Source organism: Vulpes lagopus, chromosome 21, assembly GCF_018345385.1.
Source record: "Vulpes lagopus strain Blue_001 chromosome 21, ASM1834538v1, whole genome shotgun sequence".
Taxonomy (NCBI): Eukaryota; Metazoa; Chordata; class Mammalia; order Carnivora; family Canidae; genus Vulpes; species Vulpes lagopus.
Window position 1 is genome coordinate 5,886,175 of NC_054844.1, and position 102,859 is coordinate 5,989,033.

The 102,859-nt window shown below is 39.5% G+C and overlaps 1 protein-coding gene across 1 annotated transcript; it reads left to right on the plus strand.

Annotated features, from left to right (window-relative positions):
• The first annotated feature begins 1,751 nt into the window (after positions 1 to 1,751).
• GALNT8 (polypeptide N-acetylgalactosaminyltransferase 8) lies at positions 1,752 to 70,200 on the plus strand. Its single transcript, XM_041736396.1, has 12 exons — positions 1,752 to 1,929; positions 21,434 to 21,586; positions 28,860 to 29,157; positions 43,906 to 44,072; positions 52,326 to 52,509; positions 53,444 to 53,641; positions 54,728 to 54,842; positions 59,417 to 59,602; positions 60,774 to 60,911; positions 61,460 to 61,555; positions 62,589 to 62,756; positions 70,048 to 70,200. The coding sequence occupies exons 1-12, from the start codon at positions 1,752 to 1,754 to the stop codon at positions 70,198 to 70,200; spliced, it is 2,034 nt and encodes a 677-aa protein (XP_041592330.1).
• The last annotated feature ends 32,659 nt before the right edge of the window (positions 70,201 to 102,859 follow it).

Consider the following 102,859-nt stretch of genomic DNA (forward strand, 5'->3'; position numbering starts at 1 on the left):
TCATCTAAGCAAGATATCCTGATAACTGAGAAGAGTGAAGAGACAGAAGTGGATTAGCTTAGAAGATAATTAGGAAGATCAATGGACACATCTTGTTCATGAATTGGTTGTGAAGGTTGAAGGGAAGAATCAATGATTCTTGGAAACCTGGTTGGGTAGTGGTACTATTATTAATCAAGGCATGGAACATTGGAAGAACAGTAGATTTACAAGAGGAAGAAGGTGAACTAACTTTTGTATGTATTAAATTGGAGATGTGAGTGGAATATCCACGTGGAAATATCCAAAAAGCAGAAAGATATTCGACTAATAAGCCTATGAAAAGGTCAATATAATTAATAAGCAAAAAAATAGAAATGTAAATAACAGTACTTCCCACCTAGCATATTAATAAATAACAACAATGATGACAGTAACAACAATAATAAATAGAATTTGCAAAGATTGGTGATATGACTAATCTTCCATCCTGCTAGGAAAGTGGGGTGGTGGTATATAAAATGAAATGAAGAGCCATTTAGGAATACATATGAAAGTAACACCTCACTTTAGGGAAATAGTCTTCAATTTTGGCAAAGATTTAAATTTTGTTTCAAAGATGTTTATTGTTGCATTGTTCATAGTAGTAAAAAATTGAAAATACCTGCCAATAATCAAGGTTTGGATGAATGCTTGTGATAAAATTTTATTTACCATTCAAAACAATGCTTTTGAAGAATATTCAGTGACATGGAAAGATATTCAAATATATCATTAAATTTTAAAAAACTGGGGCCTCTGGGTGGCTCAACTGGTTAAGCCTCTGCCTTCAGCTCAGGTCATGATCTCAAGGGTCCTAAGATGGAGCCCCATGTTCATGGAGCCCCATGTTCGTCCCTCCCCAAGCAGGGAACCTGCTTCTCCTCCCTCTGCCCCTGTTTGTGCTCTCTCTTGCTCACTCTCAAACAAATAAAATCTTAAAAAAAAAAAAAAAGCAAGTCAAAATTTCACATGATCTCGTTTTTGATGTAAAAATGTTTTAGAAAGTAACTAAAAAGGACTATACTTATTGTGAGCATTTCATAATGTACAAATTGTAAAATAACTGTTGTACACCAAAATTAATACAATTTTGTATATGTCAACTCTATTTCAATTAAACATAAAGAAAAAAGTAAGTGGAAGGACATGATCAAAAGGTTTCCTCTGGTTCTCCCCAAGTATTAGGACTACAGGTGTTTTAAACGTTTGACTTTTTATTTTTTAAACTGTCTACCATGAGCATTTTTTTACTTTTATAATAATAAAACTAATAAATAATAACAAATAAAAATTTTTAAGCAGTAATGCTATTAAAGACCATTGTCTTTATTATTTTTAAAGACCATTGTCAGAGTATAATGGTGATAAAACCCTATTACCAGCATGGGCCTGGTGAAGTGAGAAAAGAAGGATGAGCCTGAAATTTAAGGACAGAGACTCATCAATCCACTGAAATTATAAACAACTTTTTGCATGAATACATATATACATTTATGTATTTTCTGTGTCAAAGATCCAAGCAAAAGTTGTTCCTCAATAAGAATTGAGTATTAAAAAAAAGAAAAAGCAAAAAAAAAAAAAAAAAGAATTGAGTATTTATGTTCAAAACTAAGTAAAAAATTTTTTAAATAAGAAAAGAAGTACATTTTCCAGCAGGGCGTGCGCGGGGTCGCAGGGAGCTGACTTCGGCGGCGGCGGCGCGATGACCACGCTCCCGGCCTTCACGTGCGATGACCTGTTCCGCTTCAGCAACATTAACTTGGATCCACTTACAGAAACTTATGGGATTCCTTGTTACTTACAGTACCTCGCCCACTGGCCAGAGTGCTTCATTGTTGCGGAGGCACCTGGTGGAGAGCTATGGGTACCTGGAAGAGAAAGATGACAAGAGACCCATCAATGGAGAAGGTGCCAATTTAAATATGCACAGAAAATCTTACTTTTATTTACCACACTTTTCCTGATCAATCCCCAAACTGGACTCCCTATGGCCTTCTTGCTTGGTTTTTAGCTGAAGGTGATATTTAAACTTGAGTTCTAAGCCAAAACATTGAGAGTTATTTATTTCCTTCATGTATCTTCCCAAGAGGTATACTTGTTAATAAACTTCTGTTTAAAAGCAGTTTTCTCTGGCTGGTAGCAGAGAAAGAAGTCAGATTTTGAGCATGAGGAAGATGTGATGCATGTTTGTTGACTTTGAAGGTGGAGGGAGCCAAGCGGCAAGGAATGTAGGTAGCTTCTAGGAGCTGAGAGTGGCCCTGGCTAACAACCAACAAACAGGCTATGATTACAAGGAATTGAATTCTACTAATGATTTAGAGGTCCTTAGACATGAATTCTTCCCTAGAGGCTACAGAGCCCAAATTAGCTGATACCTTGATTTTGGCCTTGTGAGACATAGGGAAGAACCCGTTTAGGTTCACCTTGGCTTCTAACCTACAAAACTGTCTTGTTTTAAGCCACTAATTTTGGGTCGATTTGTTATGCAGCAATAGGAAGCAAATCCACTTACTAACTTTTCATTCTAATTGTTTTATGACTTATTCTTTTCAGAATTGTATATTTGCCTCTTTATCTTTAGTTCTGATACTTTTTGCATTATGTATTTTGATACTTCATTATAAGTTTCATAAACATTTAGGATTACTATGTCTTTCTGGTTGATTGACTATTTTACTATTTTAGAAATTTCTCCTTTATATCTGGTAATACACCTTGTTTGGAAGACTTTCTTGTCTGATATTATTAATATAGCCACACAAGTTCTCTTATGCTTATTATTGCAAAGTATTTCTTTTTCTGATTTTTGTTTCTCAACATATTTATGTCTTTATGCTTAAAATGTGTCTTCTGGAGACAGAATATAGTTGAGTTCTGCCTTTTAATCTCATCTAATAGTCCAAGAGTCAGCAAAATTTTTCTGCAAAGGGCTAGATAGTAAATATTTTAGGCTTTGTAGGTTTTACCATTTTTGTCAAAAGTGTTCAATGTGCTAAAAAGCAGCCAATCCATTTATGTATTCCACCAAAATTTACAAAAATAGATGGGGTTTCTGGTTTCCAGTCAAACTTGGAAGTTATTTTGTCCTAACAACAAATAAAAAGTTGATTAAAATGAAAATGAACAACTCTTCTCAGATCCTTCAGAGAATTGAGATCATTGGCCAAACCACTGCCAAATTAAAGAGACAGATACAGAGAATCACAACTTAGTGGAGAAGAAACTCCTCAGGAATCAGTTCTGGGATGGGAAAACCTAAACTGTAATTGATGAATTACTAGAGGCCCAATATGAACAATTCTGAGGTTAAAAACTCCTTAGGGGGTCCAGTTTTAGGAGAGTGCCCACACTTTTATTTACCTCTAGGAGCCCAGATTTACACAGTAAATATTAGAGAAAAATCTGTGCTTCTAGCAATAGGAAGAGAAAATAATTTTGACATATGCTAGAGTATTCTTTTTCTTTTTAACAAGACTGCCTTCAAGAAAAACTATTTTACCAGAGCCTAACCTTGATGGGGCTTTATCAGAGCCTAACCTGCTTAGAGGGAGGAGGGAAATACCCAACTATAGCTCCTTTGAATTATCTTGTTCCACCTAAGTGTGTGGGGGCAACTGAGAAGCATTTGTAAAGTTCATAGTCCTGGATACAGGTTCATTAAAAGATTGAAACCTAATCATAATATTATATAATATTTCTTTTCCCCCTATACCACCTTATCACCGCATCACTACCATGGTTCTTTTTACCCAGTACATTACATACAGATTTTAATAAAAAATTACAAGGCACATTAAAAAGCAAAAAGCATAGTTTGAAGAGAGCAAAGCACCATAGCTAGCCTCAGAAATATCAAAACAGTTGGAATGATCAGACCAGGAATTTAAAATAACTATAATTAATATGGCAGGCTCACTAATGGACAAAGTAGACAAAAAAAAAAAAAACAAGAATAGATGGGTAACATAAGCGGAAAGAAAGCCTCAGAACATAAGCCTCAGAAATATCAAGGAATGATATTCCTTGGAATATCAGTTGGAATGATCAGACCAGGAATTTAAAATAACTATAATTAATATGGCAGGCTCACTAATGGACAAAGTAGACAAAAAAAAAAAAAAAACAAGAATAGATGGGTAACATAAGCGGAGAGATGGAGATCCTAAGAAATAATAAAAAAGAAATGTTAGAAATCAAAACCACTATAATAAAAATGAAAGATGCATTGATAGGCCCATTAGTAGATTGGACCCAGCTAAGGAAGAATCTCTGAGTTGGAGAATATGTCAATAGAAACTTTAAAACAAAGAGAAAAAAGACTGACAAAATGAGTAGAATATTCAAGAATGGTGGGTCAATATGTGAGGTATAACATACACATAATGGGAATACCAGAAGGAGAAAACAGAGAGAAAGGAACAGAACAACTGAAAATCCCCCAAATTAATGGCAGACATCAAACCACATATTCAAGAAGCTCAGAGAACACAGAAAAGGATAAATGCCAAACTTCCCAAAAGCAACAACAACCCCCCCCCAAAAGTACACCTTGACATCCCATATTCAAACTTCAGAAAATTAAAGATGAAGAAAAAATACTGAAAGAAGCAAGTTGGGGGGGGGGGGCAGTGCTTATCTTTGGGAAGATAGGAATTACATCTGAATTTTCCTCAGAAATTATGCAAGCAAAAAGAGTGCAGTGGAGTATTTAGAGTGTCAGAGGAAAACTCCACCAATCTAGAATTCTGCATCTTGCAAAACTATTCTTCAAAAGTGGGAAAAAAAGGACATTTTCAGACAAATGAAAATTGAGGAATTTGTTCCAATAGACCCGCCTTGCAAGAAAGTTATAAGATTTTCAGTGAGAAGGAAAGAACATATGTTAGAAATCAAGATCTACGTAAAGAAAAGTATTAGAGAAGGCATAAATAAAGGTAAAATAAAAACTTATTTTTCTTATTCTTAATTGATCTAACAGATAATAGTTGTTAAACAATGGCAACAATGTTATTTGATAATTATATCTTATTTTTAAAAAAGATTTAATTAATTAATTCATTCATTCATTTATGAGAGACACACAGAGAGAGGCAGAGACATAGAAGGAGACACAGGCTCCCTGTGGGGAGCCCAATGTAGGACTTGATCCTCGGACACCAGGATCATGTCCTGAGCTGAAGGCAGATGCTCAACCACTGAGCCACCCAGGCATCCCGATAATTATATCTTATGAACAAGTGAAATGAATGACAATAATGATACAAGGGATAGGAAACAGGAATTTGGAATATTTTATTATAATGTTCCTGTAGTACCTGTGAAACATTATACTGTTATTTGAAAGTGGATTTGGATTAGTTGAAAATGTATATTGTAAACTCTAGAACAACTAAAATAAAATTTAAAAAGTGGTATAATTGATATATTAAGAAAGGAAAGAAAATGGAGTCATATAAAATGATCAGTTTGAACACAAAAGGCAGGGGCAATTGGGTGACTTAGTTGGTTAAGCATCTGCCTTTGGCTCAGGTCATGATCTCTGGTTCTCCAACCCCATTTCAGGCTCTCTGTTTGGTGGGGAGTTTCTTCATCTCCCTCTGCCCCTCTCCTTGCTCTTTTTCTCTCTCAAATATACAAATAAAATCTTTTTAAAGAACCACAAAAGGCATAAAAAGAGGGGAAGGCAAAAATAGGAACAAATAACAAGGCCAATAAGTAGGAAATATTAGCAAATATGGGAGTTATTAATCCAAATGTATCAATAGTCATCTTAAACATCAGTGGCCTAAGTATAACAGTGAAAAACAGATTGTAAGAGGTAGATAAAAAACTAGACCTTATGTTGTCTACAAGAAATCCACTCTAAATGTAAAAATGCACATATATTAAAAGCATAAGGATGCAGAAAATACATCATTCTAACACTAATAAAAGAAAACTAGAGTAGTTATAAGAGCAGACTTCAGGATAAGGAAAATTAGCAGAAATAAGGAGGGGCATTACATAATGATAAAAGGGTCAATTCTTAAAGAAGACATAACAATGCTTAATATGTATGCATCTAACAGCAAGTGTCAATTTGCAAGAGGTAAAAACTGATAGAACTGCAAGGAGAAATAGATGAATCCACTCTTATACTTGGAGACTTCAGCACCCCTCTGTATATACTGAACAGATCTAGCAGGCAGGCAACAGTCATGAGATAGTTGAGCTCAATACCATCAATCAACTGGATATGATTGACATTTATAGAATACTTCATTCAAAACCAGCAGAATATTCATTCTTTTCAAGTTCACATGGAACATTTACCAAGGTAGACCACATTTTGGGCCATAAAACTAACCTTCACACATTTAAAAGAATAGAAACTGTGCAATACATGCTCTTAGACCAAAATGGAATTAAAATAGAAAGAACGCTGGAAAATTCCTACATACATGGAGATTAAACAACATTCTTCTGAATAACACAGGGGTCAAAAATGAAATCTCAAGTGCAATTTAAAAATACTTTGAACTAAGTTAAAATGAAAATGTAATTTATCAAAGTTGTAAAATGGCAATGAAAGTAATGCTTAGTGGGAAATGGATAACATTGAAAACACATATTAGAAAAAAAGACTTAAATCAATAGACCTAAAATCAATAATATAAGTTTCCACCTTAGAAAGCAAGAAAAAGAAGAGTAATTTAGATCTGAAAGAAGTAGAAGGAAAGAAATAATCAAAATTAGAAAGGAAATAAGTAAAATTGAGAACAGGAAATCAATAGAAAAATCAATGAAATCAAAAGCTAATACTTAGCTTTAGACTAACAAAGTTGATAAGCTTCTATACAGGCTTGGTAAAAAAGAGAAGACACTAACAATATAAAAAATGAAAGTGGGGACATCACTATAGGTTCCATAAATATTCAAAGGATAATAAAGGGATACTATGAATGAATAACTTTATGCCCACAAATTTAATAACCTAGCCGAAATGGACCAATTCTTTGAAAGACGTGATCAGCCAAAACTCACACAAGAAGTACACAATCAAAATGGGCCTATATCTATTAAAGAAATTGAATCAGTGATTATCAACCCTTCAAAACAGAAAGCACAAAATCTGGATCAGTTCACTTGTGAATCCTATCAAACAGTAGTGAAAAAAAGTCATACCAATTCTCTACAATCTCTTCCAGAAGATAAGGGCAGAGAAAATACTTCCTAACTCACTCTTTGAAGCTAGTATTACACTAATACTCAAACCAGACAAAGACATGACAAGAAAACTGAAGACCAATGAACAGTGATGTAAAAATCTTCAATAAAATATTAACAAATTGAATCCAGCATTGTATAAAAATAATTATACACCATGACCAAGTTGGATTTACCTCATATATTCAAGCCTGGTTCAACATTAAAATATTTAATGTAATCCTTCATATTAATAATCTAAAGAAGAAAAATCACGTGATTATATCAATAGATGCAGATAATACATTTGACTAAATCCAATATCCATACTATAAAAACTAGGAACAGAGAGGATTTTCCTCAATTTGATATAGAACATTTACCAAATCTCTGAAGCTAACATCATACTTAATGGTGAGAAACTAGGAGCTTTCCTACTAAGAACAAAACAAGAATGTCCCCTCTCACTACTTCTTCTTAACACAGTACTGGAAGTGCAACTAAGGCATAAGACAAGAAAAGGAAATAAAAGAATCACAGTTTTGGAAGGAAGAAATAAAACTATTTGCTCAGAAGTGATGTTATTGTCTATGTAGAAAATATCCCCAAATCAACAAAAAACTACCTGGAACTAAGAAGTTCTAACAAGGTCACAGCATACAAGGTTAATATATACAAAAGTCAATGGTTCTCCTATATACTGGCAATGAACAATTGGGATTAGAAATAAAACCATAGATCTTGGATACTAGTCCTTTATCTGATATGTCATTTGCAAATATCTTCTCCCATTCTGTAGGTTGTCTTTTAGTTTTTTTTTTTTTAGTTGTCTTTTAGTTTTGTTGACTGTTTATTTTGCTGTGCAAAAGCTTCTTATCTTGATGAAGTCCCAGTAGTTCATTTTTGCTTTTGTTTCTCTTGCCTTCATGGATGTATCTTGCAAGAAGTTACTGTGGCCAAGTTCAAAAATGGTGTTGCCTGTGTTCTCCTCTAGGATTTTGATGGAATCTTGTCTCACATTTATTAAACTCAACACCAAAGAAACAAACAACCCAATCATGAAATGGGCAAAATACATGAACAGAAATCTCACAGAGGAAGACATAGACATGGCCAACAAGCACGTGAGGAAATGCTCCGCATCACTTGCCATCAGGGAAATACAAATCAAACCCACAATGAGATACCACCTCACACCAGTGAGAATGGGGAACATTAACAAGGCAGGAAACAACAAATGTTGGAGAGGATGTGGAGAAAGGGGAACCCTCTTGCACTGTTGGTGGGAATGTGAATTGGTGCAGCCACTCTGGAAAACTGTGTGGAGATTCCTCAAAGAGTTAAAAAATAGACCTGCCCTACGACCCAGCAATTGCACTGCTAGGGATTTACCCCAAAGATACAGATGCAATGAAATACCGGGACACCTGCACCCCGATGTTTCTATCAGCAATGTCCACAATAGCCAAACTGTGGAAGGAGCCTCGGTGTCCATCGAAAGATGAATGGATAAAGAAGCTGTGGTCTATGTATACAATGGAATATTACTCAGCCATTAGAAACGACAAATACCCACCATTTGCTTCGATGTGGATGGAACTGGAGGGTATTATGCTGAGTGAAATAAGTCAATTGTAGAAGGACAAACATTATATGGTCTCATTCATTTGGAGAATATAAAAAATAGTGAAAGGGAATAAAGGGGAAAGGAGAAAAAATGAGTGGGAAATATCAGAAAGGAAGACAGAATATGAGAGACTCCTAACTCTGGGAAACGAACAAGGGGTGGTGGAAAGGGAGGTGGGCGGGGGGTGGGGGTGACTGGGTGACCCATCTGGGCACTAAGGGAGGTACTTGATGGGATGAGCACTGGGTGTTATGCTATATGTTGGCAAACTGAACTCCAATTTAAAAATATGTAAAAAAAAAAAAATAAAACCATAATACCACTACATTAGAACCCACCAAAATTAAATACTTCAGTATAGATCTAACAAATATGTACACAATCTCTATGATGAAAACCACAGAACTCTGATGTACAATATCAAAGAACTAAATAAATGGAGAGATATTTCATGTTCGTAGATCAAAGACCTAATATTGTTAAGATGCCAGTACTCAACTTTATGTATAGATTCCGTGCTCTTGACTAAAATACCAAGTTATTTTGTGGATATTGACAAACTAATTCTGAAGGGTTTATGGAGAGGCAAAACACCCAGATTAGCCAATGCAGTAAGAAGAAAGTTGGAGAATTGATACTACCTGACTTGAAGACTTACTTATAAAGCTACAGTAATCAAGACAATGTGATAGTGGCAAAAGAACAAATAGATTGATGGATCAGAACAGAGAGCTCAGAAATAGACCCACATGAATACAATCAACTGATCTTTGACAAAGGAACAAAGGCAATATAATGAAGAAATAATAATCTTTTCAACAAATGACACTAGAACAACAGGCCATTCACATTTTTTAAAAAAGTGTATTTATAGAGCTTACATCCACCAAATCCAAAAATCCATCCATCCAAAAATTAACTCAAGATAAATTATGGGCCTAAATACAAAATACAAATCTATAAAACTGCTAGAAGATATGAGAAAACCTAGATGATCCTGGGTTGGGTGATCAACCTTTAAATACAACATCAAAGCATGATACATGAAAGAAATAATTGATAAGCTGGACTTCATTAAAATTAAACAATTCTGTTCTGGAAAAGATGGTGTCAAGAGAAGAAGAAGATAAGCCACAGACTGGGAGAAAATATTTGCAAAGACACATCTGATAAAAAAATTTGTTATCCAAAATATTCAAATACACTTAAAATTCAACAATAAGAAAAAAAGCAATCCTATTAAAAAATGGATAGGGGCACTTAGGTGGCTCAGTCAGTTAAGTATCTGGCTTCAACTCAAGTCATGATCTTGGGATTAAGCCTCCCGTTGGGCTTTTTGTTGTTGTTGTTTTTTTAAAATAATAAATTTATTTTTTATTGGTGTTCAATTTGCCAACATACAGAATAACACCCAGTGTTCATCCCATCAAGTGCCCCGCTCAGTGCCCATCACCCATTCTCCCCCACCCCCCGCCCTCCTCCCCTTCCACCACCCCTAGTTCGTTTCCCAGAGTTAGGAGTCTTTATGTTCTGTCTCCCTTTCTGATATTTCCTACCCATTTCTTCTCCCTTCCCTTCTATTCCCTTTCACTATTATTTATATTCCCCAAATGAATGAGAATATATAATGTTTGTCCTTCTCCAATTGACTTATTTCACTCAGCATAACCCTCCAGTTCCATCCACGTTGGGCTTTTTGCTTCAGTGGGGACTGTGCTTAACCTTCTGCCCCTCCCTCCAGCTCATACTTTCTCTCTGTCCCTCTCAAATAAATAAAATCTTCAAACAAAATGGACAAAAGAACTGAACAGATGGTAAATAAACATCTGAAAAGATACTTAACATTCATATGCATTAGGGAATCGCAAATTAAAACAACAAAATACCATCACACACTTATTAGAATAGCTGAAATCTGAAACACTGTCAACACCAAATGCTGATTAGGATGTGGAACAATAGGAACTCTCATTCAGTGCTAGTGGAAATGTGAAATGGTATAGCTACTTCGGAAGACAATGGGCAGTTTCTTAGAAAACTAAATATACTCTCTACATATTATCCAGTAATTGCATTCCTAAACAAGTAACCCAAATGAGTTAAAATTTCTGTCCACACAAAAATCTTTATTCACAATTGCCAAAACTTGGAAGCAACCAAGATGTCCTTTAGAAGATGAATGGATAGGGATCCCTGGGTGGCGCAGCGGTTTGGCGCCTGCCTTTGGCCCAGGGCGCGATCCTGGAGACCCGGGATCGAATCCCACGTCAGGCTCCTGGTGCATGGAGCTTGCTTCTCCCTCTGCCTGTATCTCTGCCTCTCTCTCTCTCTGTGTGACTATCATAAATAAATAAAAATTAAAAAAAAAAAAGATGAATGGATAAATAAAATGTGTATATCCAACAATGTAATATTTATTATTCAGCACTAAGAATAAATGAGCTATCCAGCAATGAAAAGACAGGGAAGAACCTTAAATGCATTTACTAAGTGAAAGAAGTCAATCTGAGTGTGCTTTATAGTCTATGACTCCAACTACATGACATTCTGGAAAAGGCAAAAACATGGAGACAGTAAAAAGATCAGAGATTGCCGGGGTTTGGTGGAAGAGACAAATAGGCAACACACAGAGGATTAGGGAAGTGGAATCATTTTAAATGACACTATAATGGTGAAGACATGCCATAATATATCTGCCAAAATTCATAGAATGTATAATATCAACAGTGAACTCTATTAAAAACTATTGATTTTAAAGATAATGATGTGTAAATGTACATTCATTGATTTAAACAAATTTTAAACTAGCGCAGGATATTCCTCCACTATTAAACTAGTGGAGGTGGGGATCCCTGGGTGGCTCAGCGGTTTAGCGCCTGCTCTGGAGTCCTGAGATCTTGTCCCATGTCAGGCTCCCGACATGGAGCCTGCTTCTCCCTCTGCCTGTGTCTCTGCCTCTCTCTCTCTCTCTCTCTCTCTCTCTCTCTATCTCATGAATAAATAAATAAAATCTTTAAAAATAAATAAATAAACTTGTGGAGGAAGTTTATGTGTGTGCAGGGATAAGGAGTGTATGGGAATTTTCTGTATGCTGCCCAATTTTTTTGCAAACCTAAAGCTGCTCTAAAAAATTAAATCTATTTTTAAAAATAGGTGGCAGGCTGGATTTGGCCTTGGGATTATAGTTTGGCAATACCTGAGTTAGTCTAACAATTTTTGCCTTTAATTGATGTATTTAGTCTCTTTTTGTAAAATGTAATTATTGATATGGTTGAGTTTGAATCTACTGTCTTGCTATTTGTTTTCTATTTATCTCATCTGTTTTTTGTTCCTCTGTTATCTTTTTTCTCATCTTTCTTTGGCTTGATTAATTTTTAAAATTATTTTGTTTTAATTTCTCTATTTTTTTCCTATTATGTTCTATTTGTAGCTCCAGGGGTTAAAATATTCATCCTTAAATTATCTATCTAGATAAATACTATATAATTGTTAGATATTATATAATTTTATTTTATTAATTTATTTTTAATTTTTTAGTATTTTTTATTATATAATTTTAAATTTAATATTTTTAAAATGTAGAAGCTCACATCAGTGTAATTCCACTACCTCCTCATGCTTTGTACTATTATTTACATATTTAACTCCTACATGCATTATAATTACACCTTACTATGTCACTATTTCTGCTGTAAACAGTCATTTGTTTTTCAAGATTAAAAGAGGAAGAAAACAGTTTTTTATATTTAGCCAAAATTTTACTATTTCTAGTGTTCCTCATTCCTTCTTAGAGATTAGAGGTTCCTTCTAGTGACACTTCCCTTTAGTCTGTAAAATTTTCTTTCCTTTTTTTTTTTTATTGAAGTATAGTTGACACACAATGTTACATTAATTTAGGTGTGAAGAATTTTCTTTAGTGTTTGTTGTAGTGGAAGGCATTGATTCAGCTTTCATTTATCCAACAATGTGTTTATTTTTGAAAAGTATTTTTGCCTGATGTATGATAATATGTCAATTAAATACTTCCTCCCACTTCTTTAAATATGTCATTTCATTGTCTTCTAGTCTCCATGTCACTAATATTATTGCCCCTACAATGGCTTTTAATATTCCTTTCACTGGTTTCCAAAAATTGTGTAGTGCCGGTATGTGTATTTAAAAAAAATATACTCTGCTAAAAAGACACTTATATTTGCAGATTTGTAGTTTTCATTAAATTTGACTTTTTTTTTCAATTATTTCTTTTATTTTTTTTTCTGTCTCAATATTTCCCTGCTATCCTTCTGACTATAGTTATAATTAGGCTGTTTGATGTCCCACAATTCACTGAGTCTACTTTAAAAAATCATTTGGTCTCTTTTTACTACACATTGGATAATTTCTATTGATAGATCTTAAAGTTCATGATCTTTTGGTCTGAGGTTGCCAGTCTGCTAACTTTTTATCCAGTAAATCTTTAATTAAAAATTACTACTGTGAATTTCAACTCTAGACTTCCCATTTGGCTCTTTATTAGAGTTTCTAGTTTTTCTTTGAGATTTCTCCATCTCACCAATCATTACTTCCATCTTTTTCTTTAAGTCATTGAAAGTTTAAATAGTAGCCTCTTTAAAGACTTTGTTTTTTAATGACCACATCTGGGGATCTAGTGAATGTCTATCAACTAATTTTCTTTTTTAATGTATTACATCTTACTTCGTCACATGTCCATTAATTTGTGATTGTATCCTTGACATTGTGAATAAATACTTGTAAAGCATCTGGTTTATATTTTCTTTCTTTAAAAAATGTTGTTTTGTTTTGGCTATTAATATACTGGTTACTTATTTTGAAGCTGTTAAGACTTGCTTTTAGACTTTATTAGAGCAGTTTTAGAGTGCTCCTTAACTCTAGGGCATAAGTCCTTACTCCTAAGCAGTGGTCTTCTTGGTGTCTTAGCAGAACACCCAGGATATTCAGTAAGATCTCTCCATCATGACTCAGCCAGAACTCCTGTGTCCCCAAAGACTGTACCTCCAGTATCTGTTTTGCTCTCAACTCTTGCTGTAGACTAGACTTTGTGGAATTTCTTTCTTGCCCACTCAGCTTATCTCGTCTGAAAACCAGAGGGAATACTCAGAAAGCTCCCACTTTCTGTATAGCTCCTTGAATTTTGGTACCCTGCACTGAAATTTTCAGATGTTTTAGTACCTCCCATACTCTATTCTCTGACTCCTCAGCTCAGGGAACTATCATGTGCTGCGTGGAGTTCACATCCAGTGGTGAACTGCAAATTACATACTGTGTCTACCCTAGTTCTGATGGTAATAGCAAAGATACCCTGCTAGATCACTGAAAAAACTCACAACCAGGTGTGGAAAACAAACAAACAAAAAACCCCAAACAAACAAAAAACAAAAAACATGTTTTGATTGTGGTCCCAGTTCTCTTTTTTTGCTACTTTGTTCGGTTATCTATATGGGCCTATTTCCAGGATATTTTTTCCCCTTTGGGCCAACCCTGTTCTTTTATAGGTACTTAGGGATGATGGATTATGCAAAGAGTTCTGTTATTCTGCCATTTTTCAAGTTAAATGTTTATCAATTATATTGACTCTGTCATTGACTCTTCCTAATTCACACTCTTAATTATATACAAATGAATTAGGTTTTATGATGCTAATTCTGCAGTATGATTCTTTCCCCTCTGTTGCTATGGTGGAGGAGATTTGTCTCTTGTCTCTTGTCTCTTGACTATTGATAGGAAAGATCATCTTTAAAGTGAGTTTTACATGAAAGTTTTTCTTTTTGCTCAGCAATCTTGCTTGTATTACTATTACTTTTTGGGTCATACTATTCATATTCCCACTCCTGGCTGAACAGGTGGAGTGAAAAACTATTGTTTTGGAATACTTGTTCTGTATCATGTATATACTTAGCACAATGATAAATGTATAAGCAACCAATCCAGAAAGTGAGGAAATATATGCAAAAGGAAAACTATTTGCAGGTTAACTGTGGTAACCCTTAAAACTATAGCAGAAAGAAGTATGATTAAAACACTGAAAAGGAAAGAATACAATCTGATCCAGAGTGAAAGTTACTCAACCTTCTGATACTCAGTTTCCTTATCTATGAAATGGGGTAATAATCCCTGCATCACAGGTGGTTATAAAGATCAAATGAGATCATTTGTATAAAATGCCTAACACTGGCTGTCCATAGAAGATGCTTAGAAAATATTTATTTCCCTTTCATCCTCCAACACATGTTCACAATCTACAAACTTTTTTAGCCACTATTATCAAACTTAGTCTTTGTCAAATGAATGAAGCTTCCAAAATTACATGAATATTTGTAACTGAGTAAGAGTACAGTTTAATCTTTTGAGAATATATTATCCCCAAATGAGTAGAAACTTTTGTGAGGAAATATGAGAGAAGAGGAGTTTTCCCTCAAAATGTCAGCATTATGATCAATAAGATCAATCAATTATGAAATATTTATTGTCTGGCCAGAGGTTTTATGCTAAGCAAAAGGAAAGATAGACATTGTTAATGACTGAATCACCACTTTTTCCTTAATAGTATTAAGAGAATATAAACATAAAATTGTCCACACTTGAATGTTCCACTGTTGTTTCACTTAATTCCAACGCATTTCTACTTTCAAAAACTTTATTCATTTCCTCTGAGCAAAATTCCTGCCCCTGGTCTCTTCCTAGAGCTTTAGAGCCAAATTTCCATTTTTTCACTGGACATACCTGATCTTGCAGAGGCCTTTCAAATGAAACATATGCCTCGTTTGAATGAAACCCAATTGTTTCTCCTCGTATTTATTCTCCTTCTTTGTAGACTCTTTGCTGTGGGTACCACCAGGCTGATTGCTGAAGTTAGAAACTTCAGGATCTTCCACTACTTCTTTCCCCTCAGCTTCTATTTTCAGATGGCTACTATGTCTAGTGATTGTATTTTAAAATATTATTAATTTATATTTTTTCCATTATGAAGTTTATAAGATCATATTAGATAATAATTTAAAAATAGAGAAAGAAAATTGATTGCCTATACTACTTTAATACAATAGTTCCTATTATATTTATTAATAAATTATTATATTAGTGTATTTCCTTCTCTCCTTTTTCCTTGTACTTCTGTTTGAGTTTCTTGTTTTTGTCTTCTTTCCTTTTTTTTTTTTATCATATGAATATTTTTCTGTACCAAAGACAGTTTAGGTTTAACTTGTATTTTTTCCTACCCCAGAATCAACTATTTCTCTAAGGTACACTGGTTCCTTGTATTGGAGAATCTGGGCTATGGGAATTGGTTTTCTTTCAAACAATGCTGCAATTGTAGTCATACACTGGACCAAGGTGTGGTTCCTATTTTGATTTTAAGCTATGATCATTACTTGGGTTTAGCCATCTCCAGGCACATCTGGCAGAGTGGTAAAGTAGGCAAACAAGAGTCTACTCAGGACTTAGGTGCCTCTTGGAAAAGAACTGATGGTAAGGAAAGGAAATCAAGCAAACAGGTATGGACAAATGCAAAGTCTTCATCATCTGAGGGAAGTAATTCTGACTAGGTATAGTAGGTGATATTTGAATTTGTCTCTGAAGCAAATTCAATTCTTCCCATTGCACCCATACATCAAATTTGTGTCCTAGAGAGAAAAAAATAGTTGTCTGTGGGTAAAAATGGGCAGTCGTTTTCACTACCAACTTCATCAGGCAACAGATAGAAGAAACTGGTTTTGATGCCCCCTGCTCCCAACTGTAGGGAACATGAAAAGTAGGAATAATTTTCCCTCCACTTTGGTACAGGATGTCTCATAGTTTTTGGCACTTGTAAGATATATGTGAATACATTCTCTGAAGTGGTGGGGGCCTAGGTATTCCTCAGAAGGAGCAGGTGGGCTCTAAGAGGCTGCTATGTTTGGTGGAGAGACCACCCACTGGTATGGCTAAGGAGGAAAAGGATAAGATGTTACATGAAGCTGAGGACTTCTGAGCTCCCTCAGGGGACTTTCAGAAAACTTGAGTCTTTGCAGAGGCTTAGAATTTATTCAGAGCACACATAGTAAGGGTCAAATTAATTTGGGCTGTTAGTGGCCCTGTGGCTCCCTCAATGATTTCCCAGCCTGTTCTTGACTTAGCATTCTCTTCTAAGCAGTTTTTCAAGACTTTTTTTTAAACAAAGGTAACAGCAGGCTCTTTGCAAAGGTTATCTCATATAAGCATCACAACTCTGCAAAGGAGAGTGTTATATATATATATCTCCATTTTGAAGATAAGGAAAATGAGGTTGAAGGAGGTGAAATAACTTGTCTGAATTTACCTAGCTAGCGAATACAGAATCACCTTGCTCTAACATCCATACTTTCTACAACAGTCTCTCCTTGCTGCCCATAACATTTTAATATTCTATGGAGTGGAGGTACCATAATTCACTTAGCCATTAATGTGTCAAATCATTTAATTATTCCCCTGTGCTTGGACATTTAGATCAGCTTATTATTATTATTTTTGCTCTTATAAACAAAAACAAGGTGGATAACTCTTAGTATTTTTATCAAGTACCCACCTCTACATTCTGAGCAACCTTAAAGTATTCGTCCCAATTAAAATGATTAGTACTTTCTTATCCCTATAACCTTCCTTATATTTACTCCTTCTGCTAGAGAAACTGAAACCTACATACCTTTCAAGATGCTACATACCCAGGTAGAACTGTCGCTTGCTCTTTTGTGGCCATTGGCTCATTTTGGTGCCTCCTATTGGATCCAAATCACAATGACCCTCATTGTAAATAAGTCCATTTCCCCCATGCATACCCAGGTAGAACTGTCGCTTGCTCTTTTGTGGCCATTGGCTCATTTTGGTGCCTCCTATTGGATCCAAATCACAATGACCCTCATTGTAAATAAGTCCATTTCCCCCATGCATACCCAGGTAGAACTGTCGCTTGCTCTTTTGTGGCCATTGGCTCATTTTGGTGCCTCCTATTGGATCCAAATCACAATGACCCTCATTGTAAATAAGTCCATTTCCCCCATGCATTGGCCCCCGCTGGGGCCAAGATGCAAACTTACTCATATAGGCTTTTGTTAAAAGATAGATGACTAGGTCCTGTAGTAGACCTACAGAATTAGAATCTCTAGGCTTGGGACCTGGACATCTGCTGTTTTTTACCAATGTACACAGGTGATTTTTATGGACTTGAACATTTGAGGATCACTGCCCCAGGGTTCTGAGCAGTGATTTGATGCAGGAGAGGACAGCCAGTATTCCCACAAAGACATTCACATGGCCCTTTTGTTGCAGATGAAGATTGGGGGAAAGAAATATCCTTGATTTCTCCAGCTGAATGAATTTCTGTCCTATTCTAGAAAACAATAAAATGACAAAGATTATGATGCGAATTCTTATTGAATTATTTTATTTCTTTTTAATAGATAATTTATGCAATATAATACAAAATGTAAAATACATAAAAAATTGTACAGGGAAAAGTCATTCTCCTTCCAACCCGTATCCCTCAGGGCTCTAGCCCCCACTATCCCCAGAAGTAATCACTATTCTTCTGTATGTTCTTAACAAAGGGTTTATAATGTCAGAAAGTGATGTATTTCAGTAGTAAGTTTGGTAAGGATCACTCCTTTTTGAAAGAAAACCTTTTCATTTTGAAACAACTATAGACTCACAAATTTGTGAAAATAGTACAGAACACTCTTCTGTACCCTTCATCCAGTTTCCCCCAATGGATGTATTTTATAAACTATAGTGCAATAGTAAAACCAGACTTTGATATTGATAATTTGTATGTATACTTCTATGCCATTTGATCAGATGTATAGATTCATGCAACCACCACTACGATCAAGATATTTTAAAACTAGTCTATCATCACTACACATTACATAACTTATCATAGTCTACTACTGTCGTCACTTTACTAGTTCAACTGAATTGTAAAAATCTTACCTTATTTTAAGTTTCTTTACCCACTTCCATTTATAATATGATTATTTTAAATATCTCTTCCACATACATTGGAAAGCATATCAGACAGTGTAATTTTTGTGTCAACCGTCAAACAGTTTAGGAAACTTGAGAAGAAGGAAGTCTTTTGTATTTACTCATATTTTTATTCTGTTATTCTTTCTCCTAGATGTTCCAAAATTCCTTCTTTCTTTCTCCTTCTCTCTTTCTTTTTCTCTTTCTTTTCCTTCCTTCCTTTCTTTTTTAAGGATTTATTCTTTTAGGAGAGAGTGTGTGAGTGGGGGGAGGTGCAGAGGGAGAGAATCTTCAAGCAGAATCTCTGCAAAGTATGGAGTCTGACTTGGGGCTTGATTTCATGACCCATAGGATCATGATCTGAGCTGAAACCAAGAGTCCAAGGCTCAACCAACTGAGCCACCCAGGCATCCACAAAATTAATTCTTTTGCCATTTCTTCATTTTGAAAATTTCCTGTATGCTTTCTTTTGGAGTAGATATACTAGCCAGATTCTCTTAATTTTTTTTTCTTCTTTTGGTCTGAGAATATGTTGATTTCTCTTTCATTCTTGAGGAATATTTTTGTTGGATAAAGGATTCTGGATTGATCACTCTTTTCTTTACCCACTTGACAAATCTTATGCCACATGGGAATAGAAGTCCAGTTTTACCACTTAACCTCATTGACACCAGGTGGGCAGCCTTGCTTCATTATACTGCTGAGGAAGAAAATTCAGGTTCCCCACTGGGCCTCTGCTGACACTACTAGGACGAGAGAGAGAGTCATTTTGTTACTATTCCCTTACTGGCATTACAAGGGAACAGGGATAAAGTTATGGCTTCTCTACTTGGCTTTCTCTGACACCACTCTAGACGGCGATGGGTGAGAGTGAAAACTGAAGCTCCCCACATGGTCTTTGTTGGTGGGATGGCCATGGCACAGCAGGTTTTTCAGTGCTGGCTGTTGGCTGGAGTAGGATAGTTATTACCTAAACATTTTTTGTCTTGCTAGCTGCCCCTTTCCTCTTCCTCTGGCCAGAGAGAGTAGATTTTTCTTGGAGGTTTTATTGTTTTTTCTTATCGGCACTTACAGTTTAACAACTTCTCCAGCATCCAGAGTAGGATATATTAGATGAAAGAAAACACAGGGAACTCACTGCTGTTGTTCCTCAGCTCGCAGGATCTCCAGTCTGCCCACTTTTTTCCACCTTTCAGAGTCTTCTTATGTATGTTTTATGTATAATGTCCAGAGTTTTTAGCTGCTTTTAGTAGGGAAGAATAGAGATATGTAGATCTACTCCATTTCACGCCAGAAATGGAAATAATCATGCATTTTTAATTTATTTTCTACTCCAATTTGCAGGTGAGAGCATGGAAAAGATTTTGAAGAAAATAATAGAATCCTACCTGATTGCTTTTCATTTTATTCTTTTTCATTTTACCTAATTTTCCAAAATACACACATGTTTACTTTAATCCACATGTCTACTTTGGCTCTTGTCTGCATATACCATGTTCGGGAACCTAAGTAAAGAGTACAACGGGCTGGCAGCGGTGGGAGATGTGATTATGGAGGGATCAACACTAGAATGATAACTTTGAGTTTTTGGCCCTGGGGAAAACTTTGAAGTGTTTAACCTATAATGATAATGATTAGGTGATTTGTCCAAACATATAGTGACTGTGAGGTGTGGAAGCAGAAGAGTTACTGGAAGTTGGGACAAAGTAGAACCATGTTGTATGAAGCTGCACAGATGACAAGAAGAGCATAGGATCAGTGAAGCACGACCATCTCCTGGGGCTTACCCTCAGGGGCTGCTTCCAGATCATCCACCTGCTTCTGAGTAGACCAGCAGGTAACAGTCTTTCCTCAAGTTTGTTGAAGTAGCATTTGCTGCAAATCTACTATGTTCAAGATCCCATAAAGTTAGGTAAAAGGACATCTGAGATATGATTCTTGTTCTCAAAAAGCGTATAGGCAGGCGAGAGCGGGGTTGGGATGACTGGGTGATGGGCACTGAGGAGGGCACTTGACGGAATGAGCACTGGGTGTTAAACTATATGTTGGCAAATTGAACTTCAATAAAAATATATATTTATTTCTTTTCTTTTTAAAAAAATATATATTTATATAAAAAAACATATAGTAAAGAAGCTTCCCATTTTTGGGGATTATTTTTTAAAATTATTTTTCCCTTTCAGAGAGTAATTTCACCAGAGAGAGGGAACATTAAAAACCAAAATAAAATGAAATAAAACAAAGAGAGAAAAGCCTTCCTCGCTACAGCCTGAGGTAGCTCCAAGAGCAAGCATCAACCTGACTTCTAAGACAGTGCAAGGTGTGCCCAGGTGCCCTCCCAGTCATTGGGTGGCCACTCTGGCACACTCCACACACCTGACATTGCTCAAGGAGAAGCCAAGCAGCTTGTGACAGCTTTTCTAGTCAAAGAATATCTGGCTTAGCAGGCAGCAGTCCGCAGAGATAAAGCTCAGCTGATTGTGATCCTTAGCTTACCTGGGCAGTGATACATTCAGGCCCCTAGGACGTGGCAGTATCAGAGGCAGAGTATAATGCCCAGGAGAAGTGTTCTCAAAATCCCCTGCATTGCGCTGGCTCTGGTTATAGCCACCAATGTCTTCCTGGCATTTTATACCAAGAGGACTTCACAGAAGTTGATTTGGGGAGATTTCCAAAAGCAGCTTCATTTGCCTCTGTCTGAATGGAACAGGACAGTGATCGAGAGACTCTCTCACTTGGAGGTGGACTTGCAGAATCTGAGTAAGTTTATAACATTAGGTTTGAGGGTGTGTGTGTGTGTGTTTAGGGCACTTAGAAAAAAAGGGGCATGGAAGAAATAATAAATGAGAGATCACATTCTTATTTCTCAGTTGCTCAATTAAGCACCTGACATTGAATTCTATCCCTCCAAATGGGAGGTAAGTGAGAATTAGTGGGAATCAGAGCAAGTAGTTGAATGGAGGGGAGCAGGATGTGTCTTTGTGAGTGGTGTATGTATGTATGTATACATTTGTACATACACATGATCACAGGTACATGCATGTGGGCAGGGAGATTGAGCCCCAGTATAAAAATCCCTGAGAGGCTCAAGAATAACTAGGTACAGCCTGTCCTTAGGCCTTTGTGTGGCAGGAGATGTTAAACAGAGGTGACAATTTCTGGGACAAAGGCCTCTCATTCATGTTGCTGTGAGCTCCCATCAGGAATCAATGGGGACTTGTTAGAGGACCTAAGATTGAATCCTAATATGGCCACGATAAGCAAATGCTTACCTCTATCAGCTGCAGACTCTGGATCTGTAAATGGAGATGAGAGGTTACCTGCCGGATCTCACACGGTTATAAAATATATGCAGAAATGCAGTAAACTGATGTGTATCACATTTTTACCTCTGTTTTTAAGTTGAGGTATAACTGACATCTAACATTATATTAGTTTCAGGTATACAACACAATAGTTCAATATCCATATATATTGTGAAATGATCACCATAGTAAATCTAGTCAATTTGCATCATCACAGTTACAAACTATAGTCACAATGCTGTACATTGCATCCCATAACTTATTTAATAACCGTAAGTTTGTTTTTCTAAATTTTTAATTTGATGTTTTAAAAGATTTTATTTATATATTTAACAGAGAGAGAGAGAGAGAAAGAGAGAGAGAAAAAGCACAAGCAGGGGAGCCAAAAGGGAGAAGCAGGCTTCCTGCCAAGCAGGGAGTCCAATCTGGGACTCTATCCCAGATCCCAGGACCCTGGTATCATGACCTGAGCTGAAGGCAGATGCTTAATCTATTGAGCCACCTGGCACTCCTGTAACTGGAAGTTTGTGCCTTTTGACACCCTTTACTCATTTCACCCACCCCCATACCTTGCCCCTTACAACCACACAATCACCAATCTGTTCTCTGTACCTATGAGCTCATTCCCCACCATGTCTTTTTTTTTTTTTTAGATTCCACATATATATGAGATCATATAATATTTGTCTTTTTCTGTCTGACTTATTCAATTTAACAGGATTCCCTCAAGGTTTACCAAATTTTAACCTCTTCCCATGAATTCTGGGGTTTAAAAATTTTTTTTTCAGGGGTTTATTTTTTATTCTGGTTCACCATGAAACTCTAATCCTTCTGAATTTTATGTGTCTCAGAATCTGACCCCAGTGAGGGGAAGCAGTTGTATTTCCTCTGGTCCCAAGTGACAGGGATTTAATGTTTGTGCCCCTGAAGGAGAGTATTGAATATGTGAGCAGGAAAGTGACTTCACAGATATGAGCGTGTGTGCACATGAGGATGTTGGAGTCAGGGATAAAATGCCTTTTATAATGAGAACTGCGCATTGCCAGGGTTCAGAGTGAGGCCAAGAGATAGATGGAAGAACAGACAGGAGAAGCAAAAGGAAGAATTTATATGGAGACTGGAGGAAAAATGGAAAAAATGATGAGGGGAGAGAGAAGAAACACAATAGCACCATCTACATCCTCCCTCATTAGATTCATTATATTTTATTGTGGTACAAATTTATGGAAGGCAAGTTTCAAATTTATGGAGGGCTGGTTTAGTGAGTGTTTTATAGAGTGTCTTACTCTTCTATTCCCTGTACCTGGCATGTGGAGATTAACGGATGAATCAATAAACGAATGACTGTGGGAAAGAGAAAACAGAAGACAGGCAGACAAGGATGAAGGGAAGAAGACAAGGCAAGAAAGCAGAGGAAACACAGAGAAGATTGTCAGACCCAGAAGCCCTGACTTTGAGCACACCCCAGTGGATTAACATTAACTATGCAAATATGCTTAAAGCAGCTTCATGAGAGAATGCCTGTGTACCTAACCAGTCACTGTTACTCTGGGGCAGAGCACCCAGACCACATCAGAACTCTCTCATTCAACCCTAGGGCTCATTCTACTGGCTCAGCCTCCTCTGGCCTTATAATAGCAGAGGACCCTGGCTACTCTTTCCTTCAGCTGGGACACAGTGTGCCTTGGGAACCACCCAGAGCCATCAAGTGTACTTCTCCTTCCTTCTTCGCAATGACCAGTTCCTTCTTTTTTTTCCTTTTTTTCTTTTCTTTTCTTTCTTTTTTTTTAAAGATTTTATTTATTTATTCATGATAGACAGAGAGAGAGAGAGGCAGATACACAGGCAGAGGGAGGAGCAAGCTCCATGCAGGGAGTCTGACGTGGGACTCAATTCTGGGACTCCAAGATCACACCCTGGGTGGAAGGCAGGCCCTTAAACCACTGAGCCACCCAGGCTGCCCAGTTCCTTCTTTTCTTGTTATTCTTGGTGCTTCTCCCTTTATTTATGCTAAAATGATATGGTGTTAGGGACTTCCTACCACCTGAAATTAATTTCAGAATGTCTTCTGGACCCTGTTTCCAGATCACGAATGCTCTTCTTTCCTAAAACACTTCCTGAAATTGATAGCCTGTTCAATTACCAATAATCCTGGTTGCTCATTGCCTCCAAGAAGATTGACAAAAATCATAAGTCAATAAAGATGCCTACAAAAATTATGAATACTATCAAGAACTAAAGCAAACACATAATGATAATTTTGGGAGGGGTTGATGACTCTAAACCAATTTTCTGGAGCCTCCCTAAGGGTACTTTAAAGTCCCGCTACAGAGATAACATTGGGTGTGCCCCATTTGTGTTCTGGAAATTTTCAGTATAAGTCATGAGGATGGTCTAGTGACAATGTATTCATCCTGCTGGACTCTGCACTTACATCCAGGTAGGTCCAAACAATTTCCCATTGACAACATCGATGAAAGAGAAAAATCAGATATTCCCCAAGAGTAACCTTGGGGAATTCAAAGGTACAGAGAACCCAAGACCACCCTATGACGCTCATATACTTAGTACAAAAGAGTTTGAATAAAAATACTATTCAATTTGGAAAAGTATAAAAATTCTGCTCTCATTTTTATTTTCCACTAAAGCATATACACTTGGTACCCACATGAGCATTTATAAGAGATGAACCAAGTTTGCTTTGCCCATCCCCTTTTTGCCTTAAGCTCTTTCCTGGTTATTTCTCCTTCCCTTTGGTCCAGTTTTGTGTTTTTTTTTTTTTTTTTTTTTTAAGATTTACTTATGAGAGAGAGAGAGAGAGAGAGAGAGAGAGAGGGGCAGAGACACAGGCAGAGGGAGAAGCAGGCTCCATGCAGAGTGCCGGATGCAGGACTCAGATCCCGGTCCCCAGGATCACGCCCTGGACTGAAGGCGGAGCTAAACTGCTGAGCCACCCGGACTGCCCCCTTTGGTCCAGTTTTATGCCACCTTCTAAAGACTTCCTCTAAATTGCAGGGACTTTCCTGCTTCCTTTTCGTGGCTGTATATTTAGCTGAAATTCAGCCCCTGTTCTGCTCACCAAGCCATGTGCTGTGGCATGGGGTTGCACTCACTCAGAGGAAATTCACACAATAGGACTATCCCCTCATCAAGCAGACTGAAATCATACACAAACTTTCTTCTAACTTGCAGGAAAGTACTAGATGGGCTAGAATCTAGGATTCTAGGATTCTTCACTAGAAGGTGATTGTATCGGTCTGGTTTGAATTTAGTGTGGGTTTAGTGGGGAACTGGTGGAAACTAAGTAGGTCCTTATGGTGGAGTGCCTTGATTATCATTTTGGGGTTTAGTGCTGAGGAGTGTCATAATCCATGTTGGGCTTGGGAAATATTAATCTGCTCTAGGTTTGGTCTGATTCAGGAGAGTCAGAAGTCTGTTACAGTAGCCCTCATTATGAAAACCTGGCTGCCCTCTTTCCTCTATTAACATTTCTCTGGTTGACCTCCCTGACAAGTTTTCTCACTCATTACAGACTTTGTAATGGCTTCTGATTCAGTCTTTGTTTCTGCCTCTAAACCTGCTATCCCCCCTGGGAGATACAGTGTCATCATTCAATACCTTGCCCTTCCCACCTGTGAAGTTTTTTTACCTACATCCTCACAATTCTATATTGCATTCTGGCCTTTGGCTTCTCTCAGAATTGTTCATCTCAGAAATGACAAACTCATACTGTCCATTCCTGATTGAAACCTCATGATTGCAGCGCATCCATCCAATTTTTCTCCATAACCATTTTCTCTCTAGTACCATTTCTCCAACTCTGCTCTTTGCACTATTTACAACTCCATTGCACACTTGTTCCATTGTGCCCTCCTAAGAACCCCTAACAATCTGCAAAATCAATTGTCCACTTTCTCTGTACCTTTGCCCAAATGCTTGATACTGCTAAAAGATTTCTCATAACTGAGCCACTACAAATTCATGGTCACTTGCCCTAGCTGGCCCTCTCTGGCACCATGGCGCCTCTGTGTCTCACAAATCAGGTCTTACTTCCATTTCTTATGATAACAATTTAAAAAGTTTCTCATTTTTCCGAATCCCCTTTCTCACTTCTCCCCGCTCCTCCCCTAGAAAAGGAAGTAGAGAAAATAGAATGATAGCCAGATTTTATTGTGTGCCAGGCTCTGTCCTTAGCACTTGATATGTATTAATCCACTTAGTTATCAGAGAAATCCTGTAAGGTACTTGATAAATCTAATACACCAAGAAGAGAAATCCCCTGGCCAAGATCACACAGGTAGGAAGGGGTAGGGCTGCCTGGCTCAGGAGCCTGGACTTTTAACATCTATGTGGTAAATTGTTGGGTAGGATCAGCCTGTCTTGTTTGCCACTCTCCTTAACTAGACAGAGGAGATGCTCAATAAGTCTTTGGTGAATTGATAGTCTAGATGAGCCAATAGGGAATTGGACAGGAGTGGAATGAAAAGAAAAGGATGAATCTTACCGTGAGGAGGCATACTCTACACACACAGGCAACTGAATGGAGATGAGGAAATAGTCAAAAGGAGACCTGAGTTTTGGGAATTGGGTAGGTGGGAGCACAATGGTTGGTAATATTTGTAGAAATAGAGAAGTAGTCTCAGGAGATTTGGGGGAAAGGTGATGAGTTCAGTTGTTAAGGAACCTAGAGAACTTGGGAAACAGTAAAATGAAAATGATAGACATCTCCAATAGATATTTGAGATGAAAGTGATGATGATGATGATGACCAACATTGACTGAGTGTTAAGTGACAGGTACAGTTTTAACAGCTTTATGTGCACAAACTCATTTAATTATCAAAATCTATGCAGTAAGTGCAGCTGTGATTATCTCCATTCTACAGTTGCAGAAACAGAGAGGTTAAGATGCTCTCCTTAGGCCATGCAATTGCTTGGTGGCAGAGGTGACCTTCCAATTCAGGCAGTCTGACTCTAGTACTACAGATTGTGTGTCAGGGATGATAGTGGCCTTGAGGTAAAAGACAAAGCCTTGGGGATAGACGGGATCACCAAAGACAAGAGGGGATAGAGGATGATGAGCAGGGTAATATTTGGGAAACAGGCGGGATGAGCTTGTTGGATCCCATTTGTAATTCCATGATGCAGAGAGTATTCATTGAGAGAAAAATGGTGGTAGCAGAGCCAGCTGGCTCTTTGTGAGATACAAGATTCTCCTGCTTCCTTTGGGCGGGGTGATGGTAAATCTTGATTTGCCTAAAAAGGTCCTGCTTTACACCTGTTCTCCTGGTGATACTTGTTGCATAGCTATTAATAGCACTCTGAAAAGTATCCAAATTAGATGGGTTAATTATATCTTCATCATTAATTTAGGGGCATTGGGTCTTTGAGTGGACTGGCAGGTAGAAGCGCTTACATTAAATAGTCTACTTTTTTTTCTTTCTCTGTGGAGTCCATAGAATTGAGCTTGAGGTACAGACTGTGACTCCCCAAATCTTACAGGATTGTTGTAAAGGTGACATAAATAATGAATAGAAAAGTACTTTGATGTTATGGACCCTACAAGCCCTCATCTGTATAAAAGTGTCCTCTGCCTGTGTCTGTCACTGTTCTTCTTCTTCTTTTTTTTTTTTTTTGTCTTCTTTTTTTTTAACGGTGTCTCTTAAATTAACGTCACCATTAGATTTATCTGGAGCAATTGTTAAAAATTCATATTGCCAGGCTCCACCCCAGACCTACTGAATCAGAATCTCTGGGGGAGATCTGGGATTTTGTATTTTTAACTAACTTTTGAAGACATTCTTATGATTAAGCAGGTTGGAAAATGTGATAAGGATAAGGACATTTCCAGTTTAAAAATTCTTGGCAGATCTAATACATAAGTGAAGGGAATGGTGGATAATGGTAGAGGTTGGAATAGATCTCAATTTGTTAGCCACTGATATTGTAGTATGATGTTTCACAAATTTCATTGTACAAAAGAATTATTCCTTGATTTTGTTAAAAATGTAGATTCTGTAATTTCTCTTTTCCCTATCTCTACCTGGCTCTATGATTCTGATTTAGTTGATTTGGAGTTAAGTCTGAATGCCTACATTCAATTTTTTTTAAAATTTAAATTCAATTTGCCAATATACAGTATAATACCCAATGCTCATCTCATCATGTGCCCTTCTTAATGCCTGTCACCCATCCACCTCCCCTTCTGCATTTTAAAATGATCATTGCAGACAATTCTGATGTAAGTGTTTCTTGGGCTTATTCTGAAAAAATGTTAGCTCATCATCAATCTGTTTCTCAGGACACGGCTCCTAGAGAAGACTTAAAGGTGTGGGACTCAGGATAGATAAACTCTGTTAAAGGTTTAGGATAGGTGTTTTCTAGTGCACACCTGGCCAGGACAGCCTTGCATAGCTCTGACAAATTCCCTTGATATACTTCATCCCCTGGGACAAGAGATTGCATATTTCAGAATTTGGAGAGTAAAACATTTTAAGAAAATTTGTACTAACTAGGGGTGGTGGAAGGGGAAGAGGGCGGGGGGTGGTGGTGAATGGGTGATGGGCATTGAGGGGGGCACTTGACAGGATGAGCACTGGGTGTTATTCTGTATGTTGGTAAATTGAACAGCAATACAAAATAAATTTATTATGAAAAAAAAGAAAATTTGTATGGAAGACAATGCCCAGGATTACCTGAAATATTCTCTTACCTGCCTTTCATTTGCAGAAGAAAGTATGAAATTGGCTATGAAGCAAGAAGAAAATGTGGACAACACAGTGGAGAAAGTGAAATATGAAAAACATCCTGTTCAAAAGACACTGAAAGTCAAAGCAAGTGAGACCAAGGAGCACAAACCCAAAGAGATACTGTTTCCAGATTCACAGCTTTTCAGGCAGTGGGGTAAGGATCTTTCAGAGGCCCAGCAGAAAAAGGCTGAGGATCTTTTCCAGGAGTTTGGCTACAATGTTTACCTCAGTAACCAGTTACCACTCAATCGCACCATCCCAGACACGCGAGATTCCAGGTAGGATGGACCATGTTTGGGTTGCCAAGGGACTTAGGTTTAATTGGAGGATGAGCTTTGGAAGAAGTGAAAGTCAAGGGTTGAAAGAGGGTTGAGGAGTGGAAAATCGATGGGGAAGAAGTTTGGAGTATTAGAAAGTTCTGGCAGGCTGTTTGAGCAGAGTTCTTGTTTTTAATCCTCTTTGTAATGGCAGTATAGAGAGGACAACTGACTGGTCCAAATGTTTACAGCCCCTTGGAGATGGGCTGAGATCTTGGGGAAACAGATCCTTGAGGATTCTGATGATGAGTCTAACTCATAATTGTACAGATGAGGGGACTGAGGAAAGACTTGCGCAAGTCACATTGAACGTATTAATAGCTCTACTTCCTCCCCTGGTGTTTTCCTCAAATTCTGTGTGTGAATTCCTCTTTGTTATTAACTCTAATTTAAAGAGCCTTTTCTCTCTTTCTCCATCAGTTTCTTCTTCCCATTGCTTATTCTCTCTTTGCTTTTCCCACCGTCCTTCAGAAGTTTTAAAAATAACAGTTTTGTTGAAATATAATTCATACACAATTCCTTAAAGTGTGCAATGTAATGGTTTTTAGTATATTTACAGAGTGGTACACCATCACCATAATCAATTTTAAAAGATTTTCATCACTTTGAAAAAAATCCTCTACCCATTAACAACCCCTCCCAGTTTACCCGTAATTGCTCATCCCTAGGCAACCAAATCTACTTTCTGTCCTTATGGATTTTTACCTATTCTCTACATTTCATATAAATGGAATAATATTTATGTATGAGTCTTTCATGACTGGCTTTTTTCACTTGGAATAATGTTTTCGAGTTACATTCATGTTATAGTATGTATCAATACTTCACTCCTATTACTGTCAAATAATATTCCTTTGTACAAGTACACATTTTGTTTATCTCTTCACCAGTTAGTGGACATTTGGATTATTTCTACTTTTTGACTATTAGGAATAATACTGCTATGAACATTCATGCATAAGTTTTTGTGTGGACATATGTCTTCAGTTTTCTTGGTTTAACTCTAGAAGTATAATTTCTGGGTTATGTGATAACTCTATATTTAACATCTAAAGAACTGCCAGACTGTTTTCCAAAGTGACTGCATCATTGTACATTCTCTCAAGCAGTAGATAGAGTCCTGTTTTTTCTACATCCTCACCAACATTTGTTATTATTTGTCTTTTGATCATAGACCTTCTAGTGATGTGAGGCAGTATATCATTGTGGTCTTCATTTGAATTTTCTTAAATTTTTTTTTAATTTTTTTTATTTATGATAGTCACACAGAGAGAGAGAGAGAGACTGGCAGAGACACAGGCAGAGGGAGAAGCAGGCTCCATGCACCGGGAGCCCGACGTGGGATTCGATCCTGGGTCTCCAGGATCGCGCCCTGGGCCAAAGGCAGGCGCCAAACCGCTGCGCCACCCAGGGATCCCTCATTTGAATTTTCTTGATGTTTAATGATGCTGAACATTTTTTCATGTGCATAATTACTATTTGCACATCCTCTTTGAAGAAATGTCCATTCAGACACTTTCTCCTTTTATTTTATTTTTTTTTAAATTTTTTTTTTAAATTTTTATTTATTTATGATAGTCACAGAGAGAGAGAGAGGCAGAGACATAGGCAGAGGGAGAAGCAGGCTCCATGCACCGGGAGCCTGATGTGGGATTCGATCCCGGGTCTCCAGGATCGCGCCCTGGGCCAAAGACAAGCGCCAAACCGCTACGCCACCCAGGGATCCCACTTTCTCTTTTTAAAAATTAGTTTATATTTTTCTTACTGAGCTACAAGGGCTCTTAATATATTCTAGATACAAATTCCAATCAGACATGTGATTTGTAAATGTTTTCTCCCTTGTGAATTGTCTTTTCACTTTCTTCATGGTTTTCTTAGTTACACAAAGGTTATTAATTTGATTATGTCTGATTTATCTAATTTTTTCTTTGGTTGTGCATTGGTTGTCATATCTAAGAGACTAATGCCTTATGCAAAGTCATGGAAATTAATGCCTTTTATTCCTCAGAGTTTTATAGTGTTAATCTTATATTTAGGTCTTTGATCCATTTAAAAATAATTTTTGGACATGGTGTGATATAGGATCCCATTTTTTTTTTTTTTTTTTGTATGTGACTATCCAACTGTCCTAGCACCCTTTGTTGAAGAGACTGCTTTTTCCACATTAGATTATCTTGGCACCGTTATCAAAATCAATTGGTCATAAATGTAAGAATTTATTTCTAGATATCAATCCTATTTCATTGATTTATGGCTCTATTCCTTATGCTGGTAATTTACTGACTTGACAACTGTAGCTTTTGTAGTAAGTTTTTAAATCAAGAAGTATGAGTCTTCTGATTTTCTTCTTGTTCAAGATTGTTTTAGCTATTCTGGGACTTTGAATTTCCATATGAATTTTAGGATTAACCAGTCAATTTCTGCAAACAAACTAGCAGGATTTTGAAAGGGACTGGATTGAATCTGTAGATCAGTCATATTAGCAGTTAAGTCTTTCAATCCATGAACATAGAAAGTATTTGCATTTAATTTGGTTTTCTTCAATTTCTTTCAACATTGTTTTGGGTTTGGGGATCCCTGGGTGGCTCAGCAGTTTAGTGCCTGCCTTCAGCCTAGGGCATGATCCAGGAGTCCCAGGATTGAGTCCCACATTGGACTCCCTGTTTGGAGCCTGCTTCTCCTTCTGCCTGTGTCTCTACCTCTCTCTCTCTCTCTCTGTGTGTGTGTGTGTGTGTCATGAATAAATAAATAAAATTGTAAAAAAAAAATCCCAAAACACTGAGCGGGGGGACTTGACAGGATGAGCACTGGGTGTTATACTATATGTTGGCAAATTGAACTCCAATAAAAAAAATACAAAAAAAAAATATGGAAGACTGTTGAAAGCAAAAAAATAAAAAAATAAAGCAAAACAAAACCCACAAAGTTTTGGGTTTGAGAATATAAGTTAAAAGTAGAATTACCCTATGACCTAGTAATTGCAGTATTAGGTATTTATCCAAAAGTTACAAAATAATGATCCAAAGGGCCCCATGCACCCCAATATTTATAGCAGCACTATCCACAATAGATTTCTATTTATTCTTGAGTCACTTTTGATTATTTGTGTATTTTTGAGAATTTGTCCATCTCCTCTAAATTTTCTAATTTGTGGGAAGATTGTTTATAGTATTCCCTTACAATCTTTTTGTATTTCTGAATACAAATAGGGATGTCATACTTCAATTCTTGATTTTAGTAATTTGAATATTGTTTATCATTTTCTTGGTCAGTTGAGCTAAACATTTGTAAATTTTGTTGATGTATTCAGAGAATGAAATTTTCACCAACTGTGTACAGTTACATCTATTCTCTATTTGATGTATTTCTACTCTCAACTTTATTTTTTCCTTCCTTCTCCTTGCTTGGGATTTAGTTTGTGCTTTCTATTTTCTTAAAGTGGAAAGCTAGATTATTGGATTTGAGATCTTTCCTTTTTAAAAACCATACTTATTGACAGCTTATGAATTTCTTTCCTAGCTCTCCTTTAGCTTTACCATAACTATTGGTATATTGTACTTTGTTTTTTCTGTCATCTCAATGTATTTTCTAATTTCTCTTATAATTTTTTTTGGCCCAATAGCTACTTAGGAATGTATTGTTTAATTTCCACATATTTGTGAATTTTCCTTTTTTTCTGTTTTTATCTCTAATGTCACTCCATTGTGATCAGAGATTTATAGTTTGTATTAATTTAATCTTTAAAAATATATTAAGGCTTATTTTGTATGCTAGCAAATGGTTTCTTCTGGAGAATGTTGTATGTGTAGTTGAAAGTCTTAGACTGTTTTGGGTAGAATGTTCTCTCAATGTCTATCAGACCTAGTTGGTTTGTAGTGTCATTTAATTTTCTGCCTAATCCTTCCTTGTTTATTTTCTGCCTCATTGTATCTATTATTGAAAGTGGGATATTGGCATCTCTAGGGATTATTGTTCAATTGCTTATTACTTCCTTCAATTCTGTCAGTTTTTATTTCATGTGCTTTGGGACTCTGTTGCTATATGTATATTTTTACAATTGTCTTATCTTCTTGATGAATTGATCTTCTTATTGTTATAAATCTCTGCTTTATCACTACTAAGATTTTTATTTTAACATCTATTTTGTCTGATATCATTATAACCACTCTAACTTTCATATGGTTGCTATTTGCATACCATATCTTTTACTTTCAATCTATTTTTGTCTTTTTATCTAAAATGTATTTCCTGAAGATATAGTTGGATTTAAAAAATACAATCTGGCATTCATACCTTTTGACTGGATGGTTTAATTCATTTAAATTTAATATTTTTATTGAAATAGTTGGATTTATGTCTGCCAATCTATCTTTGCTTTCTAATGTCTCATATCTTTTTCCTTTAATCCTTTATTGCTTGTTTCTTGTGTTAAGTGAATATTTTCCAATGTAATAATACTATCATTTTAATTGTTTTCAGTATATTTTATAGTTATTTTCTTAATGACTGTTCTAGGGCATATTGTGTACATCTTAACTTATCAGAATCTACTTAGACTTATTCCAATGAGATATAGGAAAGTTAGTCATATATAGCTTTATTCCATCTTCCTCCTTTCTTGCTATTATTGTTACACACATTACAGATAAGTATGGTACAAAGTCAAAAATATACTGTTATTATCACTTTATATAATTTTATGTCTATTAAAATGAGAAAAAGGAGAGGAAGTATGAATTTATGAAGTTTGTTATATTTATCTTCTTAGTTGCCATGTCTGATTCTCTACGCTTGTTCCTGTGGATTCAATTTACCATCTGGTGTCATTCTCTTACTTCAGTGCAGCTTTGCTCCCATCCACCTCTTTTGTGTTGTTATTGTCAAGTATATTAAGTTACTATATCTTATAGGCCCAGCAGTTAGATGCATTTTTAAAAAATATAATTACTTTAAAATCAGTTAAGAGAATAAATAGACATTTATACTGTCTTTTATAACTATGCAATTACCTTTTCTGATGCTCTTTGTCCGCGCGCGCACGCACACGTGTGTGTGTGTGTGTGTGTGTGTGTGTATGTGTGTGCTGAGTTACTACTGTCTGGGATTGCTTGTTTTCAGGCTCAGGAACTTAGTATTTCTTGCAAGATGGGTTTGCTACCAATGAATTCTCTTAGTGCTTGTCTATTTCCCAATGTCTTAATTTCACTTTCTTTCTTTCTTTCTTTCTTTTTTTTAGATTTTACTTATTTGAGAGAGATGGTGTATGAGAGAGAGAGAGAGAGAGAGAGAGCACAAGCGAGGGGAAAGGGAGAGGGAGAAGCAGACTTCCCTCTGAGCTGGAACCCCAAATTGAGGTTCATGACCTGAGTTGAAGGGAGACGCTTAACAATAAGCCACCCAGGTGCTCCTCTATTTGACTTTTGTATTTGAAAAATATAAAAAATGCTTGGTTAATTTTTTTTTCTTTCTGCACTTTGAATGCATCATCCCATTGACTTCTGGCTCTATTGTTTCTGATGAGATGGAAACTGTTAATATCACTGGGGTTTCTTTGTATGGGGTGAGTTATTTTTCTTTGACTTCTTTCAAGATTTTCTTTTTATCTTTGGATTTCAGCATTTTGACTATGATGTGTCTGAGTGTGTATCTCTGCATTTATCCTATTTGAAGTTCATTGAGCTTCTTAGATGTGCCTAGAAGTATTTGAGTATGAATATTTATTTTAGGCATTATGAAATATATCAAAATTGTAGCCTCTATGTGTTAAGGTCTTATAGCTGAATTCATCCAATACTAAATGAACATGGGATTGTGATCAGGACTTTTTTCCACAAATTTTTATTCCATTTATACTTTTAACCACCAAAGCAAAAGAATCATCATTGAGGATCTGACCCATAATCCATGTAGTAATGGCAGTGGCCTAATGTATGATTTGACTGATGAATTGGTACTTTTCATCACATTACTCTAAGATGTTTCCTCAGCATCCCCTAGTTCTCTGAATCAGAAGGTAATTGGCATAGCCATAGAAGGAGGTGTGAGAAACACCTTTTCCTTGAGACTCACTCATCTCAACATGTAGATCACTCCTAAAGCATTTCGAGAGAAGCCTTTTTCCTAGCTAGCTTATACAAGTATGGTAACAAAATTTCATCTTTCATGTCAACTCTAATTGATTGGTAGTGACTGCCTGGAGTATTTTGGTGGGAAGAAGACTTTTGAGTTCATATAATCAAAGGCATGAACGATCTGTTAGTGATGCCTGCCATTATAAGAGGGGAGAATGGTGCCATGTGTGTCAGTATTTGCTACTTGTGAGTTAGGACACAAGTAGGATCTAATACATTTTCTCCTAGGTTGGTTGCATAATTTAGATCTTTAGGTATGAAGATAATATGCTGGGACCAGTTGGTAACTGAAGCTGTTTTGTATTTATTAACTGTGGAGCACCCAGATTTAATTCCATAAGGATTAGCTCATGAAACTGCTTGTCAGAAAGTATTACTGTGGATATAAAATATTAATGAATCAAGAATCTACATATACTTGAAAAACATCTGAATCATATCTGATACTTATAAGCCAAATGAGTACTCTTTCTCTCTATGGTTCATAAAAAATCCTTGTGGCTCAGTCATATGGATTTCAGAGCTAAAGCATTCTGGAAATCATAGGGTTTAAAACTATAGGAAGACCACTCCACTGACTTTCTTTGAGAAAAATGATTTAGTGAATTGGACGTATTTTTACATAGAATTATAGAATAATATAAGAAAAGACCTTCTATGCCAGTCAGTCCAGCTTCCTGCTAAGTGAGATGCCAAAATAATTGTAATCACTGTTTCCCCACCTTTCTGGATAGCTATCTGAGACCAGAAAGATGCCAGCCCTCCTGTTGTCATGTCCTCTCTTTACTTTTCAGAGACCAGAGAAAGGCTACTCAGAAGAGTATTGTGTGAAAATAGAGAATCAGTCAATTACTTTATTGAGTTTAAGTAGGTGTTAAATACCAACAAATGATTAAACACATGAAAAGGCATAGCTTAAATAGTTAATCTCTAATAGGGAGTTTACCAAAATTCTGTGGCCAGGACCAGCTACAAAATATGCAGGGCCCAGGGCAAAATGAAAATATGGGGCCTTTTGTTCAAAAACTATTAAGAATTTCCAGATAGTGTTAGGAAAATAGTAAGTCAAGTTAACTCACTAAGTGTGGGGACCTATGTGATTGCATAGGTTGCACATCCAGGAAGCTGGCCTTGCTGCTGGCATAACTTGCCTTAGGGAATCCCAATGTAAGAATATATTTTGCAGTTGCTTATAGTCTGTTTCCATGTGTACATATCAGTTTATTTGTTATACATAATGGTAGTTTCACATAAGGTTTTGCTATACATAAAGTTTATCTTCTTACCTCTAACACCTAGAAGCTACCTCATGTCTTTCTCCATTGTGCCCTCCTGTTGTTAGGAGGAAAGGGAGGAGGACTATGGTTCTATATTGGAAGGATTTGCCAAGGATCACTTCCTGTAGCTGTCATCCAACTAATAAATATTTTTTCAGGATCTTCTGCTGCACTGCCCAGTATAGTAGCCATTAGTCATATGTGGCTATTTAAATTAAATATTAAAAATTTAGGGTTTTTTTCTTTTTTTGGTTACATAGTGACATTATAAGTTCTCAATAGTCACACATGACTAGTGGCTAGCATAACGGAAAGCACAGGTTTAGAGCATTTCCATAATAACAGAAATTTCTGTTGGACAGAGCTGGTCAAACCATTCCAGGTCAAGTGCTGGGGAGCAAAGACAAAGGAGAGATCATTCTTTTTGGAATTGCATGAGCCATATTTCTTGCTTCTCTTGATTTAAGGTAGGGAAGGGAATGCGGGATATGGATAAGAGAATTATTGGGAAAACATTTAGAATATAGCCAAGACAATATTCAAAAGGAAACATGGGAGACTGAATGGAAAAAAGAAAATCTGAAGGTAATTGGTTGGATTATGTGGATTAGAGGGAAGAGAAGCTGAACAAAGTTTTAATCAGGTTTCAATTTAACTTATCAACTCTTACTATGGATTAAATACACATTTATTATATAACCAGTCTGTACTAGACATTAGGAACTGCCCCTAAGCGTGAAAGAATTTAAGGTTCACCTCCTGTACTCCTCTGCCTCTGTTTTAAATATTGATGATCCTCAGGCTTTAGTTTAAGGCTCTTTTCTGCTTGTAACTTGAGTGATTTTATCCAACTCTAATGAATTCAACCTCCACTTACAGGGTGGTGACTCCTAAACTCACTTGTTTCCAATCCAGATCATTAAGCTGTGACCCTGGCACTGTATATACAATGACCTGCTGGGGAATTCCATGGTGTGACTCACAGGTGTTTCCTACTCAACATGGCCAAACTGAAATGTATCAAATTCTTTTTTTTTTCTCTCATTGTTCCCAGTTCAGTGAACGGTGGCCCTGTTCAAGTAATAGCTATTAAATAACAAGAACAATAATCACCAAAGTAGTAATAATAGCAGCTAACATTAAATGAGCACTTATTTTGTTCTGAGCATTTTATGCACATTATTGCATTTTACCCTTATAATAATACTATTGTGAGGTAATAGAAAATATATATTTGTTTCTGCCCCCTGTTCCTGACAGCTAAAATCCTTGCAATTTGCTAACTAATGAGAACACTATGAGTATCTTTTGTTCTAATGAAGAGACTCTGAGTGGACCCCTGGGTGGGGGCTGGTTACCAGAAATATCTACCATGATTAGAAGCTTAGAATTTTCAGCCCAATCCCCATCCCTCAGAGAAGGGAGAGGGATTGAAAATAGAATTAATATTTGGTCATGCCTAAGTGGAGAAGCCTCCATAAAATCCCAGTAGTATGGAATTTGGAGAGCATCCAGGTTGGTGAACACATCTACATGAGGAGGGTGACATACCCCAATTCCATGGACACAGAAGCTCCTGCAGTGAGGACCCTCTCAGACCTTGCCCTATGTTTCTCTTTGTCTAGTTTTTCATCTGTATCCATTATAACATCCTTAAATAAACTGATAAATATAAACTGGTGTTTCCCTGGGGTCTGTGAGCCACTCTAGTAAATTAATTAAACCCGAGGAGGGGGTAATGGGAACCTCCAGTTTGTAGGCAAGTAGGAGAGAAGTCGTGGGTAACCTGAGGGCCTACTACTTGCAACTGGCATGTAAAGTGGGGTGGGAGCAGTCTTGTGAGACTGAGCCCATAGCCTGTGAAATCTGATGCTGCCTCCAGGTAGATACTGTCAGAATTGAGTTAAATTATAGGATACCCACCTGGTGTCAGAGAAAATTGCTTAGTGTTGAAAAAACACATATTTGGTGGTCTGAGGTGTCAAAATTGAAGTGTTCCATGTAGTAATAATGTGAATAATAAAGGAGACAATTTTTTTCCTATATAGGTGTAAAACAGTAAGTTTTTTCTTATACAGCCATGATGTGATTACTACTACTACTACTACTATTACTACTACTGCCACTATTTCATAGATAAGGTAAAGAAGGCACAAAAAGGGTAAGTTTTTCAAGATCATACAGCTAGAAAGTGCTAGAGCTGTGATTTGAATACATGTCTGTTGAAGACTTTGCTCTCATTCATTGTACCACACTCCTTAGAGTATTGGCATCATCCGAGAGCCTATTAGAAATGTGAAATTTCGGATTCTACCCAAAATTATTGAGCCAGAATCTTTCTTTTAATAAGATCCTTAGGTGATTTGTATACATCCAGAGCTTGAGAAGCATTGTGATATGGTATCACAATGTTATCCCTCCAATCCCCTACCTGCTCATCACATACAAGTGACTAGGAAATCAGATTAAGATTTTTGTTCTCCCTTTCATTCTTCAGGACATGTCTTATCTGAGGTCTTCATGCCTATCATACCTGCCCATTGCTTAAAATTCTTCAGAACCTACCTAGGTTTGTTAGTCTCAGTTGTTTGGTTCTGCTGGTCTACCCAGCCTTATCTTTTGCCACCACTGCTGAGAAGTAAGTTCTTCAAACAGTGTGTGCTCTTTTGTGTCCCTGTGCATTCATCTGTACTGCAGGCTTTGCCTAAAAATTTCTTGCACTTTCAGGGTCTGCAAATCAAATGCCTTTATAGATCTATTATATGAGGGTATTGACAAACAGGGAAGCATATGCTCTAAGTAACTGTAGCAACTCTGATCAGCAGGTCTGGTGAGAGGAGGTGCTATCAGCACGGAAGTTTGTTGAAGTGAGACAAATGTTTGGTTTGTCAGGGAGACAAAACGTCAGGATTTTTTGGTGTTGGCAATTATTTTACATTAAAAAATAAGTATGGACTGAGTCTTCTAGAATGGCAGAATGTTGAGTGCAGCATTTCTTCTCTCCAACAAAATAACTAGATGACTGGAGGAATTCATAAAAAAAAATAATTATTTCATGTTTCTAGAGTGGAAATGCATGAAACAAAAATGTAAAAAATAGAGAAAGCCAACAGACAGTTGTTTTTTTAAAGATCAACAAAATTAATAAAACTTTAGCTAGACTGACAAAAAAAATAGAAAAGAATAAAATCATGGTTGGAAGGAGTTCATTACTATTAACCTTACAGAAATAAGCCTATTAAGGAGTGCTAAACAATTGTTTCCCAACAAACTAGACAATCTAGAAGAAATGAACAAATTCTTACAAGCACACAAACTACCAAAACTGGCTCAAGGAGAAATAGAAAATCTGAGTATATCTCTAACAAGAGATTGAGTTAATAATTGAAATACTACTCAGGTCCAGACAGCCTTGCTGGTGAATTCTACCAAAGTTTAAACAAGAATTAGCCTAACCCTTCTTAAACTCTTCCTAACAATAGAAGAGAGGGGGAATACCCCACAACTTATTATATTAAGTCAGTATTACCCTGATATCAAAGCGAGGTGAATACATTGCAAGAAAAGAAAACTGTAGAGCAGCATGCCTTACAAATATAGATATAGGGATCCCTGGGTGGCGCAGCGGTTTAGCGCCTGCCTTTGGCCCAGGGCACGATCCTGGAGACCCGGGATCGAATCCCACATCGGGCTCCCGGTGCATGGAGCCTGCTTCTCCCTCTGCCTATGTCTCTGCCTCTCTCTCTCTCTGTGTGTGACTATCATAAATAAATAAATAAATAAATAAATAAATAAACAAACAAATTAATTAATTAATTAAAAAAGAAATTAAATATTTAAATAAATGGAAAACATCCCATATTTATGGTTGGGAGACTTAATTTTGTTAAAATGACAATAATCTCCAGGTTGATCTACAATCCCTATCAAAATATAAGCTGGGTTTTGAGTAGAAATTGACAAGTTGATCCAAAATTAAAATGAAAAGATAAATGATCCCAAGTAGCCAAAACTCCTTGAAAAGAAGAATAAAGTTACGGGGCTCACATTTCCTCTATTTCAAAACTGACTGCAAAGCTAAATCAAGATAAGGTGTAACTGGTTAAGGATAGACATACAGATCAGTAGAATAGAATTGATACCCATAAATAAACTCTTACATTTATTGTCAATTGATTGTTGACAAGGGTGCCATGATATTGTAATTTATAATAAGAAATATATACTTGGTCTTCACCCCTGTGAAGGTACATAGAGTACCTAAAAATCCTTGTAATTTCCCAATAAAAGAGATAAAAGTGTCTTTTGTTATCCTTAATAAGCTTCTTTCAGCCCTGAATTAATGAGGTGACTCTTGGAAACCCTCTAAGGATATGAGCTGGTTGGTAGAATAATGAACCCTATAATTATAGGGTTGGGATGGGGATAGCTTTTACCACTAACAGGCAATGATCTTATCAATTATGCCCAGGTAATAGAGCATGCCAGAAGTATGCTGCACCCCAAACTCCATTGGGATAGAAGTTCCCATGCTCTGGACCCTTCAGAACCTTGCCTTGTGTATCTTTTCACATGGCAGTACATTCATATCTTTTAGTATCCTTTGCTTTGTTTTTGTTTTTAAAGATTTTATGTATTTATTCATGACACACACACACACACACACACATACACACACACACACACACATACACACAGAGGCAGAGACATAGGCAGAGGGAGAAGCAGGCTCCCTGCAAGGAGCTCGATGCAGGACTTGATCCTGGACCCTGGGATCACATCCTGAGCCAAAGGCAGATACTCAACCACTGAGCCATCCAGGTGTCCCTTTTAGTATCCTTCGTCATAAACTGGTAATCTAGTAAGCAAACTTTTCTGAGTTCCATGAGCTGTTCTAGCAAATTAATCTAACCTGAGGAGGGGGATCTTAGAAACTTCTGATCTGTAGCTGGTGGATTAGAACTTAAACGTGTGATTGGCCTCAAAGTGATGTGTGTGTGTGTGTGTGTGTGTGTGTGTGTGTGTGTGTGTAGGGGTAGTACTGTGGGCATGAATTCCTAACTTGCACGGTCTGAAATTAACTTCAGGCATATAGTATTCAGATAATTATAAATTCAGTTAAATTATAACATAATTCTAAGTCACAGAATTATTTGATATGGGGAAAATATACCCACGTATCTTGTCATCAAAGCTTTCATGATGAGTAGTGCTGTGAGTAGAGAGAAAGGGATACACAGGAGAGTTTTTCTTTACAGGTGCTAAGACAACTGAATGGGGGAAAGAATTATCTCTTCAACAGATGGCACTGGACAACTAGTTATTTATATGCAAACAGATGAAGCTAGACCCTTATATCTACCATACATAAATATTAACTCAAATGGTCATAGATGTAAATAAAACTAAAGCTCCTAAGAGAAACACAAGAGTAAATCTTAGAGATTGTGGGTTAGTCAATAGTTTTTAGATATGACACCAAAAGTATAAGTAATGAATGATTGAAAAGTTGGACTTTATCAAAACTGAAAAATTTGCTGCAAATAGTAACATCAAGAAAGTAAAAAACAGCTCACAGCATGAGAGAAAATATTGGCAAACTGTAAATCTTATAAAGTACTTCAATCATTTGGGGAATATAAATAATAGTGAAAGGGAATAAAGGGGAAAGGAGAAAAAATAAGTGGGAAATATCAGAAAGGGAGACAGAACATGGAAGACTCCTAACTCTGGGAAACGAACTAGGGGTGGGGGAAGGGGAGGAGGGCTGGGGCTGGGGGTGACTGGGTGGCGGGCACTGATGTGGGCACTTGACGGGATGAGCACTGGGTGTTATTCTGTATATTGGCAAATTGAACACCAATAAAAAATAAATTTATTATTAAATAAAATAAAAAATAAAGTACTTCAATCTAGAATACATTAGTAACTATTATAACTCAATAATTAAAAAGACAAATAATCAAATTAAAAATAAACAAAGGACTTAGACATTGCTCCAAAAAAGGTATACACATGGACAACAAGCACGTGAAAAGATGCTAAGCATCACTAGTTACTAAAGAAATGGAAATCAAAATCACAAGGAGATAATACTTCACACCCAGTGGGATGGTGATCATCAAAATGACAGATAATGACAAGTGTTGTCCAGGATATAGAGAGATTAAGACCCTTGTTCATTATGGTGGTAATGTAAAATGGTACAGCCACTTTGGAAAACACTACAGCAGTTCATCAAATTGTTAAACAGAGTTGTCCTATGACTTAGCAATTGCACTCTTAGGTATATATGTAAGTGAAATGAAAATATATGCCAACACAAAACTTGTTCAAGAATATTTATAATGTCATTAACAATAGCCAAAAAATGGAAAACATTTTATGTGTCTAATAACTGATGAATGGATAAACATGTGGTGTATCCATGCAATGGAATACTATTTGACAGTAAAAAGGAACGAATGTCTGATACATGCTACAATGTGGATGAACCTTGAAAACATTGTGCTAAGTGAAAGAAACTAGGCATAAAAACCGTGTATTATATGTTTCCCTTTATATGAAAAGCCAGAATAGACAATTATATAGAGATAGAAAGTGGGTTTAGTGATTGCCTTTGGCTGAAGGGAGTGGGGGTGGAATGGATTGGGGAGAAAGGGATAGTGACTGCTAATGGGTCTGGGGTTTCTTTTTAAGGTGATAAAAACGTTCTAAAATTTGACAGTGGTAATGTTTGCTCAACACTGTGAATCTTATTAACAATACTTGTATGCTTTTAAATAGGCGAATTTTATCATATGTGAAATATCTCTCAATAAAGATGTTAAAAGTAGAGTAAGCTAGTACCTACCATATATTAAGCATTTAACATATGTAAACTATGACATAAAAATGTGTCAAGCATAATTCTTTGAACAGTTCCCCACATCTCTATAATGGTTTGTGTCAGAAATGATTGAAAGTTTGACAACATGGGGAAAAGGTGGTGGCAATGACAGAAGGCCTCTGGCAAGGAAGTGAGTTTAGGGATGGTGGAGGAATAGGGATTCCTTTTGGGGAATCTACTGAAGATTAATTTGAAAGACATGGATTTTATCTTCCTAATAGGAAAATTTTGGATAAACAAATATAAAATCTTCTTGCAAATGATAATCATTTGAGAATTTCTCTTCCTAATAAATTTTGGGATTGATGAGCCGATTGATATATTAAAAATATGTAGTGAAGGGCTAGATTTGATAGTAATGTTTAAGCAATTTTTAAAAAGTAATGTGGTTATTTAAAATGGTTTCTTATAGGTGTCTTCAGAAGACATATTCATCACAACTCCCATCCCTTGGTGTCATTCTCATATTCATGAATGAAGCTCTGTCCATTATACAACGGGCCATTACTAGTATCATCAACCGCACCCCCACTCAATTGTTAAAGGAGATCATCTTGGTGGATGATTTTAGCTCAAATGGTGAGCAACTGGATCAAAGAACAATAGTTTATTGACTGTACTAGGCTAGAAAAAGAGTTTTAGCTCAGAGTTTAGGACACTTTGGGCTCCCCAGATAGGGAAGAGAAAGGGATCATTTATTGAGGCCTATGTGCTGGACACATTAATCTTCACAAAGTCAGGGAAGAGGATCATCATCCATCTTGACTGCAGATATGAGGAAACTAAGACACAGAGAGAACACACAGTGTGTCCAAATTGCATAGCTGGTTAGTGGTGAAGCTGAGTCAGGGCCTAGGACTGAGTCACTCCAAAGCCTTTCCATGCACCATGATGGGGACCTGAGGGAGTGAGGTGGGGTCCAAAATAGGACCTTAGATACCAAGAAGGGATTCAGAACTGTTCCCTATGAGGAAAAGCAATCTTCCTGGGTAATTAAGCCCAGAGAAAGTGGAGATTTGGATGCTGAGACTCTTCACAGTGGTGATGTCTCTTGCTCACAGCATGATTCCTCTCCATCCCTATATAGTTCATCCAGGGTGAACACATGAAGAAGTGAGAGATAGTGGACCTGAGTCCTCACTTTCTGAGATTTCAGTGTTCCAGTTCCTCCCTTAAAAGCTCTATGTCCATGGGTATCTCAACTTCTCCATGCTCCAGCTTCCTTATCTGCAATATATGAATGTTGGTAATAATAACTATCTCATAAATTGTAATAAAAGTTATGTGAGATAATCATGGCAGCTAACATTGTTCTATGCACCTTATTATGTTAACTATTTTAATCATTACAATAACCTATGAGGAAGAACCACTCTTTTGGCTATTTTACAGATGCAAAAAAAACCCCTAAGGCATAGTTTGGTTAAGGAATTTGCTAAATATCCCACAGCTGGTAAGTGACAAAATTGCAGTCTAGAGCCCTACCTCTAGCTGCTATGTTCGAATGACATAATATATAGATTATGAATAATATTTAGCACATAGTAACTTCTCAGCCAGTGTTAGCTCTTATTTTCTTAAAATTTGAAGAAACTAGGACAAAGTCACAGAGACTTGGGCCACCAAAAAGGAAGAAATTTGTGAGAGTAAGGACTGTAGAGTGGCTGCTCCTGAGAGGCAGCATTTGTTCCTTCTCTAGGGAATCTTTAAGTACCAGACAGGTACTTATTGCAGATTCAAATTAGGGGCAGTTTGACCCAAGAGGAAGAGACAAATGACCTCCAAATTTTCCTTATGGATTTCTAGACACCAAAATTACTCCTTTTTATGCTTTAAATATCTTCATTTCTTGTCATTTCAAAATAAATGCACAAAAAATAGAAAGGTACAATTCTTAAGTAGAATTCCACTGAAAGTCAAAGAAAAGAAATGACTGACTTCATTCCTTTCTGGACATTCACACCTGGTTTTTGGGTAAGAAATAAGAGCTTGGTTAGAAAGGCCTCTGTTTTTGACATCTGACATCCTGGCTGTATTCCTCGGTTCTGTGAGATGATCTGAGGCAAGTCGTCTCATCTGTCTGAGACTCAGCTTCTTCATGGGACAAATGTAAGGGTTGAGCTGAAGGACCCCTTAAGAATCATTTTCTGTGGAAAAAAACAATGTTTCTTTAATTCCATATTCCATGAAGAGTAGATAAAAATTAATTCAAGATTTCTACCTGTGGAACAGTGAAATCAAAAGATACAAGATTACAAATATAGGGTAGACACATAAAGAGAAGTCAAGCAAAACTCTGGATCATTCCCAACCATGCCCCTATCATATAACATATCTCTTTCACTTTCATCAGGAACACATTATGTTTTCCATAGAGTTAATGTGTGAGTGGGCACAGAAGAGAAGAGAAGAGTCATTCTTCGACTAATGTCTTGGGACAGGAGCTTCTCTTTCATTAACCATGAAAACATCAGTCATAGATTGGTCCTACACTGAACAGAACTCAAAGATCCATTTTGTGTTAAATTGAGGAAAATAAATGGAAGTCTACCACATATGCCACAAAAGAAACTTACCATTCCTTTGACTGGGGGGGGGGGGGAGGCAAATCATTCTACTATTCCATGTCTCCACTTCCTCATCTGTGATATGGGGTAAATAATAATATTTACCTGTAGGACCATTTTGAGGATTAAATAAGGCATGTAAAGCCCTCAACACACGATTTGCTCCCACTAAATGATAGCTAGTATTATTATTCCTTGTTTACCTCAGTATCATTTGTAGTACTGTTGAAATGCCATAACATGGTGTTAAAGGGGTGTCCCCTTCCTTTTTCCCCTAGATATGAAGCTTCATTTGCATCAGGTCAAATGTTTCAAATGTCAACAGAGCTAATCCAACTTTTTCAGAAATTACAGTCATATAGGTGTGATTCTGTATTTTCTCTCAAATTTTAGGCAAATTTTGTAGCTAACAACTATTTATTGAGTTTGTACCAAAATTCAGGCACTATGAAGGGAAGAGAATGTCAGTGATTTCAAGATGTTCCCAATATTAATTTATGAGGCAAGACATACCTATGCAAAGATATCTCAATGTATGAAGAATGGTGTGTCGAATTGAGTGAGCTGTCAATGAGTACAAGAAAGCCCAGAGAAATTGCTGCAATGAACTAGGGAGGCTTCCTGGAGGAGGACCTGGATTGGGACTTGAAAGTTAGGTAGGATTTAGAAAAGCAAAGAAAACAGTGGGAGACTGGATGTGGGTGGATGGGTGTGGGGGAACGAGAGTGATAAAAAGAATATGAGCAAATCTGCAGAAGTCAGAAGCACCTTGAGCTAAGCATCCTGGAATAAAGGGTTGGAGAAAAAGGGGCCAGTGGGAGAGCAAGGCTGAGAAAGGAGCATAAGTGTACTTTAGGAGATTCATTGAAGGGTCTTTAATTCTTGTGGTGTACTATAGGCATTATTTCTGAGACGATGACTCAGAATCCACAACTCATAAAATTTTGGTATTGGAAGGATCCTGACATATTATCCAGCCTTTCTATCTAAATTGAGAAAACAGATCCCCAAATGGGAAGTGACACAGAATTAGATAGTGAGGGAGGCTGAATTACAGACTAGATATCCAGGGCCTATAGCAACCTCTTTTTTCTTTTTTTCCCTTTTCCCCCCACCATTTAGTTTATGCATTTTGTTTAAGAATTCATACAAAATATTCCAAATAAATTATTTTTACTACTCATCTTCCTTCTCTTCTTTATCCTGGTTAATCTAGAAGTAATAAAATTTTTAACTATGCTGTTTTTTAATAATAAATTTATTTTTTATTGGTGTTCAATTTGCCAACCTACAGAATAACACCCAGTGCTCATCCCGTCAAGTGCCCCCCTCAGTGCCTGTCACCCATTCACCACCCCCGCCCCTGCACTCCTCCCCTTCTACCACCCCTAGTTCGTTTCCCAGAGTTAGGAGTCTTCCATGTTCCGTCTCCCTTTCTGATATTTCTTACCCATTTCTTCTCCCTTCCCTTCTATTCCCTTTCACTATTATTCATATTCCCCAAATGAATGAGACCATATAATGTTTGTCCTTCTCTGACAAGTGACTTATTTCACTCAGCATAATACCCTCCAGTTCCATCCACGTTGAAGCAAATGGTGGGTATTTGTCGTTTCTAATGGCTGAGTAATATTCCAGTAATATACATAAACCACATCTTCTTTATCCATTCACCTTTCGATGGGCACCTTCCACAATGAAATGCCGGGACACCTGCACCCCGATGTTTATAGCAGCAATGTCCACAATAGCCAGACTGTGGAAGGAGCCTAACTATGCTGTTAATAACAATGTACAACCAGCCACACAGATTATTCTTCATATTTTTTGGTGAGATTTTTCAAATGCCGTTTAGGAAAAGGTACCTCAGAAGTTATGGTAATCCTACTCTTTCTCCTTTCAATGATTATAACACCTCCACCAGGATTCCCAGGCTTTCCATTCACTTTGATTTTTTTCTTGAAGAAATTGCTACAGATCAACAAAACCAGGAGTTGGTTCTTTGAAAGAATTAATAAGATAGATAAACCATTAGCCAGCCTTATTAAAAAGAAGAGAGAGAAGACTCAAATTAATAAAATCATGAATGAAAGAAAAAAAAAATAAAATCATGAATGAGAAAGGAGAGATCACTACCAACACCAAGGAAATACAAATGATTTTAAAAACATATTATGAACAGCTATACGCCAATAAATTAGGCAATCTAGAAGAAACGGACTCATTCCTGGAAAGCCACAAACTACCAAAACTGGAACAGGAAGAAATAGAAAACCTGAACAGGCCAATAACCAAGGAGGAAATTGAAGCAGTCATCAAAAACCTCCCAAGACACAAGAGTCCAGAGTCAGATGGCTTCCCAGGGGAATTCTATCAAACGTTTAAAGAAGAAACCATACCTATTCTACTAAAGCTGTTTGGAAAGATAGAAAGAGATGGAGTACTTCCAAATTCGTTCTATGAGGCCAGCATCACCTTAATTCCAAAACCAGACAAAGACCCCACCAAAAAGGAGAATTACAGACCAATATCCCTGATGAACATGGATGCAAAAATTCTCAACAAGATACTAGCCAATAGGATCCAACAGTACATTAAGAAAATTATTCACCATGACCAAGTAGGATTTATCCCCGGGACCCAAGGCTGGTTCAACACTTGTAAAACAATCAATGTGATTCATCATATCAGCAAGAGAAAAACCAAGAACCATATGATCCTCTCATTAGATGCAGAGAAAGCATTTGACAAAATACAGCATCCATTCCTGATCAAAACTCTTCAAAGTGTCGGGATAGAGGGAACATTCCTCAACATCTTAAAAGCCATCTACGAAAAGCCCACAGCAAATATCATTCTCAGTAGGGAAGCACTGGGAGCCTTTCCCCTAAGATCAGGAACAAGACAGGGATGTCCACTCTCACCACTGCTATTCAACATAGTACTGGAAGTCCTAGCCTCAGCAATCAGACAACAAAAAGACATTAAAGGCATTCAAATTGGCAAAGAAGAAGTCAAACTCTCCCTCTTTGCCAATGACATGATACTCTACATAGAAAACCCAAAAGCCTCCACCCCAAGATTGCTAGAACTCATACAGCAGTTTGGTAGCGTGGCAGGATACAAAATCAATGCCCAGAAGTCAGTGGCATTTCTATACACTAACAATGAGACTGAAGAAAGAGAAATTAAGGAGTCAATCCCATTTACAATTGCACCCAAAACCATAAGATACCTAGGAATAAACCTAACCAAAGAAGTAAAGGATCTATACCCTAAAAACTATAGAACACTTCTGAAAGAAATTGAGAAAGACACAAAGAGATGGAAAAATATTCCATGCTCATGGATTGGCAGAATTAATATTTTGAAAATGCCAATGTTACCCAGGGCAATTTACACGTTTAATGCAATCCCTATCAAAATACCATGGACTTTCTTCAGAGAGTTAGACCAAATTATTTTAAGATTTGTGTGGAATCAGAAAAGACCCCGAATAGCCAGGGGAATTTTAAAAAAGAAAACCATATCTGGGGGCATCACAATGCCAGATTTCAGGTTGTACTACAAAGCTGTGGTCATCAAGACAGTGTGGTACTGGCACAAAAACAGACACATAGATCAATGGAACAAAATAGAGAACCCAGAAGTGGACCCTGAACTTTATGGTCAACTAATATTCGATAAAGGAGGAAAGACTATCCATTGGAAGAAAGACAGTCTCTTCAATAAATGGTGCTGGGAAAATAGGGCATCCACATGCAGAAGAATGAAACTAGACCAATCTCTTGCACCACACACAAAGATAAAGTCAAAATGGATGAAAGATCTAAATGTGAGACAAGATTCCATCAAAATCCTAGAGGAGAACACAGGCAACACCCTTTTTGAACTTGGCCACAGTAACTTCTTGCAAGATACATCCAAGAAGGCAAAAGAAACAAAAGCAAAAATGAACTATTGGGACTTCATCAAGATAAGAAGCTTTTGCACAGCAAAGGATACAGTCAATAAAACTCAAAGACAACCTACAGAACGGGAGAAGATATTTGCAAATGACGTATCAGATAAAGGGCTAGTTTCCAAGATCTATAAAGAACTTATTAAACTCAACACCAAAGAAACAAACAATCCAATCATGAAATGGGCAAAAGACATGAACAGAAATCTCACAGAGGAAGACATAGACATGGCCAACATGCACATGAGAAAATGCTCTGCATCACTTGCCATCAGGGAAATACAAATCAAAACCACAATGAGATACCACCTCACACCAGTGAAAATGGGGAAAATTAACAAGACAGGAAAGAACAAGTGTTGGAGAGGATGTGGAGAAAGGGGAACCCTCTTGCACTGTTGGTGGAAATGTGAACTGGTGCAGCCACTCTGGAAAACTGTGTGGAGGTTCCTCAAAGAGTTAAAAATAGACCTGCCCTACGACCCAGCAATTGCACTGTTGGGGATTTACCCAAAGATACAGATGCAATGAAACGCCGGGGCACCTGCATCCCGATGTTTCTAGCAGCAATGGCCACAATAGCCAAACCATGGAAGGAGCCTCGGTGTCCATCGAAAGATGAATGGATAAAGAAGCTGTGGTTTATGTATACAATGGAATATTCCTCAGCCATTAGAAACGACAAATACCCACCATTTGCTTCAATGTGAATGGAACTGGAGGGTATTATGCTGAGTGAAATAAGTCAATCGGAGAAGGACAAACATTATATGTTCTCATTCATTTAGGGAATATAAATAATAGTGAAAGGGAATAGAAGGGAAGGGAGAAGAAATGTGTGGGAAATATCAGAAAGGGAGACAGAACATAAAGACTCCTAACTCTGGGAAACGAACTAGGGGTGGTGGAAGGGGAGGAGGGCGGGAGGTGGGGGTGACGGGCACTGAGGGGGACACTGACGGGATGAGCACTGGGTGTTATTCTGTAGGTTGGCAAATTGAACACCAATAAAAAATAAATTTATTATTAAAAAAAAGAAATTGCTACAAAATAGGCAGAATCCATGATTCCGTCTTCTACAGGGTGGGTGCCGTCAAAGGTGAACTCCAGAACCTACTCCCCCCTGCACTTTGCCACAAGCCTTTTCAGGGGCACCCTGAAAAGTATGGCAACCCCTTCTGATTGCTTCTTAAAAGCAGTGGCTGGGTAAGTGTAGAAACTTTCCAGCTTGGTTTCTCACAGTTATAGCAAACAACCTTTAGATCCACTGGCTTTCCTTAAACCTTCAATTATTGAGTCAGTCTTCCAGGAATGCAGGTGGGAAAAGAGGAATAGAGGGAGATCATGAGAAACCAAACCAAGTGCAAACATAGTTCTTGAAGCAGCATGGCATGGTGGTTAGATACAACATAGGTTCATTTCCAGGGTGTGCCACTTATTAGATATGAAACTTGGACAAGTTTCTTAATCTTTCCGTGCCTCATTTTTTTGTCTTAATGTGAGGAGACTGAAAAACCAACCTTATAGGATAATTTGAAATTTAAATAAATTATTTCTATCAATGGAAAACTCAGAGTCATTCATTTAGATATTTTAAACACCGCTTAGTGATTTGCATGCAAGTTCTCATACATATGAGGAAGTCAACTGGTAGGCTGAATCAAAGAACAAGTTTATAGACAATCTTTATAAAAGAGAGGGGAAGGAGGGAAGAAAAAATATAAACAATCTGGGAGTAGTGAATCCAGTTTGAATAATTTAGGGGGAAATTCAATAGCTAGAAGCTAGAGAAGCAATTAGCCTGGACACTCTGACCAAAACTGGTCCTTAAGTAGGCCATGTAGAAATATGTAAAACAAGAAAAAAACAATTTCAGTTGTTTATGGATTCTCCAGAAAATCTTGAGAGTTTAGCTGTGGGGAAGACATTCCAGGCTGTCTCCACAATGTCTGTTCATCAGCACCTCTACCTTAGTTAGGTCAGGTCTATCTACTCATTCTTATAAGAATTTCTCAATATACATAAAGCATGCATAACAATCCTTGTTACATGGTAAGCAGTATGATTGTTCTAAAGTAGTTTAACTTCAAGGGAAAGGAGATTAAGAATGGAGTATTAAATCTGAGGACAGAAGAGAAAGGAGAAGTAGGTGCAGGGGATACACTAGTTGTTTCTCAGTCAAGACGGTAGAATTGCTCTCCCAAATTGGACGTAGTCCAACCACTACTATAGAATAGTTTGGAATTTCTACATCACATTGATTATTACACTCAGAAATTCTATAGGTATGCATTTGGTTGGCAGGAGAACTAAAGGCACACTTGGATGAGAAGATTAAGCTTTACAACCAGAAGTATCCAGGACTACTAAAAATAATTCGGCATACGAAGAGAAAAGGTCTTGCTCAAGCACGCAACACTGGCAGGGAAGTGGCCACGGCTGATGTGATTGCTATCTTGGATGCTCATGTTGAAGTGAACGTTGGGTGGTAAGGCTCCAGGAATTTTCTTCTTTTAAGAAAGAGGAGAAAGGAGATATTGTACATGTGCTACATAAAAGACAGAATATTGTAGAAATAGGGAAAGACAGCACTGGACCTCAAACAAACAAAAAAATATCCAAAGACAGGGTGTTTTTACTCAGGAACTTTGCTTGGCTAAGGAAGTAGCCTAGTGTTAGAGAAAAAAAAACAATGGGTGTGGAGCGTTGACAACTGGACCCTGACCCTGACTTTGCCAAATAACTTCGTGACTGGATAAGTCACACCTAACTAGACATTTATGTCTTACCTATAAAATGAAGAAATTATCTTTTGATAATTCCTAAGGTTTTTCTCAGCCCTGAAATTACATGATACAAGGAAAGTTGTGTTCTTTGGAGAATCAAATAGTAAAGAAACATCATTTTTAAAAATATATTTTATTTATTTATTCATGACAGACACACACACACACACGGAGAAGCAGGAACATAGGCAGAAGGAAAAGCAGGCTCCCCCCCCCACCCCCCGCCGGGGATCCCAGCTTGGGACTTGATCCCAGGACCCTGGGATCATGACCTGAGCCAAAGGCAGACACTCAACCACTGAGCCATCTAGGTGTCCCAAGAGACATCATTTTGGAAACAGGGAGACCCCAAAATTAATGTAAATTTAGACAGAATACCAATAGTCCTGTTCACAATGACTTGAGAATGGTATTTGTGTACCAATCCCAAATCTGCTCTTGGCATAGGTTACCTGCTAGCAGCCTCAGCTATTCTGAAAACTGCATAGATTCTCTGCACTCTGGAGAATCCTACTCACAACTCAGCGCAGCCTAAATGAAAAAGGGGCTCAATGTCAGGTGCTTTAAAAAGTTTTGTTTGCTTGCTTCGACTTACTTTCATATCCAACCTGGATTTGTTGCACACTCTTTTTCTAGGGCAGAGCCCATTTTGGCTCGGATTCAGGAAGACCGCACTGTGATTGTGTCTCCTGTGTTTGACAATATTAATTTTGACACCTTTGAACTGGATAAATATGCATTGGCAGTTGATGGGTTTAACTGGAAACTATGGTGCCGCTATGATCCACTTCCAGAGGCCTGGTTTGATCTGCATGATGTCACAGCTCCAATAAAGTAAGTCCGAGGCTTATGGGACTTGATTGGCACATCAGGAAGGATGGTAGGTTTTGTTTATCTTTTATGGTACTGATGGGAGTGAGTGGGAAAAGTGAAGGAGATAGAGTAACGGACAGAGGATAGAAGGGAAAAAAAGCTAATTCCAGTTAAGAAATTATAGAAACTTAAGGGTAAATTCCCAGCAGTGCAATTGCTGGGTTGTAGGGCAGGTCTATTTTTAACTCTTTGAGGAACCTCCACACAGTTTTCCAGAGTGGCTGCACCAGTTCACATTCCCACCAACAGTGCAAGAGGGTTCCCCTTTCTTCACATCCTCTCATGCAATATTCCTCAGACATTAGGAACAACAAATACCCACCATTTGCTTCGAAGTGGATCGAACTGGAGGGTATTATGCTGAGTGAAATAAGTCACTTGTTGGAGAAGGACAAACATTATATGGTCTCATTCATTTGGGGAATATAAAAATTAATGAAAGGGAATAAAGGGGAAAGGAGAAAAAAACAAGTGGGAAATATCAGAAAGGGAGACAGAACATGAAAGACTCCTAACTCTGGGAAAGGAACTAGGGGTGGTGGAAGGGGAGATGGGCGGGGGGGTGGGGTGACTGGGTGACGGGCACTGAGATGGGCACTTGATGGGATGAGCACTGGGTGTTATTCTATATGTTGACAAATTGAACACCAATGAAAAATAAATTTATAAAAAATAAAATTAAACTCACTTAAATATGAAAAAAATTATAGAAACTTTAGACTATTTAAGGGCTTTCAAACAAAAATCAAAGTATATAATGTATTAAAAAACACTTGAGGCATTTTAAACATTTATCAGGCTATGAAATAGGGATATAAAGATGAAAAAGATGTAATTTCAATATAATTGGAGAAGGGCTATGGTGGCATGAGGGTAATGAAGGCTACATGTACTTAGTTCAGCCTGAGAGTTTAGGGAAAGCCTTCAGGATAAGAAGAGGCTTGAGTAGACTTTTGAAAGTCAAATCATCATTGACTTCCTGCCCTTCACCACCCTGACCCATTCCTCATCAAGTGGTTACTAACTCTCTTACCATGTGTTCTATAGGAGTCCTTCCATCATGGGCATCCTGGCTGCCAACAGGATCTTTTTGGGAGAGATCGGATCTCTGGATGATGGGATGCTGGTCTATGGAGGAGAGAATGTGGAACTTAGCTTGAGGGTGGGTACTTTTCCTTCTCATTATGAGACAAAACAGAAGTGTAATAATTGGAGAATAGTAAGGTCTTCAGTATTTTGGAATAAAGTTGAATGTCATTGGCTCAAGAGATGGACAGATTCTCATGTTTCTGAGTCACTAGAAATAGGCAGTAAAACTTCTGGAGTGGAGCTTTCTGGTTTAGGTTTATATAATCTGGGAGATATGGATGGAGAGAGGTAGAATTGAGCCTCAGCAGATGGTGTTCTTATTTCCCTTAAGGGAAATAAGCATACCAAGCATTTTCCAAGCATCTCCTAGATTTCATGCATAAAATATCCTTCCTATAGTATTCCTTTTGCTGCTTCTGTATAACCTATAAGCCTTTGTTAAAAAGCCTTGCCCCTTATGTTTGTGATTGTTCTTACTAGTTTATCTTTCTTTCACCTTCCTGTCTAAGGCTGACCTTTAAAAAAAAAGGCAGCAAAAGGTAGTGAAAATTACATGAGTATTGGAGATAGACTTAAGTCCAAATTCTATCACTTGAAAGTTTGTGTTATTTTGGGTAGCATACAAGCTCTCTAAGCCATGGCTACTACATCAAGCACCCAGCATGCTGAGTGACATGTGCCTTATGCTCATTAATGGTTGATGATGATGATGATGATAGGATGTATGGATGGCATTGTAAAAAATGCTGAACTTTGGTCTCTAATCCTAACTGCTACCTCACTGTGGGCTGAGCTTCCATAAAATGGCTTTTTTCTCCCCAAGCCCTGAAATTCTGTGCCTGAGACCAGGTGATCTCTGGTCGATTACAGTGTTTGGAAGCATTTAATATTTTCTTTTTTTTTTTTAAGATTTTTATTTATTCATCAGAGACAGAGAGAGAGGCGCAGAGACATAGGCAGAGGGAGAAGCAGGCTCCATTCAGGGAGCCTGATTCAGGACTCAATCCCAGGACTCTGTGATCACACCCTGAGCTGAAGGCAGACACTCAACCACTGAGCCACCCAGGCTTCCCACATTTAATATTTTCTAAAGTTACTACCTTTTATTTATTTTACTTGGAACTGATAACTCTAGGATTACATATTATACCCAATTAAGACCTAACCAGGACCTTACATTTATGTGTTAATAAACACATTGTGAGTCCCTATCTGGGTTATACCTTAAGCCACAGTAATTGTTGGACAGAGAAAACTATTGTTTTGCATGGTTGTCCTGATTATTTTTCTCTTTTATGAGACGAGGAGAAGCATCCTTGTTTCATCTACCTCATAAGGATAATGGTACTGTTAAAATGTAATAAATATTTTTAAATGATTTATACAGATATTAATTAGAATCCTTGTTTGGCTTCTGTTAGAGAGGCTAAAGTAACAGGTTTAAATATGATAGAAATTGTCTCCCCCCCACCCGCCCCCGCCCAGAACAGTTTGAACATAAGCAGTTCAGGATTGAGATGGCAGCTTTCGGGTTATGGGCACTAAAACTAAAGCTCTTCCATCTTGTGGTTCTGCCATCCTCGACATCACACCAGTATTCAATGTAGTAGGAAGAGAAAGACAGAGCATGCTTTCCTTTTTAGGGTACTACCTGAAAGTTGTACATTATTTCCCCTCAAATCCTATCTGCCGCTGCTGGTCATATGGTCACTGTGAGCAAAAGAGTATGGAAGATGTAGATTTCAGCTAGTTGTTCATGTGTGCAGTTATTCCTTCTATAACTGTAAATGTAAAGGGGAATAGATACTGAGCATACAATTAGTCTCTAGCACAAAAATATAAATGTGGAAATAAGTATTTCATGCATGGTACTTAGCAAAATCCTAAGATGACCTTAGTGACATTATGGCTGAGGTTTCCTACCTCCCATAGCTTCCATGATTTTGGAACCCCAATTCCCCCAGTTAGGAACCCAAGCCCTTCTTACCTAATTCATTACCATTTTTGAGTTCCCCTGCTTTCTTCTGCTGCTGCCTCTCTATTTCCATTCCCCCACTCCATATTGAACTCCATCATTTTAGTTTTCACAAGAAATTTTCTTTCTTTTAACATTTTGTGCTTGTTTGATAGGTTTTGCTGGAAATGTAGGGAGTGTCAGGGAAGGGCCATTCTTTTCTTTTTCTTGGATAAAATAGTTCTATGTGTCTCCAGTTTCCTTAGTTTGTGTGTGTGGCTATTTGCTTTTTTTCATTTTTTAAAAATTTAAATTTGATTAGCTAACATTGGCATTGGCTAGCAATTATGCATCTTATTTGCCTTTTAAAACCTCTCAGCACTTGTTAAGATCTGTGTTTCTCCCATGACAGATCTTGGGAAACATCAGAACTGCCTGAAATGTTTTATTCTGACATCTAGAGGCATGGCAGTGATAGTACACATGGAAGTGTATAATTGGAGATGGACTTTTGGGACTGATGTTCAAGAAAGAAAACCAGTATCAAGCATCTTCTGTTTTCCTGGCCCCTTGTCAGGGACCATGCTCACTGCCTGGATTCAGAATCCAGCTCTGTCATTTACTTGCTGGTAAATGTGGGCAATTTACTTAAATGAGGATAATAATAGTATCTGCATGGTGAGGATTAAATTCATGAAAAGCATTAGGGTAATATGTGCCACAGAGCAAGTCACTGTTATTATAAGCAGAAACTTTGTGTCGCTGTGTGTGTTAGACAAACAGTCACTCACACACACACACACATACACACACACAGAATGAGATTGAAGGAATGTTTGGCAAGTGGGAATAAACTGAAAGAGAAAAATTTGAAAGCTGTTGGTTAAGGATAATAGTTAACATTACTTCATAAATGGCAATCATGACTTTTATCTTTTGCTTGAATTTAAGGTTCTTTCTCATGCCAACTTTTTTTTCTTCTCTGAATTCTTGTGGACTGGAAACTACCACCAACTAAAAAAATTGGAGTAAATTTGTATTTGAAGTTTGAGATGCTTAGCTTCAGAAAATAAAATCTGAAAATAAATCAGTTGTAACCTCCACATGATTCTGGAAACTAATAAAAAGAAATGGAAGGATATTAGAAGAAAAGAACCATTTCAAGTTAAAAATCATAGCCTTTTATGGACACTTGTTATTCCATTTATTCCTCCTGACAGTTTTATGCCCTTTAGTGGATAATTTGCCTGAGATTCAGTGAGGGGGGAGTGTTTTGCCCCTGGTTGCCAGGTGTACAGTGATAGTCAGGATTTGAACACAAGTCAGTCTGACTTCAAAGCCTGACTTTTTATCACTTTGCCATTTTGAGTTTTAGAGGTTGAGGGAGGAGAAAGGAAGAAAAACTTTTGAAAGTCAGATAAGGAGACTGACCCTTCAGGTAGTTAACAGAACCAGCAGGACCTAAGTTGCTCACTCTCATCTCAGAGGCTCCCTTGGGCATGAATGTAGTAGGTTTCTAACCACTTCCAGATAGACTAATTAACTCCCAGGAACTGCACTTTTCTTGGGAAACTGGAGTCATTATATCAATCTAATATCATTAGATAGTTCTATCATTTATCTAAAGATCATATTTTTAAGCCAGATATTAGAATATGTGGCCTGACAAGTATGTTTGTACTCATTGGGATGGCAAAGAAGAATATTTATAATTATATCATGAGTCATAGTATCTCTTGGTCAAGAATTATTTGTATTAGTCATCTATTGCTGTGTAACCAGATTATCACAAAGATGATGATTCCAAGCAAGGTGCATTTACCATCTCAGTTTCTGTGGATTAAGAGTGGCTTAGCAGGGTCGTCTACAAAGCTGCAGTCAAGGTACTGGCCAGGGCTAGGTTTTCATTTAGGATTGACTGGGGAAAGATCTGCTTCCAAGCTCATGTAACTGTTGGCAGCACTTGGTTTCTTGAAGCCCTCCAGACTGAAAAAGCACTCAGTTTTTTGCTGGCTATCATTTGGAAGTTGCCCTTAGTTTCTTGCCCTGTGGCCTTTTCATCATGGTGTCTCACAACATAGTGGCTTGCTTCTTCAAAGCCAGCATGACAGCATGTCTCCTAGCCAGATGGATTCTGCAGTCTTATATAGTGTAATCACACACATGCAATCATGTACCTCCTGTTACCTTTGTCATATTCTATTGGATAGATCACAAGCTCACACTCAAAGGAAGGGGATGAGTTGAGGGGTGTGAACACCAGGAGGCAAGGATCGTGGGGGTCCCTGAGAATTTGTCTACCACATTGCTTTATATCTAGCATGCAGATGTAAACAGAGGGGGTCTTGAGAAGTGAAGTCTAGTGAGATTGGATCAAAGTGCGCTGCCTTTCAGGACTTGCTACTTCCTTGGGGATAATAGAGCAGAGGCAGTTTTTTTTTTGGTCTGTTCAGGAAGATTTCCAGGACTTTTGGAACTGTCTGAACAATGAGAGAGAAGCATTTTGGTAGATTTCTAATGAAGGTTGTTTTAGGTAGGTAGGTTGAGAGGTCATATTGAAATGGGAGTGGAAGGACTGAATTGACATTCTTTAAAAATGATTCCAAAATGTGGTCTCTGTGTGTCTACAAGTTATGCCTCTTCTTGGTCATGGGCCTAGCCTGCCCAGGTGACTTACTTTTATTCTTTTACAGGTGTGGCAGTGTGGAGGGAGAGTTGAGGTCTTGCCTTGCTCCAGGATTGCTCACCTAGAGAGAAACCACAAGCCATATGCCTTGGATCTTAGTGTTGCCTTGAAGCGCAATGCTTTGAGAGTGGCTGAAATCTGGATGGATGAGTACAAACACATGGTCTACTTGGCCTGGAACATACCTATCCAGGTTTGTCATGAAATTGAACAGAAGCAGAAAAGAATGAAGGAGAAGGGGACAATACTGGTAGGAAAACGGAGGGATAGAGTGAAAGCGCCATCTTGGCCCCCCAAAATTAGCATAAAGTATTGATGGTGCAATGATAATGACCACCTAACATTAACATAGTAATACTATGCTCCAGGCAGTCATTCATCATTGCAGCATATCTATGGGGTAGGTTTTGTTTTTATTCTTCCACGTTTACAGATTAAGAAACAGAAGCACAGAGATTTGTAAGGAACTTGTTAAACGTAATAAAGTAATAAGCAGGAGAGATATGATTCAAACCAAGGAATCTTCAAGATTTTATGTTCTTTTTTTTTTTTTTAAGATTTATTTATTTAAGAGAGAGAGAGTGCACACACAAGCAGGGGGAGGGGCAGAGGGAAAGGGAAAAGTAGACTCCCTACTGAGCAGGGAACCCAATGTGGGGCTCAATCCCAGGACCCTGGGATCATGACCTGAGCCAAAGGCAGATGCTAAACCGACTGAGCCACCCAGACACCCCAAGATTCCATGTCCTTCATGCATCATCTATACTGGGGGGTGTTCCTTGTGGGGCAGGGCTGGACATCAGGAATTCATGGGACATGGCAGCTGGATGTGGGATGGTGGGAGTAGGGACTGTCACCCTGCTGGATGTATACAAATGAGGATGGCCTTCTTGGCCAACATTAGCCACCTGAATTTGGCATGGTATGCTGTCTTCTATCCTTGAGCTGCGGCTCTGGGCTCAAGCATTCCTTCCCTAGGATTCCCCACAGATATCACTTGTAGAAACTCTCCCTCAACCTTTAAATCTTGCTACCAGAATATTCCTTTTTAGAGCCTTTTCTGGCTATTATGAGGAGTATTTTGTTGTGCCTTACTGATGTAAATATTATCTCAAATGGGAGCAGTCTGTTTTAGCTTGCTAATGATGAGAAATAAACTTGAGTGGCTCTACTACTATGCAGGCTTTGCAAGTGCCTTGAAACCAGCAGAGATTACTAGCATTCAAGCTCTTCCCACTTTCCCTGAAAAACTTCAATTATCAAGGTTACAGGCTATCAGAAAAATGTTCCATTCCCTCGTGCATCATTCATACCCTTTGGTGGACTCAAGGATGTTACAAAGCACAGATATACTTTATTTATAGAACTCTGGAATCGATATTGGAGACATTTCTTCCAGAATGGCACTCCGGAAGAAACTGAAATGTAAAACTTTTGACTGGTATCTGAAAAACGTTTATCCAAGCCTGAAGCCAATCCACAACATTGTGGGCTACGGAAGAGTATGTATCATGAAATTGCATCTCAGATTGTAAATATTTGGCTATAAGAGACAATGAGATTTGAATTGTATGACTGCTCAGAAAAAAGTTTCTAAAATCCATCCAGCCCAGGATTACCTTTCTACCCTTAACTCCTTTCTCAGCTTTTTGCCCCTGGGCTCTCTCAGTGTTCTTTTATCTCTTGTTCCCCAGATCCCATTTCTTTTCCTTGTCTCTGCCTCTGGTTCCTTACTTTGCAAACTGTAGCCCTAGATCTGACTTCTCCATTTCTCAGCCAGCCAGGGTATCTGGCCTGCCGCCCCACCATATGTACTGTGACAGTCTAAGGGGTAGGTGTTCCCAGGAAGGGGTATCACAGCAGGACCTCCTTCTAGCATATGTCTAGTGCATAGAAAATAGTTCTTGAGATCCCAAGCCCCTGCTTCCTTTTGGTTGGTAATTTCTGGCACCCTCAGAGTAGTGAGAAAAATGCAGGGCCTGGGGAGGCTTGAGGGCCCTCTTTCTCTGCCTCTTTCCAATGGTATTTTTTGTGTGTTTTGCCCTTTCAGATGAAAAATACACTGGATGAAAATCTCTGCCTGGATCAGGAACTTGTTTCAGGAAAAACCCCTATCATGTTTTACTGTTGCAAACGCAGTCTTCAGGTATCTTCCACAATCTCCCCTGCCCTGACAGGATGAGTCTGTTGTGGCTTAGCCCCTGGAGACCTTTGCCAGATTCAGACTAAGGGTTAGAGATGATGGGAAGGCAGGAGCTGAGCATATTGAGCAATGGGTAAGGGTGAAATCCAAAACTCTCCTTATAACTAAGCACTTCTAAATCCTTTCAAAAGATCATAGCTAGATAGTTCCACTTGAAGTACAGGGAGGATAGGTAGAAAGTATGCTCTGTCACATTCATTCTCAATAGTAATATTTTCATTGACAGTTACCTTGCGTCCTTATCCTTTTCCTTTCCCTCACTATCTCCACCATCTTCCCATCACTCCTCGTATGCCCTGGAAAGTGGGCAGGTGATGCTACCTGTGGCATCTTCTGTAGAGAAGGACAGAGAGGCTAGAGAGGAGAGAGGCTAAATGGAAGAGAAGAGATCTGACATTGAGTGGAAGATGCAGCTAGGGGACTTTTCCCCCTGAGAATACATCTATCTTGTTACTTTGTATGTTAGTCTCCCAGGGAATTTTTGGTGGTATGTAGGAGAGATAGCATATCCACACGACAAATGAAAACACCAAGACATTAAAAACAACCCACTTGTTCAAGCTCACCAAGCAAGAGGGTATTAGATTAAGAATTGGAAAGATTTATTGACAAATTCATAGCTTGAGCTTGTGATGACAGCATCTGAAGTTCAGGTGTGTGTGTGTGTGTGTGTGTGTGTGTGCATGCTTCAAAGATAATCTTCCTTGTCTATACAAGTCATGATTGTGTTGGAGCCCTTGTATGGAAACAGACAGGCTAGTGCCCCCTCCTTACACCTGGTCTTCTTCCTAGAGTCCACTGAGGATTGGGAAGAAAGAAGCAGAAGTGACTCCTTGTTACCCAGGAAAGTTCAGTGCCCCGCCCCCCCATGGTGACTGAATGGGTAGAGGGCCCAAGAGCAATCTTCATGTCCTCTATAAGGTCAAGGGCCACCCCACTGACTATATCCATGACAAATTCCTTTGCTTTTTTTTAGAATGTCTACTACCACCTAACTGGGGAGCTTTATGTGGGGCCACTGATTGCAGAGGCAAATATTGATGATCACTGCCTGACAGACCCTGGAGATGGGGAGAAGTCCACTTTAGAGCCATGTTCCAAGGCAGCCCAAAACAGACTGCACATATATTGGGATTTTAAACCAGTGAGTCACATGTTTGTTTGTTTGTTTGTTTTTAAAGGATAAGCATATTCAAATCTAGTCTGCGAGGTTCATATTTGATTTGGTAGTGTTTTAGAAGAATTGGCTTTGTGGCAGTGTATAGGGAAAACATTGGAAATAGAACTGGGCATGGAACACTGAGTCTGTTGGTGAAGGTGAGTGGGTAAAGGAAGCAATATTGGAATCTGTTATAGCTTAACAGTTAAGAGTTTGGGTTTGGTCCTAGTTCAGTCACCATCAGCGAGTTTCTAGCCCTCTCTGATACTGTTTCCTCATTTGTAAAATGGAGATCACAAGATCTACTTTAGAAGCCTGTTGGGAGGATTAAATGAGATAGTGTGCATAAAGAACTTAGCATGGTGCCTGCATGTAGAAAGTATCCAATGAATATTAGCCACTGTGATTGGTTTTAGTATTAATGGTAATCAGAGAATCTGGAGCTCTGGACTGAAATTTGATAAGGTCTAGTGTAAAAGCTCCGACTTTAATTTCAATATCAATCGATTGAGAACAGGGTGGAGGGAATCTGGCAAGACAGTGATGCAAGGGATCTGACTGAATACAGCCTGCATGTGAAGTCAGTGTTGTGGGGCTGCGTTAAGCCACATTGGCACAGAGGTGATGTCCTGATGCAGGGAGCCTATGCTCTGTCTGTGATGGTACCTCTGAGCATTTTGGTACCACGTTAGGCTCAGGGACTACATGTTAACAGACATGGATCAGTCTAACTTATTTATTCCTGACTTAAAGTTAATGACTCTTTTGAGAATTCTTGAGATTCTTTTTTCCAGGAAAACATATATATGCACATATGTGCACAACTTTGCTTACAATTTCAGAGGATTTTTGGATCCTAGATTAAGTCTTTTTGAACTAGGCGGTATCAGTGAGAAGGAGGAGAAGTTGTCTTTCTGCCCTACGCTTCCTGCTCCATATGGAAATATACATAACTCTATGAAAGGCTATGCTCTTTCTTAAGCCTTTGTGTACGTGTTGTTCCCTCTCCTCCCACCTCTTTACTGAGCCAACTACACAGTGTACCTCTGGCCTTAGACATTGTCTTCTTTGGGAAGTCATCTGTGACTCTAAAGGACCAGGATGAGTGATTCGTACTCTCAGGACCCTTCCTATGGGTTTTAATCTCATGATCACTTCTAAGTACCTCTTTACTTGCTTCTTCTCATCATTGGATTGTGAGCTGGAGGGTAGGGCCTGGGTTTTGCTGCTGCTGTTGTTGCTGTCGTTTTCTCTCTGGCATCTAGCACAGTACCTGGAACATGGCAGGCACTCAATAAAAAATTGCAGAGCCAATGAAAGATTGGCAAATCTGGAGGTACTAGCTTGGAGACATGAGCTTAGAGAAAAGTGGATGCTGATTTCATGAGGAAGAAGAGTTAGATTTGTACAGTGTCTACAAGAGGGCAGAACTGAGACCAGTGACTGGAGATAAAGGAGACAGAGTTCAACTTAACGTAAGGGCAGGGGAGGGCTTTCTAACAGCCTGACAGCTTAAGCTGTCCTACAGAATAGTGAGCTGCCTAACAAGGTGGTGAGCTTTCTATCAATGGCAATCGCCAAGCGGAGCATGTTTGACAGACAGGCCCAGTGTGCTAAATGTGAGTTTTTGATGTCCTTAACAGTATCTTTTGTGTGCAGAAAGTACTATTATAGTTTTACTGTAGCTCAAAAAATTAATATTAAATTTATTTAAGTTATAAATTAAAAAACTATAGTTTTTCCTTTTAGCTTTCACATGCAGCTTAGAAATCTTATTATTTTATGTAAAAACCTAGCAGGTTTTAACGATCAATTTTTTTCCCATTTCCAATTTGTATGACTTTTATTTGTTTTTCTTGCCATGTTACATTAGCTAGAATTTCTAGTACTATGTTAAATGAGAATAGTGAGAGTTAATATCCTTACTTTGTTCCCAAATGCAGGGGGAAAGCATTGAGTCTTTCATCATTGCATATACATTAGCTGTAGATTTTTTTGTAGATGCTCCTTACCAAATTGAAGTAATTTACCCAAATTTCTAACTTGGTAAGAAATACTTCTATTGTGAATGTGAGTTGGATTTTGTCAAATGCTTTTCCCTTGTCAATTGATATGATCATGTTTTTTCTTCTTTAGCTTGTTGATATGATGGATTACACTGATTAATTTTCTAATGTTGAAACAGCCTCATGTGCCAGGAATAAATCACACTTACTCATGGTATACACTTCTTTTCATACTTTATTGGATTTGGTTTGCTTGTATGTTGTTGAAGATTTTTGTGTCTAAGTTCATTAGAGGTAATGATCTATAGCTTTTTCCTTTCCTTTTTAAAATTTTGGTAGTGTCTTTGGTTTTAGTATCAAATAATACTGGTAATACTGGTCTCATAAAGTGAGTTAGGAGGTGTTTCCTGTTTCTAATTGATAAAATTTGTCCTGTTGATAAAAATTTAGAATAGATGAGTTTCTGAAAGAAGCATTTCTAGAAGAGATTTCCTGGAAGAGATTGTCTTAAATTGATGTTAATCCTTTAAACACTTGGTATAATTCTCCAGTGGAACCATATGGTCCTGGAGGTTTCTTTTGCAGGGGCTTTTAAACCATGAATTAAAAAAAATTTAAATCCTTTTGGCCTTGTGTGCACCCTACAAATTCCTGCCTGTGCTCAAAAGTATCTGTACAATCCCCTGAGCCTGAAGCCACGTTCAGTGAGCCTGCTTTCAACTTTAGAACACCCAAGCAGGGACATTTTGCTCTTTGCACACTTCCTACATTCAGACCTGCCAGCTTTCTAGGCCTATGTGCACAGAGGATATGCCAGCCCAGCAGGCCATCTTCCTGGCACTTAAAATGAAAAATTTTTTTAATCGTTCAGGGCTATTCAGATCATTTATTTCATGTTGATTGAATTTCACTGGTTTATGGTTTTTAAGGAATTGGTCCATTTCTTCAAATTTATGAGTATAAAGTTATTTGCAATAGTAAATACATTTATTTATTTATACAGTGATATTATATCAGTTTCAAGTGTATGGCATAATATACCTAATTTATGCATATATTCCCAAAATGATCACCACAGTAAGTTTAGTTAGCATCCATCACCACATATAGCTACAAAAATTTTTTTCTTGTGATGAGAACTTTTAAAATCTACTGTCTTAGAAAATTTAAAATAATGAAGATTTTATAATTTAACAAATGCCCTTAAACATTATATACTATATTTATAAAGTCTAATATATTAAATTTTCTAGCTTAAGAATGTCAATTATCTGATTTTAAATGAATGATTCTTAAATTCTACTATATGTTCCAAAAGTGTTTGTAATTTGGTAACTTTTCACAATGTAATTATTCAACTACACATTTTGAAGTTGGTATCACAAGGTTAATCTGTAAGACAATTTTTTAAAAACATAGCAGGCACTTAAAAATAGTTATTATACACAGAATCTAACAAATACTATGTGTTTGATTCCTTTAACATCTCTTCTTGATCCTAAATCTCCTGGGAATTAAATATACAACTTACGCTAAAGAAAGAATTATAACATCCCAAACATTTTGAGGTTTGCCTTTCCAAGAGAATTTTGGGAAATCATTTTCCCAGCTGCCGGAAGTTGCTGATAGAATATATATTCTGGCTGGGTGTGAGGTCTGGAGCTACAGGACACACGGGGGAATACTGCCCCCTCTGATGTCCAAGCCGGGTGCCTTTTCATGGTCACTGTGTCAAGGAGTCCAGAAGTTGAAGAGGGAGGTGATCATGTAGCTCACAGTGTGTTACCCGAGTCAGTTCATTCTATCTAGGCCTTTCCTGTCTACCTTATCTCTTAGGACCACAATTCTTTCAGGTAAATAAAATGACATTTGATGAGATGTTAGGCCCTTTGTGTTTTGTTTTCTTTGTAGACATAACTTACACATTCATTTCATTCTACCTAAAAGCTACCACAGATATTTTCAGAATTGAGAGAGAGATAAGACTAAATTGTCCTTTTGTCTTCTTCCAATGCCACAATGCACGGTTTGATTCAACCCGAGGAGGTAGGACTTCTGGAAACCACTGGCATCAGTGACTGAGAAGGGACCCAATTAGAAGAGATAAGACCTTTTTGAGACATCTGAATTTTTTTTAAATATTTTATTTATTTATTCATTAGAGACACAGAGATGTAGAGACACTGGCAGAGGGAGAAGCAGGCTCCATGCAGGAAGCCCAATGGTGGGACTCGATCCCAGGACTCCGGGACTATTAAGATATTTTCCATATTAATTTTGACCTACATTCTATATTACTCTTTACAGTATTGTCTTAAAAGAAAATGAGCACTTTAAAAGGGTCATAATTAATTTGAGGGTTCTGACTGGTGTCAGGGTTTTTCATACAGAGAGCTAAACTGCTTTCTGCAACTGTGTTCACCAGCATGACAGCATTCCCACAGATATCAATTCCTTTTTATTTATTGAACCCTGACTGCATATGGCCTCCTTATTCTCACTGCATATCCCAGAGCTCTTCTTCCTGTCACTCCATCTGGAAGACTTTCCATGATGACCTTTACTCAAACTCTCCAGTATTTCAGCTGTGTCTCTACTCTCTATTCCTCATTGCAAAGTTCAGACATCTCGGGACGCCTGGGTGGCTCAGCAGTTGAGCATCTGCCTTTGGCTCAGGGTGTGATCTTGGAGACCCAGGATCAAGTCCCACATCAGGCTCCCTGCATGGAGCCTGCTTCTCCCTCTGTCTGTGTCTCTGCCTCTCTCTCTCTCTATGTGTCTCTCATGAATAAATAAAATCTTAAAAAAAAATAGCAGTCGACACCCCCCAAATTAAAGCCAAACCAAAAATGTATAAGATCCAGATGAACACAATGTAAAGGAAACTAGAGGAGTCTGAAGAAGTTGTAAAAAAATACTTCCAAAGGACATGTCATGTGGAAGTGGAGAGAAAATGGGAAAAAAAAGTCATTGGCTTTATTTAAAAAATTACAATAAATTATAATGGCGAAGATTTGTTGAGTACATATAATGTACCAGACACTAATATAATCCTTACATAAATCTTATAAGAGAAATGTCATCATTAGCTCTACTTCACTAATGAAGTAACTAAACCACAGATAAGCCAAAAAATATTACCAAGATCACACAGCAGAGTAAGTGTCCAGAATCAAACACAGAATCTTATCCACTGTTTGTTATTGCCTCATTGCTTGGGAAGTTTGATTCTGAAAGAGAGAAAAGCACTGAATTTTGGTTAAAAAAGATGGTAGAACTAAGGGTTCTTTTCTCACTCTAATATTGGGACATTTGGGTATATTTAAAGTCAGTAGAAAAGGAATCTGCCCAGAAGGAGACATAACAGAACAATGTTAAACAGGAATAGTCTTTCTCTGGCATGCTGGAGGGCTGGGCTCAGAGCACAGAGGGCTGCTAAGCAATAGAGACAGAGGCAGGGCAACTCCTTTGAGACCACCCACAAGCATTATGCTAAGTGTCACTCAAGGCATTTGGGGGAGGGGCTAGACTGGCTGGCTGTGTGATCTTCTCAACAAGTGAAAAAAAAAAAAAAAGGCATTTAGTGAAAGTGAGCATCAAGGGGATGAGGACCAGGGATAAAAAGTGCTGAGGAGGGGACACCTTGGTGGCTCAGCAGTTAGGAGGCTGCCTTCAGCTCAGGTCGTGATCCCAGGATCCAGGATCAAGTCCTGCCTCCTGCTTCCTGCTCCTACGGGGAGCCTGCTTCTCCTTCTGCCTATGTCTCTGCCTCTCTCTCTCTCTGTCTCTGTGTCTCTCATGAATAAATAAATGCATCTTTAAAAAAAAAAAAGGTGCTGAGGAGGTCTTGAAGAGTAACCCTAAGGACTAAGCCAAGTTTTAAGCCAGACTGCTGTAGGTACATTTGTGGGCTAGTCCTGCTTGGTTGGTGGATCCTCTCCAGGAGTATCCTGTGAGCTGTAAGTGGGGCCTACAGAAAGGAGCAGTGGAGGTGATAGGAGGAGTTCAAGAACCAGGGGAGGCTGAGTGACTGAGTGACTGCCCACACTGGGCAGGTGCACCTGTGAAGGTGCACCTGGGGCATTTCAGCATGGCCAGGACAGTCAAGTTTAGGGGAACAATGTTGTGGGGGGGGGCATTTTGTGATGGGAAGAGATAAGAGAGGGTTTGGACATACTGCTGTAGCCTTGGTGGTAGGTTCCAAAGTGGGACAGTGAGATCAAGGTCTCTCACTGTACATTTAAATGGAAGCTGTTAACTCAGGATGGCAGTAGGGGGGCAGTGTATAAAGGGAAAATAATTTCGCCAGGACACTGAAATAGATTCTGTGAATGATTCCTGCAAAGAGGTGGAGAGGGGTGTAGGGAATGGGAGGGCTTTGGAAGAAGAGGACAGGATCAGGACAATTGGCGTGATGACAGTTGTTGTACCATAGATATAAGGAGGAAGGAGCTCAGGGGGCTGGAGATGGCACATAGGAACAAAAAGAGAGATGACCCTTCCTCTTCTCCCATTAGAGTGGGAAGAGGCAGAGATGTACTAACATTTACTGCACATCTTTTGTGCCAGGTACAAGATGCTCAATAAATATCAACCAATTATGTTAATTCAATTCATATTAATTTTAACCCTAATACTAACTATAAACCCACTTTATAGGTGAGGAAATTGAGACTTAGGCTAGGTAATTTGCCTGAGGCCCTCTGCTGTATGTGGTGGAGTAGGGATTTAGCTCAGACTCTTTGGCTCCTAAGCCCATAATGTTCTCAGTAGTAAACCTTGGTGAAGTCCCCAGAAGAGAAGAGGTAGGAACTGCCTCCTACAGTGGTGGAGAAAACAGGCTGAGATGCTTGAATGTAGCTTCTACTCATCTGGCCAGGGAGCCTCACTGAGGAGGGAGGGAGAATCCTGATGGGTTTTATGTGCTCAGGGATGAAGATGTGGAAAGGAAGGCCAAGTAGAGAGGGCCATGGCTAAGACATGTCATGTCTAGCCAGTCACATTGCCCTGATGCTTCAACCTCATGAAAGGCAGATGACAACAGGAACCCAGCCCAGCCTTGTTTATCCCAGATCTGTAGTTCGTCTGCCATGGTACTAGGAGAGAAAGCACTAGGTGGTCTAATTCTACTCTTTGCTTCATTTTCCCTCTGGATTACTGGCAGAAGATTTAGCAACCCTTCAAGTATGTCACTGAGTGCAGCAGGAAAAGCAGCAGCAGAGGAGATGAGAACATTTCAATAGCTTGACTCTGTCTCTTCTCCCATCCAGGGAAGAGCTGTCATGAACAGAGCTACCAAGCGGTGTCTGGAAATGAAGAAAGACACTTTGGGCACTTATGTGCCTGTGCTCCAGAACTGCACCACACAAGCATGGACAATACAGTACACCATGCAAAACTGGGGTCAAACTAACATCCAATGATCCTCAGAGATGGATTTGGGATACCAGTTCTTGCCACTGGCTTCTACTACTACAGCTGCTCAAAGTAGAAGAGGGTGAGAACAGGAAAGTATGCGTGTATGTTTACTGTGACTTCAGTCTGCAACATATGAGGTCTATGCATGTGTCAGGATGCCCAGGCTGGAGAGGGGTGAGGAAACTCTCCTCCAGCTTCCCTTGGAAAGTCATGATATATATCAAATGCCATTCTTGGAAACTCCTTGAAATAAGCACCATCATCTGGCTGCTATGTGGGGAGAGAACTAGGAGGGTGGAAGTCTATCGTTGACTTCTGCCAACACTGTTTAGTCTTCATTCCTGACAACTACTATTGCCATCTGCCCCACACATCCTCCCCCAGCCCATATGCTCAGAGACTCCCCAGACAGCCTGGGGGCTGCTCCACAGGAGAGGCTGGGTCATCATTGGGCTGGCAGCATGACAATGATTCAGGTGGCACCAATTCTCTGAAGGTGTGTTACCACTGCTGTTCCCCTTTTCTGAACTGTCCTGAAAGATGCAGCAAATAGATGAGTAATCTTTAAAAATCCCTCCATCTCCCCACCCCACAACAGCAGTTTTATTTGGATTACTCAATCCCTCTCATACCAAAGAGATTCTGAAGGCTAAGGGTAGGCGAGAGAACATGTCTCCACTAATCCCAGATCTGCACAGTGCATAGAGGATGGCAGAAAAAGTCCAAGTCTATCTGAGTCTTTAAGTAGCTTATAACACATAATAGACTTGATTACCTATTTCTTTTTATTCTCCCTGCAAATTATGGAAAAATTGAGGCTTGGAACACAGAGGCATTACTTTTTGGGACACAAAGAAGGGATTGCAGGCACAAACTTAAAACCAAGGGTCCTTACTGTCATCCACTGGATAAATCCTTTCCCTTAGTTTAGTGAATTGGGAAGATACGTTTAGGGATGCCAATTTTGGCAAGGTCCTGGTGGTTGGTGGGAGTAGGCACCTTGGGAGGAGAGGAGGTAGGATGTAATGTGGGTATGTTGTGTTGTGTGTTCACCTTTTGAGATTATGCAAACTGGTCCCTTCCTTGAGAGGGTCACCTTTTCCTTTTAGTCTTATGTTAGTGCTACTTGGTTATGACTCTGGGAAGAGGCTACCTTTAGGCATTGGGCAGACAGGACACTGATAATTTAGTACAGAATTGAATAAGCTAAAAAATTTTTAAGTAAACTCTTAGAAGTGTATAAGTCATAAGTGTATGGCTTGATAAAATTTCCACAGTGATCAAATCCATATCGAGAACTAAAACTTTACTACAGGTAAGATTTTATTATGAAAAAATTCAGGAACAGGATAAAGCAAATAAATAACTTCTAGTTTCTTCATAGCAAATTGAAGGGAAAATGCAATTCATAGCAAAGCTTTTTTTTTTTTTTTAAAGTTTGCACCCATTGGAAGGATGGACAAAAAAATGGGAAATATCCTTAAACATACGAAAAGATGTTTAATCTCACTCTGAGAAATGCAAATTAAAATGGTACTTAGATCATTTTTTCACTTAAATAGGTAAAAATGAAAAAGTATGATAACCATTCTGTTAGCAAGGTTGTGGGAAACAGATATCTCCTATTTTGATGATAGGGATGCAAAGTGGTACAATCCTTTTGGAGGGATGTTTGGCAGTATTTAAAAATACTATAGGGGGTCCTGGGTGGCGCAGTTGATTAAGCATAACAACTCTTGATTTCAGCTCAGGTCATGATCTCAGGACATTGGGATCTGCAGCTCAGCAGGGAATCTGCTTAAGATTCTCTTCCCCCATCCCAGCCCTCCCCCTGCTCATGCACATGCATACATTCTCTCTCTCGCTCTCAAATAAACAAATAAATCTTTAAAAAATACTATATGTGCATTCTCTTACTTGTGCCAGCAATTCTACCTTGAGAAATTCCACCTCTAAAAATAATAAAATACTTATGTATAAATGAATTATTTGCAGTATTGAATTTAATTTTTTTTTCTAAAGATTTTATTTATTCATAGAGACACAGAGAGAGAGGCAGAGACACAGGCAGAGGGAGAAGCAGGCCCCATGCAGGGAGCCCGACGCGGGACTCGATCCCGGGTCTCCAGGATCACACCTTGGGCTGCAGGCAGTGCTAAACCGCTGCGCCACCGGGGCTGCCCCTGAATTTAATTGTAAAGTGTTGGAAATGAACTACCTGTTCAAACATCAGACTGGTTGAGTACATCCATACAATGGAGTACTATGCAGCTATGGAAAATAACTAGAACATTTCTTTGAACGGATATGGAATGATTTCCAGTGTGAAAAAAGAAAAATTGCATTTATAGTTTGTACCTTTCAGGTAAGAGATAAGGGGGAAATATACATATATCTGTTCATTTCTGCAAAATGAAACATAAAGATAAACCAGAAACTAATGAGATCAGTTACCTACAGATGGTATTGGTTAGAAATAGAATAGAAAGGACTGAGGATAGAAACAGGTTTAGAAAGGATGTTGGCAGAGTGACATTTTTCATATGTTCAAAACACAAACCCAAAAGGATAAAGGGAAATCCAAAATGGAGTGCAAATTAAAAAAGTGAACTTATCTCTGTTTCTCTATTTTACGCAGTCAGTCTGAGCACAGTCAGCATCCAACATGCAGATCTTGGTTTCTAAACATTTTCTAGTAAAAGGAATTAGGGCTCCTTGGGGAAATATTTGATTTTAGGGCTGGGGCCTTAGACATTTTCCTGTGCTAGAAAATAAAGAAATGCTCCACTAATGATGGCGACATGTCGCAACCTATAGCAGGCAGATTCAAGGGGTTCTCACTGGCCAAATCTAGGACAATTTGAGCATTAAAATAAATGATGCTTTTATTATATAGATTAAAAGCCATAGGATAAAATAAGAATCCATGAGTTCATACCAATAAAGGAATGGTTGGACAGGTGGATGAATGAAGGAATAAGGAGAAGGGAAATATCTTCTTTAGAGTAGATTGCCAATTAAAAAATGTAGGAAGAAATCTGGAATTAGAAAATTATTTGACAAGCCATAGCTAAAATTGTTTCAGGCAAGAATGTTAAATAGACGTTAAAATTAATGGGTGATGAGAAATAGAATACATACATAATATCAAAGTAACCCTCCAGAAGATATTTGTTAATTTGTAGTTAACAAACATAAAACTGTAATTTCATGGTGGAGAAAGCTGGCAGACACTATCTTAACTGAGTGGTAAATGTTAATATCATCAGTTACTGGACAAATGGATATTATATGCCTTCTGATAAGAGGCACTAAAAGATACAATATCATTTCCTTATTTTTTTTTAAGATTTTATTTATTTATTCCTGAGAGACACACAGAGAGAGGCAGAGACAAAGGCAGAAGGAGAAGCAGGCTCCCTCTAGGGAGCCTGATGTGGGACTTGATCCCAGAATCCTAGAATCACAATCTGGGCCAAAGGCTCAACCACTGAGCCACCTGGGTACCTCTACATCATTTTAAATGGTGTTCTTGCCCCCAATAAGAACCTGACTCTGTAATTTTGAGGAAAAAAATTAAGCCCAAATCAAGGAATATCCTTCAAAATAAATGGTCTGTATGCTTTAAAATGGGAAAGTCATAAAAGACAAAGACTGACAAACTTTCCCACACTAAAGGAGACAGAGTCCTGACAGCTAAATGGAATGTGTGGTCCTGGATGGGAATCCAGGCTTGAGGGTAATTAGTTTTCTTTTGGTTATAAAGAACAGCAGGGGACAACTGATGAAATTTAAATAAGATTTGTTGATCAGATAATAGTACTGTATCAATATTATTTTCCTGATTTTGATTACTGTACTCTGGTTATATAACAGTATAAAAGAATGTCCTTGATTTTACAAAATACTCTATGGATGGATTGGGGAGGGGCATTATCTCTGAGAGTATACATATTGTAATACATATAACCTCCTTAGCAAAGAGACCTAGGCAGAAAGTCAACTTTATGACAAGTTAAGGAGTGGGGTGGGTATAGTTTATTTTCCTTCTTTCTCTAACCAGTCATGATGGCTAGGTCAGGATTTGTCTTTTCCAAACACCTTGCCAATCTCCTTCCATTCTTTAAAGGTTCTTCATTAGCTAATAAATGAGTTTGGTGGCTTCTGCTTCCAATACATTTTCTAGCCGAGGCTAAATTGAAAAAGATGAGCTGTGGTTTTCACTGGTGCATTGTCCTGGGGCCAGTAGTAGCCCACAAGTCCTAGCTAGTCACCCCTCTACCAAGCTCCCTATGTCCTCTTCCAGAGAGCTTGCGGGAAGGCCTTCCCATTGGGCCTGCAGCACATCTTGACTAGTAGTGTTCCATATGAGAATTCCTTCCCAGCACTGCTCGGGAAAGTTGTGCATTTTTCCAATTTTAAGTTTCAAGAAAAACCAGTTGAAAAATTAGGAAGACAAGAAAGAGCTCTAGAATTCTCCTGTAAGAATTAAAGCTTTGCAAGTTACATAGAGATGACTGACATCCAAAGCAATGCAGGAACAGGACACAGAGTCCAATGTTAAGTGTATATTTTCGGAAACCAGGACAGGAGTATGCAGAAAAAAAGACAGCCACAACAATCTAATCAGTTGGACATGCATATAGCAATAGCCATGCTGTAAATGTGTGTGTGTGACCTGTTTCCCTCTACTGGTGAGGAAGTCTTGTAAATGAAATACATATTAAGTTTTTATGCATAGCAAACTTCATACAAAACTTATGGCATTCTAAGGAATAACAACTTTGAGGAGCAAAATATGTTCTTAAATTGGCAATTTCAACATGATTCTGATTAGTGCTGTTAACCTCACTAATCTCTTACCAAAAGACCCAAATGTTACATTTTTTAAATACTACAAATTTCATGTAATGTTGGCTGATGTTTTCTAGGGTTTGAATATTTGCTATAGCCTATAGTTTTGTGAGGCTTAATATTACTAGGCTTAATATCTCTTACTATTTATTTATTTATTTATTTATTTATTTATTTATTTATGAGAGACACAGACTGAGAGAGAGAGGCAGAGACACAGGCAGAGGGAGAAGCAGGCTCCTCGCAGGGAGCCTCATGCATGACTCGATCCCAGATACTGGGATCACAACCTGAGCTGAAGGTAGGCTCCCAACCGCTGAGCCGCCCAGGCATCCCAATAGCTTTTATTTATTAAACAATTTTTAGAAATCCATAATAGCAAGTAAAGAATATAACTAATCTTAGAACTACTAAGGAATAACTTATGCTTTGGGGAATTTGTGAAAATTCCTGAGAGTTATGATTTTTTTCCTGAGTCCCTAAGATAATGTCTGCTGGGAAATTGGGACTACTACCATAATATTACTGAAACCTATTGTCTCCATCGATTTATTGCTCTGGGTTCTCCATTAAGCAATCAATCAAAGGGGTTTCTTTCAGGGTTTTTGAATAAAAATTTTGTGGTTCTATTGTTTTTGGCAGTTTTTTAAAAACTACTCCATTGAAGTATGATTGACATGTAAAAAGCTGTACATATTTAATACATGCACCTCAATGAGTTTGGGGATAAGTATACCTCCATTAAATCATCACCACTATCAAGGCCATAGACATACCAATTACCTCCCAAAGTTTCTTCTTCTCCCTTTTATTATTATTGCTATTATTATTATAACCACTACTATTTGTGGTATGCATACTTACCATAAATAGTAGTGGTTATAATAATAAGTCTTACTATAATATTTACCCTCTTAGAAAATTTTTAAATATACAACATAGTATTGTTAGCTATAGACACTATGCTATATTGCCCTAGAACTTACTCATCTTGCAAAACTAAAACTTTGTACTCTTTGACCACTGCCTCTTCATTTCCAACCTCCCTGACCCCTGGCAACCACCATTCTACTCTCTGCTTCCATGAGTCTATTTTTAGGCTCCACATATAAGTGAGATCACATTTGTCTTTTTTATATCTGGCTTATTTCCCTTAGAATAATGCCCTCCAGGTCCGTCCATGTTGAAAATTTGCCAAGTGTTTTTAAATTTCTTCCACAAAATCAGTTTCCCAGGAGTCTTTTTTTCTCATATCTGTGTGCACATGTGCTGTGGTTGGCTGCAAGTTCTCAGCTATGGCTGGGTGGACAGCAGCCCAGCCACAGTGTCTGGTTGGCTCCTACCAGAGCACAGTGGTTCTCATAATTGTAACAATCTTCAACAATTAGTTCCCAGTGACTTTTTACTCTTCAAGAACCTCTCTCCAGGGCAGAAGTTCACTGACATGGAGTGAAGTAACATGTACTTCCCCAGTTCTTCTGCTTGTGAGGGAAGGGGAAAATCTAGGATTACAGGTGCAATAAAAGGAATCCAAGAGTAGCTTAAAGCTCTAGCATCATAATCCACTGCACTCCTTTCCTCCAAAATCTGTCCTCCTAACCCCATCACAGACTCCCTTCCCTCCCTGCTAGAATCCTTCCTCATAAATAGGTCCAGGGTACAGGGCAGGTGACACAGATTCTGCAGTACAGAAGCTCTAGGCACCCATGCTCTGCTTTCTAAACCTTGAATCCTGTCACTCCGATGAGGGATTCTCTTCCCTAGTTAGACCCAAACACTAGGTCCCAGGCAGGGCTGCTGCTCTGGGAATGGACTGTCTGCCAAACCTTGATTTGCTTTTCTGAGCTGGAACACTTCACTTCTGAACACTTCGCTCCTGAATGGCTTAGGGAACAGGAAGACAGGAAAACGCTGGCTCAAGAATAACAATGGTGGTGACTACAAAACCAGTTTGGGTGATGGAGGATGCTGCAGGATAGATGTGGCTGGAGGCGTAGGCTGCATGGGTATTAGCAGTGGTAATTAGCAGTGGGCAAATCAGCATGCTCTAAGACAGGGTCAGAGGGCAATAGATCCGGCAGGGTGGTGAATGGAATGGGGTGGGCAGAGGACTATATTTTCCTCTAATAGCTGCTGCAGGGGCCACATGGTGCTGGGTAGTTCTCAGGGAACCCTAGCAATGGTAAGTGGTGGCTCAGTGTAAAAATGTTGATAGCTAAGTCTAGGGATTGGCCAGGCAGGGAGGCTGTGAGAGGGCCCTGAGAAAAGGCCTCTATCTGTAGTTGCTGCTGTTCTTATTTCCCTCCCTGCAGGAAGGCTTTGGTTTTCTCTCTGTGCCTGAGGTTTACTTGCCTCTACCCACCCTCAGATGTTAAAACTTTCGCACCTAGGGTTAACTCAGTTCCAGTGGAGCAGGCATTGGCTACTACCAATCAGTGGGATAATCTGATCTTTTCATTCAGTCAGGACAGGGCAGTAGAGGGGTCTACTCAAACACTTTACCCAATGGACTTTTAATCAAGGGCAAACTGTTTTTCATGGAGGATTTTTCTTAGGACACTGCCCTAGCCCTTAGGATCTTGAGAAGAGCTTTGTAAAGGAAGTAAGGTTCCCATCGATTGGATTCACTTTTCTTCCTTGAATGAACTCTTTGGGAACAGGGAGATTTCTTAAGTCTCCCATAAGACATACCCTTAAAAAGTGAAGGCACCTCTTGAACAGTGCAAACTCCCTGTAGCCAAGTTCTCTCAGAAAGAGAGAGGAAGAGAGGGGGTGGGGTGGGGTGGGGTGGGGTAGAGGATTTAGCTATTCTGGGCAACATCCAGGCAGCAGTAATTCCATGGATATTGCCCAACACTGCTCTCCAAGTGAGAATCAAGGGCCAACTCGGCGGACCCCTGGCCATCTTGAGCTTTTCCAAACATCCTGTTTATTACGCACAGAGGGGTTTGAAAAAATAAAAGTAGGCAGGACCAGTTCCACCCAACAGGCAAGGAAGGGAGGTTCTGAAGGGAGCAGCCAAAGTGCCTGGAGGAGGGTGGGCTGTGGTTGGGTTGAGCCTCTTTAGGCAAATAGACCAATTGGCTGGTCACACCCTGAGCAGAACATGGTAGAATAAATAGGCAACTGATCTGAAATTCCACTTGCCCTGGCTTTAGGCGGGAGTGGTCTGGCAAATCCAATAGTAGAGACTTCACCCGAGACATGCTTTGAATAAGTGTACCCAGCTGAGACTTTGGCAGACTCTTGTCTGTCTCCAATCCATCCTTAGATCCTTTGGGCTCCAGACAAGATCAAAGGTTCCCGCTCTTCTTGGCCAAAAGCCTGAGGGCACGGGGGGGAGGGAGGGGGGGGCGGGGGGTGGAGAAAGAGAGAGAGAGAGAGAGAGAGAAAGAGAGAGGGAGACTTGTAGGAGTCTTTTCATTATGGGCTCCTGGTTACTGGAATTTGAAAATCTGGCTGTGAACACTTATTTCAGGCCAACTGTTGGCACCAGTGTTATAACAAGGATCAACTTCTACCGCACTCCCCGCCCCCTTTCAAGTCAAATATGGAAAAACTCCATTTGGCAGTTATTTTCCCTGAAATAGTAACAAGAAGAGAGACAAATATCCCAAGTTTTTAAAAAAGAAATCTTTACGGTGAATCCGGTGTTCCCTTACAATGTTATTTTAATAAGTAAAACCTTTGATTTTGTCATCACACTCCCGGTGTTTGTGATTATAAATGGACCTCTAGACTGAGAGTGCAGGTCAGTTCTAAAGCCATAGTTAGGAATTAAAAAAAAAAAAAAAAAAGCCAGTGTATTAAAAGACACATAGTGAGTGAGTGAGAGAGAGTGAGTTTAAGTACATGCATGAGTCAGAGAATAGAAAAGCCAAGGTAAATAAGCTCCCTGCAGGGATGGCTCAGGGGACAGGGTTCAGCTTACCTTGAAACTGCATGTTTCCTCTCTACCATCATGAGGGCACCTTGTAATACAGGTTTTTTCTTTGGAGAGTGAGTCTCCTCACAGAAGGGACACCCTGCCTCTTCTCTTTCAGTTACACATTGTCTTGCCTCCTACTGCAGGGGTTAGAAAAAGAGAGAGAAAGGTCCATTTGAATCCCTTTTTGTTGTTGCCTTTTGAGACTTTGTAGCTGCTGGATGCATGACCTAGACATATCAAGGGTATGCAAACTTAGCAATGTTTCTTTTGAATTTTATGGTTTTCATCCATTTTTCCTGCCCTTCAGTCCCAACTTTAATTTTTCCATATCTGACACTTGGTTGAATCAACTTGAATGGTGCAGAAAGAGAAGCAGGAGCATAGGAATCAGGGACAGGCTAAGAGGTGTGGGCGGTGTGTGGAGAAGGTTCTCAGCTCATGCCTCATGTTTAGGAGACTTCCTGACAAGTATGACGTTTGAGGAAGTGAGTGAAGAGAAATGGACTCTTCCTGGTTGAGAAGCCCAAGATTATCCCAAGGACATGATTACAGGTGAACAGAGAACTGAGAGTAAAGGGAGCCAATAATGAATTTGCCTGGATGAAATGAAAGGACAAGAAGGAGATGAGGGCAAGCCCTGGGAGACAGCTGGGCCTACAGGGAACACAGTGACCGGCAGAAATGTCTTCATTGCCATCTTCTCCCTAAGGAATACATAGAGAAACAAATGAATGACTAATATTATCTTCTAGTTTTCATTATAAATGTTCCAAGGCACATGGAGACATAAATGATAAACAAAGAGATAAATAGCATGCATAATCTTACCATTTTGGGTGATAATTATAAATTTATCTTTATTTCCTTTTCATCTTTTTTATTTAAATCTATATGCCTGAACATATTTATACATTTTATAAAATAAGGGCCATACCTGATTCACAGTTTTAGCTTGATTTTTTAACTAAATGTTCTACACAGAAATCTATCATTTTTCATTTGGAGAAGTCATCCGCTGAAAGGCAGAAGTTTTTAGCACAGGCTTTAGGAGATAACTCTAGAACAATAATGTCAGTGAGTCTCTTTCAGGTGCAGGTTTTGTGTGGAGCAGAGCATTCCCTCAGCTTATCAGCCCAGTGCAGGGGGCTGCTGTTCTAAGAAGGAAGAGGACAGATGGAGGAATATTGGAAGAGCTCTGTTCTCCAGGTGCAGTGGGAAGGAGCTCGCAGGGCTGGACCTATGCTATCACCCAGGGGTCAGTGCTTCCCAACCTAGAAGGATGCTCATTACAGTTATCACTTGCTGAGCATCTACTGTGCACTGGGTATGGAGCTATGCAAATACTATCATCCTTCAAAGAATCTGACAAAATAGGTGTTATTATTCATACTTTTGATGTGAAGAAACTAAGGCTGATTAATTTAATTTACTGGTCCATGGTCATACAACTGATACGTGAATGAATGAGGGCTCTGATTTGGGTTTCCAAGAGGGAAGAATAGAAAATTATAGGCTTTGAAATACACAGAAAATATGGATTTGAATCACTTTTGTGAAAACAAAACTTTCTTCTAGACTATAAAAAGTAATGCATATTCATTGAAGAAAACTTGCTATCAATCTCTTGCTTTTCTCATACCTTGATTTGGAAAGTCTCTGTTATCTGATTTCCCTTGCCAGGATCTTACATTAATTCATCCAACAAACACTTACTTTTCAATAGTCATGTATTAGCCACTGTTGAAGGGACTGAAAAAAAAATTGGAAAGTTTTAGCCCCTGCTTTCAGGAAATAGAGGGTGCAATGGGAGTAAGCAAACACATGCACCCTGTGATATCGGTAATGATGATTACCACAGAGACCTGATGCAAGGGCTCAGGAAATACATCTGTGAAAGGAGGATTAAACCTAACTGGAGAGGGTCACACTAGGCTTCGGGATGAAGGGAGTATTCCTCTCCGAGCCTTGTTTTATCTGTTAAATTGGGCAAGAGTGACTTCTGGTCCTGGCGTTCGCAATTCTCATCTCCTATTCTTACATGGATTTGTCACCAAGGACAGCTCTTTTCATATGTAAGGAGCTCTTGGTTCCCAGGGTGGCCTGATCTGGAGCGCAAACTGAATGGCAGCCTTCAAGGTCTCCTTGAGTATAGCTTCTTATGCTTGTTTGGCAAGGGGAGATGTGTTCAGCTACAGGTTCGGGTTCTATTTCCTTCCTACACTTAGCTCCCTCACTCTTTCAATGCCTTCTAGTCTTCTAATGGCAGATTGTGATGTGCTGCACTCCTCTCCATCCACAAATTTCCTGGAAGGATAGACCCCTAGCCAGGATTTGTTCTGATTCAGCATTATATCCCTCCAGGACTTAATGCTTTGTACAGAGAAGATGTTCAATCACAGCGAATGAATGCATTATAGTTTTTTCTTTGGGAAACATTTTGCATGGAGTTTAAAAGTACCTGTATTTGTTTTCTCCAATTTGTGGAGCAAATTACCACAAACAGTAGCTTGAAACAACATAAATATTTTATCTGTAGTTCTGGAGATCAGGAGTCTGACATAGGTCTCACTGGGTTATAATCAAGGTGTTGGCAGGGCTGTGATTCTTTTCGGAAGTTCTAGAGCAAATCTCTTCTTGCTTGTTCTTTTGCTTTATTTTGTTTCTGTTTTTGTCTTTTCCAGCTTCTAGGGGCTGCTCTGTATTCCTTGGCTTATGACCCTCTTCCATCTTGAAAGTCAGCAGTGGCTAGTCAAACTTTGCTCACATTGCATCACTCTGACACTGACTGTTCTTCCCTCCTTTTCTAGCTTTTAAGGGTTGCTGTGATTACATTGGGCCCATCTGGCTAATCCAGGATCATCTCTCTATCTTAAGGTCTGTTGATTAGCAACTTCGATACTATTTTGCCATGTAATGTAACATAGGTTACAAGGGATTAGGATGGGGACACCTTTGAGGGACCATTATTCTGTTTACAATGGTGTCCAGTGACTCCCCCCACCAGAATTCTGCTTATTTAATGCATCTACCCATGTGCTTACTTTCTTATCTTATTTAATCCATCTACCCATGCACTTACTTACTTACTCATTTGTTGAGCTCTTACTATGTCCCATGGGCTTTGTTAGATGCTGGGAAGTCAAAGGTGAACAGTACATAGTAAAAAGTGGGAAGCAAGAATGAACAATTGCAATGTGGTCTGACAAACATTATACTGCAGGTGTGCAAAGGGGACAGAGGAGGGGCAATAATCCCACACTGGAAAAAGAGATGACACCTGACCTGAGATTTAAGGGAGCTAGAACTGGACATGGGGGTCCATACAGAGAGAAGACCATTTGCAAAGACCTGGGCAGTATGGTGTTCCCTGGAAGTAAGATAGTTTAAAAGTTACTGGAGCAGAAGGTGCTTTTCTCACATGCTTCCTGTGCCATTCTTAAGGAAGAGAGTTGAGTCTAGATAGGTAAGTGTGGGCAGATCATGGTAGGTCTCATGTGCAGATAAAGAGCTGTACTTGATGCTACAGCCATTAGGAAGAGACTGAAGAATTTCAAACAGAGAAGTGATGGTGGGCTGATATGCCAGCTACACATAATGACTTTCCAATTTTAGGGCTTCCTTTCTTCCAGGGGCCACATATGGTCTTCCTTTTTGTAATGTGAGTTTAATGCAGTCATTTTCTACCCTTGTTGTCAGCCTCCCTAAGCTAACCTTGTGGCCTCCTGTTGGCTAAGGCTGCGTTGCGGTCCTCAAAGATGAATTTGCAGCATCTCTTCCCATATTATGCCCAGGACCTGGCCCTGAGTACCTCCAGGCTTTGGGGCTCTTTCCCCCAGAGCCATCTGCACGAAGGTCCTAACTAGGACAGCATCAATGAATGATGAATGCATTTGTAGAAGATGATTACTTGTCTCAGCAGATTTGTTGCTTCTTTGAAGGTAGGAGCAGAAGCAATTAAGCAGCAGCTGTGGTATAGTGGCAAAAGCACTGGTTTTAGTTAGAAAATCTGACTATGAATCTCAGCTCTTCCATTTAATAAGCATTTGGCTTTGGGGAAGTCGCACAAATTTATCATGTCTCAATTCTGTAATCTATAGAATGGGGGATGTATAAGTCAGGCTGTAACTGCTGTAACCAAAAGTTTGAAGTTTAACACAAAGCAAGCTTATGTCTTACTCATACCACAGTTCAAAAGGTCATTCCTTCTCAGGTGGCTCTTTTGCATAGCTCTTCTCCAACCTGTAACTCATGGACTCCGGATCTCTCCATCTTATGGCTGCTCAATGCCCTCAAGCAGTGCTCAGAGTTGCCCCTTTTTGCCCAACAGATAGGGAAAGGAGAGACAGTGTTAAGGATTGTGCAGTTTTAGGGTCCAGGTAAAGAAGTGACCATATTCATTTTTCCCACATTCCACTGGGCAGAACCCAGTCACATGGCTGCATGCATTTAACTGCAGGGGAAGCTAGGAAATGTAGTCCAACTGTGTGCCCAGAGGGAAAAGGAAATGATTTGGTTTACCAAATACCTGATCAGCCTTTCTAATATACCACTGTAATGGTACAATTGTTTCTAGAATTAAGTTAGATAAGTAAGTGCTGGTGCTGAGTAGTGCTACGCACACAGTAGATAGGGAATGCGGGTTTTCATGTGCCTGGGAGAACAGACGCTTCAGGGAGGAAATATAAATTGCGGGTTGTGAGAGCAGTCCTCTTTTGTGGTTTCTTTTAGAGTGTATCAGGAAACAATATTCAGTAAGAAATAGTCCATTATAATCAGTAAAAAATATTTAAACAGAAAATAGTCCATTAGCCCTGGCACCCTTAGGAAAGAGCTTTTTGTCTGACAGACACAGTGATGCTTCCTGACTCTGATAGAAGCAATGTCCCCAGCCATCTTCATCTGCCTTTGTTGCTTCTTTTCCAAGTAATTGTCCCCTTTCCAACATCTCCACACTAATTCCCCTCACTGAGGATTATAATGGGGTCCAAATCAAGAATGATAGGCGGGGAGAGGGGATTAAACCAGGCAAAATAACTTAGAGGGATAAATAAGGCAATATAGGTCATCTAAAGGAGAATTAAATGGAATTTGGCCTGAGAGAAAGGTCCAGACTAATTCAAATGCTTGTGCAACTAAATATGCAAATCAATTGAACAGAGAGTAGAGGGAACTGTGATGTAAATGATTTGTAATGAAGACTTCCTTGACTCCAAATGTTAGGGCCTTTTTGCCATTCCAATCCATTTCTCCCTGCCCCCCCCCCCCCCCCCGCACCCCCCATCTGATGATGGGAACTTAATTAGGAATAGAAGAAATTCTACCTCCCTTGCATATTTCAAGGCTGATGATTTTTGTAGAATAAGTATTTTTTAAGACCTAATAAGAAGATTATTCCTTCTCCCTTTCACCAGTTCAAGCCCTACCTTGGAAAAAACAGCAAGAAGAAACTATTTACTGATGTGTGCTGCTTTTAGAGCCATCCCAAGGGACAGATACATCTCCATTAAGTGTCCAGTTGTTGAGAGCTGCAGTAGGCTCAGTAATGAACTCTGTGATCTGAAGACTGGGGGCTGGTTGCAAGGGGGCTCTAATGGCAGCTTGGAAAGCAAGTCCTTCTCTGAAGATGTCTAAGAATGGGTCATTGGAAGAAAGCTGCTGAGCCATATGTATGAAGGCTGAGGGGCAAGCTGCAGAGAGTGATGAATAGGGGTCATTTGAAAGAAAAGACATGACAAGTTAAAGGAAAATAATGATTGTGGCTCAGAACTCAGAGCTTTTATCCAGCCATGAGCTATTCTTGCTCTGCCTGGGGGAGGGAGAGCTATAGACTGCTTCTGCCTCAGAGAGGCATGAAAAGGAAGAGAGGCTTGGTCTCAGGGTATATGGAAAGACAAGAAGAAAGGACTCAGCCCAAGAGCTAGAAAAAAGGTGGAAGAGGAGGAGTTGAAGAAGGAGACCAGCAGAAAGTGTAGAGAACCAGGATTCAGGATTCTAGTCCTAGAGCCCTCAAGGTCTCTGTTTCAGAAAAAAAAAGGGTGGAGAAGAACTCCATGGTTTTCCTTCTCTTTATAACTAGTTTTGTTTCCCCTTTCAGTGGATTTCCTTATGAAAGAGGATTGCAATTTGTGGTTGTTACAAACCTGGGTTTAAATGCTAACCCTACCGTTCGTTAGCTAGGTGAACTTGGGAAAGTTTGTCAACTTCCCCGAACTTCAGGGAAGGGCAAAGATTAAGAGAATAATGTATGTAAAATAGCACAGTGTCTGGCATATAGCATTAGTTTATCAAAAGTTATCTGACACTGTAAAAAAAAAAAAAGTACTTGATAGTTGGAATGATCAAGGAAATGACTGGAAATTTGAGAAGCCATTCCAGATGGTGTGATAGAATTGTCCTCATGCAAACAAAAACCTGAAAGCATTTTTTTAAGGATTTTATTTATTTATTCATGAGAGACACAGAGAGAGGCAGAGACATAGGCAGCAGGAGGAGCAAGCTCCAGGCAGTGAGCCCGATGCAGGACTTGATCCCAGGACCACGGGATCATGCCCTGAGCCAAAGGCAGATGCTCAACTGCTGAGCCACCCAGGCGTCCCCTGAAAGCCGTTTTCATGGGATTTGCACCCATTTAGAGACAGAAGATATGGCTTCCTGTCACAGTGCCACCGCTAATAAGCTGTGGGCCTTACAGGCTGCCCAAGTAAGCTGTTCAGGACTCAGGCTCTCATTTTAAAAATAGAAATTCTACTAAGTACTTGATCTGCCTCATAGGGGTCTCCTGGGGGTCTGTAGGGCAAACTCAAGAGCATCTTGTGAAAGGCAGAACTCTAGGCAAACACTGGGGGTCACTAAGGTGAGTAACTGGTACAGGGAGGAGGATGGTGATCCCTGGAAGTCAGAGGCTGAGATGATTAGGGAGAGAGAAGAGGAATGGGGTGGGGAACAGAGAGTAGAAGAGAAGGTGCTAAGAAGCTGACAGACAGTAGATATAGAGACCAAGATTATCCTTAGGTTAGTTGAAGCGTCAGGGTTATAACCAGGAAGAACCAAATCCAGGTACAAGAGTAAAGGTAGGATTTCTTCGAAAGACTGTTTTTCATTAGGAATTTTGAGCTGAAGATCATGGGGGTTGAAAGTATAAAATAATGATAATAAATTACATTTATTGAGTTACTTATTCTTTTTTTTTAAACGTATTTATTCACGAGACACACACACACACACACACACATACACACACACAGAGAGAGAGAGAGAGAGAGAGAGAGAGAGAAGCAGAGACACCGGCAGAGGGAGAAGCAGGCTCCATGCAGGGAACCCGACGTGGGACTTGATCCTGGGTCTCCAGGATCAGGCCCTGGGTTGAAGGCAGTGCTAACCCGCTGAGCCACCTGGGCTGCCCGAATTATTTATTCTTGAGTGCCCACTAAGGACCAAGCAAGGTTTTAGGTGCTGGGGATATAGACATCAGTGAACAAAACAGAAAAGAATCTCTGTCCTCATGGAGCTGATGACATAAGCAGGAAAATAGATACATTTTTAAGAAGAAATATATAAATTGGAACAAGTGGATGTCTACAGTTAGACCCTAACCTTGCATTATATGCAAACGTAACTCAAAATGGATCAAGGACCAAAGTGCAAGAGCCAAAGCTATAAAGTCTTAGAAGAAAGCATAGGCATAATCTTTGGGATCTTGGACTTTGCAATGGAGTCTTAATTAAAATACTCAAAGCACAAGCAACAAGAGCAAAATAGATTAATTTGAATTATCAAATTAAAACCTTTTTTACTTTAAGTTTGCACTACCAAGAAAGTGAAAAGACAACTCATAATTTTTTTTTCTAAGTCTACTCTAAAAAATAAAATTTAATCAATTTTTTAAAAAAAGTCACTAAGGGGAGAAAATGTTGCGAATCATGTATCTGATTAGAAACTTGTATCTAGAATAAATAAAGAATTCTTTAAAAACAGACAAAGGATCTGAATAAACATTTCTCCAAAGATGCCACACAAATGGCCAATAAGCACATGGAAAGATGCTCAACATCATTAACCACCAGGGACATGCAAATCAAAACCACAATGAGATACCACTTCACATTCCGTAGGATGGCTACAATGAAAAAAAACAAGTAAGCAAACAAGCAAAAAACTTACCATTGTTGGTGAGGATACAGAAAATTTCCTGCTGGTGGGAATGTAAAGTGGTGCAGCCACTTTGGAAAACAGGCAGTTCCTCAGAAAGTTAAATACAGAGTGACCATGTAACCCAGTGATTCCACTGCAAGGTGTATATACCCAAAAGAAATGAGAACCTGTCCACCAAAAAATCTGTATATGAATGTTCATAGCACATTATTCATAATAGCCCAAAGGTAGAAATAATGCAATTTTCCATCAGCAGGTGAATGGGTAAACAAAGTGTGATATATCCTTGTGATGGAATCTTATTTGACCACAGAAAGGATTGGAGTCCTAACACAGGCTATGACAGATTGAACCTTGAATATCTTACGCAAAGGGAAAGAAACCAGTCACAAAAGGCCATGTATTATATTATTCCATTTATGGGAAATGTTTAGGATAGGCAAATATAAAGGAAGAAAGTGGGTTAGTGGTTGCTGTGAACTGGTTGGAAATGAAGGGGGACTTTGGGGAAGGCTTTGGAGGGTTTCCTTGGAGGTGAGGCAAATATTCTAAAATTGATCATGGTGATAGTTCGCACAACTCTGCATAGACTATAACCTACCGAATTGCCCATTTTAAATGTGTGAATTGTATGGCATGTGAATTCTATCGCAATAAAGCCTTTACAAAGAGACAAGTATAGGTTGTGCGAGATGGTGATAAGTTCTATGAAGAATAGGTGGGGTGTGGTCAGGGAGGGCCTCTCCATGGAGGTGACATTTAAGTGGAGATCAGAAGGAAGTGAGAAACCAGGAGCCACAGAGAGCTTGCCATGTCAGAAACTGTGAGGAGGCCCACATGGCTGAGGCTGACTGAAGGAGAGGACCTAAAGTCTCAGAGACAGGCACCAGCACCTTCCAGATTACATAGGTCATACGGACTGAGGTTGGGAGTTCAGATTTTATACTTGGTGTGAATGGGAAGATATTGGAGTCTTTAAAGGAAGCAAATGACACATGTGGATTTACATTTTTAAATTACCCTGGCTGGGGGTGGAGAACAGTTTGCAGGATAGTTGGAATGAGCGAAACACCGGTACACCAGCTCTCTAGGGGGAAAGAAAGGCCCTGGTTTGTCATGTTTGCTAATTTCTGTGGTGTGAATGTTCCTATTGTGGACAATTTTAAACCACCAGTTTGACAACAAGCTGGAAAAATTCCTGAAAATGTAACAGTCGGCTCTTATGAGCCAGTTGGAGCTCCAGCACACCCCTGGCGGGATGAGACTGATGGAGAGACTTCTAGAGCAGTAAAGTGGTGAGAAAAAGTAATCAGATTTGGGGCATATTTTTAAAGCTTCCTTATATTATGAACAAGGGTAAGTGGCACTCTTGCTGTGTCTCATTCCATCCTGATAGCAGCTCAGAGCCACCTTTAGCCCGTAGAGGATCTTTGTGCAGATTAGAAAAAGATACCCCTTCTTCTGGTTGTTGAGCAGCCACAGCAGGGTGTGTGACACAATATGAGGAGTGCAGGCTTGGCTTCAGACACACTCATACCAGCTGCCTGATACAGGGCACAACCTTACAATTCATAACAAAGCATCCCTTTGACAGTGTTGACAAAGATGTTATTATGTGCCTCCCCTCCCCACACTTTTAAAAAGATTTTATTTATTTATTTTGAGAGAGAGAGAACATGAGGAGGGCAAGGGGTAGAGGGAGAGAAAGGAGCAGACTTCCCACTGAGCAGGGAGCCCCAATGCGGGGCTTGACCCCAGGATTTTGGGATTCATGACCTGAACCTAAGGCAAATGCCTTAACCGACTGAGCCACCCAGGCACTCTATGGATCCCTTTTTATAGATGAGAAATTGGTAGTACAAATCAGTTAAGTAACTTGCCTAAAAGTTGGGGAGATGGGATTTGCACCCAATATATTATAGCTTGACATCCTGAAGTGAATCTGTATACCTGTCATGTGTGCCAGATTGCAGGGCAAGGAGATGAAAGAAAAAGAACAGAAAACCTAGCGTTCTAGATTTCTATGGCAAAATTTTTATCCCTGGAATTGTGGCAACCCAAGGGAAGGAGAAAGGAATTACAGTTATTAAATTTCTACTTTATGAATAAAATACTCCTAATAGCTTCATATTAATTTGGAAAGAAGAGAATTTTTTTTTAAGAAGAGAAATTTTGGCTTCATTTTAAAGAAGAGAACACAGGCTCAGAGAGGTTAAGAAATGTGCACAGGGAGGCTGTGGCTCCCTGGGTGGCTCAGCGGTTGAGCGTCTGCCTTCAGCTCAGGTCCTGATCCCAGGGTCCTAGGATGGAGTCCTACATCAGGCTCTTCGAGGGGAGCCTGCTTCTCCCTCTGCCTGTGTCTCTGCCTCTCTCTCTCTCTGTGTCTCTCATGAGTAAATAAATAAAATATTAAAAGAAGAAATGTGCCCAGGATAGCACAGCTGGTAAGTAGCATCTATGGCAATGGCCTGTGCCCTTTCCGTATCATCTCTCAGGAGCTTGAGCTTTAACAGCAGGCAAAGGAGCCCTACCCTTTAAGTATATCTACCCTTCCTCTGAAGATGATAAGATGATAGGCACATTTCTAGAGCAAGTTGGCTATTTCCTGAAATATTTAAGCAACCCACTATCAAGCCAGTATGGAGATCAGATGTTCATTCCTTCAATAAACGTTGAATAGTCTGTTATTTACCAGCCATTCCCAGTTGAGGGACTGGGACTGCAGTGATGAATAAGCATTGTCTAACCTTGTAAATTATTCTGCTTTCCTCTCTATGTTTTCATTTATAGTTTGGGGCACCAATCCCTTTTGCTCACTCCTAATCAATCTATGACTTTAAGGGAGACCAGGATGCTCACATAATTTGACATTTCTCTAAGCAGCTGTGGGAAATGGAATCTGGACACATGGAAGTTGTCAAAAATTGAAACTATCTTTCCTTCGAATAAAATGTCACTTTGCCCCTTCCTCTGCCAATTCCTGAGCTGACAAAATCGGGAATGCCAACTGCAGTATTTCTAGACAGTGTCAGGCCAGCCCAGCACTTGTACCCACTTCTCTACTCTTTATCTCCCTATTTTTAACAAGAGAACAAGGACCTGTTTTGTGAGGATGTGGGTATTTCCCTAGAGCAAGGCCCCTTCCTGGCTTTGGGAAAGACCAGAGGATTAGGCTAGAAGTTTTTTTTCATGGAAATGGAATTCAAATTGGAACCGTATGTCTAGTTTCTCTGTGCTGCAGAGAGCATGGCTACAGTATGGTCCACATCAGCCAGATGTGGCATTCCAAATGCAGACTCTGATGAGCTAAGCTTATGCCTGCACCCTGAATGAAAGGCTGCATGCATATCCTTTTCCTGAGAGAACTCACTTCTAGTGATGAGATAGTGAAATACCCCCAGGGGTCTGTGTGTGTGTGTGTGTGTGTGTGTGTGTGTGTGTGGTGTGTGGTGGTGGTGGTGGTGTGTGTGTGTGTGTAAAAAAGGAAGCCACAGAGGATTACTTCTGCATCCAGGAAAGCAGATGACTAGGTTGAGCACTGGACCCCCCTGAGGTCAAACATCTTACTTCCCAGGATGGAGTCCATCCTAACAGCTCAGCTGAGTGACTTCCTACCAGTTACTTGACTTTCTGTTAGCTGTTGCTGCATAACAAAGTATCCAGTTCCTAGTGACTTAAAATAATGATTCATTATTATTATATACCATAGTTCTGTAACTCGGGAATTCAGACAAATCATAGTCAGAATGCTCTGTATCTGCTCTGTGATGTCTGGGGCCTCAGCTTGGAGCGTCTGAATGACTGAGTACTGAAACAGCTAGGGGCTGGTTGGAGTTGTGTGTGTGTGTGTGTGTGTGTGTGTGTGTATGTGTGTGTGTATACACGTATACAAGTATGTTTATATTTTACTCCCTATTAGATAGACTTTCCTTGGGGCAAGATTCATAGTTATTTTTTCAACTTTGTGTATCCAGGGCCTAATGCAGTATCTGGTACACAGAAGATGCTCAATTATTATTTGTGGAATAAATGCATAAATTCCTATGAAGTCTCCAGTATGCATGGAAAAGACAGCGGACAATGACAAGAAAGAATCAACAAAGGCCACTCACAAGGAGCTTTCTTTTAGTTTTCTCCCCATATATAAATACTGTTCAATTCACCCTGAAATGAGTGGAGAATTCTATTTATTTTGCAGTTAATACAGCTTGGGCAGTTCAGGGCTCACAGATTCTTAACCATGCTATTGCCTGGGATAATAGAAAATGCCTGCACTAATTAATTTGGGCTTTTCAGATTAATAGGTTCTGGGACTAAATGGGGGACACAGAGTACTTTGGGATTTTTAGATGACAAATCAGTTGGAAATGTCCTTTACTGTAATTTTCACCTCCCTGAATTTTGGCTGTTAGTATAAAATCCTTCAGCTTCTGCCATTCATCTTTCTCTTAGATGAGCACTTCCCAATATAGAATGGTACAGGAACACTTGTGAATCTGAGGGAAAATGGCACCTGGAGGGATGAGTGTCTGCACCTCTCTCTCTGCCTCTGTGGCTGTAGATACTGCAGCTGGTAACATAAGTCCTGCTCTGCATCACCCCCGAAAATGGTCCTAGGCCTGCTGGGAGGGGTGCATAAAGCCCGCTCCTCACCCAGTGGGAGGGCTTGGTGGGCGATATCTGAGGTCACAGTGGAGGACCAGAATTGAAAGAGTACCCACCTGGGTATTGCTGCCGTTGTTGCTCTTGGGGAGAATGTAGTTCTTTCTACCAGTTAGTGGGCAGAGACCCTCTGAAACAGTATAGACCTAGGATTAGGAGCATGTTTCCAGAATCTGAAGGTTATAGAATTAGGATTGTAATTTACCCTAGAATCCAGAGTCCTTGCATGGAAGAGGGGAAACTGAGGCCTCAGGAAGCACCATGTCACAGCCTGAACAGTGAGCACATACATGGTCCCAGAAGTCAGATTCCTTGACTTCAACTTTAGTGTTTAAGGCTCTTGATGTGACTGTCCTTTGAAGAGGGCAAAACACCATGAAAAAGTAAGATCACTGTTAATGCTGTGGTCACGTGTCCCTTGGTCATCTGAATGGGAAGCATGAATGGAGAGGAAACGGAGTTCTCTCCAGAACATGATCACCTCTCTCCCTCCTCTCTCTTGCACTCCCTCCCACTCTACCTTCCACGTGGTGGTCCTCTCTTTCTCTGGACTCTGGTCCCCTCACTGTCATCCTGGCCCCAGGCCCAGGTGGAAATAACACAACCATTTCAGGAAAGAAGAGGGGCAGTGGGTCGGAGGTAGGGAGCGGCTTCCACCTGCTCAGGAGGCACGAATGGTGTGTGAGGGTTCTCCTGCGCTCTCTCCTCTTACATCCTCGCTTGGCCCCTCATCTCTAGGGGTCCTGGTGGTCCAGATCTCCAAGAGAACAGTGGTGGAATCCTTGCTCTCAACCCTGTCAGGCACCTTTGCCCACTGTGTTCAGAGCCTGGCTGGCTTCTGTAAATTGTGTCTGGGAGGAAATGAGGTCCTCCTTCCAGGGGCTGTTTCCAGGCTTCTTGAACCACCAAGCACTGGGAGGGAGAATGAATATTTTATAAAAGGTCATAAAACATAATCTGTTACTTTGAGTGAATTAGAGTCTGTAGTTAAAAAAAGAGAGAAGTTGCCATCAGTAGACCAGGAGTTCTGCATTATTTAGCCCCAGCTATTCCATCACATTAGTAAAGCAGGAGAACCAGAACATTAAAATCACACCCTTTGCTCCTGAGGAAGGGAAGTAACATCCTGGAGGTCCACTTCATACCACTTGGACTTACTTGGCAGGGGACGGTGGCTCTCTGTCTGGAGTGTGCTTGGGAGGAGGGGGCATAGATTTCTGCACCCCTACTAACACAGTACCTTACAGAGAACTTTTCTGAGATCTTGGCTTCCCACCCTATTTTAGGATCTGTCTTACTCAACAGACAGTGTTCTCTAATTGCTTCTCTTTTACAGCACTAGGCTCTGCCAAATTTCTGATCCTAGGGGAAAACCAAAAGTCATTTTACTTTTGTTTGGATGCAAAATGATTTAACTTCCTTTGCCTTAAGCACTCCATCACAAACTACAGCCTGGACCTCACCATTCCTAATCATAAAATCCTCTAGCTTGTTTTCAGAACTGATGGAACATGCTACCCCATGGACTCCACAGATAGCAAAATAATCCATAGACATAAACTTTGAAACTACAATTTCTTTAACTGTGTCAAGGATTTGAGATCAACCTCTTCACAGATCAAAGAATATACACTTCACTCCAGTGGTAGAAGAGGCAGGAAAATATCTTCTCCATCTTTCCAGAACATACCCTGAGAGTCATTTTTGTTGTTGTTGTTGTTGTTGTTGTTGTTGTTCTTCTTCTTCTTCTTCTTTCATTACCAGACTGGCTTTTGGTAACTCTTTCCCTCATGCTTACTATTTGGGGGCCATCTCTACAATGACACGTGGCTTTCTGTGTCTTGCCTGGCTTACCTTCCCTCTGCCATCCAACCCCTTCCCTCCCACATACATATACACACACTCATGTTCACATTTGCAGTTATATAGGATCTGGTTTTATTCCATCAGTGCCTTGAGAAGAATGGTGTTATCAAAGATGAAGGAAGATGCTCTGGACCTTGTGGGATTCTTTATATTACCTGCTTAGCAACCAACCCTGTCTCTGCATAGGCTGCACACTCTCCTCATCTCTTCTTTCTGATTGCTTTCTCCTCCTCCTGTTCCTTATTGTTCCTCACCAACTAACATGACGAGCACCTGTTATATATATATGAAGGCTATTGTTCTAGACCAGGGGAAAAAAATGACAGGACCCTTGCCCTCACAAGGATTGGAGTCTATGGGAACATATGCTTCTCCTGATCTGCCACTTCACCCTAAAAGAGTTTGCTATTTATAACCCACAGGGTAGGTAAATCCTAATGAGCAGGGAATTCAGAGATCCTGGATTCCGATCACCATTGCTGTAAGACCACGGAAAAGTCATTTACTCCTTCTAAGGTCCAATTCTGTCAGCAAATTAAGGCAGTTGAGTGAGGTAATACTCACTGTCACTCTTAAGGATTGGTTCCTATGATTTAATTTTCTCAAATTATGCCCTACAGTACATGAAGCTCTCAAACGTAAGGTTCTATGTTTGAATCTACTTGGAAAATATTAGGTTAAATAATGTTAAGGAACATATCAGAGGCTTTAATATTCTAATGTCTATTGTGAACCTCTCTGAATTAAAGTAGCAGATTCCCAAATGCATTTAATTGAAGAGTGTCCATGTGTGTAAATATCTATTAATATGATGCAGAGCTAGAATTGTATAGAACACAGTTTGCTAATGAAAAAAGCAGAACGCCTGCAACATGAGCTCTGGACCCCAGGCTGCTTACATTTGCAGACTTCTCGGTACCCACTTGCTCTGCCACCTGGGGGATTATTTAACTTTTCTGTACTTCAGTTTTCTTGTGTGCCTAAGAAAATTAGGGAAAGTTCCTATCTCACGGCTCTTAGAAAAGTGGTTGGAATACAGTAAGCATTCAGTAAATGCTTATACTCAGCTATTGTTATCTTTGGTGAGTATTAAAATATTAACAAAAAGCATTTACTTTTTAAAAAAGATTTTATTTATTTATTGGAGAGAGAGTGAGTGAGTGAGTGAAAGAGAGCACAAGCAGGGGGAGGAGCAGAAGGAGAAGGAGAGGCAGGGGAAGAGGAAGGAGCAGAGGGAGAGGGAGAAGCAGACTCCCTGCTGAGCCAGGAGCCTAGGCGTGTGTGGCTCCATCCCAGAACCCTGGGATAATGATCTGATTAACCAACTGAGCTACCCAGGTGCCGCAAGCACTTACATTTTATCATGAAGACTGACTTAGCAAGAGTCTGTGGTCCTGTTTGAGATGTCAGCTCAGATGCCGGAACAAGACAGCATGCTGTTGCCTCAGGGATGCAAAGTTAGGTCGGAAAATGGGCAAGGAAAAGCAAAAATTCAGAGGAGCTCAATACAAACACATGGGAAAATCCCTACAGAATGATACGGTTAGGGGTAGGAGTAAGCAATAATAACAAAAATGTTGACCAAAGTGAAGCTTTGGTAATGAATTTCATGATTCATGTTCCATTTTGTTTCTTTTAGCCATAGAAAATGGAACATTGATTACCTTTGTTGTGTCTTCCAAGCAGGAAAGCAAGTAGGTATACAGGTCAGGAGAGGCTAGGTTATACTGTAGGAACAAGTATCTCATAAATCTCAGTGGGTTTAATAAAGGGTTATTTATTGCTCCAACCCTGGTGTTCTTGACGCTGTGATCTATTCTTTCAATCTGGGTCATAGGCTGGTGGAGCAGCCACCTTCTCATGTGCTCTGCATCATTACGGCAGAGGAAAACCACTCTGATAAGTAAGTGGTACAGGCCAGATATAACACATGACCTAACTCATCAGCTAGAACTAGGCACATGACCCCACCATATCATTACATGGGCCAGGAAGGACGCAATACTACTGTGCACACAGGAGGTAGAGAGCTGGAAATATTTGGTAAATGGTAGCAGTGACTCTCATCAACTGCCCTTCTGATCATGAACTGTCTGACTATCATAGGCAAAATGACTTATTCACGCCCTAGGGGAAACAATCCAAAAGTCACTCAAAAGTCTTATCTAGTCCTGGCATGAAGCTGAAATTCTAGGATCTTCAGACACATGTAGCAATCTTCATGTTAGGAAATGACATGTTCTAGTCTCTACATCAATTAGGATTGTGACTTCTCCTAATTCAGAAACTTAGGGAACCTACAAGACAAATTACATTTCCCTCTCTCATAACACAATAGACAATAGCTGATCTAAAATGGGATAACTTTAATAAATAGTCCCATTCAGAAAGGGATAGATAGAAGAAGCTCAGCAGTCACTGGTCTGTAGTGATGCTGAAACCCTGCTATGTACAATTGGACCTTTGTTTGGCTGTGGTTCTTTGTCTCTTCATGTCTTCTCTAGAATATTCCTTTTTCTCTGTTATCTTTGTTGGTTGCATCTGCAATAGGCATTGCTGCTGGTACTCTTCCTTGGGGACTAAGTAGCTCTCTCAGACAGGTTCTTGACCATAAAAATTTAGGGGCAAAGGATTGTTTCAGGTCCTGAACAGACTGAGCAACGAATGGTTCAGTCCAGGTCATGTTCCTTTGAGTATGGCTATCTTAAAATGATCTTGGGCTTTTCTTTATCTGTTCTAGGCAGCTCTATGTGCCACTAGTCAATAACCACACCCATAGTTCTTCTTGAGATGAACATAATTTGAGTTTATCAGTTTTCTGTGGGAAGTTACACTTCTAGTCTCTCGCTCTTTCTCTGTCTCTTCCTCATCCTCTGTTTCTAAGCCACTTTGTCCAATTAAAATGATTTCTTTTTTGGTGGTGGTGGTGTGGTATGCAGGAGTGGGAGCCACAACTATAATCAGTTTTTGCTCTAAAATGTCTTATTACATTCCGAGGTATTAACAATGGGCATGACTGCCCTCAGCTTGATTGTGCCTCAGCAAACCTGAGTCCTAATCAGCCTTTTGTACACAGAGGTCTTTTAATTTTTGTTTACTTTCTGAGGAGGGGGGATGGGAGCCAGTTGCCACTGCCAATCCTCAAGATCCCCACATTTCTGGGCTGTCTCTGGCCCATTCCACCTCTGTTTGCTAAGTGACCAATTCTTTTCTGAGCACATCAGTATCTTGTACTATGTTGCCAGACGCAGCCCACAGTAGTCACTGTAGAATACTAACAATCTGTTTTCAAACCTCCTCTCAGATATGCAAGTTTCAAGGACTTTATCTGCTTCTAAGCTGTCACAGGCAACAATTTTCAAATATTTTGCCACTTGTAATATGGATTGCTTGTAAAGTTTCTTCATTGCACATCATTTGGCCCCAATCCAATGCCACAAATTTTAGGTTTTTGGTTATAGCAGCTCCTCATTTCTGGGTAGTACTGCTGAATTGGTTCAGATAAACTAGATTATGCCATGCCGTGCCACCAAACAGATAAACCCCCATATATCAGAGGATTAGAACAACAAAAGATGGTTTATCACTCGTGCTACATTTATATTTCTTTGGCTGGGCTCCATGTCATCTCACTCTGGAACCCACCTTATTGGACAGAGCAGCCACCATCCTGAGCACTGGCCATTGTGGCCATGGTAAGGAAGGACACAAGGAAGGGGCTTCCTTCACATTTGATGTAATGCTTTAGTCTAGAAGGGATACACTTTACTTCTGTGTACAAATCCTTGGTCAGAACTCTTGCCTGCTCTAACCACAAGAGAGCTGGAGAGCACAATCTCCCATTCCTGAAAGGTAGGTAGAGAACTAGAGACATCTGGGAAACAGCACTGGTGACTTTTTTCAGTAGTGGACTGCCACAAAGGAGCAGGCTGCAAAAGTGTGATACTAACAGGCTCTCTCAGGATCCTCCCTGAATGATAAGGAATTCTTTATAGATTTATTTCTTGGCATGGTTAGTCATTTCCTAAGGCTGTTGATTTGCATGGCACAGATGTCTAATGCATTCCTTTTCCAATATACAGCTTCACTCAAGTGAAAGCTGTTAGATTTTTCTCTAGTGGATTCCAGAGTATCACCATTACCATCACCATTTTGTAGTTGATATCGCTATCATTGTCTTCGTCATCATCATCATCATCATCAAAATTTTGGCTAAGTAACTAAATATAAATGATGCTTATCTGTAGGATATGCACTTGCATTTGTTCTTCTCCTGTCCACTCTGGTCCCGGAGAATGCCTAGAAGGAGGAAAATGGTCATGGTGCTTCCAAAAACTAGATTAGTAGAAGGGGATTCTAGGACTAAGACTTACCCTATCAAGGGTCAGAAGAGGACTGCAAACAGTTTATAAGACTAGTGGACGCTACTGGCAGGAAATTTTAAGTCATTGATTTCTTTTTAATCTAATTCTTAGGTGACCAAATTTCTGTGTGTGTGTGTGTGTGTGTGTGTATGTGTGTGCGCGCGCACGTGCACATGCATGTGTGTAGAGGGAAGGGAACAAAAGGAATGTAGCAAAGATTGTCTGCAAAGTGTAGAATCACCCAGTCATCCATTATTCTTCCCACTTTCCTCAGAATTCAAAGCTTCCTTCCTTTATCTCCCCAGCTGGGAAAAAGAGAGAAAGTTAAGAGGAGTAAAAATGACCCAGGAAGGAGCCAGGGTCATACGGGACACTGTTTTCTGGTCAGAAGAACTTCCACATTGGCCACCCTGAAGAATAGAAGGATTGGGGCAGTAGCCTTGCTCAGAGGTGAGACAGTAAAATGAGACACACAGTGTCTGATGCATCATACCCCTGCCTCCAACTGTCTCTGTGGGGTTTGTCTTCTACAGTGGAAAGCCAAGGAAAGGGGTAATTCTTCTTAAGGAGGGTGTGTGTATACTTATGCAGACATAGCAATATAAATGGTTATCAAATTATGTGGTACATTGTTATGTACTCATCTTGGTTAGTACCTACATCCGTTTTCGGCTGGTTCCTCCCTACAGTGACCCTTTTCTTCCCACCCTGTGCTCCTGATCTGATGTAGATACTATGTTCATTGGGAAGTCAGCATGGCCCTGTGAAGATTCGAGTTCTGAGGTCTGGTCACAGTTGTTGGTTTCCAGGACAACTCCTTCTCCGGGTTTTCCCTTGACCCCACTGATCATCCCTTGGTTTCCTTTGCTGGCTCCTCTTCCTCCTGAACTTGAACCGTGAATTGTAAAGTACTGTGCAGAACTTGGTGTTGGTTGTATTTGTCTTCGTTGTCCATATTCTGTCTTTCTAGAAGATGTTAGTGCCATACCCTCAACTATTTCTAAATATTTTACATTCACAGATCACTCATTTCTCTTCCATATTCCAGACCTGAATAAATAATCAATTCCCAATGTCTTTATTAGCCTAATTTGTCTCTCCAAGTTAACATTTCTAAACATGAGGTCTTGATTGATCCTTGTTTAGTCCCTCATATTCCCTTTCTTTTTTTTTTAATTGGAGTTCAATTTGCCAACATATAGCATAACACCCAGTGCTCATCCCGTCAAATGCCCCCCTCAGTGCCCGTCACCTAGTCACCCCAACTCATATGCCCTTTCTTAATATATGACACCTCCATCCCTTGTTGTGCAAACCCAAAACCTGGCATTCCCTGATTGTTTCTCATGACCCATCCATCACCAATTCCTGTTGATTCTATCTTCGAAATATTCCCCCAGCCCCTGCCTCATCCCCATTCTATCCCTAGTCACTTCATCTTTAGTCCAGTCCAAGTCTCTATCAATCTTTTCCCAGACTACTGCAATTTCCTGGCCCATTTTCCTTTTGCACCCCCCCTTTTAATGCATTCTCCTCACAACCTCTATGCAAATCATGTCTCCTCTCTGCTTGAGAACCATCACTGGCTTTACATCCAACACCCTTAAGATAAAGCTTAAATACCTCACCCTGCAAGAGCTTACCCCTTGCTTCTTCTTCAGCCTTGTCTTTATGTCTCTCCCTGTGGCCCATTTCTACTCTCAGCACATGGACTTCTCCAATATTCTTGAACACCGATGACCTTTCTACCTCAAGACTTTTGCACTCATCTGCCCAGAATGCTCTTCCCCCCTTTTAGCATGGCAGGCCCATTCTTGATCTTTGAATCTCAGTTGAAATATTATCTCTTTGGGGGAATCTTTCCCAACCACCTTGTTCAAAGTTGAATCCCCAGGTTGATTTCTGACATAGCATCCCATTTATTTTCCTCAAAGCATTTACTACAATATATAAATATCTTCTTCATTGTTTACTGTTTAAAATTTTCTGTCTAGAATGTAATGTATTTATTTCACTGACATGCAAGCTCACAAGAACAGGTATTTTGTCTAGATCAGCCTTCTGAACTTCTAAACCCCTAGCACCTGCGGCTATGATGGGCAGGCACCCAGCTGCTTCTCAATAAATGTTAATTACATGAATGACCACTACCATCATTGCAGATATCTGACTTTAGACACAACCAAAGAAATCTGTGCTGTCATGAAATGGGTGCTCAGTGAATGTTAGGGAAACACTCATCTGCCATTGGAAATGGTGCTGCAGCATACGGATGGGGTTGTGCCTTTCTTCACCTGGAAATCAGCACTTCCGAAGGCGTGATTTTACTTACTCTTCATATATGTTAGATAGGAATGATCTAGGCATAGGGCTTTTCTAAACCTAAGAGATGAGGCTCTTTCACAAAAGAACTAAAAACAGAACTCTGATTCATGAATTTGCTAATGACTTTTCTCTCCAGGGGAACCTCCTCCTGCATAGTGAGACATCTCCTGGGGCACAGCCTTATGCCCGATGAGAAGGTAACCATGGAACATCAGCTCTGATGTAGGCTGGCAGGCAGCACCAGCTAGGCTGAACCCAGGGGTACTCAAGTGGTGGTTCCTTTCACCATATTAGACTGTGCACCCTTCAAGCAGAATGCAGGTTCTTTTCCATGCTTCCCCAACATTTATTTTGAAGAGTTGCTGACCTAGTTGACAGCCTCATGAATAAAAACAGCAATGACGAAAACAAACAGGCAAATGAATAATTCATAATAAATGTTGAAAACAAAGACAAAAGGAATCACCAGTAAATCAATTTATAATCTAGAAAATCCTTGCTGATAATTGTCAAGGGTGAGAGTATCTTCTTTATTGTATCTATTGTTTCCTTTTCTTCCCGTTTACTTTTTTTTTTTCAATGGAGCAACTTGTGTGAAGTCTAAATTGCTTAATTACATAGCCTGTAAATAGGGAAACTAGGGACTGTGTGTGTACCCTTGCTTTCTTTCTTTCATTGAAACACGGGCAAAGTGAAGGGAGGGAGTGGAAACCAACAGCACAAAGGCAGAAAGGAAGCAGAAGTTGTTGTCTGGTAGACTTCGTGAGGCAACAGCCCAGAGAATGGAGATTCAGTGGGACACTAGCCTACCTCCCGTGCATCCACTACCTGATCCCTGTCCTACACATCCAGAAGACTTCTTTCTCTACTCCCCTAAACCCTCTGGCGATGAATGCTGCTGAGAGCCACTGTGGTTTTAAAACACTCTGTGCAATACCAAGAATTCTTGCATGTATCTTGTGGCTTGAGATTACCTTTTTGTATCATTCTTATCATTATTGGCAATGAACCCCTACTAATGATATAAAATGCGTAAGAAGCTACACAAAACAACTTGTAGTTGTCAACCAATTATTTTTGGCCATAGACAACCAAAAAAGGGAGAAACTGGGGTAGAGAGAAGCAAATGTCAACCCTTCCTGGAAGTGGCAATCTGAAAAGATCAGAGCAATCCCCTTCCACCAAACTCTGACCTATCCAGTCTAGTAAAGTAGGATTATATGGTTTCCAGTGGAAATGGATAGAAAGCCAATTTTACTGCCTCCGTCCTGGAGAGTTAGGGAAAGAGCCCTAACGACAAACTTTGGTCCCTATCTAAATACTGCCAGGTGAATCTTCATGGTAAGGTCACCTAGGAACAGAGACCATCTTTCTCATAGGGTTGTGAGATAGACAGGATTGCGAGTGAGATAACACCGGAAGAGCACCTGGAATGTGGCCAGTACATATTAGATGCTCAGCGAATATAGCTATTATTTTTTATCAACCTTCTTCCATACCACTTTCCACTCACCCCCCTCCTCTCTTTCCTTGTCTGTGCAATAAGAAGGCGTTTCAGATGAGTTCCCAGGGAGGCTGAGAGCAAATGAATTCCAGGGTGCACTTCCCTGCACTCTGACACCTCTGAGATGCCACCATCTTCTGGTTCTTCCTTCATTGGGCTGCTGCCTATGTTCCCAGAACTCCCCTAGAAAACTTCTGATGGGAAAGGCAATGGGAGCCTTCCCACCCGCTTCTGTGCTATCACTTTGCTGCTCTGGGACGGTTGGTTGGGGGGTTTGTCCTCCCAGGTTCGCAAAGGGAGGTATGGGTTTGCAGGGGCCTTACACTGGGATACTGACCGGCAGCTCGAGGACTTCTACAAATGCTTTCTCTCTCTCTCTCTCTATATATATATTTTAAAGTGGATTAGAGAAGCTGGCAAATGAGTCTTCGTAAATACAGAGGGACAAAGTATGATTCGATTTGTTCTTTAGATTTCTGGACGCGCGGAGGGAGGTGCGCGGCTCCGAGTTCTGTGTTGCGTGGTGGGGCGGGATGTGTTTTCTCATCGATGAAACGCGCTGCGTAGAGCAACCACCTCAAACTGGAATAGGGAAAGCGGGGGGCAGGGGTGGAGGGGTGCGGTGCGGGGCGCTGGCGCCTGTTCAGGGGGCCGCGAGGGTGAACGCGAGCGGGGCAGGGGCGTGGCGGGCGAGCGCGGGAAAGGCTGCGGCGGGCGGGCGGGCGTGTGCGCGCGTGTGTGTGCGCGTGTGTGCGCGCGTGTGTGCGCGTGTGCCCGGCGCCCCTGGCCGGGCGAGGGGGGTGATGCGAGAGTGGGGTGGGAGGGGGCAGCGGGCGGGGCCTGCCACGTCACTTGGAGAGCGAGTGTGGGCAGGAAGGGCCGAGCCGAGAGCCGGGCCGCGGCAGCTGCGGCGGCTGCAGCGCAGGCTTGAGCCGCGGGGAGGCGGGTGCCCGCGCCCCGGGCCGGGGCAGCCGCCGGGCGCTCTCCGAGGCCTGCGGCGCGGCTCGCAG

Excerpts from the sequence above, each read along its gene's own strand:
- GALNT8 (XM_041736396.1), top strand. The coding sequence starts at position 1,752 with ATGACCTGTTCCGCTTCAGCAACATTAACTTGGATCCACTTACAGAAA. Across the intron at positions 21,587-28,859 it reads GGTGGACTTGCAGAATCTGA|AAGAAAGTATGAAATTGGCT; the intron begins GTAAGTTTATAA and ends TTTCATTTGCAG. Across the intron at positions 52,510-53,443 it reads GTTGAAGTGAACGTTGGGTG|GGCAGAGCCCATTTTGGCTC; the intron begins GTAAGGCTCCAG and ends CTCTTTTTCTAG.